We start from the raw sequence: 118110 nt of genomic DNA on the forward strand, positions 1-118110 counted from the left end.
GATGTGCTGCACTCGCAGACCCTCATCTCTCCCTCACCTGCTGCTAACATTCACTGGCCTGTACTTTGTGGGACCACAGGGAGTGACAGGAGAGGCACAGGTGGGCAAGGAACACACTGCACTGTTCTGCAACAGCCAAAGGAATACACTACACTTCAAGCTCCCACTAACAGTGACAGAGCACCACAGCTATCCCAAAGCCCCGAGGGCAGTTTCACAACCCAGCAATACCAAAGCTACACAAAGGACAGGTCAGACAGAAAGGCACCAGCAAAGCATCGCTCCCAGGACAGGACAATGGAAGCATCTCACCACTTCAGGGGAGGCATTAACGCCTACCTGCAAAGAGGAATGGAACCTCCAGAATCATCGATACTGTCAGAATGTTGCTTTGTGTAGTGAATCATGACATTCCTCTGATAACTATTTTCCAATTAGCATCATTGTAACTAGATTACTCCATTTCCAGACACATTGTATTTTCCCCATTTCTAATTAGCCTTATTGTACAGCATTATTATAAAAACTGGTCTTATCGTCAGCTCTGGGAAGAGAAATTCTGATCTATCTGCACAGATTGTCAGTTCCGTGTCAGCCTCGTCAGTTTCTCTTCCAGCAACATTGCTTGTACTAAACGGCGTGTCAATTTCACCCAATCTGGTGTGTGTGGTCTCCATTGGGCAAATCTCTCCGCTATCCTGAATGAATTCTTGGCTTCATTATACACTAGTGAGAGGAACCTTGGTTCTTTGTGAGGACAACGTGAAACAAGTTGATATGCTCACACAGGTTGATGTTAAGAAGGTTGTGCTGGAAACTTTGAAAAACTTTGAGGATAGATAAGTCTCCTGGGCTAGAGGGATATACCCAAGGTTACTATGGGAAGCGAGGGAAGAGATTACTGTGCCTTTGGCAATATTCTTTACATCCTCACTGTCCACAGGATCGGTACCAGATAATTGCAGGGTGGCAAATGTTATTCCCTTGTTCAGGAAAGGGAATAGGGATAATCCTTGGAATTACTGACCAGTCCGTCATATGTCGGTGGTGGGCAAATTATTGGAGATGATTCTGAGAGACAGAATTAATGATTACTTGGAAAAGGATAGTTTGATTAGACATAGCATGGCTTGGCTTTGTGAAGGGCAGATCATGCCTCACAAGCTGTATTGAATTCTTTGAGGATGTGACAATACACTGATGAAGGTAGAGCAGTGGATATGGATTTTAGCAAGGCATTTGATAAGACTCCCCATGGTTGGCTCAGTCAGAAAGTAAGGAAGCACGGTGTGACAATACAGCTCCTTTAACAAGTTTCTGTTGTCCTTGGACTTTTTTTCAGAGAGGTCGTAAAAGGCACACTCCGAAAAGTCTAAGTTGAAGGGTTTTAGGGCCAATTTGAGTATGGCTAACAGATACTGCCTCAAGCAAAAGGCTTTTAAGTTAACAAAAACACTTGTACTATGAAAGGGGAGTTCACCCAGCTCAGTTTTTCTCTGGTTTGATTTGATTGTTTTTGGCAGTCTGGCTATTAGAGTCATAGAGATGTACAGCATGGAAACAACCCCTTCAATCCAACTCATCCATGCCGACCAGATATCCCAACCTAATCTACTCCCACCTGCCAGCACTCGGCCAATATCAGTCCAAACCCTTCCTATTCACATATCCATCCAAATGCCTTTTTAATGTTGCAATTGTACTAGCCTCCACCACATCCTCTGGCAGCTCATTCCATACACGTACCACATATTCACTGAAAGCAGTCAGGCAGTTTGAAGCTGCTGGACCCAAGGGAAGCAGGTCAATGCTGATCTGTGTCTGACTTCTCTCCTGTAAGGCCATGTGTTTCATTTTACCTTTCATGTTAATGGGGATTGTTGCAAGTATTGGAACAGCATTGTTAAGTGGGATGATCTGTTGGGCTTTCGGATAGGTTAACTTATTTTGTATTCTGTTCTCTTTTGTTTGTTTCATTCTGTAATCTTGTAAATAAATTGTTTTGTTTAAGACTAAGTGGATTACTCCTGGAATATCTGCATTACACCTGCCTTAAAACAACTAGCAAAGTTAGGGTCTGGGCTACTTTCATGAAATGTTTTGAGGGGGTCTGGTCTGGTCTATAACAATGAGATACAGGGAAATTTGGCTGTCTGGACACAGAATTGACTTGCCCATAGAAGACAGAGAGTGGTAGTAGATGGAAAATATTCAGCCTGGAGCTCAGAGACCAGTGGTATTCGGCAGGGATCTGTTCTGGGACCGCTGGTCTTTGTGAGTTCTATAAATAACTTGGATGAGGAAGTGGAAGGGTGGATTAGTAAGTTTGCCAATGACACGAAGGTTGATGGAGTTGTGGATAGTGTAGAGGGATGTAGTAAGTTGCAATGGGACTTTGACAGGATGCAGAACTGGGCTGATAATTGGCAGATGGAGTTCAACCTGGAAAATTGTGAAGTCATCCATTTTGGAAGGTTGAATTTGAATGCAGATTACAGGGTTAAAGGCAGGATCTTGGCAATGTGGAGGAGCAGAGGGATCTTGGGATCCATACCCATAGATCCTTCAAAGTTGCCACCGAGGTTGAGAAGGTTGTTAAGAAGGTGTATGGTGTGTTGGTTTTCATTAGCAAGGGGATTGAGTTTAAGAGCCATGACATTACGCTGCACCTCTATAAAGCCTTGGTTAGACCACACTTGGAATACTGTGTTCAGTTCTGGTTGCCTCAATATAGGAAAGATGTGGAAGCTTCAGAGAGGGCGCAGAGGAGATGTACCAGGATGCTGCCTGGACTGGAGGGCATGTCTTATGAAGAGAGGTTGAGGGAGCTAGAGCTTTTCTCATTGGAACAAAGAAGAATGAGAGATGACTTGATAGAGGTGGACAAGATGGTGAGTAGCACAGATAGAGTGGATAGTCAGAGATATCTTCCCAAGATGGAAATGGCGTCATGGGGGGGCATAATTTTAAGGTGATTGGACGAAGGTTTCGGGGAGATGGCAGAGGTCGGTTCTTTACACAGAGAGTGGTGGGTTCGGGGAATGCATTTTCAGCACTGGTACATTAGGATCATTTAAGCGACTCTTGGTTAGGCACATGGATGATAGGAAAATTAAGGGTATGTCAGTTAGTTTGTATCTTAGAGTAGGATAAAAGGTTGGCATAACATCAAGGGCTGAAGACCTGTACTGTGCTGTGCTGTTCTCTGTTCTAAGTTCTATCGATAGATACATAATCAGTCAGAGAATCAAGGGTTATGGGGAAAGTCAGGAAAGTGAGGAATGTTGGATCAGCCATGACCCGATTAAATATCAGAGCAGGCTTGAGGGATCAAATTCCTGTTTCTATTCATACAGTCTCAATATTCAACTCATCAAGGCTAAACTGTTTGTAAGGAATGTTCCATGTTGCCAACTGCTTGCCCTCTCCCCGTATCCCTGCACATTCATCCTTTTTAGACATTTGGAAAATGCAGAATTTACAGCATTTAAGGAGGATACATCGTGTCCCCGCTGGCTTACAAACTTTTCCCAGCTCTGGACACTGATTGGACATTGATTTCGGAAGTTCCTTGGATTTTGTTTGGATGAACGCATTTGTGGGGCAGGGTACACTTGTGACTTCCACAAGTCATGTGACCTCTACAGTAAGTTTGGATTGAATAGCTGTTAAACACACGGCATTAAACATGAGTCAGAGCTGTACAGCTGAAATTGTGTTGAATTTCAGAGTTGTCAGATAGGCAGCATTGAAACAGAATTTGAACAATAGTCTGCATCATTGAAATACTGAGTGAGTCAAAATGGCTGCGAATTTTCCTTTCATAGTTATAGAGATCTATGACACAGAAACAGGCCGTTTGATCCATTGCAACCATGCCAATCAACAACAACCACTGAACTATTCCAATCCTGTCTCCTTGTATGCCTTGGAGAAAGTGAGGACTGCAGATGCTGAAGATCAGAGCTGAAAAATGTGGTGCTGGGAAAGCGCAGCAGGTCAGGCAGCATCCAAGGAGCAGGAGAATCGACGTTTCGGGCATAAGCCCTTCTTCAGGAATGAGGAAGGTGTGCCGAGCAGGCTAAGATAAAAAGTAGGGAGGAGGGACGTGGGGGAGGGGCGCTGGGAATGTGATAGGTGGAAGGAGGTTAAGGTGAAGGTGATAGGCTGGAGAGGGAGTGGGGGCAGAGAGGTCGGGAAAAAGATTGCACGTCAAGAACGCGGTGCTGAGTCCGAGGGTTGGGACTGAGATAAGGTGGGGGAGGGGAAATGAGAAAGCTGGAGAAATCTGCATTTATCCCTTGTGGTTGGAGGGTTCCTAGGCGGACGATGAGGCTCCCTTCCTCCAGCCGTCATGTTGCCATGGTCTGGCGATGGAGGAGGCCAAAGACCTGCATGTCCTTGGTGGAGTGGGAGGGGGAGTTAAAATGTTCTGCCACGGGGCGGTTGGGTTGGTTGGTGCGAGTATCCCAGAGGTGTTCTCTGAAACATTCCGCAAGTAGGCAGCCTGTCTCCCCAATATAGAGGAGGCTACATCGGGTGCAGGGGATGCAGTAAATGATGTGTGTGGAGGTGAATTTGTGACGGATATGGAAGGATCCCTTGGGGCCTTGGAGGGAAGTGAGGGGGGAGGTGTGGGCGCAAGATTTGCATTTCTTGCGGTTGCAGGGGAAGGTGCCGGGAGAGGAGGTTGGGTTGGTGGGGGGTGTGGACCTGACGAGGGAGTCACGGAGGGAGTGGTCTTTTCGGAATGCTGATAGGGGAGGGGAGGGAAATATATCCCTGATGGTGGGGTCTGTTTGGAGGTGGCGAAATGACGAAGGATGATATGATGTATCTGGAGTGGTAGGTGAGGACCAGTGGGGTTCTGTCCTGGTGGTGATTGGAAGGTGGGGGGGGGGGCGTTCAAGGGCGGAGAAACAGGAAGTGGAGGAGATGCGGTGGAGAGCATCATCAACCACATTTGAGGGGAAATTGCGGCCTTTGAAGAAGGAGGCCATCTGGGTTGTTCGGTATTGGAATTGGTCCTCCTGGGAGCAGATGCGGCGGAGGCGAAGGAATTGGGAATATGGGATGGCGTTTTTACAGGGGGCGGGATGGGAGGAGGTGTAATCTAGGTAGCTGTGGGAGTCGGTCGGTTTATAGTAAACGTCTATGTTTAGTTGGTTGCCTGAAATAGAAATGGAGAGGTCGAGGAAGGGGAGGGAGGAGTCTGAGATGGTCCAGGTAAATTTGAGGTCGGGGTGGAAGGTGTTAGTAAAGTGGATGAACTGTTCAACCTCCTCGTGGGAGCACGAGGTAGCGCCGATACAGTCATCGATGTAGCGGACGAAAAGGTGGGGGGTGGTGCCAGTGTAGTTGCGGAAGATGGACTGTTCCACATATCCAACGAAGAGGCAGGCATAGCTGGGCCATTGCGGGTGCCCATGGCTAGTCCTTTGGTTTGGAGGAAGTGGGAGGATTGGAAAGAGAAGTTATTCAGGGTGAGGACCAGTTCAGTCAGTCGAAGGAGGGTGTAGGTGGAAGGGTACTGGTTGGTACGGCAGGAAAGGAAGAAGCGGAAGGCTTTGAGTCCTTCGTGATGGGGAATGGAGGTGTATCGGGACTGGTTGTCCATGGTGAAGATAAGGCGTTGGGGGCCGGGGAAGCAAAAATCCTGGAGGAGGTGGAGGGCGTGGGTGGTGTCCCGAAAGTAGGCAGGAGTTCTTGGACTAAAGGGGACAGGACCGTGTCGAGGTATTCAGAGATGAATTCGGTGGGGCAGGAGCAGGCTGAGACAATGGGTCGGCCGGGGCAGTCAGGTTTGTGGATTTTGGGCAGGAGGTAGAAACGGGTGGTGTGGGGTTGTGGGACTATGAGGTTTGAGGCGGTGGATGGGAGATCCCCTGAGGTGATGAGGTTATGGATGGTCTGGGAGATGATGGTTTGGTGGTGGGAGGTGGGGTCATGGCCAAGGGGGCAGTAGGAGGAGGTGTCTGTGAGCTGGCATTTAGCCTCAGCAATATAAAGATCGGTGTGCCAAACTATCACCGTGCCTCCCTTGTCCGCCGGTTTGATGGTGAGGTTGGGGTTGGAGCAGGGGAGTGGAGGGCTGCACATTGCGAGGGTGAGAGGTTGGAGTGAGTAAGAGGGGTGGACAGGTCAATGTCGCGGCGGCAGTTGGCTATGAAGAGATCGAGGGCGGGTAAGAGGCCAGCACGGGATGTCCAAGTGGATGGGGTGTGTTGGAGGTGGGAGAAGGGGTCATCAGAAGGTAGGCAAGAGTCCTGGTTGAAGAAGTAGGCGCGGAGGCGAAGGCGGCGGAAGAATTGTTCGATGTCTCGCTGCGTGTTGAACTCATTAATCTGGGAGCTTGGGGGATCAAGGTGAGGCCTCTGCTGAGGGCTGATCTTTCATCCTCAGAGAGTGGGAGGTCTGGAGGGATGGTGAAAATATGGCAGGGCTGGGAGCTAGGACCTGGGGCCTGGTGTGGGGCTGGAGCTGGGAGTAGGGGTGGGGTTAGGCATGGGGACGGAATTGGGAGTGGGGGCAGAGTTGGGCATGGGGCCGGAGTTGGGCATGGGGGGGGTTAGATGTGGGGGCAGGGTTAGGCATAGGGACGAAGTTTGGTGCAGGGGCGGAGATCAGCGTGGAGGTGGAGATGCATGCGGTGTGGTCATTGTGCGGATGAGTGATATCACTGGGGGCGGAAGTAGATGCGGCGACAGCAGAAACGGTATTGTTCCCGGTGGCTGTGGACCCCGTGGAGGCCCCGAATCTGTCAGCGATGGCCTTCTTGGTGATTGTGGAGGTGGTTGTCTTTCCCACCGACCCAACCAGTACCCTTCCACTGACACCCTCCTTCAATTGACTGAACTGGTCCTCACTCTGAAAAGCTTCTCTTTCTAATCCTCCCATTTCCTCCAAACCAAAGGAGTAGCCATGGGCACTTGCATGGGCCCCAGATTTGCCTGCCTCTTCGTTGGATATGTGGAACAGTCCATCTTCTGTAGCTACACTGGCACCACTCCCCACCTTTTCCTCCGCTACATCGATGACTGTATCGGCGCTGCCTCGTGCTCCCACGAGGAGGTTGAACAATTCATCCACTTTACCAACACCTTCCAGCCTGACCTCAAATTTACCTGGACTGTCTCAGACTCCTTTCTCCCCTTTTTAGACCTCTCAATTTCTATCTCAGGCAACCGACTCAACACGGACATTTACTATAAACCGACCGACTCCCACAGCTACCTAGATTACACCTCCTCCCACTCTGCCCCCTGTAAAAACGCCATCCCATATTCCCAATTCCTTCACCTCCGCCGCATTTGCTCCCTGGAGGACCAATTCCAATACCGAACAACCCAGATGGCCTCCTTCTTCAAAGACCACAATTTCCCCTCAGACGTGGTTGATGATGCTCTCCTCGGCATCTCCTCCACTTCTCGCTCCTCCACCCTTGAACCCCGCCCCTCCAATCGCCACCAGGACAGAACCCCACTGGTCCTCACCTACCACCCCACCAACCTCCAGATATATCGTATCATCCTTCGTCATTTCCACCACCTCCAAACAGACCCCACCTCCAAGGATATATTTCCCTCCCCTCTCCTAACAGCATTCCGGAAAGACCACTCCCTCCGCCAGGTCCACACCCCCCACCAACGCAACCTCCTCTCCTGACACCTTCCCCTGCAACCGCAAGAAATGCAAAACTTGCGCCCACACCTCCCCCCTCATTTCCCTCCAAGGCCCCAAGGGATCCTTCCATATCCATCACAAATTCACCTGCACCTCCACACACATCTTTTACTGCATCCGCTGCACCCGGTGTGGCTTCCTCTACATTGGGGAGACAGGCCGCCTACTTGCGGAACGTTTCAGAGAACACCTCTGGGACACCCGCATCAACCAACCCAACCGCCCCGTGGCGGAACACTTTAACTCCCCCTCCCACTCCGCCATGGACATGCAGGTCCTTGGCCTCCTTCATCGCCAGACGATGGCAATACGACGCCTGGAGGAAGAGTGCCTCATCTTCCACCTAGGAACTCTCCAACCACAAGGGATGAACTCAGATTTCTCCAGCTTTCTCATTTCCCCTCCCCCCACCTTATCTCAGTCCCAACCCTCGGACTCAGCACCGCCGCCTTTACCTGCAATCTTCTTCCCGACCTCTCCGTCCCCACTCCCTCTCCGGCCTATCACCCTCACCTTAACCTCCTTCCACCTATCGCATTCCCAACGTCCCTCCCCCACGTCCCTCCGCCCTACCTTTTATCTTAGCCTGCTTGGCACACCTTCCTCATTCCTGAAGAAGGGCTTATGCCCGAAACGTCGATTCTCCTGCTCCTTGGATGCTGCCTGACCTGCTGCGCTTTTCCAGCAACACATTTTTCTGCCTTGTATGCCTTGCCTACAGAAATGTACATCCAAATGCTTCTCAAGTGTTATGAGAGTTTCCATTTCTGCCAAATGGCAGTTTGTTGTTGTTTTCCTCCACTTCTGTGATTTTTTTTTTGCCAGTAAGTGTATTATTGATAGTCTTGAGGGTTTCCTCTAATTTGCTTCATTTAGTGATGTCATCCATGTAGTGGACCTAAAGTCTGGGTTGGATGGTTGGCAGAGCTGTTTGTTTGAGTCTCTGCATTACTGCCACTACTAAGAACCCTGATATTGGAGATCTCATGGATGTTCCATTTGTTTGTCTGGACATTTTGTTGTTGAAGGTGATGTGGGTGGTAAGGCGTAGGTCCACAAGCTTGACGATACTGTCCTTGCTGATGAAGTTGGTGGTGTTTGGTGCACATGTCTTTGGTTCTTCTAATAGTGTAGTCAATGTTTCCTTGACCAGATTGATGGATGTGAACAGGGCTGTAACTTTAATTTCATACATCCCAATTGTGTCCCCTCTCAATCTCCTCTGCTTTGAGGAAAACAACTCAGTTTATCCATTCTCTCTTGGGAACTGAAACTCTCCAGCACAGGCAGCATCCTGGTGAATCTCCTATGCACCATTTCCAGTGTTATAAATCCCTCCTATAATGTGGATTTCAAACTGCACACAATACTCCAGCTGTGGACAAACTAATATTTTGTACAATTCCAGCATAATCTCCCAGCTGTTAAACCCTGTGCCTTGACGAATAAAAGCAGGAATACCATGTGCCTTCTTAATCACTTTATCCACTGGTCCTGATACCTCATGGACCACAGTACATCCACACCAATGTGCTTCTGATCTTTGGTGCTTCCCTGAGTCTCACCGTTCGATATGTATTACCTTGTTTTTCTGCCCAAGTGCATCACCACACATGCTTTATGAAAAGGTCTGTAATGCTGTATTGGAGCTCAGTCCTTACCAAGGAGACTGGAGAAATGCTGTAAGCTTTGAAGACACATTTTGAACCCTCAGCTAATGTTACTTATTCATGGGATGTGTTCAACAAAATTCATTGAAGTTTGCATCACATATAGATCGGGTGGTTAAGGAGGCTTGCTTTTCATTGCTAAGACCTTTAAGAATAGGAGTTGGGATGATATGTTGAGGTTGTAGAGGACACTAGTGAGGCCTCTTCTGGAGTGCTAGAAAAGTTCTGATTGCCCATTTTTAGGAAGGATATTATTAAGCTATAGAGGGTTCAGAAGAGACATCACAGGTTCTAAAAACAGACAGCGCAAGATAGCAGATGATAACATACCCCTCCCACATTGTCTCAACGCCTTCTAAGCTCGCTTTGAGCAGAATTTAGGCGGAAAGGTAACACCTATTCTGACATGTCCTGATGAACCTATCCCAGCAGTCACGGCTTCAGAGGTCAGATCAGTTTTCCTTTGTGTGAATCCATGGAGAGCAATGGGACCAGACGGGACCAGGCTGTGCACTCAGAGCATGCACAGATCAACTGGCAGAGGTCTTCTCAGACGTCTTCAACCTTTCCCTGCAGCAGGCCACTGTCCCTGCATATTCAAGAGGGCCAACATCATCCTTGTGCCGAAGAAGGCTCCTGCAGCATGTCTCAATGACTACCGCCCAGTGGCCCTAACTTCGGTGGTCGTGAAATGCAGGTCATGGCATTAATCAACTCCAGCTGCCCCGCTACTCTTGACCCACTCCAATTTGCCTCTCGGACCAGTAGACCCATGTCAGATGCCATATCATTTGCCCATCACTCCTCCCTAGAACATCTCGACACCAAGAACAGCTGTGTAAGAATCCCACTCATTGACGACAGTTCAAACCTTCAACATTATTATCCCCTCAAGATGTTTTACTAAAGTTAGTGAGCTCGGACCTGGCCCTACTTTGCAACTGGATCCTCAGTTTCCTGACCCACAGGCCACAATCAGTGAAGATTGGGGACAATATTTCATCCTCACTAACACTCAAAACTGAACCCCCCCCCAGGGTTGCATACTCAGCCTCCTACTGTACTCACTGTTTACCCATGAATGCGTCGCCAAATATAAGACTAATGCCATTTACAAGTTCGCTGATGACACCACCACAGTCAGTTGAATCTCAGATGGTGATGAAACAGACTACAGACAGGAGGTGGAAGACCTGGAAAAACGGTGCACTGAGAACAAACTAGCTCTCAATGCCGGCAAAGCCAAGGAACTCATTACTGACTTTCAGCGGGATGTTACTCACGCCCCCCACACATTAACAGCACAAAGGTGGAATGAATGAAGAGTGTCAAGCTCCTGGAAGTGGTCATCCACAATCAGCTTTCTTGGACTCTTCATGTGAATGCACTGGTTTCAAAGGTCCAACAACGTCTCTTCTTTCTCAGGCAGCTGAGGAAATTTGGCATGATGGCAAATACCCTTGCCAACTTTTATAGGTGCACCATTGAGAGCATTTTGTCTGGATGTATCACTACCTCGTATGGCAACTGTACCATTCAAGATCAGAGACGGTTACAGTGAGTGGGTGAACTCGGCCCAGACAGTCACAAAGGCCGGCCTCCCATCTATAGAATCATCTTCCAGGCCCGCTGTCAAGGAAAGTCCATCAGCATTCTCAAAGATCCAACTCACCCTGGCAATGTTTTTCTACAACCTCTACCATCAGGGAGAAGGTACAGAAGCCTGAACACATGTACCAGCTGGTTTTGTAACAGTTTCTACCCTACTGTTGTTAAAATACAGAATGGACTCACAAACTCTTAACACTCACCTATACCTGTGTTTTTGTTTGTGCCGCTATTTACCTATTATTTATTATCTGTGCGACTTAACTCTGTGATTTGCCTGTATCGCGCGTAAGACAAAGCTTTTCACAGTGCCTTGGTACACGTGACAATAAATTCAATTCAATTCATTTCAAGAGATTTACCAGAATGATGTCAGGAATGGAGAGTTTCAGTTATAATCAGAGGCTGGATAGGCTGGGACACTTTTCATTGGAGCATAGGAGGTTTATAAAATCATGATGGATTTTGATAATGTGAATAGCCAAGGTCTTTTCCCTTAGGGTTGGGGATTTCAAGACTGGGGGCATATTCTGAAGGTGAGAGGAAAAAGATTTAAATGGCACCTGAAACGCATTTGGACACAATATTCCAGAGACATGTGTATGTTCTTTTCCTGGGATTTTTGAGCTCTCGTTTTCCAGACTTTTTTGTATACTGTTTTCCTGGGATGTTTAAACACTGCTTTCTCAATGCTATATGGTACTGTTTTCTCTGGCCTGTTGAGGCACTGTGAGTGTGTCTTTTCTATTCTGTACCAGGACTACAAATCCCAGGATTCATTGTGATGAACTCTGAGCTGCAGTTGGAACAAACAAGACCAAGTTGCTGACAAAAAGGCTGTGGTTCGTATCAGATACTGATTTTTTTTGTTGTGATTCCAATTTAAACGAGATATTCCTAATTCTGTCTGTAAACTTTGAAGAGCTAAAAGTGGGGTTAGTACATGCAGGAAATCGCTAGATAATGTTTCTTTCTAATTACCTGACTTTGGATTTTGTAGCTGCGGGATGATTGATTTCTATGGATCAGTTTAGCATGAGTTCAGGGCTCAGGCACAGTAAGTTTTTCACAATGTTTGATGACAGTTTGAATTGTCAAAATCCACCATTTAACACAACAGTTATAAGAAAGGGTGGATCATGCAGTCCCTCGATCTACTCTGATCGTGGCCTCAACTCAATTTTCTTGCCTGTTGGCTGTGAATAGGATTGCCAGTGGCAGAGGCCTGAAATACTGGTCACTGACCTGCAAGCTGCTGTACAAATTCCCTGCCAACACAATGAACTAAAACAAGAAACAAAAGCATAAATTGCTGGAGAAACTCTGGCACTCTGTGGAGACAAAGCAGAGTTAATATTTCGGGTCCAGTGACCCTTCTTTGGAAGGTCTTCAGGGTTTATTTTGACTAAAATAAACATGCAAAACTACTACTGCTGTAATTTTCTTCACCATTGTTTTGGTCCCAGTTGATGTTAATATGGGACAGGTCAGATCCCAGACGGAAACCTGGTTTGATAGATCTTTTTACTTGGTTTTATTGAAGTGGTCTCTCATTGAAACATTGAATTGAATTTATTGTCACGTGTACCGAGGTACAATGAAAAGCTTTTTCGTGCGAGCAATACAGGCAGATCACAGAGTTATGTAGCATAGATAAGTAAATAATAGGTAAACAGCTACAAAAACATTAGTATAGGCAAATGTTAAGAGTTTGTGAATCCATTCAGTATTGTAACAACAGTCAGGTAGAAGCTGTTACAGAACCGGCTGGTGCATGTGTTCAGGCTTCTGTCCCTTCTCCCCAGGAGTGATGCTGGAAAAGCACAGCAGGTCAGACAGCAGAATCGACGTTTCGGGCAAAAGCCCTTCATCAGGAATGAGGTAGTGATACCAGGTAGTGATACATCCAGACAGAATGCTCTCAATGGTGCACCTATAAAAGTTGGCAAGGGTATTCGCCATCATGCCAGATTTCGTTAGCTGCTTGAGAAAGAAGAGACGTTGTTGGGCCTTTGTAACTGGTGCGTTCACACAAAGAGTCCAAGAAAGCTGGTTGTGGATGACCAATCCCAGGGGCTTGACACTCTCCACTCGTCCATCCCTGTGCTGTTAATGTATAGGTGGCATGAGTAACATCCCGCCGGAACTCAATAATGAATTCCTTGGTTTTACTGGCATTGAGAGCTAGGTTATTCTCAGTGCATCGTGTTTCCAGGTCTTCCACCTCCCATCTGTAGTCTGTTTTGTCACCTCTGAGATTTGACCAACTGTGATGGTGTCATTAGCGAACTTGTAAATGGCATTAGCCTAGTATTTGACGACGCAGTCATTGGTATACAGTTAGTACAGTAGGGGGCTGCGTATGCACCCCTGGGGGGCTCCAGTTTTAGTGTTACTGAGGATGAAATATTGTTCCCAATCTTCACTGATTGTGGCCTGTGTGTCAGGAAACTGAGGATCCAGTTGCAGAGAGTAGGGCTTAGTCTGAGTTTAGTAATCAATCTCAAGGGGATAATAGTGTTGAAGGCTGAACTGTTGTCAATGAGTAGGATTCTTACATAGCTGTTCTCGGTATCAAGATGTTCTAGGGAGGAGTGAAGGGCAAATGATATGGCATATGACATAGATCTGTTGGTCCGATAGACAAATTGGAGTGGGTCAAGAGTAGTGGGGAGGCTGGAGTTGATTAATGCCATGGCCAGCCTTTCAAAGCACTTCATGACCACTGAAGTTAGGGATACAGTCATTGAGACATGCTGCATGAGCCTCCTTAGGCACAGGGATGATGTTGGCCCTCTGTAAGATGTGGAACTGAGAGTTAGGAGAGGACATTTCACCGGAGATATGGGAAGACATCTTGGGGAATGTAAGGAAAATTTCAGTATGTAACAGAGCACAGGCTGTGCAATTGAAGATCTTACATAGGGATCATATGACACCAGAGAAGCTAGCTAAGTTTAAGAGAAGAGTGTCACCAGAATGTCCCAAATGTAAAATTAATATAGACACTCTCACACATTGTTATTGGTCATGTTGCAAGATGCTGCAAATGTGTTGCTGGTCAAAGCACAGCAGGTTAGGCAGCATCTCAGGAATAGAGAATTCAACGTTTCGAGCATAAGCCCTTCATCAGGAATAAGAGAGAGAGAGCCAAGCAGGCTGAGATAAAAGGTAGGGAGGAGGGACTAGGGGGAGGGGCGATGGAGGTGGGATAGGTGGAAGGAGGTCAAGGTGAGGGTGATAGGCCGGAGTGGGGTGGGGGCGGAGAGGTCAGGAAGAGGATTGCAGGTTAGGAGGGCGGTGCTGAGTTGAGGGAACCGACTGAGAGATCCAAAGATATTGGAGTGCTATAGCAAGGGAGCTAAAGGACATTCTGGGGATTGAAATTAACATGGATCCAGTAATTCTTCTTTTAGGGCTGCCAGATTTGCCCACTGTGGGGGAAGAGACTGTGTAATATTCTTGCCCATTGTGTGAGGAAGAACATTCTACAGAATTGGATGTCAGAAAAACCACCAGGTCTTATGGGATGGCGTAAGCATCTCCCCCAAGATTACCTCACAAATATGGTGCACCATAAAAAGGAACAGTTTTGTAGGACGTGGTGGTCCTTTTGAAATTATATTGAAGCTGACTTGTTGGCAATATTAGTCAGGGCCATGGTATAGCTGTGGGAATCTTCATGGGAACCCATGGGGCCCCGGGAGGAGACTGGAAGGAAAAGAGTATGGGTACTGTATGGGGTACTCCCAGGGATGGGAGCCTCAGTGGAGGTGTGATGAGTAAGATAGAATTAAGTAGTGAGATATTATTTAATTTAAGTTATTTGAATGTAGTTTAAGTTACTCTTTATTTAAATTTTATAGTTCAGTTTTAGTTAAGTAATATGTTTGTTTTGGTAGAATTGTGGGTTATTTATTAACAATGGTACTATGCTATGGCCTTGTTCTTTGTACTGTTTTTTTCCTGTTTTAAAGAGTTATTCTTTTTCTTTATATATAAATGCTTTGTAAAAGATTTAAAAAATATTTTTTATAAAAATATTTATAAAAATAAAAGTCTCCTCATCTTTGTCCTAAATTTAAGTTCTGCTCTTTGGTTCTCGACTCCCCAGCCAGGGGATTCTTATCTTCATCGACCTGGTCTATCCATTTAGTATTTTGTAAGTTTCAATTAGATCATTTGTTCTTTGCAATTCTAGAAAATATAATCCCAGCTTCCACAATTCTCTTTCTCGCATTTTCTTGAACTCCCCGATGACAATAATATTCTTCCTTAAGCAAGGGACCCAATAATGCACTGCAGGTGAGGTCTCACCCATATATCACTGAAACAAGGCTTTGCTTCTCCTGTATTCAAATCCTCTGTGACAAATGCTATCATTCGGTTCGCCTTCCTTATTGATGCTCCGTCTGCATGTTAACCTCTATTGATTTGTTAATGAGAACATTTCCAATCTGTTATGATTTATGAAATGTTCCTCATGTCAAATCAGACAGCCTTTCATTTTTCCAAACTATAAAATATGTTCTTGCTCACTCACTAACTCTGGACAAATGCTCTTTGCATCATTCCAACCTAGTTTTCTCTGACTGATGTGTGAAAAAATCATTTAGTTCACACTTGCATATATGGGGCACTAGTACTGATGCTTGCAGTTTCCCACTCGTCACAGACAGCCTGCCAACAGGCATTTATTGCTACCCTTTGTGAACCAATCATTAATCCACGCCAGTACATTACCTTCTATCCCTCGTGCTTTCATTTATCTAACCAGCCTCCTGGAAACGCCTTTGGAAAATTCAAATATATAATATCCATAAACTCTCCTTTATGTGTTTTGTTCATAAAATCCTTCGAAAATTTTAGCCAGGTTCATATTCAAGAATCCACGCTGACTGCTCAATCAGGTCATTCTTATTTGGGTATCTGCTTACTCCATCCTTTACAATTTTCCTACTGCTTGAAGTAAGGCTAACAGGTCAGTAGACACCATTTACTCTCTCCCCTTCCCTTCTTAAATAGTGGGATGACATTTTCTATCTTTCAATCTGCAAGAATCATTCCAGAATTCCAAATTTTGGAAGATGATCATGATGCATTGACTGTCTGCAGTTTACCTCTTTAAACACTTGAGTGTTTCTGCTTCTCCCACTTTAGATACTCACAAAACTCTGGATAAAACATCTCTTTCCTCAAATCCCATCTAAACTTCTTGCTCCTTACCTTAAAACTGTGCATGATTGGCGGATTTGACACTTTCCATACTATTAAAATTCTTTGACTCCATGACTTTGGGATTTAGAATATTGAATCCCAAACACATCAGTTCCACTAATTTCTCCAACATTAGATGGGTCAGTTTTTGTCCACTGTGTGCGGTATGGTTTCTTGACACAGTACGTAGACAAGCCGATAAGGGACGAGGCCTCATCGAATTTGGTATTGGGTAACAAACCTGGCCAAGTGTTAGATTTGGAGGTTGGTGAGCACTCTGGTGATAGTGACCACAATTCGGTTATGTTTACTTTAGCGATGGAAAGGGATAGGTATATACCGCAGGGCAAAAATTATAGATGAGTGAAAGGCAATTACGATGCGATTAGGCAAGACTTAGGATGCAGAGGATGGGGAAGGAAACTGTGACCTTCCCCATGCCTCCACTTCTCGCCTTTAAACAACCACCAAACTTCAAATAGATCACTGTTCACAGCAAACTGCCCGGCTTTCAGGACAACACCATACAACCCTGTCATGGTAGACTCTGCAAGACATGTCAGAGTGTTGAAATGGAGATCACCATTACATGTGGGGACAGGCCTGCACCATGTATGTGGCAGGTACTCTTGTGACTCGGCCAACGTTGTCAATCTCATATGCTGCAGGGGAGGATGCCCCAAGGCATTGATGAGACCGAGCTGAGGCTACAGCAATGGACGAATGGACACTGCACAACAATCAACTGAAAGGAGTGTTCCCTCCCAATCGGAGAACACTTCAGCGGTACAGTACATTAAACCTTGGACCTTCGGGTGACCATCCTCCAAGACAGACTTTGGGACAGACAACAACACAAAGTGGCCGAGCAGAGGCTGATAGACAAGTTTGGTACCCATGGAGATAGCCTCAACCGGGACCTTGGGTTCATGTCACACACACACACACACACACACACACACACACACACACACACACACACACACACACATTTGTGGGGTGAATTTGTATTTTTAGATTAGAATCAGTCTGAACATTGGGGCACAGACAGCCTCACACAGGGCACCTCACATCTTCAATGCATTATCTGGACCAACATGGCACCTATTGTTAAAGTTCACTTGAGAACGTAACTTTAAGAAAGTTCTGGAACTTACATATTAAAGAACTGAAACCAACATGCCCATTCTAAAAGAGGAGAGACTTAACAAACAATCTAGGTTTTTTTCAATATATAATTTCAGTTACATCACACTGTAAACTTTTGCTTTAAATTCTGTGTCCTACGATCTTATACTCCACATACACCTGATGAAGGAGCACCGCTCTGAAAGCTAGTGCTTCCAAATAAACCTGTTGGACTATAACCTGGTGTTGTGTGACTTTTAATTTACTAATACTTGTCTATTTCAACCCCTGATTCTCCACTGGATCTTTACTTCTGGGAGATTTCTTGTGTGTGAAGACAGTGAAGAGAGACTCAAATGGCCAAATCTTTCCAGCCTCTGAATGGCAAGATAGTTGGAAAAATAACATGAAATGGCCAATGAGGAGCTTCTCAATGTCAAAAACAAAAAAATCCCATTTTCTGACCAAGAGCTGACAGAGAGATGAGAGTCTCATTATGACAGCAAGAGGCCGATAGCATGAGGTAGCAGGGATTAACACCTTATTAATGCCTCATCTCACCTCATTAGTATACAGTTTCACAACCTCCCCTCTGTCAGATTGAATCGAGACAGTGACAATTCCCAACATGAGCAGTCAGTATATAGTTCGCCTGTGGATCTCCATCTTGGACAGCAGCCCCTAAAATCTCAGGGCATGCTCTGATGGGCATACTCCCTCCAAGGATATTTTCATCAGACACATACCAGCCTCTCTGCACCCTCATGGCACATCCCTAATGCACTTACTGCACAGTTCTGCACTTCAGGATTTTCATTGTGACACTGCTGTCTGTGCAGGGACAGGCAGCCAGCACAAGGGTTGGAGTGGGATGTGTTTCGGTGCTGCTTGTTCAACTTTTTAGTGTTCCTTCACTTTGTTTCACCTTCAATGCTTGTAGCATCTAGGTCTTGATTTGCCTTTTAGCAATTTGACTTCTCGATCAGACCTTAAAGCATCACACCGTGCCTGTGCTGTGAACACAGACAATGAGATGGTTGTTAGGAATCCTCATTCAAGGGGGTGGACATGTCGCTGTAAGGCCCAGTGGTCTGTGAATCTCATATCTACAGCATGCACCAGCAGCCTATACAGCAAACATTACAAATGCTTCAACCAAATAGAACATAGAACATAAAATGTTACAGCGCAGTACAGGCCCTTCAGCCCTCGATGTTGCGCCAACCTGTGAAATTAATCTGATGCTGAAAATGTGTTGCTGGAAAGGCGCAGCAGGTCAGGCAGCATGCAAGGAGCAGGAGAATTGATGTTTCGGGCATGAGCCTTTCTTTTCTTTTCCTTGAAGAGCTTCTTCAAGGAAGGCATCCTTGTGAGAGGATTTGCAGTAGTTTAAAATCTTCTAGGAGAAAGTGAGGACTGCAGATGCTGGAGATCAGAGCTGAAAATGTGTTGCTGGAAAAGGGCAGCAGGTCAGGCAGCATCCAAGGAGCAGGAGAATCGACGTTTCGGGCTCATGCAGGATTCTCCTGCTCCTTGGATGCTGCCTGACCTGCTGTGCCTTTCCAGCAACACATTTTCAGCTCTGATCTCCAGCATCTGCAGTCCTCACTTTCTACTAAATTAATCTGATGCCCATCTAAACTACACCATTCCATTATTATCCACATGTATGCCCAATGCCCATTTAAATGCCCTTAACGTCAGCGAGTCTACTACTGTTGCAGGCAGACCGTTCTACACCCCTACTATACCCTGAGTAAAGAAACTTACTCTTGATATCTGTCCTCAATCTATCACCCCTCAATTTAAAACTATGTCCCCTCATGTTAGTCTTCACCATCTGAGGAAAAAGGTTCTCACTGTTCACTGTCCTATCTAACCCTCTGATTATCTTATAAGTCTTGATTAAGTCACCTCTCAACCTTCTGTTCATTTACACTGCCAATAATTTACCATGAGCCCAGTACTCCCGTTACTTCTTCCGAAGTGAACTACCTCACACTTTTCTGAATTAAATTCCATTTGCCACTTCTCAGCCCAGCTTTGCATCTTATCAATGTCGCTCTGTAACCCACAACATCCTTCGGCACTATCCATAACTCTGCCTACCTGAGTGTCTTGTGCAAATTGACTTACTAGCAAATGGCCAGGTCTTAAAGTTTAAGGAGAGTAGCCCTCATTCAGGTCAAGGGTGGTCAAGTTTAAGGGCTCCATTTCAGCACAGTCCAGACAGTGGGTCACAGTGTGTCCTGTAGATCCTGTGCAAGCAGTCAGGGGATTTGTGATTAGTCGGTTGAGGGGCTGCACAAGGATCAGTCAGAGGTCCAGTCATCAGTCAGGGCTGTCTGACCATGTTGGTCACAGGGTGGGCCACAGGCACCATTGTCCTCACTAGTTGCCAAAAGAAAAACTGATCAGCAGGCATGACAAACTCGGAACTCCAGCTCTGCCTGCCTGCTTCATTTAGACTACCTGGCTGTCACTTATTCCCTTCTGTCTCTACATTCCTAACTTTCAATGTGACCATCTCCTAACTGTGCTCTCCATGCTGTTCTGTCTCACTGATACACAAGTGACTCCAAGCACAGGTTGAGTTTGGAAATCTGGAGCTCAATCTTCTGCAGCTGTGTTCATCTGCGATACATGTCCATGACTCTCATACAACAGGACGTACATTTCAATTTGTAATGAGTACTAATAATATTGTATTGTTGTTTGGGAACCTGGAATCTAAGGTAGAGGTAAATAGCACCTACTAAACTATTGTCTCTTTCTGTCACAAATCATTTTCAAATTACACAGTTGTAGCATAAAACTTCAACAAAACAGTCGTAAACTCTTAATATGGCATCTCACTGAAAATATTAAAGGATTATGATCCATACAAACAACAGTTTCTGCAGAAATATAGATTTCAAAATGTTGTAGGAATAATACCAACCTTGGAGTTTCCCAGTGTTTCTCAACATTGAATATTTCTGTTGCCACAAAATTAGTTTGTGTGAAAAATAACATTTATCCCCTCTCATCCTCCTGTAACATTACTGCACCAACATAGATACTAGATTAGATTAGATTACTTACAGTGTGGAAACAGGCCCTTTGGCCCAACAAGTCCACACCAACCCGCCGAAGCGCAACCCACCCATACCCCTATATTTACCCCTTACCTAACACTACGGGCAATTTAGCATGGCCAATTCACCCGACCCGCACATCTTTGGACTGTGGGAGGAAACCGGAGCATCCGGAGGAAACCCACGCAATCACAGGGAGAACATGCAAACTCCACACAGTCAGTCGCCTGAGTCGGGAATTGAACCTGGGTCTCAGGCGCTGTGAGGCAGCAGTGCTAACCACTGTGCCACCACTACTGACATTAGCAGCGAGTTTAAATGGTTATCATGATTCATTGCTACAAAAGCTGGTGCAGCCACCAGTACAGCTTCCAAGCTGTCAAAATCCTGGGATTTCACTGTCCACTCAAATTGATTGCCCTTCTTTAAAAAATTGCTCAAAGGAGCCACTGCATTGCTAAAGTTCAGAACAAACATTTGATAAATTCAGGCCTGGGGAAACCAGGCTGCTGTGGTTATTGTCAGGCTTCAGTCAGGACAAGGGGAAGAGCCTTTGCTCATGGAATCCCAGGATAGTCAGTCGAGGGCAGCCTCCCATCCCAGTCCAGGGCCTGCTGGACACAGTCAGAGTCAAGCGGCTCGCCTCAGGATTGTGGTGAGGAACCAAATTTCAGGAAAAACAAAATCCATCTTGACTCTTTCTGCCCTTTTGTGGGGTTGTTTTCTTATAGTGTGAGAGAGGGGAGTATTACGGGAGGTGAAAGTGGGTCGCGCAGGTGAGGAAATCTCCCTTATGAGTGAGTTGGTAGTGCAAAGGGCATGCAGAGTTAGTGCTATCAGGGCTGAGTGAGGGGAAGATGCTGCAGACAATAGTGAGAGCAGTGGAGCATGAGCCTTGGGGGGTAGGTGGGTACAGTAACAGGGATAGAGTGAATATGAAGATGGTGGCATTTATCCTGACAAACTGAAAAGGTAATTAACCTCTGATGGGGCTGTGCATTCCTTCAGATGGCTAACCCCAGCGCCATCTTCAGACCAGGCTGGCATGGTCTGGTGCTCCTGGGGAAAGAGGATTTGTGGCCTGTGCCACAATCCCTGGAGCAGATCCTCCTGGTATCACCACCCTATTAATCCAGGGAACTAGGTAGTGCCCTTTAGGGAAGGATATTGCCATCCTTACGTCATCTGACTCCAGATCCACAGGAATGTGGTTGACTCTTAAACCACCATGTGGCAATTCAGGATTGGCAATAAATACTAGATGAGCCAGCAACATCCTCAACCTAAAAATAAAAGAAAGTTCAGCTACAAGATGAGTTCTGGGATATCTGATGAATGTCGAGTTGTTCCAGGAATAGCACATGGTAAGGTGGAGTGGAAATCAAACATGATATAGAGTCATAGAGATGTATAGCACGGAAACAGATCTTTAGATTAGGTTAGATTCCCTTCAGTATAGAAACAGGCCCTTTGGCCCACCCAGACCCATTCCCCTACGTTTACCCCTGACTAATGCACTTAACACTCTGGGCAATTTAGTACAGCCAATTCACCTGACGTGCACATCTTTGGATTGTGGGAGGGAACCCATGCAGACACAGGGAGAATGTGCAAACTCCACACAGACAGTTGCCTGAGGTGGGAATCAAACCTGGGTCCCTGGCACTGTGAGACAGTGCTAACCACTGAGCCACTGTGCTGCCTGATCCTTCAGTCTAACTCGTCTATGTTGATCAGATATCCTGAGTAAATTTAGTCCCATTTACCAGCACTTGGCCCATATCCCTCTGAACCCTTCATGTACACATAGCCATCAGGTAAATGTTGTAATTGTACCAGCCTCCACCACTTTCTCTGGCAGCTCATTCCATACATACACCCCCCTTAATGTGAAAACGTTGCCCCTTAGATCCCTTTTAAATCTTTCACCTCTCACCCTAAACCTGTTCCCTTTATTTCTGGACTCCCCCACACCAGGGAAAAGACCTTGTCTATTTATTCTATCCATGCTCCTCATGATTTTGTAAACCTCTATAATGTCAATCCTCAGCCTCCAATGCTCCAGGGAAAATAGCCCCAGCCTATTTAGCATCACCCTACAGCTCAAACCCTCCAACTCTGGCAACATCCACGTAAATCTTTTCTGAATCCTTTCAAGTTTCATAGCATCCTTCTCATAGGATGGGAGATCAGAATTACACCGAATATTCCAAATGTGAGGGTTCAGATGACAATTAATTTAGTGACATTGGTAAGATACAGTGAGAAAACTTACTGAGCACCACAGCAAGGATTAATCTAACAAATTCAACATGACTTAGATTTAGCCAAAGATTCAGTTCCTACTTCTTTGGGTAACTAGAAATAAAATTAAACTAACTTTTCCAAAACTATTTTTGCTCCAATTTTCCTCCTAAGTTCTGCCTCAGGAAATCTCATCAAAATATTCATCATTTCTAAGAGATATTGATTCCCAATTCAGGTAAGGCTCCTGAACAATTTGTTAAGACCCTACTAAACAGTTCTTCAGAAGTTGGTATTGGAATCAAAGGATGCACATTTAATTGATGGTTGGCATTTCCTCACCAATGAGGTATGAGATGCTTGTCAAAATTTTATCTTTGTCTAAGTCGGGCCAATAATAATATTTTTATGTTCGAGCCTGTGTTTTTCTAATCCCTAAGTGACCCATTGGAATTTCATGATCCACTTATGAACTTTCATTACAATACTCAGATGGAACTACCACCTAACAGACTACATCCCATTCCACGTGGTCTGACATTTTATGTTGTCTCCAGTTCCTCATTAGCACATTACCTTTTAAATAATAACACCCATTTTGTTTTATTTAACCTATTTTTCCAATCACCTTGTTCAGAGATGTTGTTACACAGCTCTGGAGCTAGTGGGTCTTCAACCAGAGTCTCCTGATCCAAGGGTAGGGACACTACCACCTCATCACAAAGGGGCCCTTTGGTTCTTACTCAGTTTCTGAGTTGGCTGTTTGATACAGCTCTCCCAACACAGGATCCAATAGGATCTACTGTATTTTGATGAAAGAAGATGGGCATTAGATAACCATTTGTCCTGAAATAGTATGCAAGGGAATGGGGAAGAGGCAGGAGACTGGCACTAGGTAATGATGCTTGTTTGAAGAGCTGGTGCAGGCATGATAGACTGAATGGCCTCCTTCTGCACATTCACAATTCAGTGATTCTGTGCTGCAGTGACACCTTCTTGGAACTGCTTCCAACATATTTATACCCTTCCTTAAATAAGATGAAAGGTACTGCACGCAGTATTCGAGTTGTAATCTCACCAATCCTGTACGACTAGAACATTGACTCCCTACTTTTGTATTCAGTTTCCCTTGGGATGAATAATGACATTCTATTAGCTTTCCTAATCACTTGCTGTTTCTGCATACTAACCTTTTGTCATTCGTGCATGAGGACACCCAGACTCCTCTGCATCTGAGAGCTCTGCATCACTTTCCATTTAAATAATATGCTTCTATTTTGGTTCTTCCTGTTAAAAAATGAACAATTTCACATTCTCCCACATTATAGCGCATATTCCAGATCTATGCTCACTCATTTTTCCTGTCTATCTGGCTTTTTGCCTTCCTAATGGCCTCTTCATAACTCACTTTCTTACTTATCTTTGTATCACTGACAAATTTAGCACCACAACATTGGTCCCTTCACTCAAATAATTTATATGAATTGCGTTGTATTAATTCTCCAGACTTCCTTTCTGTAATACTGACACTCATGTTGTTAATTCTTCTCTACTCTTAAAAATCTGTTGAAATTCTTACATCCTGTTATAATCTTCTTAGCCAGTTTTCTCTCATACTTTGTATTACTGCTTGACTATTAATCCAGGAATCCAGGTAATATTCTGGGGATCCGGGTTGAATTCCACCATGGCAGATTGATGGAAATTGAATTCAACAAAAAGCTGGAAGTCTCATGATGACCATGAAACAGTTGTCTTTTGTCAGAAAACGTCATCTGGGTCACTAATGTCCTTTAGGAAAGGAAACTGCCATCCTTATCTGTCTGGTCTTCAGCAATGTGGTTGATTTTTAACTGCCCTCTGGGTAATTAGAGATGGACAATAAATGCTGGCTTAACCAGCTATGCCCACATCCTCAAAAACTCATTTTCTTCATCCTGATTCATCTTTTGTTAACTTTTCCTCTGACCTGTCATCTATCATTGTGCAGTCATATGCTTTTTCTTTAAGTCTGATACTATCTTTAACATTTTTCGTTAAGCTTGGATGGCGGGTCCTCCACTTGGATTTTTCCTTTTGTTTGGGACTTCCTTTAAATGTATCTCTCTTGACCTATGCCATAACCTAATCTGGCAGTTCCCAAGCGCAGTTAGCCTGCTCTCATCATTGTCTGTATTTAAATTTGAAATGTTCGCCCTGGACCAACTCTTCTTTCCCTCAGACTGAATGGAAAATAATTCTCATTGCGTATTGACAATCCTGAAAGAATTTCTGAGCTGGTGTGTAAACTAAAATTCAAAGTGTGTGTTCACTTATTAATTTATGTTTCTTTCAGATTCCATCATGCTCCTCCTCATTTTCACTATTGCAGTTGGAATTCTCCTGTATTATTTCTTTTTCCATGAGAATTCCAAGACTATCCCAGAAGGGGATGGCTGGTGGGGAGCTGGAGAGCGACAGGATATCCAGGATGATGAAACCATCCGCCCATTCACCATCGAAACATCTGAGGAGATGATCCAGGTAATCATTGACCAATGAGCAACAGAAACTTGCAAATTGGTAACAGAACCAGCACAGACTGACAACAGATCAGTGATAAAACCGGTAAATGGAACAGTTAGAACATAGAACATAGAACATAGAAAGATACAGCGCAGTACAGGCCCTTCGGCCCTCGATGTTGCGCCGACCGAATCCTACCTAACCTACACTAGCCCAATAACTTCCAAATGCCTATCCAATGCCCGCTTAAATGACCATAAAGAAGGAGAGTTCACCACTGCTACTGGCAGGGCATTCCATGAACTCACAACCCGCTGTGTAAAGAATCTACCCCTAACATCTGTCCTATACCTACCACCCCTTAATTTAAAGCTGTGTCCCCTAGTAACACCTGACTCCATTAGCGGTAAAAGGTTCTCAGTGTCGACCCTATCTAAACCCCTAATCATCTTATACACCTCTATCAAATCTCCCCTAAACCTTCTCTTCTCCAATGAGAACAGCCCCAAGTGTCTCAGCCTTTCCTCATAAGATTTTCCTACCATTCCAGGCAACATCCTGGTAAACCTCCTCTGCACTCGTTCCAATGCCTCCACATCCTTCCTATAGTATGGCGACCAAAACTGCACACAATACTCCAGATTAAACCAGTAACTGGCAAGTAATAAAATCGGTTGCTGACAAGTATTAGAATCACTGATGGATCCAGCAATTGAACTGTTCATTGAGTCTACAATAGAGCCAGCTTCAGAGCAGAAAAAGAAATAGTTACCAAACAGTATCTCATAAGTGAGCGAGCAACAAAATGGCTAACAACTGAGAATGAATCCCTCTAGAACAAGTGACAGAACTGGTAATAGTGCTACATTTAGGCAATATTGCTGATGATAGGCTTCAGTAAAAAGTAATGTTAATAGGGCGAGGATCACTTTTGTATTAGTGCTCCTAACAAGGCTGGGAACATAGATGTGGGTCTGGTCATCTTTCTCGCGTATCAGCATTTAGCTTGGATTTCAAATGAATTGACCATAGACTGATTTTCAGCGCTGAAAGTTAATGTGGTAGGTAGTGCCAATGTAAATTTAGATTAGATTACTTACAGTGTGGAAACAGGCCCTTTGGCCCAACAAGTCCACACCGACCCGCCAAAGAGCAACGCACCCAGACCCATTTCCCTACCTTTACCCCTTCACCTAACACTACGGGCAATTTAGCATGGCCAATTCACCTGACCTGCACATTTTTGGACTGTGGGAGGAAACCGGAGCTCCTGGAGGAAACCCACGCGACACAGGGAGAATGTGCAAACTCCACACAGACTGCCTGAGGTGTGAATTGAACCCGAGTCTCTGGCGCTGTGAGGCAGTAGTGCTAACCACTGTGCCACTGTGCTAACCACGTGACCTGCCTGTGTTGGATGGGATGTCTCACTGTTGAATGTTGGTATTTTTCAGGACCTGCACTATCGCCTGGACCATACTCGCTTCACGCCACCGTTAGATGACAGTAGATTTCAATACGGTTTTAACTCCAGCTACCTGAGGAAGGTCGTGTCTTATTGGAGGAAGGACTACAACTGGAAGAAACAGCTGGAATTCCTAAACCAGTTCCCACATTTCAGAACCAGGATTGAAGGTGCATTTGAGCCACATGCTGTGGGGGTGCAGGAATTGTGGTGGGCAATTCCTGGTTATGGGGGAGGGTCTGCTGAGAGGTCAGCTTCACTGATTGTGTCTTGTTTTAAAAAACTAATCAAATCCCATAATAATGACAAACAGGAAGCAGTGTGTATTGACCTTTGACCTCCCTTTCCCAGGAATTGATATCCACTTTGTCCACGTGAAGCCCCCTCACCTGCCTCAAGGTCAGACTGCCATTCCACTGATGATGATCCACGGCTGGCCAGGGTCTTTCTATGAGTTCTACAAGATCATCCCTCAGCTGATTGATCCAGCCAGTCATGGTCGGAGTCAGCAGGAAACCTTTGAAATCATCTGTCCATCCATCCCAGGTTACGGCTTCTCAGAGGCTCCATGCAAGAAAGGTGAGTCTCCTTCTGGGTCTGCTTGCTGGCCAGTAAGATGTCGTGGGACCTAACTGCTTCCCTGACTAAGGTCATTGATGGGAATTGTAAAACACTGAGGCCCCTGCAGCACCCCACTCACCATGGGCTGCCCGTCAGATTTAGGAGCTCCTGGTCATTTTCACCAAGAAGATTTGAATATTTCCTGCTGAAGAAACCCACAGTCTCCTCATTGGTACAGTGTGTAATGAATTTCAGGTCAGTACCCTAAATAACCAAACTCACCTAAAACTAGCTGAAAATGTGTTGCTGGAAAAGCGCAGCAGGTCAGGCAGCATCCAAAGAGCAGGAGAATCGACGTTCAGGCTCATGCCCGAAATGTCGATTCTCCTGCTCTTTGGATGCTGCCTGACCTGCTGCGCTTTTCCAGCAACACATTTTCAGCTCTGATCTCCAGCATCTGCAGTCCTCACTTTCTCCTCACCTAAAACTAGCCAAACTACCCAAACCGGCTAAACTCACCCAAACCAATCAGACTGCCTAAAATAGGAGAAAGTAAGGACTGCAGTTGCTGGAGCTCAGACTCGAGAGTGTGGTACAGGTAACTTTCTGTCAGATGTGGAAGGATCTGTACCTCCATTAATGTCATCTACTGTATCCATTGCATCTGATGTGATTTCCTCTATATTGGGGATACAGGATGCCAACTTGCAGATCATTTCAGAGAACATCTCTGGGACATCCGCACCAACCAACCACATCGCCCCATGGTTGAACACTTCAACTCTCTCTCCAACTTGCCAAGGACATGCAGGTCCTGGGCATCCTCCATCGCCAAACCCTAATCATCCAACGCCTGGAGGAAGAACACCTCATATTCTGACTTGGGAACCTGCAACCACACAGGATTAAGGTGGATTTCACCAGTTTCCTCATTTGCCCTCCCTGTCCCAGTCCCAAGCCTTCAACTTGGCACCACACTCTTGACCTGTCCATCATCTCTCCCAGCCATCTGCTCCAGCCTCCTCTCCAACCTATCACCTTCTTCCCCACCTTCATCTTATTGCATTCTCAGCTAGCTTCCCCCAAGTCCCTGAGCCCCTCCTCCCTCCCATTTATCTCACAGACCCTCCCTCACCCACGACCCACAAGCTTAACTTCTGATGAAAGGCTTATACCTGAAATGTTGATTCGCCTGCTCCTCGTTTGCTCCCTGATCTGCTGTACTTTTCCAGCACCACATTCTTGAAACCGGCCAAACTCATGGAAACCAACTAAACTCACCCAATCCAGGCAAACTACCCAAACCAACCAAACTCACCTAAACCAACCAAACTACCCAACGCAGCTAAGCTCATCCAAATGAGGCAAACCAGGTAAACCACCCATTCCAGCCAAACACACCCACTCCAGCCAAACAAACCAATCAATCTGATTTGATCCAATCCAACTCACTCCAAACAAAAACAAAACTAGCTGGAGAAACTCTGCAGTTCTGGCAGCATCTGCAAAAAGAAAACAGAGTTAACATTTTGAGTCCACTGACCTTTTTTCTAACTCATCCCATCCTTATATTCCTGACTTGAATGAAGGGACAGACTGTATTGTCGGCCAGATTTGCTGATGATACGAAGATGGGGTAAGAATATGAGTTGTCAGCAGAACACTCATAATGAGTCATGGAATCTGGACTAGTGATGCTGGAAGAGCACAGCAGTTCAGGCAGCATCCAAGGAGCAGCAAAATCGACGTTTCGGGCAAAAGCCCTTCATCAGGAATAAAGGCAGAGAGCCTGAAGCGTGGAGAAATAAACTAGAGGAGGGTGGGGGTGGGGAAAAGTAGCATAGAGTCCAATAGGTGAGTGGGGAGGGGATGAAGGTGATAGGTCAGGGAGGAGAGGGTGGAGGGGATAGGTGGAAAAGGAGACAGGCAGGTAGGACAAGTCCGGACAAGTCATGGGGACAGTGCTGAGCTGGAAGTTTGGAACTAGGTGAGGTGGGGGAAGGGGAAAATGAGGAAACTGTTGAAGTCCACATTGATGCCCTGGCGTTGAAGTGTTCCGAGGCGGAAGATGAGGCATTCTTCCTCCAGGCAGCTGGTGGTGAGGGAGCGGCGGTGAAGGAGGCCCAGGACCTCCATGTCCTCAGCAGAGTGGGAGGGGGAGTTGAAATGTTGGGCCACAGGGGCGGTGTGGTTGATTGGTGTGGGTGTCTCGGTGATGTTCCCTAAAGTGCTCTGCTAGGAGGCGCCCAGTCTCCCCAATGTAGAGGAGACCGCATCGGGAGCAACGGATACAATAAATGATATTAGTGGATATGCAGGTAAAACTTCGATGGATGTGGAAGGCTCCTTTAGGGCCTTGGATAGAGGTGAGGGAGGAGGTGTGGGCACAGGTTTTATAGTTCGCGCCCTCCACCTCCTCCAATACTTCCGTTTCCCCGGCCCCCAACGCCTCATCAAATACCTTTGGGAAATCCAAATGCACAACATTTACTGCAGGGCTTTTCAAACAGTGAGCTTCGATTGCAGTGGGGTCATGTGACTAGATGTTTGCAGTTGTAAAACCTGAGGTAGCTATAGCTGCCATGGATCATGGAACGAATGCTAACAGCTGAAAGGCTCCTTTAATTCCTCACTTTTTATCCTCACGTTAACCATGGTCTAATGAACAGATCCTTGAGGCAGGTTCCTGCTGTAAGAGAAAGGCTATGAAGAATTTTAATTTAGATAAATGTGAGGTGCTGCATTTTGGCAGGCAAACCAGCATGGGACTAATACGCTTAATGGTTAGGTCCTAGGGAGTGTTGCTGAACAAAGAGACCTTGGAGTGCAGGTTCATAGCTCCTTGAAAGTGGAGTCACAGTAGACAGGATAATGAAGATGGCATTTGGTATGCTTGCCTTCATTGGTCAGTGTATTGATTTAAGGAGTTAGAACATCATGTTGTGGCTATGCAGGACATGATGAGGTTATTTTTGGAATACTGCACTCAGTTCTGATCCCATTGCAATAGGAAAGATGTGTGAAACATAGAAGGGTTCAGAAAAGACTTACAAGGATGTTGCCAGGTTTGGAGGGTTTGAGCTATAGGGAGAGGCTGAATAGGCTGGGGCTGTTTTCCCTGGAGAGTTGGAGGCTGAGAAGTGACCTAATAGTATCTATAAAGTCATGAGGGGCATGGATAGCGTAAATAGCCAAGGTCTTTTCCCTGGGGTGGGGGAGTCCAAAACAAGAGGACATAGGTTTAAGGTGAGAGGGGAAAAATTTAAAAGGGATTTCAGGGGTAACTTTTTCATGCAGAAGCTGGTGCTTGTATGGAATGAGCTACCAGAGGAAGTGGTGGAGGTTGGTAAAGTTACTACCTTTAAAAGGCATCTGGATGGGTACATGAACAGGAAAGGTTTAGAGGCATATGAGCCAAATACTGGTAAATGGGACTATTTGGCTCATATGCCTCTAAACCTTTCCTGTTCATGTACCCATCCAGATGCCTTTTAAAGGTACTGGTAAATGGGACTATATTAATGTAGGATATCTGAGCAGCGCAGAGGAGTCGGATCATGGGGTCCGTTTCCACACTGTAGATCTTTCTGACTCTATGACAGTAAGTAGGTGCGCTGTTGAACATCTCCCACACCTGACTCAACTTAAACCATCCTCGTCACAATCAACAGCTCTCTCTTCCCAAATCTTCTTTTTGGGATCTCACAAAGTTCACAGCATGAAAATGAAGACACATTGGCAAAAGGTTTGGGAAGCACTGATCTACTTGTTTCCTTTGATTCACCCTGTTTGTTATATGCTTAAAGATCTCTAATAAATCTGTCAAGTACAGTTTCCCTTTCACAAAGCCATGTTGATTCTGAATTACAAAATGTCCTGCTTTTACCTCCTTAATAATGGATCGTGTTGATTCCCTATAACAGATTCTAGACTGGCCTGTAGCGTCTCATGTTTTCTGTCTCCTTCTTTTCTTGATGAAAGATTTACTGTATTAAGATCCCAGCTGAAGCTGCCAAATTTCTGTTCCAATTTGGCCAGTAGTTTAGCTAGTAGGGACCAGTAGTTTTTTTTTCGAAAATTAGACAGAACATGAGATCCAGGAGACTTACCGAGAAACTAAATCAAATCAACAAGTTTCAAACAAACAGCATTAAAGATAACTCTGCAGTGTTTGAACAGAAACTAAATTGATAATTTGTGTACAACTTAGGGCTAGCCCTCACCACTCTTAGAGAGAAGATTTCATCTCATCTTAGTCTTAAGTGGGTGATCCCTTATTTTCAAACAGTGATTCCTAGTTCTAGATTTTCCCTCCACACGCACCTTGTTATGACACCACAAGGTTGTACCTGTTGTAATCAAACTACAACTTTCCTCATTACAAAACTTTTCATTTTCTGAACTCCCTCAGGCTTCGGAGTGCTGAGTTCAGCATTTAACATGCTTCTAATTCTTAGGATTTCTTTATGACTTCTTTTAATTATTCATTGGATGCCAGCGTTTCTTGTCCGTGTCTAGATTAGAGCGGTGCTGGAATCAGGCAGCATTCAAGGAGCAGGAAAATCGACGTTTCGGGCAAAAGCCCTTCATCAGGAATGTCCGTCCCTAGTTTCCCTTGGGGAAGGTGACAGTGAGTTGTGTTCTTGAATCACGGCAGTCTGCTAGTTTAATGGCAACCATTGTCACAATAACTTACCCAGCAAAGTGCTTTAGGGAAGGAAATCTGCCATCCTTACCCAGTCTGGAGAATTGTGATTCTGGATCTACAGTAAAATGACTGAATCTGTCCACTGAAATGGCTTAGAAAGCTAAATAATTGAAAGAAAATTAGGAATGTGCAATTAAAAAAAAACATCCTTACCAGCAATGCCCCTATCCCATGTAGGAATAAAAACAGTTGGGTGCTTTGGTTTGGATGGAATGCTGAGTTGAATGCAGTAAGTGTGTGTTAGCATTTCTGAAACAGCACTGACTTTGGCGGGATTGGAGGGATATTAATTCTCGACATATTTGCTCTTTCCAGGTTTTAACAGCATCGCTGCAGCTCGTGTGTTTTGCAAGTTAATGCGGCGCCTGGGGTTTGATCAGTTCTATGTGCAGGGAGGAGACTGGGGGTCTCTGATTGCCACTAACATGGCCCAAATGAAGCCAGAGTAAGTCTCCCATTAACGGAAAAGACATATCTCATCTCCTACTTAGTGGGCGGGGGAAGTGGCTGAGCTGTGGTGGACAAGATGGGGGAAATCGGGTTTGTGATGGGAGAGGAGTGTGTACAAAGAAATGGGAGGAGGAGGAGATTCAGGGTGGGGGATAGCTGGGAATGAGTGTTTGGGAGGAGAATATAGGGTGAGCTGGGGGAAGGTTTCGTGGGCATTGGAGAGAGTATGACTACGAGGGAAAAGGATTGGATGTGGGAGTTGGAGGGCAGAAGTGGGTGGGAAGCAGATGGAGGAAGGGAAAGTATAAGGTGGGGGTTGGGGAAAGTTGGGAGGGAGGGAAGGTGGTGAATGAGTGGAGAGTGGTGAAGAAGGGTCACTTTTGAGCTCTGTCTTGCTGCTCTATATTAGGTGTAATGGAGTATTGCTACAGCCATGGGTACAGTAGGGTAGACTGCGTAGTTAGAGGGTGCTCCTGGGATAAGCAGAAGGTCCCCCATGGGTAGAGATTCCTCCCCTACCCCTCCCCAATGGACTGAGATTCTCCTCCAGTGATGGTCCTCCTGTTGCTGTCCTTACCAACCTGTCTGCTCCCTCTCACTACAGGAATGTGAAAGGAATCCACTTGAATTTGTTCCCTGTTTCCAGGATGGGACTGAAGATACTTCCCTCCCTCTTACTTGGGCAGTATGCTCCATCCCTTGTTGGATTCACCCAGACTGACGTTGAGCGGATCTATCCGTTTGTTGAAAAGAATGTCTATGATCTGCTGAAGGAATCTGGCTACATGCATATTCAGGGCACAAAACCTGACTCCCCAGGTAGGTGTCCAAAACTGACAGGATCCAAGAATTACTCAGGCAGCATTGAATCGAGTGGGCCAGGAGTGAGTAACAGACAGGAGTCTAATCAAGAGGTTCAGAGTTTTTAACATCTAGAATAATAGATACCTGCAAGTGACGTAGAATCTGGAATCGAGTTACAGACTGGAAGCTAATTGAAGATTTCAGCATTTACATCCAGGATAACTGATACCCGGGAGCGAGTTACAGATTGTATTATAATTGAAGGATTCAGCAGTGATTTATCTAGGATAACAGATCCTCAGGAGATTTGCCAATGTAAACCTCTCAGTGTTGACATTTACCAGGTTGTGCTCTGAATGACTCCCCTGTGGGCTTGGCTGCTTATATACTGGAGAAATTTTCAACATGGACCAACAAGGATTTCCGGGAACTTGAAGATGGAGGCCTGACGAGGTGGGATGTTCAAACATTCTCAGCTCTTATTTCTCCCTCCACAGGTTCTTGGTCAGGCAGTGTTCTCAAATCTACATATTTACACTAACAATGGTAAGTGATAACTAACAGAATACCTGACTGACACAGCACTGACCTCCCCAATGGCCGTTTGCTCTGTTGGTGTGGTATTGAGTCACACAGAGCAGCACAATTCCAGCTCTCAACAGCCAGGACCAAATAACAAGGGAGGGAGAATCTTCACAGCTACCTTCTCAAGTCGTTTCATTTGTAGCACACCAAGGTGATGGTGAGAGATTGGGAAGTCTTGACAGTTAAGGGAGGTGTCAATGTTAAAAGAGCTAAAGCACTCTTGACTTGCAAAACACTGCAATTTACTTACCATCAGTATTGAACATGAACTGAACTTCCCGTTAATCCTGCTCGTTTCATACACAGCCGTCCCTCCTACTTGATTTCTGAGTGAGGAGAACTGTGTTTGCTTGAGTGACGTTGGAGAATTGGAACACTTTGTCACAGGTGATGATTGAGACTCAGGATTCGATACACAGAGATACTGTATTACAGTGAAGCAGTGAAAAGAATGGTGTACTTCTGTAGTTCTATGCAATTAATTCCTAGAGTGAATGGGTGTGTGTGTGTGTGTGTGTGTGTGTGTGTGTGTGTGTGTGTGAGTGAGAGAGAGAGAGAGGAGAAAGAGAGAGAGAGTGTGAGTGAGAGGGTGTGTGAGTCTATGTTGCAGGTGAGTTGTGAACCAGGCAGCTACAGTGAGGGTGTGGACTCATTGAGCTCCAGAAGGTGTTCTCTTAATTAAAAGGAATGATTAGAGTACAAGAGAAAGATAGCCAAAAAATAAAAAGCAGATGGAAAACGCTTTTAGGATTTTTATGAAAGATTGGAGAATTAACGATGGGAAAGAAGGAAATGACAGATGAATTGAAAAGGTATTTTGCTTCACTATTGAGGATACAGGTAACATCTCAGAAGCAGCGATAAAATCAGGAAATGGAAGGGAGGGAGGAATTATGGAAAACCACTAGAGGAGTAACATGGAGCTGTGGGCTGATAACTGCCCAATCCTGATCAACCTTATACCAGGGTCTTAAAAGAAGTGCCCAGTGAGACAGTTCATGCTTTGGTTTGAATTTCCCAAAATTCCATAGATATGAGAAGGTTCCATTAGTTTGGAAAACAGTGAATCTTGCTCCTTTAGTTACATTGTAGGCAGACAGAAAGCAGGAAACAAGTGTCCTGTCATGGCCCAAAGCCTCAAACGATGGCAAGACATGGTGTTGTTGGATACTGTCAGAAGGGTCTAACCTGAATAACCACATGGAGGATGAATGACAGGGTCAGAGGGAAACAGCAGCCCTGGCCATCACCAGATCTTTCAGAATAGATTTATTGAGGGAACATTGTGTTTAACAAGTAGATCGAATTTTTTGAGGCAATTACCAGGAAGTTTGATGAGGGAATATATTTGATCATAGAATCAGACAGGACTGTTTAGATACTGTTGGGGGGAGACAGCTCACCAAGGAAGGGCAGCAGTTGCTAAGATCATGGCGGGCACTGCTGTTTAGAAGGGCAGGAAAAAGACTCGCAGGGCTTTAGTCTTTGGGGATTGTATTGTGAGGGGAGTAGATAGGCGGTTCTGTGGCCGAAAACGGCACTCCCGGATAGTATGTTGCCTCCCAGGTGCTCGGGTCAGGGATGTCACTGATCGGCTGCAGAGCATTCTAAAAGGGGAGGGTGAACAGCCACTTGTCTTGGTGCACATTGGCACCAACGATATAAGTAGAAAACAAGATGAGGTCCTGGAAGAAGAATTCAGGGAGCTAGGAGTGAAGTTAAAGAGGAGGACCTCAAAGGTAGTGATCTTGGATTACTACCAGTGCCACGTACTGGCCAGCGTAGAAATGAAAGAATAGGCAGGACGAACGCGTGGCTTGAGAGATGGTGTAGGAGGGGGGGGGTTCAGATTTGTTGGACATTGGGGCTGGTTCTGGGGAAGATGGGACTATTACAAAATGGATGGTCTACATCTGAACCAGACTGGAACCAATGTCTTGGGGGAGTTTTGCTACTGCTGTTTTAAACTAATGTGGCAAGTGACTGGGAACCAGAATAGAAAACAAGTAGGCAGCAGGGTGGAGACTGGAGACTGTAAGAATTATGAAGATGGCATTAATAAGGGGAAAAGTAGGCAGAGAGCAGATGAACACAAAAGAACTGGTGGCCTGAAATGCATCTATTTTAATGCAAGGAGTATAATGTGTGAGGCAGATGAATTTAGGGCTTGGATTGGTGCCTGGGATTATGACGTTATTGCAATCACAGAGACTTGGTTAAAGGAAGGGCATGATTGGCAACTAAATGTTCCAGGATATAGACACTTCAGACAGGATAGGGAGGGAGGTAAAGCAGGGGGTGGAGTTGCATTGCTCGTCAGGGATGATATCACGGCTGTGGTAAAGGAGGACACTATGGAGGTCTTGGGTAGTGAGGCATTATGGGTGGAGCTGAGAAATAAGAAGGGTGCAGTTACATTGTTGGGGCTGTATTACAGGCCTCCCAACAGTGAGTGTGAGGTAGAAGAACAAATAGGTAAACAGATTATGGAAAGATATAGAGGCAATAGGGTAGTGGTGATGAGATTTTAATCTTCCCAACATTGACTGGGATACACTGAGCATCAGAGGTCTGGATGGGGTAGAGTTTGTAAGAAGCATCTAGGGAGTTTTCTAGAGCAGTATGTCAATAGTCCGACGAGGGAAGGGGCCTTATTGGACCTGGTATTGGGGGATTGCTTTGGGAACACTGACCACAACTCTGTAAGTTTTAGAATACTCGTAGACAAAGATGAGAGTGGTCCTAAGGGAAGAGTACTAAACTGGGCCAAAGCCAATTATATAAAAATTAGGGAAATATGGATTGGACACAGCTATTTGAAGGGAAGTCCACATTTGATATGTGGGATGCTTACAAAGATAGGTTGAAGATAGTGCAGGATAGGCATGTCCCGTTTGAAAACAAGGGATAGGAAAGGCAAGATTTGTGAACCGTGGATGACAGGAGAAATCGCACGACTAGCCAAAAGGAAAAGAGAAGCGTACATAAGGTCCAGGCAGCTAAGAAGAGGATGGGCCCTGGAGGAATATCGGAAGAGTAGGACCAGTCTTAAATGAGGAATCAAGCTGGCTAAAAGGGGTCATGAAATAGTTTTAGCAAGCAGAATTAAGGAGAGTCCCAAAGCATTTTATTCTTTTATAAGAAGCAAGAGGGTAACTAGAGAAAGGATTGGTCCACTAAAGGATAATGAAGGAAGGCTGTGTGTCGAACCGGAGAGAACAGGTGAGATTCTGAATGATTACTTTGCATCGGTGTTCACTGAGGAGAGGGACATGATGAATATTGAGATTAGAGATAGAAGTTTGATTAGTTTGGATCACATTGACATATGTAGGGAAGATGTATTGGTTGGGTTGGGGGTTATTAAGGTGGACAAATCCCCAGCACCGGATGGGATCTATCCGAGGTTGCAGAGGGAAGTGAGAGAGGAAATAGTTGGGGCCCTGACAGATATCTTTATGGCATCCTTAAACACAGGTGAGGTGTCGGAGGACTGGAAGGTTGCTCATGTTATCCCCCTGTACAAGAAGGGTAGTGGGGATATTCTGGGTAACTACAGACCAGTGAGCCTGACGTCAGTGGTGGGCAAGTTGCTGGAGAAGGTACTGAGGATAGGATCTATTTATATTTTAAAAAAAATGGGCTTATCAGTGATAAGTGACATGGTTTTGTGCGGGGGAGATCGTGCCTTATCAACTCAATAGAGTTCTTTGAGGAAGTGACCAAGTTGATAGATGAAGGAAGGGCTGTTGATGTTATATACATGAACTTTAGGAAGGCGTTTGATAAGGTTTCCCACGGGATTCTAGCTAGGTGGATAAAGAACTGGTTGACCAACAGGAGACAGAGAGTAGTAGTTGAAGGGAGTTTCTCAAAATGGAGAAAGGTGACCAGTGGTGCTCCACAGGGATCAGTGCTGGGACCACTGTGGTTTGTGATATACATAAATGATCTGGAAAAAAGCACTGTTTGTATGGTCAGCAAGTTTGCAGATAACACGAAGATTGGTGGAGTAGCAGAAAACATAAGGGACTGTCAAAGAATAGAGGAGTATATAGATAGACTGGAGAGTTGGGCCTAAAAGTGGCAGATTGAGTTCAATCCAGACAAATGTGAGGTGATGCATTTAGGTAAGTCTAATTGTAGAGTGAATTATATTGGAAAAGGAAGAGCTTTGGGAAAAGTTGATGAGCAGAGAGATCTGGGAGTGCAGGTCCATTGCACCCTGAAAGTGGCTGCACAGGTGGATAGAGTGGTCAAGAAGGCATATTGTATGCTTGCCTTCATTGGACGGGGTATTAAGTATAAGAGCTGGCAGGTCACGTTAAAGTTGTCTAAGACATTGGTTCGGCTCCATTTAGAATACTGTGTACAATTCTGGTCGCCACATTACCAAAAGGATGTGGACGCTTTGGAGAGGGTGCAGAGAAAGTTTACAAGGATGTTGCCTGATATGGAAGGTGTTAGCTATGAAGAGAGGATGAGTAGGTTAGGTTTGTTTTCATTTGAAAAAATGAGATTGAGGGGGGACCTGATTGAAGTTTACAAAATCATGAAGGGTATAGAGTGAGTAGACAGAGATAAGCTTCTCCCCAGGGTGAAGGATTCAATAACGTGAGGTCATGCTTTCAAGGTGAGAGGTTGAAAGTTTAAGAGAGATACACGTGACAAGTACTTCACACAGAGGGTGGTGGGTGTCTAGAACACGTTACCAGCAGAGGTGGTAGAGGCAGGCATGGTAGATTCATTTAAGAAGCACCTGGAAAGATGCATGAGTAGGTGGGGAGCAGAGGAATATAGATGCTTAGGAATTGGGCGACAAGTTTAGACAGTAGATCTGGATTGGCTCAGGCTCGGAGTGCCAAAGGGCCTGTTCCTGGGTTGTAAATTCTCTTTGTTCTTTGTTCTTTGTTCTCATATAGAGGAGGCCCTTTAGCCAATCAATTTTGTCCTGCCATGATGTGGTCTACAAGGATTTTAGCAGGGCTTTTGACAAGGTCCCTTACAGCAGCCTGGTCAAGAAAGCAAGAGTCCAAGGGATCCAAGGGAAAGTGGCACACTGATCCAAAGTTGGCTGAGAGACAGAAAGCAGAGGGTGAGGGTAGAGGGATGTTTCTGTAATTGACAGTTTGCTTCCAGGAGGTTCTGCAGGGTCCAGTGCTGGTCCTTTGCTGTTTGTAGTGAACATTAATGACTTAGATTGAAATGGAGGAGTATGCTCAGGAAGTTAATACAAACGTTGTTCAGATGGTAAACAGGGGGATATCAATGGACTGGTTAGGTGGGGAGAGCAATGGTAAATGGAATTCAACTCAGAAAAGTGTAATTTTCCCCAGTAATGATCTCTCAGAATGTGGTAGAGAAAGTCCATTGGTATGTATTAACTTTTATTTTTGTCTTTTGGATCTTTCACTCCTCACCCATCCCAATTGTAGGAAATTCTCCCTGGATGAACTTCTGACCAATGTGATGATCTACTGGGTGTCAGGCTCCATTACCTCCTCCATGCGCATGTACAAAGAGAACCTAGGAATTAACTTCAGGAATCGGGTTGATGCCAAGTGAGTGTTGAGACCAGCTACCTGAACATAACTGTATGACACCATCACTGCTGCAGGATCATAAAGTAATAGGCTAATGACCACCTTGCAGCCAACACACCATTTCATACAGTGACCAATCATTGAAGATTCAGGGAAACACATCTGCTGAAAAGCAGGAAACACCTGGAAATCTGGCAAAGAACCATGTTTTACTGGTGCATTTCTGGTTTGGCATAGCGTGGAGGGAGCTTTACTCTATATCTCATCCCTTGCTGATACTATCCTGGGAATATTTGATGGGATAGTACAGAGGAGGCTTTACTCTGTATCACAGTCCATGTTGTACCTGTCCTGGGAGTGTTTGCTGGGATAGTGTAGAGGGAGCTTTACTCTGTATCTCACTCCTTACTGACACTGTCCTGGGGGTGTTTGATGGGATAGTATAGAGGCTGCTGTAATTTTGTCAATAACTTGATGCACCTCTTTACACAATGTTCTTTCTCTAAAATGTCCTTAAGACCATGCTCTCTTGGACAAGGTTTGGTCAGCTGTTGTGATTTCCTCCTGTGATGCTCACAATCAAATTCTCTGCAACATTGCTCCTTTGAGATGCATTGGGATATTCAAGGTGCTATTTAAAAGGGAGTTGTTGTTGGTTTCTTTCAGCTTGTCTCCCTGTCCCTGTGGCTGCGATGAGGCCAGGATCAAATGGAAAGCTGATTGTCTTACTCTTGTCTTTTCCCTTTCCCTCTTCCAGGATTGGAGTTTATGTTCCCACTGGATTAGCTGCATTTCCCAATGAGTTGGTGCATGTCCCATTGGTCTGGGCCAGGCAGAAATACAAGAAGATTGTGACCTTCTCGTACATGTCCCGTGGGGGACACTTTGCAGCTTTTGAGGAGCCGCATCTATTGGCTGAGGATATCTGGAATTTTGTGCAAACTGTGAAAAAGAATGGCTGAGAATTCCAGTTCCTTGAGTGTTTGAGAATCTAGTTCCCATATGATAGCTCTTCAGATTCCAAGCTCTGTCTGATAAGTAATGCTGGTACTGTCTGGGACATTTGCAAGCTAATGAAAATTGAATCAGTGTTATTGGAGAATTCATCACATTCTGTTCGACTAATGAATCTGAAATCTGTTTCAATTGAGAGATTCTATTTCTTGATTCAATAACAAATTTAAAAAAAATTCCTGATGTTATGATTGTGAGAGGAGAGGGCAGAAAAATAAGCTCCATTTCTCTATTGTACCAAAAGCGTAATCTGTGTGGAACACCATCAAATTGGACAGAATATTAAACAGCAAAGAATGACCAAAAGATTAATAAAAAGAAAAGAAGTTAAGGTATGAGAGAAGGTTAGCCAAAAATATTCGAAAAAAAGAAATGTTTCTATAAATATTTAAAGGAGAATAGTGTTGGTCTTTTTGATAGACTGAAGAATTAATATTGGAAAAGAAGGAAATGACAGATGAACTGAACAGGTATTTTGCAATAGCCTTCACTATTGAGGTTACAAGTAACATCCCAAAAGCAGCAATAAGTCAGGAAATGGAAGGGAGGGAAGAACTCTGGAAAATCACCAGAGGAACCGTACTGAGTAACATGGCTGATGACTACCTGGTATGTACCTGACATATGTTCCTTCTTTTTCTTTATCAAACTCCTGATATCCCTTGAAATCCAGTGTTCCCAGAATTTGCTGTCCTTGGCTACATTCTGAGAGGAATACACAATCCCTCAATGCTCATTTTACTACTTTTTAAAGACACCCATTTTCCAAATGTAAATATACCTGCAAGTAGGTGTTCCCAGGGTATCTTTACCAGTCCGGTCTCATTACATTGACATTATTCTTCCCCCAATTTAGACATTTAACTTGTGGAATATCTTTATCCTTTTCATAACAACATTGTGACAGAGTTATGGTCACTACCCACTTGACCAGTTTCAGTCCCTTCGACTAGGTCCAGCACTCATTCCCATCTCTACTGGGACTATCTATGAACTGGCAGTAAAATCTCTCCTGAAAACACTTTAAAACTTCCATGCCATCTAATCTTTCACACTAAGATAATCCCAGTTTTACCTGCATATCCATTAATATCATTTATTGTATCTGTTGCTCCTGGTGCGGTCTCCTCTATATTGGGGAGACTGGGCGCCTCCTAGCAGAGCGCTTTAGGGAACATCTCCGGGACACCCGCACCAATCAACCACACCGCCCCGTGACACAACATTCCAACTCCCCCTCCCACTCTGCTGAGGACATGGAGGTCCTGGGCCTCCTTCACCGCCACTCCCTCACCACCAGACGCCTGGAGGAAGAACGTCTCATCTTCTGCCTCGGAACACTTTAACCCAGGGCATCAATGTGGACTTTAACAGTTTCCTCATTTCCCCTTCCCCCACCTCACCCTAGTTCCAAACTTCCAGCTCAGCACTGTCCCCATGACTTGTCTGGACTTGTCCTACCCTCCTATCTCCTTTTCCACCTATCCACTCCACCCTCTCCTCCTTGACCTGTCACCTTCATCCCTTCCCCCACTCACCCATTGTACTCTATGCTACTTTCTCCCCTCCTCCACCCTCCTCTAGTTTATCTCTCCACCCTTCAGGCTCACTGCCTTTATTCCTGATGAAGGGTTTTTGCCCAAAATGTCGATTTTGCTGCACTTTGGATGCTGCCTGAACTGCTGTGCTCTTTCAGCACCACTAATCCAGAATCTGGTTTCCAGCATCTGCAGTCATTGTTTTTACCCAGTTAATGTTGTGATGAGGAGGTGCCAGTGTTGGACTGGGGTGGACATAGTTAAAAATCACACAACACTTGGTTATAGTCCAACAGGTATATTTGGAAGGATCAGCTTTTGGAGCGCTGCTCCTTCGTCAGGTAGCTCGTAATGCTCCCACCTCTCTTACAGCCTCCCGTCATGACTGAAATTTGTGGAATGTTGAGCTGCCAGTCTGCCCTTTCTTCAACCATTTCTCAATGATTGTAATATCATATTCTCATGTGCTGATCACTGCTCTGTAAGTTCATCTGCCTTCTCAGGCAGGCTCCTTGCATTTAAATATATAAAATTTAGCTTTCCAATCCTCCTATTCCTGCCACTTGCTGGATTGTCCAGACTTCACATCGATTCTGTGCTCCAACCTTCAGCACGGTGGCACAGTGGTTAGCACTGTTGCCTCACAGCACCAGGGACCTGGGTTCAATTCCCGACTCAGGTGACTGACTGTGTGGAGTTTGCATGTTCTCCCCGTGTCTGCGTGGGTTTCCTCTGGGTGCTCCGGTTTCCTCCCACAGTCCAAAGACGTGCGGGTCAGGTGAATTGGCCATGCTAAATTGCCCGTAGTGTTAGGTAAGGGGTAAATGTAGGGGTATGGGTGAGTTGCGCTTTGGCGGGTCGGTGTGGACTTGTTGGGCCGAAGGGCCTGTTTCCACACTGTAAGTAATCTAATCTAATCAAAGTCTCCCCAATAACATGAACAAACCTCCCAGCGAAGATATTGAACACATTCTGGTTTAGGACAACCCGTCCAGCTTGTACAAGTCCCACTTTCCCCAGTGATCCAAAAATCTAAAGTCCTCCTTTCTGCATCATCCCTTAAGCCACACATTCATGTATTTTCTTATTCATATACTCAGTAGTATGTGGGCACCGGAAGTAATTCAGAGATTACAATGTTAGTGGTCTTCGTCTTTAATCTTTGACCTAATTCTTTATATTCTTGCTGCATGATCTCTCTGCAATTGCCTCTCATTCTTCCAAACTCTAGAAAGCACAGTATTAACTTTTGCTTAAAAGACAATCCCTCCACACCACGGTAATTGTCGAGAACCTTCTCTGAACAGCCTCGAATGAAACAGTATCTTAATTAAGGGGACCAAAACTGCTCACAGTATTCCAGATGTGGCCTTTCTAGAATCTTTTATGGTTGCAATGAGTTTTGCTACTGTTATACTTTAACCCTCTTCAAATAAGAAACTACATTCCATTAACCTTTTTAATTACCTACTATACATGTGTGCTAGCTTTTTGTGTTTCATGCACAAGTAAAGGGCGGCACGGTGGCACAGTGGTTAGCACTGCTGCCTCACAGCGCCAGGGACCTGGGTTCAATTCCCGCCTCAGGCGACTGACTGTGTGGAGTTTGCACGTTCTCCCTGTGTCTGTGTGGGTTTCCTCCGGGTGCTCCGGTTTCCTCCCACAGTCCAAAGATGTGCGGGTCAGGTGAATTGGCCATGCTAAATTGCTCATAGTGTTAGGTAAGGGGTATATGTAGGGGTATGGGTGGGTTGTCGCTTCGGCGGGTCGGTGTGGACTTGTTGGGCCGAAGTCCCTTTCTGTTGCAGTTTTTTTCCAGTTTTAAATACTACACTGTTCTTTTATACTCCTAGGAGAAAATGAGAACTACACATGAAGGGCTTATGTCCAAAAAGCCAACTGCTGTTCCTGTTTAGTACTTTTGTCCAAAATTGCATGGTTAAGTCAATCATACTGCTGTGGGTTTGGTGTCTGATTCTAACCATATCACTGGCCAGATCAAGTGAGGACAACAGATTTCCTTCTCTAAAACACATTAGTGAAGCAGATAGTTTTTAAAACAGCAGTCATTACATGGCATCATTAATCTTGTTTTTAATTCCAGATTTTACTGAATTCAAATTTCACCATTTACCACAGATTATTCAAACCCAAGTTCCCAGAACATTAACGTGATACTCAGGATTACTGCTCCAATAAATGACATTACCACTACATCACAGGGGAGATATTAAAGACATCATGAATATAGGGATAGTCAGGGTAGAGAAACAGTCATAACCTCAGTGAATTACAGAACTCTGACTACTTTCTGTGACTAAACTAAGGTACACTTTGACAGTTAAATTGATCAGGTGGAAAAATAGAAACAGGATGAGGCTGAGAGGCACTCCAGAAAAAAAATCTCACCTTTACTAAAATGGCGACATAGCAAACATAAACCGGAAACTTTCACCTTTACTAAGATGGGGAGTCAAAAGCGACACACCGGAAAATCTCACCTTTACAAAGATGGGGAAGGCCTCCGTCAAAGTACACCTTTACAAAAATGACGGCCAGACAACGGAAACTGTTCTGAGCGCTGGTACGCACTTCCGGCAGGGACGAGTGTCTCATTAGGTGGTCCGAAAATGCGTCTTGGAATGTGCCTGTTAACATATCCAACATTCAAACCCAAGCCTGAAGCGACTTTTCTGTTGGTTGACTCCAGTCATCCGCCTTCGTTAACCGGAGATAATTTTTTAAAAAAATGCTTAAATCATGCGGGCATTGTTCGTAGCAGCTACCGCGGTCACTTCAAGTGAGGACCCCAAGAAGGACCCACTTCACGTGAAGAAGCTTCAAAAAGGAGAGCCCTGGCAGGTACGTTACCAGGGAGAGAGCCTCAGGGACACACTGCTTTGTATTGCAGTATGTTGGACGGTGTTAAATAGCACACACTGCACCCTTATCGATTTATCTAAGAGCTCACCGTTCAGCTCAGGTATTATATCTGTCGAGTGTACAGGACTGTGACATAGAGCCGAAATACTGAATAACCATAGAATATAATTTGGAGATGCCGGTGCTGGACTGGAGTGTACAAAGTTAAAAGTCACACAACACCAGGTTATAGTCCAACAGGTTTAATTGGAAGCACTAGCTTTCAAAGCGCTGCTCCTTCAGGTTGCCAACCACCTGCTGAAAGCTAGTACTTACAATTAAACCTGTTGGACTATATAACCTGGTGTTGTGATTTTATTTTAAACCATAGAATACATATGACTGGCTGATTTCACTTGGGTGAAATACATATGAAGACCTTGACCCACAGCTGGGGTCTCTTGGTTCCGCGATCGGTCAGTAAACACTTGCAATTTGGTCTGGTTCTGAAGGATTTCACAGCTTTCAATTATGCAGCTTTTAGCAGGGTGAAAATCCATGTCATGCAGCTTTAGCAGGGTGAAAATCCATGTCATGCAGCTTTTAGCAGGGTGAAAATCCATGTCATGCAGCTTTTAGCAGGGTGAAAATCCATGTCATGCAGCTTTTAGCAGGGTGAAAATCCATGTCATGCAGCTTTAGCAGGGTGAAAATCCATGTTATGTAGCTTTAGCAGGGTGAAAATCCATGTTATGTAGCTGTAGCAGGGTGAAAAGCCATTTTATGCAGCTTTTAGCAGCATTGTCAGTTTGCAGTCTAGAAGCCATTTTGTCATGTTATTTGCATTAAGGAGCCATTTTATTGCTACCAATGTTAGTAAGAGCATGTATTAAATGGCTGTTCCTGACAACAGCTAGTGACTTCAGCCTGTATTTAGATTTCAGATCCTCATCCCCCACCTTGGTCATTCCATGACCACACCATAGGATGGGAGGGCATAGATTAGGTCAGACCAATTGAATGGATGCTAGAGACTGCCATGCTTCCCTCTCCTCCGAGTAAGATGTTGGGATAGGCAATCGTACCTCCTCGTCTTCATTCAGATGGAGAAGAAGCATTTTCTGGGGGGAGCTGATGTCAACAAAGTTACTAGCTTAACAATAATACATTTTGCAATAGCAATGCCAGCAAAGAGACAAAATAAAACAATACCAATATATGTGGCCAGATTTATCAACCAGTTGTATCATGAGCCAAAACCCCCAATCTCCCCATCTCGTGCCTTCTGTCATTTGACTGACGAAGGCGCGGATTTAGCTACATGCCTGGTATTATTCCTGATGCGGTCAATAACCCTCATCGTGCACTTGCCTTTAATTATGGTGCAAATCCCACCCTCTTTGTCGAGTAGGTAATTGAGGGCGTACCGGTTTTGTTGGGAAAATAGGTCTAATTCTGAGAGCATGTCCTTGATTCCTGCTAAGGCCATGCTGTCTCATTGTAAGAGGGTGAGACAGCAAATAAGGTAATTTCAGTTTTGATAGCTAATAATTCCTGTAGATCCTTCTGAGGAAAGGGTACTAAGAAATGCGTAGCCCTCAGACTGAGCTTTAGTGGTGCCAAAGCCTGAGCATCTCTCCAACATACGCAGAATTCAGGTGAGATTGAACATTTGACAGAGAACCCCAATCACATTCCCTGGTAATTGGACAGGAAACAGTAGTAGGGCAAAGTGTTCCTACAGCTACAGCATGGGGATTACCTATTTCATCAAGGACAAGGATGTTGGTTGCTTTGCCTTGGCTGGAAAAATAGTAACCATGTTTAGTATAGATGATGGAGGGAGCTTCCCAATAAGAAGCAGGCCTGTCTTTGTGACTTCCCTGAACACATGGGTAGTCCATGGCTATAAAGTATGGTTGTCCTGAGTGCTTAGGGTGAAAGCTGCTCAATAAAAAGAGGTGCATCTTTCGGTAAGAGATGTGGTTATTGTCCCAGAATGGTTCCTTCCATCCCACAATTGGGAAGATGGAGGTGCCGTTAGGGGTCTTGTAGTGGAGGTCGGTGCCATTGCCCATTCCACAAATGGCCTGAATACCAGTGATAACAGAAAGACACTCCTCCACTACGCATATACATGATATGTAAGGCCCTACAGAGGAGCAGTGGCAATTGGTACATGTAATCATAGCGCAGGGAATACTCTTAGTTGCATTCACGTAAGTGCACCCCCATCCCTTACCGTAGTAACAATTGGGATTGGCTACCCTGGACTTATTAAAGGAAGTTCACAAGCAACTAGCAGGTGTGGATAAGTAATAGTCAAAAGAAATATTATGCCCAGTAAATGCCTTGGAAGTATTCCATACTCCTCCTTTGGGATTCGGGAGGGAGAATGGGGTCAAAGAGTATTTTGCTGATGTAAGAGCATAACAGACCACTTCATCCTGGCTGAATATTTTATTAAAACTCTGAAGGAACAGGTTGTTAGTGAAAGATAACATTCCCCCTTTTATCTTTTGCGGCATGCAGATTTAGACCTATTTGAATAGGGGCAAGGCTTACCAGGGCTGCCCATAGCACAACTGAAATCAAACTGGCGCACAACACCCTGAGAGGGTAAAGACCAGTTGGACTTGTTCTGTCGCTGAACTGTCCAATCCTCTTGATGCAGTTGACCATTGCGACAGTCATTCTTGGTAACATTCCATGCATCGAAGGAATCAGTCTCTTGGCACACAAGGCCACCTTTCTGGCAAAGATGTTACACAGTGTATGGTTGCTCAGGATCACACGGTAAACAGTGCCTTCTTGAGAACCAATGTTGGTGATGGCGAGTCCATGTTACAGGTAGGAACACCAATCATCTAAGTCTGAATTTTCGCTGTCTCCCGCGCCCAAACCAAAGCCAACCATTGAATTGCACAGTTTGTTTTGTTTACCAGTCACCGGTGATTTTTCCTTTTGTTTCTGTTGATGTTTGACTCGAGCACGTTCGTTTTTGAGGACCTCAATAGATTTCATGGTACCATCGTTAGTTAATGCAGTTCCCAATTTGGTGGCAGTATCCTGCTATAGCAGCAAAACTGATTCATTGTGGCTTTCATCACAGAATTGCCGCTATAGTCCAATCAATTCTTTTGTTTTAGAGGCCAAGTTTTGTTGCCAGATCAATTGTTGGGCTAATGTAACCCATTGAATACTTTTAGGGCCACCTAGTGGCCTCTGCTCATCACCTAGTGTCTTATTTAAGGCGCCAGAAAGTTTCCGCAGGCTTTCAGACTTCACTGGATGCTTCTCACATCATTTCACCAATAATGAAGACAGATCTTCCGTCTTGTCTATATTACTGTCCATCTTAAACATCCTTTCTTTTAAACATCCAATCTTCACTGTCTAACAGCCCGTCAACACAAAACAATCTACTGAATTCTGCAAACTCTTCTCAATTTTCCAAAACACTTGATAGTCTCATTATAATGTATCGCGATACTTCCTTATTTCATCTTTCACAGAACAATTTAGGAATCAATTTAGACAGTGCCAATCTGACTGAGTCAGAGTCTCCGACTCTAATTACAGGTTCCTGACCTGTTAATGGGAGACTCTGGCTCCCTGGAATCCCAACTCCTCGGGGTCCCCAACCCCTTTCTTTTGTGAATTCTTACCAGGACCGATCCTTGTCGGGCTGGACTTAGATGATAGACACCATGGGGCTAAGTCAACCACTACTTGAATGAGAGAAAACCAAACTGTTATAAAATACTCACGTCTGTCTGGCCAATTCCTCAACACTCAGTAGTGGAGGACTCCAAGCTCTTATACCCCCTGTCCACAATCTCTCCATATCGAATCCAGATGAAGATCTCGGCCCACAGGAAGGGTCTCTTGGTTCCGTGATCGGTCGATAAACACTAGCAGTTCAGACTGGTTCTGTGAGATTTCACACTTCATTCAATCTTGACCAGGCACAGGTTGTCCAGTAACACAGAGGTTAAACACTTCTATGTTCCTTGGAGAAACTGCGCACATGGCTTAAAACAAAGACATTTTTATACTTTTCTCAAAGAGAGGTACAGGCCATAATCATATAGCACATTCAAACAATTACCAATCAATTTTAATGAAATGGTTTTACTGAAAGCAACTTGGCCCAATGATATTTCCTGGGAAACAAATTTGTTTTCTAACATCCAAGTACTCCTAATGTCTGCACCTGCACTTGAAGGTCAGTTAGGATGGCCAGTAATATCTTGCCTAGTTATTTCTACGTTGTAAAGGAAGCATTGTCTGCTAATCTCTGAGACTGTCTGTGGTTAGTTCAGCTTTAACAGGGTTAAAAGCCATTTTATGCAGCTTTAAGCAGAATTGTCAATTTGCAGCCTAGAAGCCATTTTGTTATGATGTTTGCATTAAAAAGCCATTTTATTGCTATGTTAGTAAGAGCATATACTAAATGGTTGTTTCTGACAACAATTAGTTATTTCAGCCTATATTCAGATTTCAGATTCTCACATAGACACAAAAAGGCTGTATCGTATGAGTAATGTCTCATGTAAGTCTGGGAGTTAAACCTCAGTGGATTTATCTCCAGAATATTTAGGATGGGGCTATATAGTGCACATACTGTATCTTGATGTATATATAGGAATTGTCCATAGAGCACAAGTGATACGTTCCCATATGGTGTACAGGACTGGGTCTTAAACTACGTGCGATGTATCTAAAGGAGATGTAGGACTGATGCAAAGATCACATGCTGTGTATCTGATACGTAGGACTGAGCTATAGAACGTCTATTGGATACATAGACATGTGATGTATTATGAATTAACAGGATATATGTACATAGGGCAAATGTGTTTTTATAGGCTATATGGACTGGGCCACAAAGCAAACATGGTCTGGTTAAATATATAAAACTTTAGTCTGAAAGCATCAGCAATATATTTCTACGGGTTATGTATGACCATGGAGATATTGAACTGGTAATATATATCCTGCATGGGATGAAGTGGTGGTAATGCACTTAATGTATAGTTTATATTTAACCTGTAGAGGGCACACCTTTTCTGGATGGCGTTTGGCATGTGTAGTATATTTCATATTTTGGATTTGCTGTCATTTCTAAGGATTACGCCTAATTCTGAAGCTACTAATTCAAACACATCTGGATGCAGAATTCATTCATGAGAATGGTTCCAAATGTGAGGATCTTGGACATAGATTGCTGAAATTTGGACTCGTTTCTGAGCAGGAGGTTGAGAAATGATTAAAAAAGGACCTTGACATCTTATAGACCAGTGAGTCATACTTCTGTTGTAGGAAAGGTTTGGAAAGGCTTATAAGAGATGAGATTTATAATCATCTAGCAAGCAACAATTTGATTTCAGATAGTCAACATGGTTTCGTCAAGGGCAGATTGTGTCTCATAAGCCTCATTGAGTTTTTTGAGAAGGTGACCAAGCATGTGGATGAGGGTAGGGCAGTTGACATGGTGTACATGGACTTCAGTAAACCCTTTGATAAGGTTCCACATGGTAGGCTGTTGGAGAAAATGAGAGGCATGGGATTGAGGGTAATTTAGCAGTTTGGATTAGAAATTGGCTTTCTGAAAGAAGGCAGCGAGTGTTGGTTAATGGAAAATATTCAGCTTGGAGTTTGGTTACTAGTGGTGTGCCACAAAGATCTGTTTTGGGACCACTGCTGTTTGTCATTTATAAAAATGACTTAGTCGCAGGCATAGGTGGATGGATTAGTAAATTTGCAGATGACACTAAAGTCGGTGGGGTAGTAGACAGTGTGGAAGAGTGTTACAGGTTGCAGGGGGACTTGGATAAACTACAGAATTAGGCTGAGAGGTGGCAAATGGAGTTCAATGCAACCAAATATGAGGTGATGCATTATGAGGTGATGCATTTTGGGAAGAATAACAGGAAGGCAGAGTACTGAGTCAATGGAAAGATTCTTGGTAGTGTGGATTAGACTTACAGTGTGGAAACAGGCCCTTCGGCCCAACAAGTCCACACCGACCCGCCGAAGCGCAACCCACCCATACCCCTACATTTACCCCTTACCTAACACTACGGGCAATTTAGCATGGCCAATTCACCTGACCCACACATCTTTGTGACTGTGGGAGGAAACCGGAGCACCCGGAGGAAACCCACGCAGACACGGGGAGAACGTGCAAACTCCACACAGTCAGTCGCCTGAGTCGGGAATTGAACCCAGGTTTACAGGCGCTGTGAGGCAGCAGTGCTAACCACTGTGCCACCATGCCGCCCAAATGTGCAGAAGGATCTTGGAGTCCATGTACATAGATTCCTGAAAGTTGCCACCCAGATTGATAGTGCTGTTAAAAAGGCATACAGTGTATTAGGTTTCATGGTTAGAGACATAGAGATGTACAGCATGGAAACAGACCCTTTGGTCCAACCCGTCCATGCCGACCAGATATCCCAACCCAATCTGGTCCTACCTGCCAGCAACCGGCCCATATCCCTCCAAACCCTTCCTATTCATATACCCATCCAAATGCCTTTTAAATGTTGCAATTGTACCAGACTCCTCCACTGGCAGCTCATTCCATACACGTACCACCCTCTGTGTGAAAACGTTGCCCCATAGGTGGTTAGCACTGCTGCCTCACAGCACCACAGTCCCAGGTTCAATTCCAGCCTCTGGTAACTCTGTGTGAGTTTGCACATTCTCCCTGTGTCTGCATGGGTTTCCTCCGGGTGCTCCGGTTTCCTCCCACAGTCCAAAGATGTGCAGGTCAGGTGAATTGGCCATGCTAAATTGCCCCATAGTGTTAGGTCAATTAGTCAGAGGGAAATGGGCCTAGGTGGGTTACTCTTCAGAGGGTTGGTGTGGACTGGTTGGGCCAAAGGGCCTGTTTCCACACTGTAGGGAATCTAATCTAAATCTTTCCCCCCTCACCCTAAACTTATGCCGTCTAGTTCTGGACACCCCGGCCCTAGAGATAAGACTCTGTCTATTTATCTTATACATGCCTCTCCTGATTATGTAAACCTCTAAGATCACCCCTCAACCTCCGACGCTCTAGGGAAAATAGCTCCAGCCTGTCCAGCCTCTCCCTATAACTCAAATCCTCCAACCCTGGCAACATCCTTGTAAATCTTTTCTGAACCTTTTCAAGGAGACCAGAATTGAAGCTGCAATATTATGCTGCAACTATACAAGTGTGGCCACACTTGGAATATTGTGTATATTCTGGTCGCCATATTTCAGGAAGGATGTGCAGAGGAGATTTACCAGGATGTTGCCTGGTCTGGAGAGAAGGTCTTATGAGGAAAGGCTGAGAGACTTGGGTCTGTTCTCATTGCAAAGAAGAAGGCTAAGGGGGGATTTGACAGAGAAATACAAAATGATCAGAGGATTAGATAGGGTAGACAGTGAAAGTCTTTTTCCTAGGATGATGACATCAGCTTGTATGAGGGGGCAAAACTACAAACTGAGGGTGATAGATTTAAGACAGATGTCAGAGGCAGGTTCTTCACTGAGTGGTAAGGGTGTGGAATGCCCTACCTGCCAATATAGTTAACTCAGCCACACTAGAGAGATTTAAACAATCCTTGGATAAGCACATGGATGATTTTGGGATAGTGTAGAGAGATGAGCTGAGAATAGTTCACAGGTTGGCTCAACATCAAGGGCCGAAGGGCCTGTTTTGCGCTATATTGTTCTATGTTCTATGACACAGCAAGTGGGGACAAACTGCTCCCATTCATAGAAGAATTGAGAACGAGAGGGCACCAATTTAAAGTAATTGGCAATTTAAGCAATGGCGACATGAGAGCAAAGTTTATGTTCAGTGAGTGGTTGGAGGAGGCAGGTCAGGTGGACAGTGGCTCAGTTGAAGCTTCAAGAGTGAATTTGATTGTTCCTTTCCAGAGGACAATGTGTAAGGTTACCAGGAGAAGACTGGAGGACTGGCAGGAAATGAGCTGTTAATTTTGAGAGTCAGCCTGCTCCTTGGATGCTGCCTGACCTGTTGTGCTTTTCTAGCACCACTCCAATCTAAACTCTGATCTCCAGTATCTGTAGTCCTCACTTTTACCTTTATTAATTTTGAGAGCCAGTGCTGATGGCATCTTTCTGCCCTGTCAGAGGTCTGGGATAGGACTGAACTGGTATTTGCCAGGCAATAGAAAATTGTAGTCAATGTGACTGAATTGCTTTGTAAGGAGTAACCTCTTCTGGTCAGCACAGAAGGTATCACGGCACACGCAGATTCTCTACAGTGTGGAAACAGGCCCTTCGGCTCAACAAGTCCACACTGCCCCTTCGAAGAGAAACCCACCCAAACCCATTCCCCTACCCTATATTTACCTCTGACTAATGCACCTAACACTGTGGGCAATTTAGCATGGCCAATTCACCTGACCTGACCTGCACATCTTTGGATTGTGGGAGGAAACCGGAGCACCTGGAGGAAACCATCTGGATGGGTATAGACGTCCAAAACAATACCCTGGTAACTGATTCCAGATCAGTTGGGTGTCCCTGTTACATGACAGAATGTTCCCTGACAGTTTGGAAAATTTGAATTTGAAATGTGGCCCCAGCATTTGTAATTGCAGAAACTGAAAGTTTAATATTTAGGGTTGGGAATGGCTTAAAATAGACAGTCAACGGTAGATAAGTATTTCAAAGACGCAGCAGGTTAGATTGGATTTAATCATAAATAGACAGGCAAGTACACAGCCAGTGAGAGTTGAGGTCTGGTCATGGACACCAGAAGATGATCAAATCAATGGACAGTTTGTGTCCCTTTCAGAAGCTTGTGAAGGCAGCATCCTGCATCCTCCCGGGCCTTCTCTGTCTGCTCTGATCTGTCTGCTAATGTGCACTACTTCCTGATGAGAGAGCCCTGCTGCTTGTCAAGGGCTTGTAAACAGTAAAATTCACCGAGTTGGTACTTTTATACTGTCAGTCATCTGTTTGATTTCAGTGCCAGGCTGACGATGTCCAGTTAGTCAGCCCTGCAGTTGAAGTCGCACTCCTCACCTGACTCTTTCTAAACCCACCTGAGGAAGCACACACAGGACCAACTTTGGAATATCTGAACTGAGAGGAGACTCTTATTTCCAGGGAGAGAAAAAAGGTTTCTCTGCCAAGGTGGCCTTACGCTTTGCAGATTGATTCTGACTTGTTTTTCGTTTTCGTGGAATGTGGTTGGGCCAGTGTTTCTTCCTTCGTCTTTCTGCGAGATCTGCTGGGCTTTTCTGGTGGTTTCTGTTTTGGTTTTTGATTTCCAACATGTGCATTATATTACTTTTTGTTTTTTCCGAACCCTAATTGCCCTTAAATTGAGCAGCTTGCCAGGATGTTTCAGCGGGCAGTGAAGAGTCAACCAGGCCAGACTGCAGCAGAGCACAATTCACATTTTGCCATCTGCCACAGTGAGGTTCAAACCCATTTCTTCATAGCCTGGGCCTGTGCATTAATGATATTACCATTGTACCAATGCCTTCCCCAGGATGAATATTTCTATAGATTTATATTCCAAAATGTAACGTTGCTTTGGGATGTTTACTGGGATGTACCTGTGTGCCTGTGACAATGTCAGTCTGCAGGGAATGTGGTCATTATGTTGAAGAGGTGCTGGTCACTGGGCAAGACATCCCAAGACTGTGGGCACCTGGATTTGCAGCACTTCATAGCAGCTGGTGGAATTTCAAGTAAGTTGATGAAAATTTTGGAATTTTTGGTGATTTTTGTAAAGACACCTCTGGTCCACTAATGTCTGACAAGGAACAAAATTTGTTGTCCTTACCACAAGTCTGTAATGCCCAGGTAATACCGACCACTGGCAATTCTCATGTCCACTCTTAGTCACTGTGTGAATTAACCGAGCAAACTACTCAATTCAATGGCAGAGATATGCAACTAATTCCAGGATTGGCAGTATCAATGCAAAAACAAATTGATGAAAGTCCTCAATTTCAGGGAACTGTCAGATGTGGTGAGAGTGTGGAGGGATGAGGAACAGAGGTGAACATCTGGGAGATCCTCGACTGAAGCACAGAGTTAAACAGGTACATGGAGAGGATAGGGAGACTGACAGCCCGGGAGGAGGGGGCGATTGAGCCCGAGAGGCAACTGGGGTCAAAGGTCAATGATGCAGGTTGGGTTAGGGGAGGCTGGGCTGAGGGAGCTGCATTGGTGGGGGATGGGGGAAGGCTGGGCCAAGGGAGCTGGGTCGTTGGGGGTGGCTGGTGGAGGGGGAGTCGGGCGGTAGGACCAAGGTAAGGCTGGGCAGATGCTGCGGACTTGGGTTGAGGGTGATGACTATTTTCTGTGTTAATAATTTAATATTCTCCCTTTCTTTCTTCCCCACCCCACTATCCCTCTTTTGGGACTCTCTCTCTCAGTATCTCCAAAAAAGCAGGGATCAGTATGTGGATATTGGAATTCTGGCTGCAGATCTCCAACGGTTGTATAGGTGAGGCCTGTCCCCATCCGATTCCTCTGAAGTTTACTGGAGGCTGTTTTCTCTGTGTGGATGTGGAGATTCTGAATACGCGAGTCTCTTTCTCTGGGAAGAGGAAACCTGGTCTGGCTGTCAGTGCTAGTTCTTCATGCCTTTCCCAGTGATTCTCAGGCATGTTGGTGGGCAAGTGATGAAGATACTCTGCAGTTCTTGGTTGATTTTTGTGTTGTTCAGGATCAACCTTTCCCCTATACTTTGGTCCTTTTTATTCTCTCTGTGTTACTCATTTGCCTTTTGGGACTGAGCTGAGGAACATCTTCACTCGTGGCTCTGAATCTTTTACATTGCCTTTACCAGAGACGCTCAGTTATTGAGCTTTTCAAAATTAATTCCGTATATCTTATGCAATTAAGTGATCTCCGGATAGTGCAGTAAAGTGAAATGAAAGCTGAAGATCAGCCCTGATCATGGTGAATGACAGAATCAGCTGAAGGCCCTGAATGGCATTCCCGGATCTTATTCCTTGTGGTTTTCCTCCACCCAGTAAGATATTAGATTCATACAGACAGAGTTGTATAGCACAAAAACAGACTCTTTGGTCCATGCTGACCTGATATCTAGTCCCATTTGCGAGCAGTTGGCCCATATCCCTTGAAACACTTGCTATTCTAATACCCACCGAGATGCCTTTTAAATGTCACAACTGTACCAGCCTCTGGCAACTCGTTCCACACACTCACCAACCTCTGTGTGAAAAAGTAGTTTTTCCCCTCACATTATGGGCGGCACGGTGGCACAGTGGTTAGCACTGCTGCCTCACAGCGCCTGTAGACCCGGGTTCAATTCCCGACTCAGGCGACTGACTGTGTGGAGTTTGCACGTTCTCCCCGTGTCTGCGTGGGTTTCCTCCGGGTGCTCCGGTTTCCTCCCACAGTCACAAAGATGTGCGGGTCAGGTGAATTGGCCAAGCTAAATTGCCCGTAGCGTTAGGTAAGGGGTAAATGTATGGGTGGGTTGCGCTTCGGCGGGTCGGTGTGGACTTGTTGGGCCGAAGGGCCTGTTTCCACACTGTAAGTCTAATCTAAACCTATGCCCTCTAGTTCTGGACTCCCCCAGTCCAGGGAAAAGTCCTTGTTTATTTACCCTATCCATGCCCATCATGATTTAATAAACCTCTATACAATCATCCCTCAGCCTCTGATGCTCCAGGGAAATCAGCCCCAGTCTATTCACTCTCCCCCTATAACTCAAGCCTTCCAACCCTAGCAACATCCTTGTAAATCTTTCCTGAACGTTTCCAACTTTGACAACATCCTTCGATGGGAAGGAGAGCAGAAATTGAACGCAATATTCCAAAAGTGGTCTAACCAGTATTATGTTGCTGCTGTTCTGAACAGTAGCAACATAACCTCCCAACTTCTATACTCAGTTTTCTGAGCAATGAAGGAAAGCACACCAAACGCCGCCTTCAATATCCGATCTACCTGCGACTTCACTTTCAAGGACCTATGAACCTGCACTCCAAGGCCCCTTTGTTCAGCAACACTCCTTAGGACCTTACCAGTCCTTAGAAGTCCTGCTAAGATTTGCTTTCCCAAAATGCAGCACCTCGCATTTCTCTAAATTAAACTCCACTTGCCAGTCCTTGGCCCATAGGCCCATCTGATCAAGATCCCGCTGTACTCTGAGGTAATCTTCTTTGCTGTCGACTGCACCTCCCAATTTTGGTGTCATCTGCAAACTTACTAACTATACCTTCTATGTTCACGTTCCAAATCACTTAAATAAATGACGAAAAATAGTGAACCCAGCACCAATCCTTGTGGCACATCACTGCTCACAGGCCTCCAGTCTGAAAAACAAACCTTCACCACCACCCTCTGCCTTCTACCTTTGAACCAGTTCTGTATCCAAATGGCTAGTTCTCCCTGATCTAACCTTGCTAACCAGTCTACTTGAGAAACCCTCTCGTACGCCTTACTGAAGTCTATATAGATCATGTCCACCATTCTGTGCTCAATAATCCTCTTTGTTACTTACAAAAAAATCTCAATTAAGTTAGTGAGACAGTTTCCCATTCACAAAGCCATGTTGACTATCTCTAATGAGCCTTTCCAAATAAATATAAATTGTGTCTCTTAGGAGTCTCCCCAACAACTCACCCATCGCTGATGTCAGGCTCACTGGTCTGTAGTGCCTGGCTTTTCCTGACCACCTCCCTTAAATGGCACCATATTGGCCAACCTCCAGTCTTCTGGCACCTCACCTGTGGCTACTGATGATCCAAATATCTCCGCAAGGGGCCCAACAATCACTTCCCTAGTTTCCCACAGAGTCCCAACAATCACTTCCCTAGTTTCCCACAGAGTTTTAAGGTACACCTGATCAGGTCCCAGGGATTTGTCCATCTTTACGCATTTTAAGCCATCCAGCATTTATATGAGCATTTCACAAGATATTGCTATACTTTTTCCCCATTTCTATGTCTCTCATCCTTCTCCACAGTAAACACTGATGCAAAATACTCATTTAATATCTCCCCCATTTCATGTGGTTTCACACAGAGGTGGCTATGCTGATCCTTAAGGGGCCCAATTCTTGCCTTAGTTGCCCTTTTATCCTTAAATGTATTTGTAGAATCCCTATGGATTCTCCTTATCCCTTATTAACCAAAGCTATCTCATGTCTCTTTTTGTCCTCCCAATTTCCCTCTTGTATACTCCTACTGCCTTTAAACTCTTCTAGGGATTCACTCTATCTCTGGTGTCTATACCTGGCATATGCTTCCTTCTTTTTCTTGACCAAAATCTCAATTTCATCCAGCATTCTCTCTACTACCAGTCTTGTCCTTCACCCTAACAAGAACATAGTGTCCCTGGATTCTCGTTATCTTATTTTTGAAGACTTCCCAGTTTCCAGATATCCCTTTACCTGCAAACATCCGCCCCTAATTAACTTGAAAGTTCTTGCCTAAGTTCCTCCAATTTAGAAATTTAATTTTTAGATTCAGTCTATCCTTTTCCATCACTACTTTGAAACTAATAGAATTACTGTCAGTGGTCCCAAAATACATCCCTACTGACACCTCACTTGCAGTGTGGAAGAACAGAAGGATCTGGATGTGCAAGTACATAGATCCCTCAAAATTGCCACCCAAGTGGATAGGATTGTTAAGAAAGTATATGGTGTTTTGGCTTTCATCAACAAGGGGATAGAGTTTAAGAGCCGCAAGGTTTTGCTGCAGCTCTACAAGTCCCTGGTGAGGCCACACTTGGAATATTGTGTCCAGTTCTGGTCGCCCTACTATAGGAAAGATACAGAGGCTTTGGAGAGGGTGCAAAGAAGGTTTACCAGGATGTTGCCTGGACTGGAGGGCTTGCCTTATGAAAAAAGGTTGAATAGGCTCGGACTTTTCTCTCTGGAGAGAAGGAGGAAGAGAGGAGACCTGATCCAGGTGTACAAAATAATGAGAGGAATAGATAGAGTCAATAGCGAGAGACTTTTCCCCAGGGCGGGATTGACTGGTATGAGAAGTCGTAGTTTGAAGATATTAGGAGGAAGGTATAAAGGAGATGTCATGGTAGGTTTTTTACACAGAGTTGTGAATGCATGGAATGCGTTGCTAGCTGTGGTGGTGGAAGCAGAGTCATTGGGGACATTTAAGCGACTGCTGGACTTGCACATGGATAACAGTGAGTTGGGGGGTGCGTAGGTTTTTACTATATTTTACATTAGGATTAAATCTCGGCACAACATCGTGAGCCAAAGGGTCTGTTCTGTGCTGTACTTTTCTATGTTCTATGTTACCTGCCCTGCTTTATTTCCCAAGAGTAGGTGAAATTTTGCATCTTCTCTAGTAGGTACATCTGCATACTGAATCAGAAAATTTTCTTCTACACACTTAACAAATTCCTGTCCATCCAAGCCCTTAACATTATGGCAGTCCCAATCTATTTTTGGAAAGTTAAAATCCCCTACCATAACCACCCTATTGTTCTTACAGATAACAGATCTCATTACAAATTTGTTTCTCAATTTCCCTTTGATAATTAGGAGGTCTACAATACAATCCTAATAAAGTGATCATCCCTTTCTTATTTCTCAGTTCTGCCCAAATCGTTTCCCTGGATGTATTTACAGGAATATCCTTCCTAAGTACAGATGTAATGTTATCTCTAATCATAAACACCATTCCCCTACTCTCTTGAATCTCTCTTTCTATCTTTCTTACGGTATGTATACCCTGGATCAATATGCTGCCAGTCCTGTCCATCCCTGAACCACGTTTCTGTAAATGCTATGATATCCCAGTCCCATGTTCCTAACCATGCCCTGAGTTCATCTGCCTTACTGGTTAGACCTCTTGCTTTGAAATAAATGTAGTTTAATTCATCAGTCCTACCTTGTTTTCTGCTTTGTTCCTGTTACTGTTTTATAAGCTGGTGCATTGTTTTGGAACTTTTTGGAAAAAAAGATCGAAACAATGGCACTTTGAAAAGGAAGAAGAGAGACAAAGGTAGTGACCACGCGACAAGTGAATCAAACTGAGAAATAAACATGCACTGCTGTCTGACCCAGCTGTGAATCTGCACAGCTGTCTGCTTCTGCTGTTTGCTTTCAGATATCTCTATATTGTTGACATACAATGTGCACTGTTATTTGTATATTATTTGAACTTTACTTCTGAAGTGAGAATTTGGACAGTCTAAACACTTGTCTTCATCCCTTTCTCTCTACCCGGCCCCACCCCTCCCCATTTCTTCCTACCCCCCCCAATAGCTCTGATTATGGCCGCAGGAAGAGGAATGCCTTCAGGATCCAGGTGGATAAAGGTGAGTGAGTTGCCTTGATGAAGGATTAGGAGGGACTTTGCTGTTGGACAGGGCACACTGGAACTTCTTGGTAACAGCGAGATCTTTAGGGAGGGGATCCTTCAGATTCCCTCTGGGTTCGTTTGAATTGGCCAGTTCCCCAATGGTGCTGATGCCATCCCTCATGCCCTTCTCCAATAGTGTGTCTGGATGGAGAACACGAACGTGGATCCATGTTGTGAAATTGCTCCGGTTGGTTTACTCGAGGAGTGATTGGGGAACGGAGGACAACTGGCTCAGTCTATTAGAAACACCAATATTTATAAATTATGAGAATTGGAAAATTGTTTGGATATTGCTGGGCTAGAGAGGGACGTATCATGAGATGTTTTTGGAAAATGTCACGTGCAAAGGAGCACTGATTTATTTGCTGTTTATGAGAAAAGTAAATACGCTTTGGAGAAGGGAATAAAGCAACCCTTTTAAGAGGATAAGATTACTTTAATCGCCTTAATGGCTTGACAAACAAATCTGAAGAGATATAAGAACATAATGAAAGGAAAAGGAGTAGGTCATTTAGCCTGTTGAGCCTGCTCTGTCACTAAATACCATCATAGCTGATGTCATCTTGGCCTCAACTCCTCTTGCTCCCCACAACCATTTAACCTGTTACTTACTAAAAACCTGTCTCTATACTGCTCACATTTATTTGGTTAGAAACAACTAAGCTGCAGATGCTGGAATCCAAGGTAGACAAGCTGGAAGAACACAGCAAGCCAGCCAGCATCAGGAGAAGTTGATGTTTCAGGTGTAACCCTTCTTCAGGACTGGGGGGTGGGTGTAAGGGGAGCTGTAGATAAAGGGGGTGGCGGGGACAGGGTGGTGAGATGAGAATAGATGAAGACAGGTGGAGGGTACGAACTGGTTAGCCAATGGGAGGAATGAATCGGACAGGTGGCTGGGAGGGAGGGAGAGAGACTGGGAAGGGAGTTGGAGAATGTAAAGGGAGATTACTTGAAAGTGGAGAACTCAACTCCATGCTGAGCCTTGTGGGCTGTGGGCTGTGGGCTGTGGGCTGTGGGCTGTGGGCTGTGGGCTGTGGGCTGTGGGCTGCCCAGGCGGAAGATGAGGTGGTGTTCCTCCAATTTACGGTTTGATCCTGTGTGGCAATAGAGGAGACCAAGGATGGTCATAGTGGGAAGGGAAATTAAAATGGGTTGTGATTGGGAGGTCAGGTCAGCCCCTGTGGACCTGGCTGAGATGTTATGCAGGTAGAGCAGGTAGTGAAGAAGGCTAATAGCATGCTGGCAATTCCTGGAATGGAGGGGTTACCTTACACTGAAAGACTGAAGCGACTGGGCTTGTTTACCCTTGAGTTTAGAAGACTGAGAGGGGATATGATTGGGAGCACCTGATACAGTAAACGGAGTTGGAGGAGAGGCAGGTGAACCTCTGTCTCTCCTGGGAGAGCCTGGGTGGTAGTGAGGGGGGCACCAGGTCGCAGGGACCAACCAGACCTCCCAGTCACTGCCCATTTTAATGAAAGTAAAATGAAAATATATTGTCATGGATATCCTTGGCTTTAGGATAAAGGTTTGGATTTCCTGTTATAAGAGATTCTCCAAACAAATCTACTGGATTTAGTTCATTTGACGTCATCTATGGCCATGAAACTGGATTAAGGAAATTTTTTAAGACAGAAGGATGAAACCTAATTATAGAGTTATGTGTTCCACACTTGTAGAGACACATGAAGCATTTGAAAACATCCCAGGCAACTATTAAAGCATGGATATACAAATGTGTTGTGTTCCATCAGAAACTGTCTTGTCTGAAATCTATCATTGTCAAATTAACTTTAACTGGTAGTTTGGCACATAACCTTGTGATCCCAGCCAATGGCTGTGTGTTTTACTGACATGTCATCACTTGTTTCTACAGTGTTTCAATCCATCAGAAATGAAATGGCATATTTGGAGGAGGAGCATCTGGTCAAACGTGCTCGACAGAGCCGGACACAGGATGGGTAAGGTATCTGGGAATGTCGAGGTGCTTGTGGATTAATACTGGAAAAGCACAGGTGAGGGACAGGGTAGAGAGAACTTGACTCCATGTCTAACCCTGTGCTGCCCTGTCCTGGCAGTGTTTGATAAGGCGAGCATCAAGGAGCTTTAGTTTTAGTTTAATAGAATAGGGGAACTTACCCATGTGCTATACTTGCCCACTTATTGCTATTGAATCCATGGCGACTTGTGTTTTGCAGGAGGGGCCTGACCTCTGATTCGTCTGACAGTGAGGATTACCCCGAATACCCGGTAGGTTGGTTTTGTGCGGACTTGTTTGACCCGAGTTTCAGATCGGTGTCTGTCTCGGACTTTGCTCAGTGAGACCCTCCTGTCTGAAGGGGAAGCTATGGTATAGGGGCTTGCAGTAGGCTGACGCACCAGTGCGGAATGGAGATTGTGAACATCAGTGAGACTCGAAATTGAAGTCTGATCTGTTTGCTCCAGAGCTTGTTGGAGATTTTCTCTCAGGATTCACACAGCAGCAATCCATGTTGTGGGAGCTTGTTATGTACAGCTGACAGCAGTGGGTTGGGGTTTAGGATGAGGAGGTTGAGGGGATGGCCAATGGGGCTGTGTTGGAATCTGAAGCAGGATTCCTGTGACGGTCCCCCACCCCCAGGCTCCCTGTGACCACGTGTTTGTCAGCTCTGAGTGATCAACTTCATTATTTTTATTTCCTGCATAGCTGACCAATCACATGAACACTTCGCTGCTGAGCCTATATCGGAAAACCAACCCGGACCATCCTGCCACTCCAGCTGCCAGGAAGGTATCAGAGGATGGCAGCAATCATGGGCATGAAGCTCCTCAAACACTGGGTCAGTCACAAGGATCCCTGCAAGGTACAGAGCGCTCTGAGGACAGTTGGTTCATTGACAAGATACCAGGAGTTCCCCGTTCAGAAGCTCATCTGCTTGATGAGAAAGAATCAAAACAGAATCCTGAGGTAACAACCAACACCATCCCTTTCAATTTCCCAAACCTGTGGCTTCATTTTTCTCTTTACAAAATGTAACAATCGGGAAATGAAAACACCCCCACCCCAGGCGTGTCTTTGCCCACACTCCCTCTTTGCCCTGGGCACCTTTTCCTCCTAGCTGCCCCGCCCCTCGTGGCACCAGGCCCCAGTCCCCCTTCAACCCTGGAAACCACCCACTAGCCTCCCTCCCCAAAGTCCTGGGCCACCCAGCACCTCTCAGCCCAGGGCTTGCTGATTTGCTCCTAGCTGCATGTTATTGAGGTCTTGTTTCACTCTGTTCCAGAGATTGGAAGCGTCACCAGTGGATCAAGCCACGAGGAAGCAAAGCAGACTGAGTAAAAGGAAACGGCAAGATAGAGAGGAGTCAAAGGATGTGGATGCTCAGATAGAGTCAGCTGTACTGAACAAAAAAGGTATGTTACAGAGGAAGTTTAAATCCTTCCTGGGGCTGGGTGAAGGGATTCTCTCTGTCTCTCTCTGTCTCTCTCTGTCTGTGTGTGTGCGCACCTGTGTGTCTGTCTCTCTCTTTCTCTGTACGTCGCGCTCGCTTGCTCTCTCTCTCTCTCTCTCTCTCTCTCTCTGTCGCCCACTCTTGCGCGCGCGCGCTCTCTCTCTCGTGCTCTCTCTCTCTCTCTCGCGCTCTCTCTCTCTTGCGCTCTCTCTGTCTCTCTCTCTCTGTGTGTGGCTTTCGTGCGTGCTTCTCCCCCCCCCCCCCCACATTTTCCTTTAGACTCAAATGGCACCCTCTTCCCCGCTCCTGTGTATCTCTCTCTCTCTTCCCCGAACCCCAGAAATATCCCTCACTGGCCGCTCAATAACTAGTCCCCGAATCAACCAGAAAAGACCACTCTATGCCTTCTCGGGCCAAACACCCCTGACCTCGCCCCACTCTGATTCCCCATCCCCTCCCATTTGCCAGTATTGACTCTATTCCTGCACATCACTCCCGGACTGATTTTTCTTCTCTGCGCCACCTCCCTATCCAGCCCTGGCCTGACTCCATACCCTGACCTAGACAGATTGGCATGGTCTGCAGGAGTCTGTACCAGTTGTGACCCTTACCCTCTGCATTGAGCCATTGCACTCACTTGTATCTTTCCCTTTCTCTTTAACAGCAAAAAAAGGATTTGAACTGCATCGTTCGACGGTGACGTTTGAGGATGTCGGTGGCTGTGAAGGAACCTTAAAGGTAAAGGGCAGCTGGCTAGACTGGTCATGATGGTCTATATCAGTCTGTGCCACCCAGTCCAGGGGTAAGGACATTACCACTGTGCCATAAGAGGGCCCTTTCAGGCATGGTGGGAGACAGTCAGGAGGGAGTTTCACTGGGAGCCCCTAACATTGACTGCGGTGTAATGACGTCTCACGTCTTCGGGTGAAACATGGACAAGGAAACGTCCTGATTACCACGTACCGACCTCCCTCAGCTGTTGAGTCAGTAATCCTCCATGATAGAGAACACTTGGAGGAAGCACTGAGGGTGGCAGTGGTGCAGAAGGTGCCCTGGGTGAGGGATTTCAGTGTCCATCACCAGCAGTGGCTTTGCAGCAGCATTCCCGATTGAGATGGTAATGTAAATCACTGGTGAGCTGTGTCTGCAGCAGGTGGTGAGGGAATAACAGGCTGGGAATACTGCAGCAAAGAACTCCCCTCCAGACACCCCAAAGCCTGTCTCCCATCCTTAAGGCACAAGTCAGGCAGGAAGCTTGACACTATCCAGAACAGAGCACATTGACAAGCATCCACTCCCTCCCTTAGGGAGAGAGGCGGGAGGAATGGGAGGGAGAGAGGAGGGAGGAATGGGAGGGAGAGAGAGAGAGAAGGCAGGTGTGGGTGAGAAAAGTGGGGAGAGAAGGCTAGGGGAGAGAGGATGTGGTGGGAGGGGGGAGAGGGATTGATGACCGTGAAAGAGGGCGATAAAGAGAGGGAGTACAGGTAAGGAGGAGTTGAGAGAGGGAGGAAAGAGAGCAAGGAGTGTGAGATAGGGAGGATGGGGCAGGAGAGAGCAGTAGGCAGGGGGTTCACCTTGTGGGCTTTAGGGGGTGCTGCTCATAAAGAGGAGAAGTTGACGTGGTCCACAAATGGTTTTCTGCCTTGCTGTTGCAGGCTGTGTGCCAGCTACTGATTCACATGAGACATCCTGAGGTATACCAGCAGTTGGGTGTGGTACCACCCCGTGGATTCCTGTTACATGGACCCCCAGGCTGTGGGAAGACACTGTTGGCACAAGCTATTGCTGGGGTAAGACCCATCTGCAGTCAGAAACTCTCGCCACAGGGATGTGACCTCACCTGGGATTGTCCCATTCCAGGTTCCGGTCTCTGGTCTGAGAGAAAGGTCTGGGAGTATCCCAGTCCAAATTACCAAGTTTGGGGTGTGTGGCCTGAGAATGTCCCCCTCTGGAATATGGTCCCTATTGGTCAGTCCGGTCTTGATGTGGGACCAACTCCAAACTTCAGATCTAGAATGTAAGAGACTGATCTGGGAGAGAGTCTGGTCTCTACTATAGGGGACTGCCGCGGGGGAAGGTCTGGTGTCGAGTGTAGGATGCTGCTCGGGGAGGGGGTGTTTGTCTGCTCTGGGGTATAATGGACTGCGTTGGGGCTGGAGGTGTGGGGTCCAGTCTCAGGTGTAGGGGACTGCTTTGGGGGTGGGTGGGGGGGTTGTCTGGTCTCGGATGTAAGGGACTGCACTGGGGTTGGGGTGGGGAAGGGGGATGTCTGGTCTCGGGTGTAGGGGACTGTTCTGGGGGTTGGGAGGGATGCCTGGTCTCGGGTGTAGGGGACTGTTCTGGGGATGGGGCGTTGGGGCCAGGCTCAGGTGTAGGGGACTGCTCTGGAGTTGTGGGGGGGGTGGGGGGTGTCTGGTCTCGGGTGTAAGGGACTGCTCTGTGTTGGGTGGGGGTGTCTGATCTCGGGTGGATGGGGTGGCACTGGGGTTGGGGTTGGGGTCCGGTCTTGGGTGTAGGGGATTGCACTGGGGTTGGGTGGGGGGTGTCCGATCTCGGGTTTAGGGGATTGCCCTGGGGTTGGGTGGGGGTGTCTGGTCTCTGGTGTAGGGGACTGCTCTGGGGTTGGGGCCCGGTCTCGGGTGTAGGGGACTGCTCTGTGTTGGGTGGGGATGTCTGATCTTGGGTAGATGGGGTGGCACTGGGGTTGGGACGTTGGGGTCCGGTCTTGGGTGTAGGGGACTGCATTGGGGTTGGGGCGTTGGGGTCTGGTCTCTGGTGTAGGGGACTGCTCTGGGGTTGGGTGGGGGTGTCTGGTCTCGGGTGTAGGGGACTGCTCTGGGGTTGGGGCGTTGGGGTCCGGTCTCGCGTGTAGGGGACTGCTCTGGGGTTGGGGCGTTGGGGTCCGGTCTCTGGTGTAGGGGACTGCTCTGGGGTTGGGTGGGGGTGTCTGGTCTCGGGTGTAGGGGACTGCACTGGGGTTGGAGCATTGGGGTCCGGTGTAGGGGACTGCTCTGGGGTTGGGGCGTTGGGGTCCGGTCTCGGGTGTAGGGGACTGCACTGGGGTTGGGGCGTTGGGGTCCGGTCTCGGGTGTAGGGGATTGCCCTGGTTTTGAGTAGGCGGAGTCTGGTCTGAATGGGAATGTTTTGGGCTGAGTTTCAGATTAATAGTTACTGTATGCTGTTGCCTATGGTTCTCATGTCGTACAGGAGCTGGAGCTGCCTATGTTGAAAGTTGCTGCGACTGAGATTGTATCTGGGGTTTCTGGAGACTCTGAGCAGAAACTACGGGAGCTTTTTGAAGAAGCTGTGGTGAGTAGCCAGTGGGAAAGGAGATCAATCTGACTTGGTCATCACTCCGATTCCAGGAACTTAGCTTATCGGCTCCTCTTCTCGCCTCCCCACCTCTCGCCTCATTGGTTCCCCGTGCCTGATGGGGCAGGGTGGGTGAGGGGGTGTTCTCCTGGTGCCCTGAGGATGGGGGTGAGCTTCTGTTCTCTGAAAGGTGCAACCAATCACTGTGGGATTGTCTTGTTGCCTGTCGCTGAAGCTGTTGTCAGGAACGTTAGCTGCTGCTTCCTGATGTAGTTATTGATATCGGTGTAAGTATGCACAGATGTGATCCTGTTCCTTTTACACCAGCTGCAGGCTCCCTGCATCGTTTTCATTGATGAGATTGATGCCATTTCTCCCAAACGGGAAGTGGCTTCGAAAGATATGGAACGTCGGATTGTGGCTCAGCTGCTGACCTGCATGGACGGTGAGTCCCGCTGTGTGCAGAGAAGGGGTGCTGCTGGGAGATGGAGACGCATTGTGGGTTTGCGGAGAAGGGTCTCTGAGCCCGGCACTGGGCGGGGGGAAGGGTTTCTGAGCCCGGTACTGGGGAACGGGGTCTCAGAGCTCGACACTGGGGAAGGTCCCTTCAGCATCTCCAAGCTGCCCAGCATCTCTAATCACCTGCACAGCAATCTCAGCTCAGCAATTGTCACTGAGTTAGTTCTTTGTTTGGCATTGTTACCTTCTCTCTTTTACTGCTCTCTACTCCCCAGCCCCAAATCCTGGTCCAGTTCATGATTTTTTTAAAAAAAGTTATTTGCTTTAACAAACAACGCTAGCAGTGTTTAGAGTTCGTTCAATACGCCCATGTTCCCTCAGCAAGCACCCAATTACAATATACAATGTTATACAACAGATACATATGGCACACGTAGACAGACTGTCCTTACGTTCTTAATTCCTCCATAAGCTTCAAAAGCGGCGTCCGTTTATTTAATTGGTTTTATTCTGCCTGCTGTCTGAGTAACTGTGACTCACACTGTCCTACTCCCAGTGTTTCTTATGCAGAACTGTCATTCTTTGGCCATTAGTATCAGGTGTAATATGGGCTTTACAAAGCAGCAGTTGGAATTTTAAAGACTCTTGTTTTGCATAGTTGTTCTGACAGATTATTGAAGACTGAGCAATAATTAGAACTTGATTTTAAAAAGCACCTCATTATGCAGCACCTTTTTTGTTAATCTCCTCTTGTCCTTTCTACTCTGCTGTTTATTCTGTGTGCTGCTCTCTGTCTCAGCAGGATCGGTGTTTAGCTGGGACTCTGTAAAGCTGTGGGTGTGGTTGCAATGAGCACTGTTGAATTGTGGGTGAGATTTGATGAGTGTCCCATACTCTGTTGTTACAGATCTGAATAATCTGGCCAGCACCACACAAGTCCTGGTTATCGGTGCGACCAACCGGCCAGACTCATTGGACCCTGCACTGCGAAGAGCTGGACGCTTTGACCGGGAGATTTGTCTGGGAATTCCAAGTGAGGGTGCCCGTGAACAGTGAGTCTGTTGCTGTGCAGTGAAGACATGTTAATGACCATTCCGCCTTTTACAGTGAATGGACTCTTCCTGTGACAAGTCCCCACCTCCTTTTTCAGTCAATGGACTCTTCCTGTGACAGAGGATTTTCCCTTTGCCTCCCCACCCAAGGGGAAGATTAGATTACTTACAGTGTGGAAACAGGCCCTTCGGCCCAACAAGTCCACACCGACCCGCCGAAGCGAAACCCACCCATACCCCTACATTACCCCTTACCTAACACTACGGGCAATTTAGCATGGCCAATTCACCTGACCCGCACATCTTTGGACTGTGGGAGGAAACCGGAGCACCCGGAGGAAGCCCACGCAGACACGGGGAGAACGTGCAAACTCCACACAGTCAGTCGCCTGAGTCGGGAATTGAACCCGGGTCTTCAGGCGCTGTGAGGCAGCAGTGCTAACCACTGTGCCACCGTGCCGCCCACGATCTTGATTGATTATTTCCATATTATTCATCTTTGATAGAATGTACCAATTAGGACCAGGGTAGGCCACTTGTGCATGGTCCACCAGTGAAGAAGATTTAAAAACCTTCATGCATGGGACATGGGCGTCGCTGGTTGACTAGCATTTATTGTCTGTCATTAGCTGGTCTTGAGAAGGTGGTGATGAGCTGCCTTCTTGAGCTGCTGCAGTCTGTGTGCTGTTGGTGAATGCCCTTAGGGAGGGAATTCCAGGATTTTGACCCAGTAACAGTGAAGGAACAGCAAGGCAGGATGGTGATTGGTTTGGAGGTGAACTTGCAGGGGGTGGTGGTCCCATGTATCTGCTGCCCTTGTCCTTCTAGATGGAAGTGGTCATAAGTTTGGAAAATGCTGTCTAAGGATCTTTGGTAAATTTTTGCAGTACATCTTTTAGTCAGTACACACTGTGAGTGGAGAGGATGTTAGTGAATGTGGTGCCAATCAAGCCTTGTCCTGGATGGTGGTGTCAAACTTCTTGAGTGTTGGCTCTGTGTGTATGTGCCACTTGTTCAGTGTATTTCCGTGGTGTAACCTTGGCAGGCTCCAGTGGCAGGGCCTTTAACATTCCCCATCTATTGAATCAGAGACACTGCTGCACCTCTATCCACTTCCGTCTTTACTGGCTTCCCCTTGAATTTGGGAAGAACCCAGAAGTGTACTGACGGTATGTTTAACCGAAGCTCTGCTGACTCTGGGTCTTTTGCTTTTTCTGTAAACCAGGCTGGCTCCTGGTCTATTTCCTGGCTGGTGGTGTGTACCTTGTGCCTTGTCCTCTGAATTAATTCCTTTAGACAACCCTTCTCTTGCTTGAGTTGGATCTGGCGATTTCAGGTAATATGGGCTTCTCGAGTCCAGCACATTGCCTCCTTTGTGGCCACTAATCATATCAGTGACATTCAACACCGTCTGCTGAGGTTCTGCTACTTGATGCACCTGGGCATCTTCGCTTGGCTGTGTTGTTTCGCCGGTGGCCGACCCCATCATTGCAATTTCAGAAGCTGCCTGGAAATCCAGGTGTGCTTTCTCAGTAGCTTCCACTGGATGGCTTTGTGTCAGAAGCCACAAACTGAAGGTGGGAATTTTTCCCACACTCTAGTCTCGTCGGCGTTCGCAGCCCATATGCCCTCAGTGAAAGCTGCAGATGTCCTCTGCTCCCTCAGTAACTGAGCTAGTGTACTGTTCTTCCCTGGTACTGACCGCAGCCCACGTGCCCTCACAACAGTTCTGGTAAACTCTGGAAGGGTGAGTACTCCCCTCTTCAGCCAGTGGCTGTGGCCGGAGTCCCCTTGTAGCTACCACTCATGGCCCCCTCCCCAGTGTGTACCATTCTTCCCTGGCATCAATTGCAGCCCATTTCCCCCTCGTGACTGCTTCAATGTTATGCTTGTGGGTTCACGAGAGCCAGAAGTAGAACATGAGGTCAACAGAGGGTAAACTTGAATAGGGAATACTTTATTGTGTGTCCTCTCAGCTCCACAGTTTTTAGACTGCCTGCTCTAGCTCCTGCCTCCGGGTCACCTGACCTGTTCTCTTAAAGGGACAGCACATACCTAACTACTTACGTAACAGACACCTCCTTTAAGTTTGACCATGGCAGTATTTGAGCCTGTTTCTCTAACTTGTGGTTATAGATTACTGGTCCATCAACATTACCATGACAGCACCATCTCTCCAGAAAGGCAGCTGTCCACAGATTAAGACAGATACTTTGTATATCCCTTTTACTGACATTCTGTGTCTGGTATGTACATTCTCCCTGTAATTATCTGATCATTTCCCTGATTTCTGTCAGGATTTTGAGGACTTTGTGTCGAAGACTGAAACTTCCGGAATTGTTTGATTTTCGCCAGCTTGCCCGCCTGACCCCTGGCTATGTGGGTGCTGACTTGATGGCTCTGTGTCGGGAAGCAGCCATGCACACGGTTAACCGTGTTCTGATCCAGCAACACGAAGACAGCAGACAAGCAGATACTTCACAGCAACAAACAGAACTGGTGAGGAACCTTGATTCTCCCCTGGCCTGTCCAACACTGCTAGGACAGGGGCAGCATGGGGTTAGATAACAGTGTAAAACTCCCTCTACACTATCCCCATTGTATACCACCAGGATAGGAACAGCACAGGGTTAGATACAGAGTAACGCTGCCTCTACACTGTCCCCATCATACACCACCAGGATAGGAACAGCACGGGGTTAGATACAGAGTAACGCTCCCTCTACACTATCTCCATCATACACCACCAGGATAGGAACAGCATGGGGTTAGATACAGAGTAAAGCTTATTCTACACTATCCCCATCATACACCACCAGGATAGGAACAGCATGGGGTTAGATGCAGAGTAACGCTCATTCTACTTTTATAACCTGAAAATAAAGCTCCTTCGACACTATGCACTTCAAACATTTCAAAGTACAGCAGAGGGTGAGTTACAAAGTAAAGATTCCTTTGCACTGTCTCCTTCAAATGTTCTCAGTACTGTGTCAACATGGGGTTAGATCGGGAGGAAAGCTCCTTGTACTCTGAAACTGAAAGTAAAGTTCCCTCCCAACTTTGCCCACCAAATACTACTAGGTGAGTCCAAGAAAGGTTAGATACTGAGTATAGCTATTTCTAATCTGTCCCCGTCAAACACTCTCAGGACTAGTATAGAGTGGGATTAGATACAGAGTAAGTTCTCTCTCCATCAAATATTCCCAGCCCAAGTATAACACAGAGTCAGGTATGGAATTGAGAGTGGTAGAGGGAGGGAGTGAAGGGGTGGCAGGTGACTAGATAGATGAAGGGATGGGAGATGTAATGAACAGTAAACTGCAGTGTTTGGTGCTGGGACTGCTGCTTAAATGTATCGAAGTGTTAAAGGATGGGAGGTATTATTGCCAAATATACTAATGACAGAAATGTAGGTAGGAAGGGAAATTGAGCAGGACTTAAGGTTGCTTTAGAAGGGTATTGATAGGTGAAGTGACTGGACAAAGGTCTCACAAATGGAGTACAATGGTAAAAAGTGAAATTGCGTTTAGAATTAGTTCCAAACAAGAGACATAAAATTGCCAGAAAAAGCAGCAAGCCTGAGAATTGGGAGCATTTTAGAGTTCAGCATTACAGAACCAAATGGTTAATCAACAGGGGGACAATATAGTATGAGAGTAAAATTAACACCCCCCTCAACATTTCTGTAAATGTGTGAAGAGAAAAAGAGTAAGAACAAGTGCAGGTTCCTTAATGGGGGAGATCATCGAAACATTGAAAATAAGAGCAGGGTGGACCATTTGGCCCTTTTTTGAGTCTGCTACACCATTCGATGTGATCATGGCTGATCATACATCTCTGTGCGCTGTTTCCACTTTGTCCCCAACCCTTTGATTCCTTTAGCCCTAAGAACTATATCCAACTCCTTTTTGAAAACATTCAGTGTTATGGTCTCAACTGCTTTCTGTGGCAGAGAATTCCACAGGCGCTGTCTCGCGCTCGCGCTCTCTCTCTCTCGCTCTCTCTCTCTGAGTGAAGACCTTTCATTTCGTCTCCGTTCTAAATGGCTAACCTTAAACTGTGACTCCTGGTTCTGGACTCCCCAATCATCAGGTACCTTCCCGTGTTTACCCTGTCTTGTTAGAATTTTACTGGTTTCTGTGACAGCTGCCTGTGATTAGATTGGAACCGAAGAAATGGCAGAGGAATTGAGCATTTACTTTGGTTTAGTTTTCACAAAAGAAGGCACCAGTAACCTCCCAGAAATAAGTGAACCAAGGGTCTAATGAGAGTGCAGAATTGAAGGAAGTGAGTAATTGTATTCCTATCTGCCACATGAAATCACTCTCCCTGTGTATGTCATGGCAACACGGTAAAATTAAAGTCCTCACAAACACCAGTGGTTCCTAATCACACTTCTTAAACCAGCAGTTAGTGGTGTCGATAGTAGTCATGATTTGGAGATGCTGGTGTTGGACTGGGCTGTACAAAGTTAAAAATCACAACCTCAGGCTATAGTCCAACAGGTTTAATTGGAAGCACTAGCTTTTGGAGCGATGCTCCTTCAACCATCCTTCCAATTAAACCTGTTGGACTATAATCTGGTGTTGTGTGCTTTTTAACACTTTTTTTAAAAATAACCAGTTCCAAACCTTGTGAGTAATCGATATCAGACGTCCTGCTTATGTCTTAAGTAAAGACATTTATTAACAATGCAGTAACCTTAACAAAAAATAATTAACGTTTATTTAAACCAAATCACTTTTGTTTTATGCCACATTCTCACAGACAATTAAGGGATAAATGAGAAAAGGAAAAATAACAAAAGTCCATCTCTTTCAGGCTGAGTTTGAGAGGCTGTGTACATTGCTGAAAGATCCATCGCCTCTCTCTGAGAAGGAGCTGCAGAAACTCCACATAGAGATGACTGATTTCACTGATTCACTGTCAGTGGTCCAGCCCTCAGCCAAGCGGGAAGGATTTGCCACTGTGCCTGATGTGACTTGGGCTGATATAGGAGCTCTACAAGAAATCCGTGAGGAACTCTCCATGGCTATTCTGGTATGCAGACCCAGCTTGAATCTGGCTAGAACCTTGGCAATGTTCATTCTGATTTATCCTTTACTAGTACATAGTGCTGTTTATAGCCATCACCTCAGAGAGTACATTCCATACACTGCCCCAAACAATAACTCAGGAGATCACCACCCGCCCTAACCCGTTCCCCTGAATACACTGACTCAGGAGATCACCACCCACCCTAACCCGTTCCCCTAAACGCACCGACTCAGGAGATCACCACCCACCCTAACCCGTTCCCCTAAATACACCGACTCAGGAGATCACCACCCACCCTAACCCGTTCCCCTAAACGCACCGACTCAGGAGATCACCACCCGCCCTAACCCATTCCCCTAAACGCACCGACTAAGGAGATCACCACCCGCCCTAACCCATTCCCCTAAACGCACCGACTAAGGAGATCACCACCCGCCCTAACCCGTTCCCCTGAATACACTGACTCAGGAGATCACCACCCACCCTAACCCGTTCCCCTAAACGCACCGACTCAGGAGATCACCACCCACCCTAACCCGTTCCCCTGAATACACTGACTCAGGAGATCACCACCCACCCTAACCCATTCCCCTAAACGCACCGACTAAGGAGATCACCACCCGCCCTAACCCATTCCCCTAAACGCACCGACTAAGGAGATCACCACCCGCCCTAACCCGTTCCCCTGAATACACTGACTCAGGAGATCACCACCCACCCTAACCCGTTCCCCTAAACGCACCGACTCAGGAGATCACCACCCACCCTAACCCGTTCCCCTAAATACACCGACTCAGGAGATCACCACCCACCCTAACCCGTTCCCCTAAACGCACCGACTCAGGAGATCACCACCCGCCCTAACCCATTCCCCTAAACGCACCGACTAAGGAGATCACCACCCGCCCTAACCCATTCCCCTAAACGCACCGACTAAGGAGATCACCACCCTCCCTAACCCATTCCCCTAAACACACCGACTAAGGAGATCACCACCCACCCTAACCCATTCCCCTAAACGCACCGACTAAGGAGATCACCACCCGCCCTAACCCATTCCCCTAAACGCACCGACTAAGGAGATCACCACCCGCCCTAACCCGTTCCCCTGAATACACTGACTCCGGAGATCACCACCCACCCTAACCCGTTCCCCTAAACGCACCGACTCAGGAGATCACCACCCACCCTAACCCGTTCCCCTAAATACACCGACTCAGGAGATCACCACCCACCCTAACCCGTTCCCCTAAACGCACCGACTCAGGAGATCACCACCCGCCCTAACCCATTCCCCTAAACGCACCGACTAAGGAGATCACCACCCGCCCTAACCCATTCCCCTAAACGCACCGACTAAGGAGATCACCACCCTCCCTAACCCATTCCCCTAAACGCACCGACTAAGGAGATCACCACCCGCCCTAACCCATTCCCCTAAACGCACCGACTCAGGAGATCATCACCCGCCCTAACCCATTCCCCTAAACGCACCGACTCAGGAGATCACCACCCTCCCTAACCCATTCCCCTAAACGCACCGACTCAGGAGATCACCACCCGCCCTAACCCATTCCCCTAAACGCACCGACTAAGGAGATCACCACCCGCCCTAACCCGTTCCCCTGAATACACTGACTCCGGAGATCACCACCCACCCTAACCCGTTCCCCTAAACGCACCGACTCAGGAGATCACCACCCGCCCTAACCCGTTCCCCTGAATACACTGACTCCGGAGATCACCACCCACCCTAACCCGTTCCCCTAAACGCACCGACTCAGGAGATCACCACCCACCCTAACCCGTTCCCCTAAATACACCGACTCAGGAGATCACCACCCACCCTAACCCGTTCCCCTAAACGCACCGACTCAGGAGATCACCACCCGCCCTAACCCATTCCCCTAAACGCACCGACTAAGGAGATCACCACCCGCCCTAACCCATTCCCCTAAACGCACCGACTAAGGAGATCACCACCCTCCCTAACCCATTCCCCTAAACGCACCGACTAAGGAGATCACCACCCGCCCTAACCCATTCCCCTAAACGCACCGACTCAGGAGATCATCACCCGCCCTAACCCATTCCCCTAAACGCACCGACTCAGGAGATCACCACCCTCCCTAACCCATTCCCCTAAACGCACCGACTCAGGAGATCACCACCCTCCCTAACCCGTTCCCCTAAATACACCGACTAAGGAGATCACCACCCGCCCTAACCCATTCCCCTAAATGCACCGACTCAGGTGATCACCACCCGCCCTAACCCGTTCCCGGAAACACACCGACTCCCCTAAAGAGGGTAAAGTGAGGATTGCAGATGTTGGAGATCAGAGTCTAGATTAGAGTGGTGCTGGAAAAGCACAGCAGGTCAGGCAGCATCCAAGGAGCAGAAAAATCAGCGTTTCAGGCATAAGCCCTATAAGCCCTTCATCAGGAATGTATTCCTGATGTAGGGCTTTTGCCCCAAACGTAGATTTTCCTGCTTCTCTGATGCTGCCTGACCTGCTGTGCTTTTCAGCACCACTCTGATCTAGACAGACTCAGGAGGTCACCACCTGTCCTAACCCGTCCCCTCGACACACTGACTCAGGAGATTACCTGTCCTACCTCCCAAGCGCAGGTAAATTTTGGGGTCCGTAACAATGAGGTCAAAACCTGACAGATACTGTGTGTTCTGCTGATGTTGTTCAGCTTTCTCTGTCTCTTTTGCATTCCTTATTTCTCAGTGTGCAAAAACACAGGAATAATTGCGGCTGCTGGACATCAGAAACAAAAACAAATTGCTAGAAAAGCTCAGCAGGTCTGGCAGCATCCGAGGAGAGAGAGTTAACGTTTTGGGTCAGGTGACCCCTCTTCAGCTCTGAAACGTTTCAGCATCTGATTTCTTTCCCCAGATGCTGCCAGACCTGCTGCGATTTTCCAGCAATTTGTTTTTGAACCTGATGTGAGATCTCTGTCAGTCCCTCCCAGTGTGCAGTATATCATGAACCTTTATCTTCTCATTTATGTATTTAACATTATACAAAACAGGTGTGTACCTCTGATTGGAGTTGGTGTGTCATTCCATTCTGCTGACGTGGTGATAATCTCACTTAAGTTGTAATCTTGAACCCCAGGTAACGTTCTGGGTCATGGGTTTGAATCCTACTGTGGCAGCTGATGAAATTTGAATTCATTTGGAATTAAAAGCCTCCTCTAATGGAGACCATTGGAACCACTGCTGGTTGACGTAAAGCCCATCTAGCTCACTGATGTCATTTCGGGAAGGAATCCTGCTGTCCTTACCTGGTCTGACCTGCAGGTGACTCCAGTCCCACACTGATGCAACTGACTCTGGGCCCGCAGTGTCATTCTAGCCAGTGGTGACCACATCCCAGCAACAAAATGAGAAAATGTCACTAATCTGCATATTCCTCTGACTGCCTCCACTTTTTTTGCGGGTCAGGACCGGGCATGGCTGGGATCACATGGGTGTCTCTTGTTGCTGACCCTCCCTCCTTTTCTCTGTTTCTTTAGGCTCCGATCCAACACCCAGAGCATTTCCAGCTTCTGGGACTGTCCAGCCCAGCTGGCGTGCTATTGGCTGGACCTCCAGGCTGTGGGAAGACACTGTTGGCCAAGGTGAGTGCCCTGTAAACCACCCCCCCCCCCCCCCCAGTTAGTTTTTTTCCTCTACCACTGTTGTGCAGTGACCTGTAGGTCAGGAGTTCACATTCTTTCAATGGAAACTTGTGAAATAAATTCTGAACAATCTGCTCATGTGGGGGCAAATCCTTTCTGTCTCTCTCAGATGTGTGACTGTTGTTCATCTCCAGGCCTCTCTGATTCTTGTCCCTCATTCTATACCAGGTCTGTCTGACGCATCAGATTATTGGAAATAGGAGTAGGCCATTTAGCCCCTCGAGCCTGTTCATTAGGATCACGGCTGATCTGACGCTGCTTGCGCTGACTTTTCTGCCTTTTCCCCACGGCAAATTCCCCGTGACTAAGTCAAGATATCGATCTCCGTCTTAAATATAGACAAGGACTCTGACCCCACAGCTCTCTGTGACAAGGAATTCCAAACCCTCAGAAGAAATTCCTCCTCATCTCCGTTTTAAATTGGCGCTCCTTTTATTCTGAAATTGTCTCTGGTCCTCAACTCTCCCATGAGAGGAGGCATTCTCTCAGCATTTACTCTGTCAAGCCCCTTTAAGAGTCCTGTACCTAGAGTCATGGCACTCCAACCAGAACTCTATCAACAAACACATTGACTTGGATTCTGTTTAGTACACCCCTGAGTAAAAGGACAGGAAGTGGCATCACCAACCCAAGGAAACCTAAACACACTAATAAAAAGTGGGCTGTGCCACTAGTGCTTCACCAGAGGCTCACTGATGATACCTAGTATGGTGATGAAATGTCTGAAAACAAACCTTCCAGCTCCGTGAGCAAACTTAGATCCAGTCCTTTACATTTTAATGAGGTAATCTCATTCTTCTAAACTCCAATGAGTCCAAATCATAACACAGTCTCTCCATAACAGGGGTCAGCCTGGTGAACCTTCACTGAGCTGCCTGAATGAAGTGATATCTTTCGTCTCTCATTCTCCTCTGGATTAGAGTTAACCCTTACCCTGTCTCTCTGACCTCAGACCCTTATTCTCCCCTGGTTCCCTCGTACCTTGGGCTCTGGTTCAACTCTAGCCTTGAAATTGCTCTGAAGTTGTGGAACGTGATGTTGTGTGCTGGATATAAGCCTTGTTCTTGGAGACGGGATGCTGCTCCTGCAGCTTACTGTGACTTTGCTGGGATGTGGCAGCAGAACATGGACAGACGTGAGTAAGAGAGTAAGGTCATCATTAACATGACAGTCCACCAGAGGTCATACTTACGCACAGTATGATCACTGAGCCTGCCCTTCCCAATGTACAGGAGATTGTATGGAGCGAGCAGAGCAGACTAAATTGAAAGAGGTACAAAACAATTACTACAGATAGACCAAGTGTTAGGAGCCTAGGAGAATGAGGTTGGAGAAAGTAAGGTGCCAGTGCTACCCTGGGAGAGGGTGAGGTGCAGGGGCCTGGGGAAGAGTGGATGAGAAGATGTCATTGATTTTGGTGGAATCATGATGACAGTTACTGAGTATAGATAGTCGACCATTTGTAAACAATTTTCAGCATGTTTATTCAGTTTGTTAAACAGTAGCTGTTTAGTTAGATACCCGATCCAATATATGACCTGTGACAGATGGTTCACTGATCCTGGGGCTGTTGTATAGAATGGCAGAGCAGGGACAGCAGTGATAGAGTTGATGTTTCACGGTCTTTGGTGGGAACAGTTTTCTTTCTTCCCTTGAGCTGATGTCGCATACTCCTGGTCTTATCCCAAGTACATGGTGAGTCATTTCCTTCTATCTCCCTTACCCCTACTCCCCACTCCGCCCCTCCCCCTCCGTCTGTCTGTCTCCTCTCCTTGCCTACCCTCTCCTGTTGTCTTGTCTTCTCTCTCTCCGTGTATGTACTCTCCCTCCCTCCCCACCCCCCCCCCCCCCCTGTTGATAAGTGGGGACTGGCAACCTATACCGTGTCAGTTACAAGTCTGATTTTGATTGGCCAGGGACCACGAGGGACTGCCCCAAATACCAGGATAGCCATTGCCACAGCATGAAGGGAGGACCCTGTTGAAAAGAGATAAGGGGGAGTCTCTTCAGCTAGAGGGTGGTGGATCTGTTGAACGCATTGTCGCAGAGGGTTATGGAGGCCAAGTCACTGAGTTTCTTTCAGCCAGATGTAGCTAGGTTCTTGATTGAGAAGGCGATCAAGTCTAATGGGGTTGAGAAAGATATCAGCCATGACTTAATGGCAGAAGAGACTTGATGGGCTGAGTGGCCAAATTCTGCTCCTATAGCTTATAGTTTAATGTCAGTAATTTTAGGTACCAGCGATGAAAATGAGTTTTCCAGCACAGGCAGAATCATTTATAGACTTCAGTGTTTTTCTGTAAAGTACTCAGAGGTACAGGGAGTATTCTGATGGAGAGAGTGCAATCCTATGGCTGGAGGTGAGTTCCAACTGTTTACATGAGCAGATTGTTTATTTAGCTATTGTTCAGGGGACTGGATGTTCAGTCTGGCAGGATTCCAGGCATGTGTGGGTCTGGAACATGTCCCTTTGTTCTGTGTCTGTCATGGGCCTGCACAGTTTGTGATCTGTTCTTGGGCTGTTTGAAGACTGGAATAACTGAATACTGCAGCTGGCTTGGAAGTGCTTGATTTACTACAGTGATATCTGAACCTGATGGATTACATTCGGAGGATTGATTACACACAGGATTTGAATGAAGCTTTGAAATATTAAGGGAAATTGATCGGGTGGAAAGGGAGGTTATTTCTGCAAACCTCTGCCTCTTCCCTGTAATCTTACAATCCTTTGCTGTTCAGCTGCTTATCCATTCCTGTTTTGCACATTCTCTTCCTCCACTCTCAGGCAGTACATTCCACTCACTGGCAGAAATGTTTACTCCTCCGTGGTCTCTGGTTCTCGCTCCGTCCCACCAATGAGAACTGTGTCCCACTCCCAATTCCTCCTGATTTTAAACACTTTGATCAAATCTTCTCTCAGATCCCAACAAGGAGAACAATTCCAGCTTCTCCAATTTGTCTGGGGCTATGAAGACTGGCTTCACTGGAACCAGTCTTGTCAATCTTTGCTTCACTCCCTCAAAAGCTTTCACATTCTTCCTAAAGTGTGGTGTCCAGAACTGGATACAGTGGCTTACCCACTGCTTTACTACATCTCTCATAACTTCCTCATAAAGAACAGCAAACATTTGGAGCTCTCTGCCACAGATGATGTTTGATGTGGGGTTAATTGGGACTATAAACCTGAGATTAATGTATTCATGTCTGCTGCAAGTATGAAGATGTGTGGGACAAGAGTGGGTTTGTGGAACTGTGTTGCAGATTGTCAGCGTTCTCATTGATTCCAAGGGCTTCTCCAGTTCATCTGCTCCTGCTCTCCACCCTCACCACAAGCAACAAATGACACTGGAGTAGGCTAGTCATTTGGAAACAATAAATGCTGGAGATCACAGTGGCTTAGACAGCATCCGGGGGAAAGAACAAGCTAATGTTTGGAGTCTTGTGTTAACTTGCTGTCTCACCATGAATGCTGTCTGAGCCGCTGTGATCTCCAGCAATTCAGTACAGATTCCAGCATTTTCAGTAATTTGCTCTGACATTGAGCCAGTCACTTTGTTGCTTTCCTGGTGGAACTCCATCGACCTGGAACTTCCTGTTTCTAACCCTTCTTCACATCTCCAATCATTGTTAGTTAATCTTAAAAACTTAATGAGGGATGTGAGAAAGTCAGCAGGAAGAAAATGATCCAAGTAAAATCATCAGCAAGACATCTGGTTTCTGCTGTATGATGGGACAGTGCACAAGGAGGGTCCAATGAATGTGGTCAATGTTGGGAGACTGTAGTCACTGGCAAGTGTCAGTGCCAAGAGACTGTACTCATTGGTTTGTGTGGGGTTACTGGGTGATTTTAGTCACTGGGTGGTGTGTGTGGGGTCAATGGTGGGAGACTGTAGTCACTGGATGGTGTGTGTGCTGTCTTTGGAAGACTAGTTACTAGGTGGTGTGTGTGCTGTCAGTGGTGGGAGGCTGTAGTCACTGGTGTATGTGCTGTCACTGGCAGGAGATTAGTCACTAGGTGGTGTGCGTGCTGTCAGTGGTGCGAGACTGTAGTCACTAGGTGGACGTGCTGTCAGTGGTGCAAGACTGTAGTCACTGCTGGTGTGTGCAGTCGGTGTGAGACTAGTCACTGGGTAGTGTGTGTGCTGTCAGTGGTGAGAGACTGTAGTCACTGGGTGGTGTGTGTGGGGTCAGTGTTAGGAAGCTGTAGTCACTGGGTAGTGTGTGTGAGGTCAGTGGTGGGAGACTGTAGTTACTGGGGTGGTGTGTGTGTGGTCTGGTGGGAGACCAAAGTCACTAGGTGTGTGCGCTGTCAGTGGTGGGAGATTAGTCACTAGGTGTTGTGTGTGCTGTCAGTAGTGGGAAACTGTAGTCACTAGGTGGTGTGCATGCTCTCAGTGAAGGGAGACTGTAGTCACTGGTGGTGTGCGTGCTGTCAGTGGTGGGAGACTGTAGTCACTGGGTGGTTTGCATGCTATCAGTGGTGGGAGACTACCCATTGGGCGATGTATGTACTGTCATTGGTGGGAGGCTAGTCACTGGGTAGTGTGTGTGTTGTCAGTGGTGGGAGACTGTAGTCACTGGGTGATATGGGTGCTGTCACTGGGAGACTAGTTACTGGTGGTCTCTAGATGGCGTGTGTGGGGTAACTGGTGGGAGGCTGTAGTCACTGGGTGTTGTGTGTGCTGTCAGTGATGGGGGACTAGTCACTGGGTGGTGTGTGTGCTATCATTGGGAGACTGTAGTCACTAGATGGCGTGTGTGGGGTTAGTGGTGGGAGACTGTAGTCACTGGGTGGTATGGGTGCTGTCACTGGGAGACTAGTCACTGGTGGTGTGTATGCTGTCAGTGGTGGGAGCCTGTAGTCACTAGATAGTGTGTGTGTGCTGTCATTGGGAGAATGTAGTCACTGGTGTGTGCGTTGTCAGTGGTGGGAGATTAGTCACTAGGTGTGTGTGCTGTCAGTAGTGGGAAGCTGTAGTCACTAGGTGGTGTGCATGCTGTCAGTGGTGGGAGACTGTAGTCACTGGGTGGTATGGGTGCTGTCACTGGGAGACTGTAGTCACTGGGTGGTTTGCATGCTATCAGTGGTGGGAGACTACTCATTGGGCGATGTGTGTGCTGTCATTGGTGGGAGGCTAGTCACTGGGTAGTGTGTGTTGTCAGTGGTGGGAGACTGTAGTCACTGGGTGATATGGGTGCTGTCATTGGTGGGAGACTGTAGTCACTGGGTAGTATGGGTGCTGTCACTGGGAGACTAGTCACTGGTGGTGTGTGTGGGGTCACTGGTGGGATACTGTAGTCACTGGGTGGTGTGTGCGCTGTGGTGCGAGACCAATCACGGGGTGGTGTGTGTATGGGGTCAGTGGTGGGAGACTGTAGTCACTGGATGGTATGTGTGCACGCTGTGATTGGGAGACTGTAGCCACTGGAGGGGGGAAGGTGTGTGCTGTCAGTGGTGGGAGGCTAGTCACTGGGCAGTGTGTGTGCTGTCAGTGGTGGGAGATTGTAGTGACTCGGTGGTTTGTGTGGTCTGTAGTGCAAGAGTGTAGTCACTAGGTGGTGTGTGGGGGTCACTGTCAGGAGACTGTAGTCACTGGGCAGTGTGTGTGCTTTCAGTGGTGGCAGATTGTAGTTGGTGGTGTGTGTGCTGTCAGTGGTGGGAGGCTGTAGTCAGTAGGTGGTGTGTGTGCTGTCAGTAGTGGGAGACTGCACTCATTAGGCAGTGAGTGCTGCCATTGGTGGGAGGCTGTAGTCAGTAGCTGATGTGTGTGGAGTCAGAAGACTGTAGTCACTTTTTAGGGAACAGTGACACTGGGCAATCTCATTGAGCAGTAAGTTTGATTGTGATTAAAAATGTACTTTAATTTGAGGTTGATCAATAATTTACTTCTGTCTCTAGGCTGTTGCGAATGAATCTGGACTGAATTTCATCTCTGTGAAAGGACCTGAGCTGTTAAACATGGTGAGTCAAGAGGATTGTTGCAACACAGAGTAAACTCCTTTGCTAATTTAAACCAGACATATGGAAAAGCTCACCCGATGTTCCTCGGATGCTGCCTGACCTGCTGTGCTTTTTCAGTACTATACTCTTGACCCCAAATTTTATTATTTAAGTCCAAATGAGAACATTACACAACATCTATTTACAACTCCTTCTTCTTAAACCTATCTTTTATCTCCCACTCCACAATAGTGGTCTGATTTTTTTTTTAAAATTGTTTTGCAGAAAGAAAATCACTTTTCAAAACCAGCCAGCTGTGTTAATTCTCCTTTGTAGATTTTCTTGGGTTGTCTTTGGTCATCTGCACAAATTTCTTCCGTACAGATATCTTTCAGAGAGCTATTCAGTTCACAGTCGTTTGGTGGGTTGGCTGTTTTTTGCCAGTCTCCGCTGTTCTCCCCAAATATTCAAAATACCAGATTTTTATGTCTCTTTGGTTTGATGTCATGAAAACATTAAAATTCAAATTCGATTGGATTTTAGTATCTTGGGGCATAATTTAAACTGGCCGAATTTGAATTTGTTGAGTACCATGGCAATGCAACTCCAGCTATTTATTTCACAGCCAAATGTTACATTTTTAAATTGTTCAGCATACTGTGTTTTCAGTCAATCCTTGCCAGCTTTCACTCTCTCTTGAAGTTACAGTATTAACTCCACCTTCATAACAGCATACAGCTGCGCTAGTGACTTTGCAGAATATCCTGACCATGTCCCCACAGTGCAAGGTGTCCTTGATTGGAACACATCCTCTCCCTTGCTGACGGGCCCTGGCTCCCTCAGTCCCATACGGCACATTCATCAGGTCCCATCTTCCTGTGACCCACCTTGGACTGTCAGGCTTTCTCAGTCCTACAGTTCACTGTCATCCTGTGCTCTGTGCTGAAGGATGAAGAAATGAACCCTTGATTCAAGTGTAAGAGCACCATGAATCAGGATGTATTTTGGGACTGAGCTACCAGTGGTAAATGTGAGGTGGGACCCATAGTCTTCATTTTCCCATCGTTGTCTCTGTGTTATAGGAAGTAATGGGGCCCTGAGACCCAGAGTATTACCAAGGTAATGTCTGTTTTTTCTAACAGTGTTACTGTGTCCTGATGTTTGTTTAACTGCAGTACGTTGGTGAGAGTGAACGGGCAGTACGGCAAGTGTTCCAGCGAGCTAGGAATTCAGCACCTTGTGTCATTTTTTTTGATGAATTGGACTCACTCTGCCCTCGGAGATCAGAACATGAGGTGAGTTTTCACTCCATCTTTTAGACTCTATCCAGGGTATGAGGAGATGCCAGGAAAGTGGAGTTGAGAAATATATCAGCCACAGTCAAATAGCCAAGCACACTGGATGGGCTGAATGGCCTAATTCTGTTCCTGTATCTTATGATCTTATGTCTTTGAGGGTCAGATCACATGAGTTTGAACTCCATTGTTGCTCTTATCCCTGAGGGGAGAGTGTAAGAAGTCCGTTAGACAGCAAGCGTTTTATTAACTGGCACCTATTGGAGCAGGAATATTCAGGTTGATCAAGAGATCCACGTAATCCATGTAAAAGTGACCCCATCCATTTAAATGGGAAATTTACCTTCATGGCAGCCCCCAGTCCCTGGTTCTGGAAAATCCCCTGTAATATATTTAGGCCACAGGAAACTGAAACCAAGGAACCAGGACCCGTTGATACAGAGGTCGCCTTGTACACCGTTTTTGCCAGTTTATCGAGGGTACCAGTTAAAACAGTGCTTGCTGTAACTCTAACAGTGACTCTTCCTTGGGAATAGGAGCACGAGGTGAGATTTAACTCTATCATTAGACTCTGTCCTTGGGAATGAGAGCATAAGGTGAGTTTTAACTCGATCACTCGATGCTGCTTGTGGGATTGGAACAGAACGTCGCCATGGCAAGCTCAGGGTCAATGTGGAATGTCCTACGTTATCACAAGGCAAGGCAAGGCCAGTGAACCTGGCTGGTTGTTTATTATCCAATGCCAATGATTTTGTGGTTTAGTATCAGCAATTACTGGGTTGTTTGTTTGCTGTTTGTATCCTGTAGACCTAGTATTAACCTTATTTGGTTTGGTGTGGTTTTTATTTCTTGTGTTTCTCACAATCCTCAATATTTTGTTCCCACATGTTCCCCCCCGCCCAACTAACTTGTTCCTTCCTTGTCTTCTCTTTCTCTCTCCTTTCTCTTTCTCCTTGTTCACTGTCCTCCTTTCTCACTCTTGCACTTTCACACACCTACCCCTCTCCCTCCCTTCTCGCTCGGCTCCCCTTCCCCAGTCAGGTGCCAGTGTGCGTGTGGTGAACCAGTTGCTGACCGAGATGGATGGCCTGGAGACTCGGAAGCAGGTTTTTATCATGGCAGCCACAAACAGACCAGGTAAATGTCAGGCTGAGACAGAGTGGGTTGGAGTGCAGCTGTGTGGTGGTTGTGTTTGCAGAAACTCCCCCTCAGGGTGGAGTGTGACTTTGGGGTGATCGTGTTGGGAGACGGTGTGTGGAAGCCCTCCCTCAGGTGGTTGTGTTTGTGTTGGGAGAGGGTGTGTGGAAGGTCTCCCCCAGGGTGGTGTGGGACTGGGCGGGAGGGGGTGGTTGTGTTGGGGTACGGAGTGTGGAAGCCCTCCCTCAGGGTGGTGTGTGGTTGTGTTGGGAGACGGTGTGTGGAAGCCCTCCCTCAGGGTGGTGTGTGGTTGTGTTGGGAGATGATGTGTGGAAGCTCCCACTCAGGGTGGTGTGAGACTGTGGGGTGATCGTGTTGGGAGATGGTGTGTGGAAGCTCCCCCTCAGGGTGGTGTGTGGCTGGGTTGGGAGACGATGTGTGGAAGCTCTCCCTGAGGGTGGTGTGTGGTTGTGTTGGGAGACAGTGTGTGGAAGCCCTCCCTCAGGTTAGTGTTGAAGGTCATTCAATCGCAAGGGCATCACCAGCCAGGCTCGAATGAAAGTTTGGGGAATCTGGCTGAATTTAGTTAAATATTGAATTTAGTTTGATTAGTTTAAACTCATTTGGCAGGGGGTTGTGGTAGAGAGTGGAGGCACAGTAGAAAAGAAGAACATGAGAACTAAGAGTGGGGCAATCAGCCCCTTGACTACTTCAAATTCAAGGCCTCCAGAAAGTGTTCTCCTTCCGGATCCCCTGCTCCACACTCACAGCCATGTGCCGCCACTACAGTCAGTCCTACTTCAGCTGAGGGCCACACTCTTCCAGAACTGCAAAGGGCCTCTGCTGTTTTACATCCTCAGCAGAATTCACACACTTAACAAACACTTTTCTACACTATATCTGCCATCTAAAATTGGAAGTACAGCAAACGTTCATGTACCTACCTCGATATTCGGGATTCCTCCAGCCATCACCGTGGTGGCGAACGATGACGTCACTTCCGTCCCTGCCGCTCGACAGTGCGCAGCCACAGCTGACCATTCCACCTCCACGATCGCCAGACAACTGCTGCTGAGGCCATGACAACATCTACCGCGACCGCTGCACGATCCACTGCTAACGCAAGGCCTAACCAGAACATCACTTCCGCCCCAGATGTTGCCGCTGCCGAAGTCACTTCTGCCCCGACTGACATCACCTACGTCCCATGTTCCGCCACTTCTGCCCCGGGTGTTGCTGCCTCCGCAACCACTTCTGCCCCCACTGACGCCATCCACCTGAACACTGCTGACAGAATCACCCTATGGCACGTGTTGTGCCACGTCCGCCCCGTAGATCCCACAGTCACCACCTCTGACCCCCTGAGGCCGGGGTGAGTGTCACTTCCATAAATGACATCACTCTTGGTCTCTGTACTACCACGCCCACTCCAGTTACAGTCTCCAACCCCACTCCCAGCTCCAGCTGTAGACCAGGTCCTAGCTCCCAGCCCTGTCGAGTTTTCACTAAGCCTGCAGACCTCCCCCTTACTGAGCACGAATGATCAGTCCTCAGCAAAGGCCTTACCTTCATTACCCTCCGCTCCCGGATCAACGAATTAAACATGTTGTGACATCGAACACTTCTTCCTCCGTCTCCAGTCTTTTTCCACCAAAACTCCCACCCATCTTCTGACGACCCCTTTTCCCACCTCCAACACACCCCATCCAACTAGATGTTCCATGCTGCTCTGTTACTCAACCTCTATCTCTTTATTTCCAACTGCTGCCAGGACATCGACCGTCTCAACTGTCCAACCCCCTCCCGCACTCCAACCTCTTACCCTCACAACGTGTAGCCCTCCACTCCCTTGGCTCCAACACCAAACTCACCATCAAACCAGCAGACAAAGTGGGGGGGAGGGGCACAGTAGTAGTTTGGCGCACTGACCTCTACACTGCTGAAGCCAGGTGCCAACTCAAAGACAACTCCTCTACTGCCCCCTTGACCATAACCTCACCAATCCAGCATCTTCCAGATCGTACATAACCTCATCACCTTGGGGGATCTCCCACCCACAGCTTCCAACCTCCTAGTTCGGGTTCCCCCACACCGTCCAGTTATATCTCCTACCCAAGATTCACAAGCCTGACCACCTCGGCCGACCCATCGTCTCGGCCTGCTCCTGCTCCACCGAGTTCCTCTCCACATAGTTTGATACTGTCCTATCCCCTCCCAGTCCAGGGACTCATCACATACATTCGGGACGCCATCCATGCCCTCCACCTCCTCCAAGACTTTCATTTCCCTGGCCCCCAAAGCCTCATCTTCACCACAGACATTCAGTCCCTAAAGATCTCTATCCACCATGACCATGACCAGGGCTTCCCAGGTCCTCCTTTTCTTCCTCTCCCGACGTCCCCACCAGTACCCCTCCACTGACACACTCATTTGTTTGGCTAAACTGGTCCTCGCCCTCAATAATGTCTTTGAATACTCCCACTTCCTTCAGACCAAAGAGGTAGCCATGGGCACCTGCATGAGCCCCAGCTATGCCTGTCTGTGTTGGTTACGTGGAACAGTCCACTTTCCACAGTTACTCTGACACCATTCCTCACCTTTTCATGTTGATGACTGTATCAGCGCCACCTCGTGCTCCCGCGAGGAGGTTGAGCAGTTCTTCAGCTTCATCAACACATTTCACCCCAAACTTAAATTCACCTGGACCTCAGACACCTCCCTCCCCTTCCTGGACCTCTCCATCTCCATCAGTGGTGACCAACGCAACACTGACATCTTCAACAAACCCACCAGCTCCCACAGCTACCTGAACTGCACCACCTCCCACCCTGCCTCCTGTAAAAGCTCTACCTCTTATTCCCAAATCCTCTGACTCCACCGCATTGGCTCCCAGGAGGACTAATTCCACCACAGAACACACCAGATGGCAGCCTCATTCAAATGCCGTACTTTCCCCTCCCTTGTGGTCAATGATGTCTTCCAGCGTCTCATCCACTTCCTGCACCTCCGCCCTTAAACTTCACCCTTCCAACTGCAACAAGGACAGAACCCCCCTGGTCCTCGCCTTCTACCCCAACCGCCATTTTTATTGCATCATCTTCTGCAATTTCCACCACCTACAAACGGACCCCACCACCAGAGGGATATTTTCCTCCCCTCCCCTATCCGTTTTCCGTAATTACCATTCCCTCCGCAACTCTCTTGTTGGGTCCATGCCCCCTCACCAACCCACTGTCCCCTCCTGGCACCTTTCCGTGCAACCGCAGGAATTTGCAAAACCTGTGCCCACACCTCTTCCCTTACCTTCTTCCAAGGCCCCAAAGGAGCCTTCCACATATGTCATTTACAGTATCTGTTGCTCCCGATACGGTCTCCTCGACATTAGGGAAACAGAATGCCTACTTGCAGACTGCTTCAGAGAACATCTCCGGGACACCCGCACCAATCAACCCCACTGCCCCGTGGCTGAACATTTCAACTCCCCCTCCCACTCTGCCAAGGACACACAGGTGCTGGGCCTCTTCCATTGCCATGCCCTAACCACCGATGCCTGGAGGAAGAACGCCTCATCTTCCACCTTGGGACCCTCCAACCATGCGGCATCAATGTGAATTTCACCAGTTTCCACATTTCCCTCTCCACCCACACCCCCACCTTATCCCAGATCCAATCTTCCAACTCGGCACTGCCCTCATGACCTGTCTTATTTATCCATCTGCTCCACTTTCCTCTCTGACCTATCACCATTACCTTCAACTCTGTCAACCTATCGCATTCTCAGCTACTTCCCCCACCCCATTTATTTCTCCACCCCATCGGTTCACAAGCCTCACTCCTGATTAAGTGTTCTTGCCCGAACCGTCGATTCTCCTGCTCCTGACCTGTGCTTTTTCAGCACCACACTCTCGACTCTGATCTCCAGCATCTGCAGTCTTCACTTTCTCCCCTTTCAGCCCCTTCAGTCTGCTCTTTTATTTGATACTATAGTGGCTGATCTTGTCTCAGCCTCGACTCCACTTTCCTGCCTGCTCTCCACAACCCTTTAAACCGGTTACTAATTAAATCTGTGCTAATCTCCTGAAATTGATTCACTGTCCTGGTATACATGGCACTCTGGGGGAGTGAATTCCACAGAGTCACGCTCCTTTGAGAGACGTAATCTCTCCTTATCTCTGATTGAAATCTGACCCCCCCCTTTACTTTAAAGTTGTGACCACTTATTCAAGTTCGCTCACAAGAGGAAATATCCTGTCTCCATCTCCATTGTAAGACTCTGTTAGCATCTTGTATCCCCCAATTAGATCTCCTTTCATGCTGCAAAACTCTGGAGAGTTCCTAAATTACACCGTCTCTGCTCAGACAAGCCTTTCATCTCTGATGTTAATCTAGTGAGTCTCCTCTGAATTGTCTCCAAGATAATTACATCCTTGCATCCATTAGGGAATAATGCATAGACAAATACAGAAGATAAAAACAAGCATGTCTGTAATGCAGGACCAAACAGTCAAGGGAGCATGGCAGCGCAAGGTGTCATTTATTTTAATTCAGAGAGCCTTGTTATTAAGGCAGACAGGTTTGGAGTGGTTTTGATGGGGATATGCTATTGTTATTGCAGAAGCATGGGTGAAGTGGGAACAGAACTGGCAGCTCAATATTCTGGTGTATAAGATCAACAGGCGAGACAGGGAGGGGGTGTACAAGGGATAGTGTCGTAGTATTCATCGAGGAGTTAATTATTGTCTCAGGAGTAGAGTGGTGCTGGAAAAGCACAGCAGTTCAGGCAGCATCCGAGGAGCAGGAAATTGACGGTTTGGGCAAAGGCCCTTCATCAGGAATACAGGCAGAGTGCCTGAAGGGTGGAGAGATAAATGAGAGTAGGGTGGGGATGGGGCATCATCACCTCAGGAGATCTCCCACCCATAGTTTCCAACCTCATAGTCCGGGAACCCCGCACTGCCCGGTTCTACCTCCTTCTCAAGATCCACAAGCCTGATCACCCTGGCCGACCCATTGACTCAGCATGCTCCTGCCCCACTGAACTCATCTTTACCTACCTCGACACTGTCCTATACCCCTAGTCCAGGAACTCCCCGCATATGTTCGAGACACCACCCACGCCCTCCACCTCCTCCAAGACTTCTGTTTCCCTGGCTCCCAATGCCTCATCTTCACCATGGACATCCAATTCCTCTACATCTCCATCCGCCATGACCAGGGCCTCCACGCCCTCCGTTTCTTCCTCTCCTGATGTCCCCAACAGTACCCTTCCACCCACATTCATTCATTTGGCTGAACTGGTCCTCACCCTTAACAATTTCTCCTTTGAATCCTCCCACTTCCTCCAGACCAAAGGGGTAGCCATGGGCACCCGTATGGTCCTCAGCTATGCCTGTCTCTTTGTTGGCTACTTCGAATAGTCCATCTTCTATAATTACACTGGCACCACTCCCCACCTCTTCCTCCACTACATTGATGACTGCATTGGAGCCACCTCGTGCTCCCGCAAGGAGGTTGAGCAATTCATCAACTTCACCAACACATTCCACCCTGACCTTAAATTTACCTGGACCATCTCTGACACCTCCCTCCCCTTCCTGGACCTCTCTATCTTCATTAATGATGACCGACTTGACACCAACATTTTTTACAAACCCACCGACTCCCACAGCTCCCTGGATTACACCTCTTCCCACCCTACCTCCTGCAAAAATGCCATCCCATATTCCCAATTCCTCCACCTCCGCCGTATCTGCTCCCAGGAGGACCAGTTCCACCACAGAACACACCAGATGGCCTCCTTCTTTAGAGACCCTCCAACGCATCTCGTCCACATCCCGCACCTCCACCCTCAGACCCCACTCCTCCAACCATAACAAGGACAGTACCCCTCTGGTGCTCACCTTCCATCCTACCAATGTTCGCATAAATCAAATCATCTGCCAACATTTCCGCCACCTCCAAATGGACCCCACCACCAGGAATATATTTCCCTCCCCACCCTTTCCGCCTTCCGCAAAGACTGTTCCCTCCATGACTACCTGGTCAGGTCCATGCCCCCCTATAACCCACCCTCCCCTCCTGGCACCCACCCCTGTCACCGCAGGAATTGCAAAACCTGCGCCCACACCACCTCCCTCACCTCCATCCAAGGCCCTAAAGGAACCTTCCACATCCATCAAAGTTTTACCTGCACATCCACCAATATCAGTTATTGTAACTGTTGCTCCCGATGCGGTCTCCTCTACATTGGGGAGACTGGACGCCTCCTAGAAGATCGCTTTATGGAGCATCGCTGGGACACCCGCACCAATCAACCACACCGTCCTGTGGCCCAACATTTCAACTCTTTCGCCCCCCCCCACCAACTCAGCCGAGGATATGGAGGTCCTGGGCCTCCTTCACCGCCGCTCCCTCACCACCCGATATCTGGAGGAAGAACGCCTCATTTTCCACCTCGGAACACTTCAACCCCAGGGCATCAACGTGGACTTGACCAGTTTCCTCATTTCCCTTCCCCCACCTCACCCCAGTTCCAAAGTTCCAGCTCAGCACTGTCCCCATGACCTGTCCTACCTGCCTATCATCTTTTCCACCTATCCACTCCACCCTCCCCTCTGACCTATCACTTTCATCCCCACCTCCAATCACCTATTGTACTCTATGCTACTTTCTCCCCAACCCCACACCTTCCTCTTATTTATCTCTCCACCCTTCAGGCTCTCTGCCTGTATTCCCAGTGAAGGGCTTTTGCCCGAAATGTCGATTTTCCTGCTCCTCGGATGCTGCCTGGACTGCTGTGCTTTTCCAGCACCACTCTAATCCAGAATCTGGTTTCCAGCATCTGCACTCGTTGTTTTTACTGTCTTGGGAGGAATGGTAGCTGCTCTGTTGAGGCTATTTGGGTTGAACTTCATAATAAAAAAAAGAGGTCAATCACATTGCTGGGAGTGCACTATAGACCCTCAAACAATCCAGAAACAAAGATGAATCAGCAAGTCTCAGAATTTATAAATCTCCTAATAGTGGTTTTAAATATTAGGCAAAAAATATTCAAGACTTAGAGTGGGCAGAATTCTTAGTCCACACAGGAGATCATTTTAAGCCAACGTATAGAAAGCCCTACAACAGAGAGACTGTGTGGGACTTAATTTTAGGGAAAGAAGCCAAGCAGGTGAGAGGAGTGTCAGTGGGAGAGCACTTTGGTGATTGTGGCCGTAACTCGGTAATAATGAAGGTTACTCGGTAATGGTGAAGGTTACTCGGTAATAATGAAGGTAACTCAGTAATGGTGAAGGTAACTCGGTAATGGTGAAGGTAACTCGGTAATGGTGAAGGTAACTCGGTCATGGTGAAGGTTACTCGGTAATGGTGAAGGTAAATTTGGAAAGGAACACGAGTAAGCTGAGAATAAAGGGGAGCTGAATGTAATAAAACAGGAGCTGGCCAAAATGGACTGGGTTCAGCTCCTTGCTGGAAAATCTACATCCGAGCACTGGGAATCTTTCAAAACATGTCGGATTGATGTGTTTCTGTCAAGATGAAGAGTGACTGAACCCTAAATATCGAGAAATGTTGCCAATTCAGGAAGGATAAAGGGTGGCTAATGAGTGCTTAAAAACCTCAGAAACTTTAAAGACAGAAAAAAGGGCAGAGGATTACTTAAAATGAAATTATCAAAGTGAAGGGGAATATGAGCAAACCCTGGTGGGTAAAATAGAGGATAATCCAAAGGCAATTTCAAAGTATATTGGGGACAAGAGAATAACCAGGGAAAGAGAAGTCCCTTATGGGCTTCAAGGTGGCAGCTGGAAGGTGCAGGTGAGGTTTTAATGAGTATTTAGCATCCTTTTCTATAATGGATAAAGATGCAGTCGGTATAGAAGTCAGGGAAGAGAACTGTAATATTATTGAACAAATTACAGATGAGAGGGTGGAGGTATCAGTGGTTTTACTATCTTAAAACAAGTAAATCCCCAGAACCATTTGAGATGTGCCTCAGGCTGCTGTGGGAAACAACGCAGGAGATTGTAGGAGTCCTGACATTAATTTTCAAATCCTCTCTGGCCACAGGGAGGGTGCTAGCAGACTTGTAGACAGCAAACGTACCACTATTCAAGAAGAGTGCTAGGAATAAACTAGTGAACTTCAAGCTGGTGAGTCTAACATCTGTTGCCAAAAATCTACTAGAGACATTTGAGGGACAGAATTCATCTCCACTTAAAGAGGCAAGGATTAATCAAGGTTAAGCAGCAGGGCTTTGTCGTGGAAGGTCACGTCTGAGGTTTGATTGGTGGTGGAATGATTTCATGTTACTTGTGATGACACATGCCAAGTTAATGGTGGTTATGGTGATGGGGTTCCAGGGGCTTGGGTTAATGGTGTTTATAATGACTGGTCTGGGGTAATGGCAGTTATAGTAATGAGGCTTGGGTTAACAGCAGTTATGGTGACGGGTGTCTGATTAATGGCGGTTATGTTGTGACAGTTAGAGTCATCCAGCAGGAAACAGACTGTTTGGTGTTGGCAGTCCATGTTGACAGTTTGCTGTAATTTCTGATCAGATATTATTGATCCTGCTGTGCTGCGACCTGGCCGACTGGATAAGACGTTATTTGTTGGATTACCGAAGGCCTCAGACCGATTTGCTATCTTGCAAACTTTGACAAAGGTAAAAGAGGGGAATTCTGATACTCCCAGGGTCGTTTCCTCTTCCGTTTGTCACAATTGCTTTTTCTGCCCAGTCCACAGGATTCAGCTGCTCAGTATGATCTCCCTCACCCCCACAGTTGTGGCCCCTATGTCAGCACATGCTCACTCGCCTGCCACTATTTCGTAGTCATAAAGACGTACAGCATGGAAGCAAATATTTGAGTCCAACCCGTCCATGCCGATCAGATATCCTAACCTTACCTAGTCCCATTTCTCAGCACTTGGACCATATCCCTCCAAACCCTTCCTATTCAGACACCCATCCAGATGCCTTTTAAATGTTGTAATTGTACCAGCCTCCACCACTCCCTCTGGCAACTCATTCCACACACGCACCACCCTCTGCGTGAAAAAGTTGCCCCTTAGGTCTCTTTTATATCTTTCCCCTCTCACCCTAAACCTATACCCTCTAGTTCTGGACTCCCCGACCCCAGGGAAAAGACCTTGTCTATTTACCCTATCCATGCCCCTTATGATGTTATAAACGTCACCCCTCAGCCTCCAACGTTCCAGGGAAAACAGCCCCAACGTATTCAGCCTCTCCCTCTTGTTCAAATCTTTCAACCCTGGCAACATCCTTGTAAATCTTTTCTGAATCCTTTCACATTTCATAACATCTTTCCAATAGGAAGGAGAACAGAACTGCACACAATATTCCAAAAGTGACCTAACCAATGTCATGTACAGGTGCAACATGACCTCCCAACTCCTGTACTCAATACTCTGACCAATAAAGGAAAGCATACCAAATGCCTCCTTCACTATCCTATCTATTTGCAACTCCACTTTCTAGGGACTGTGAACCTGCACTCCAAGGCCTCCCTAGGACTTTACCATTAAGTGTAATTTTTCCATCACATGGGAGCTGTTCTCGTTTCCTGATGTATCCTGTTCTCGTTTCCTGATGTATCCTGCTGTGCTAGGCCTCGTCATTATTCACCTTCGGGGTCATACAACTGATTGGCTTGCAGGGGGCAATTTAGAGTCAGCCTCTTTGTTCTGTTTTGACTCTCGTCTTGACAAACCCACGACCATTTCTGTCTAGTAGGCCAAGGGCAGCAGATACTTGAGAACATCACCCTCTGCAAGTTCCCCTTCAAGCCACTCACCCTCCTGATTTGGAAATATATCCCTGTTCCTTCACTGTCACTGGGTCAAACTCCTGAAATCCCCTCCCTTAGGACATTGTGGGTCAACCCACAGCAGGGGGACTGCAGTGGTTCCAGGCAGCAGTTCACCACCACCTCCGTGAGGGCAACTAGGGATAGGCAATAAACATTGACCAGCCAGCGACACCCACATCCTGTAAGTGAATAAAAACAAATCCCACTGAGCTGGACTGGCTCCTGATTGAGTTCATCACGTGAAGCAGCATCAGAGCATGGGGTTACAGCTGCCACCTGCTTCTGTCAGTCTCACTGTGTTGTCTCCCCACCCCCTTCCCATTGTTTCCTCTCTTTCTGTTATCCTCTCACATCTCAGTTTGCTTCCCCACCCCCCCAACTTCTCCCATCCCCCTTGATCCTCACACATGTCCCCCCCCCACACCATCCCTATCTTTATCTCTCTATAGCTTTCTCTCTAATACTCACTGTATCTTTTTTAAAGTATCTCTTGTTCTGCTTCTCTGCCTTCCCCTTTGGTTTGTCTTACTGTCCCCATCTCTCCATTTGGTGCTTGGAGTTATAGAGATGTACAGCATGGGAACAGACCCTTAGATCCACTCGTCCAGGCTGACTAGGTATCCGAAGTTAACCTAGTCCCATTTGCCAGCCCTTGGCCCATATTAATCTGGGTTCTTTCCTATTCTCCTCTATCTGGCTCTCTTTGACAGTATTTGGTGGTGGGTGCGAGATGTACATGCTGGGGGATTGGGGTGGGCGTAGTGCTATTGAGGAGGTATCCATGGTGGTGGGGGGTGTGTGGTGATATTGAGGAGGTATACATGGTGGTGGGGGGATATGCCGTGCTGTTGAGGAGGTATACATGGTGGTTGGGGGGGGGTGGTGATATTGAGGAGGTATACATGGTGGTGGGGGGGTGTGCGGTGCTGTTGAGGAGGTATACATGGTGGTGGGGGGGGATGTGCCGTGCTGTTGAGGAGGTATACATGCTGAGTGGGTATGCGGTGATATTGAGGAGGTATACATGGTAGTGAGGGGGTGCGGTGCTCTTGAGGAAGTATACATGGTGGTGGGTGGGTGTCAGTGATATTGAGGAGATATACATGGTGGGTGGGTGTGCGGTGATATTGAGGAGGTATACATGGTAGTGGTGGGTATGCGGTGCTGTTGAGGAGGTATACATGGTAGTTAGGGGTTGTGGTGATATTGAGGAGGTATACATGGTGGTGGGGTGGTGCAGTGCTATTGAGGCGGTAAAAATGGTGGTGGTAGGGGGTGTGCAGTGCTATTGAGGTATACATGGTGATGGTGAGGGGTGTGTGGTGATATTGAGGAGGTATACATGGTAGTGGGGAGGTGCGGTGCTATTGAGGTATGCATGGTGGTGGTAGGGGGTGTGGTGCTGTTGAGGAGGTATACATGGTGGTGGGGGGTGTTGAGGTATTTATTGTTGATTTGTTTTCTGTTCCAGTTTGGGACCCGTCCTCTATTGAACTCTGATGTTGATCTGTCTGTGATTGCCAGTGACCAGCGCTGTGACAGCTTCTCGTGAGTTTATTGTGTTTCACCACAATTCACTGATCAATTCTCAAGCAGCCCCAGGTCCCTCTGTCCCTGCCCCTTTAGAATTGTGCATTTAAATCAGTGGTGCCTCTCTCCAATCCTTGTCTGGGTTTTTGAAATTTTCATGGCTTTGGGAGGAGTGTTTTTGTATAAGGGAGGTCATGTATAACTACTTTCTGAAGGTTTGATGTACTCTGTGAATAAAGGGAGCCTGCAGCGGTTATCACAGAAAACCCAAACTCTATTTTAGTTCACTCGTGGGTGTGTGTCTCGCTGGCTGGGCCGGTATTTAATGCTAGTCCCTAATAGTCTCGAAGGTGGTGGTGCAGTCCATTAGGTGTTGGTGGCATGTGGGAGGGAGTGCCAGGTTTTTGACAGAGTGACAGTGAAAGAGAGTGATATATTTCCAAGTCAAGATGGTGAGTGGCTTGGTGGGGAACTTGCAATGTCAACAGTGCAGGGGAGCTCACCTTAGTGGTGTTCCCATTATTGGTTGCTCTTTTCCTACTCGATGTAAGGGTTGCGGGTTAGGGTGATGCAGTCTGAGCAGATAGCTGAATTTCTGTCATGCATCTTTTAGATAGCATTCACTGCTGCTACTGAGTGTTGTTAGTGTTTAATTCCTCACCTTGTTGGACAAGAAATGTCTGCCAGACTTCTTTAATAAAAACAAAATCATTTGTTTAAAGGGAGAAAAAAAAACTTATTCTTAAACTGTAATTATGATCTAAATAATGATGAAATATTAAAACTTTCCATTCCAAACCCACAGGCACACGTGCGCACAAATACAGTCTGTGCTGAGGTGGTAGTGTTTTTCTTTGTAAAGGGATGAACCAATTCCTGTGTCCAAAGGTCTGGAAGCAAATGATAGAATGTGACCTAACGTTCACTCTTTCCTGTTGATGTTGTTGAATTGCTGACAATTGTAAAAGTAATTCCTGTCGTGTGAGGACCAGAGGGCTGCCTTGTCAGGGTGAGCAGGGGGAGGGAGGGAGGGAGGAGGGGAACGCTGATGGTCTAACCTGGGGCTCGCTGTGTTCCAGGCAAGGGGCGAGGTTGGACTTCCAAATTGACCTCAACTGATATGGGAGTTAAACTTACATCATTGACATCGAGCTGCAACACAGAGCAGCTATCCACCCAACAGAGTTCACTTTTTCTTCTATGATTAAGACAGTAGAAGCTATCTTTTATCTGCTTGAAAGTTTTGCTTAGCTGTTTCTCCAAAGTCATGTCGAACAAAGAAATCTGTAAGCAATAAACTGGCAGTGTTGTTGTGTGAAGTCCCTTTTGGATGAACAGCTGTAATACCATAGAATTCTTCATCAAGATAAACTTCAAATGAGTGGTTGGAGAGAGGAGCACAGCCAAAACAAGTGTGTAATTCTGGGAGTTTGGTGCAGAGGGGATGAGGTGCTTTTTCCTTTTTTTTTGGTGGATCATATGTAAGATCTTTTTAAACCGGCTAAAGAGAGGGCCAGCACAAAACAGGAGTGACATTATGGGAAAACATAAGTTATTTAGTTAGCATCATTGCTATTTTGATTATCTGTAGTAAAACACGTTCAGATTAAAGATAAATAGGAGAAATGAAAAATCAGTGATGTCATAAGAAAGCAGTGAGTTGACTGACTGACTAGTAAGGAGCTATCTTTAGAGGTTAATTACCTAAATAGTATTCACTTTAAAAAAAAATTTATATTTACTGAAAAGGAGATGCACTAGGGATAATTAACAGTCAGAATAAGTAAAAGGTGATAATGGGCAAAAGGTAAAGGGACTATATAAATTTTATATTTTAAATCATGGCAGGTGAGGTTAGCCAGTGGAACTTGTGTGTCCTGTCATATTTGGGAAATCACACACCTTATCACCATCCAAAACTGCCACATGTGCAGCACATGCTCCCAGCTGCAGAAGCCTGAGCTCTGGGATTCAGAGTTTGAGTGGTGGCTGCAGATAACCATAGCACATCCATGAGGCTGAGAGTTACATGGGTAGCAAGGCACTGCAGGAACAAAGGGAATGGGTGACCACCAGGCGGTCAAGAAGAAACCAGCAGGTGGTGTAGGGGACACCTGGGTCCTGTTCACAAATTGCTTTTCCCTTTGGAAGCTGATGAGGGTACTGGTTCCTCAAGGGAATGCAGACAGAGCCAAGCTTCTGGCATCACAAGCAGTCTGAGTGTACAGGAGGTGGGGAAGAAGAAAGCAAGAGCAGTACTCTTAGGGGATTTGTTAAATGGGGAACAGAGAGATGTTTCTGTAACTCCAGGATGTTGTGAAGCCTAGGTCAGGGATATCACTGAGCAGCTGCAGGGCACCCTGAAAGGAGAGGGTAACTAGTCAGTCGTCACGGTACAGAAGGGTGCCACAGTATAGATAGAATGAGGTCTTGCATCAAGTGATCATGGATCTATGCTATAGCTGGTCCTCAAAGTTATAATCTCTGGATTACTCCGTGTGCCTCATGCTACTGAGCAGAGAAATTGGAGAGTAGGACAGATAAATTGGTGACTTAAGAGTTGGTGCAGGAGGGGTTTAGATTCCTGGATCTCTGGGACCGTGTCTGGGGAAGATGGGATCTCTACAAGCAGGATGGTCTGCACCTGAATCAGAATGGGACCAGTATGGGAAGATTTGTTGGTGATATTGTAGGGAGTTTAAACTAGTTCAGCAGTAGGAAAACAGCACTTGGCGCTAAAGGGATCAAAGAGTGTGGGGGTTGAAAAGCAGGAACCTGGTACTGAGGTGGATGATCAGCCACGATGATCATATTGAATGGTGGAGCAGGCTCGAAGGGCCGAATGGCCTTTCCTCCTGTTTTCTATGTTTCTGTGTAATGCTCCGTACACAATGTACTGTTTGTACTGTCATTCCTGGGACACACCAGGGTTCTCCTTTTCCTTGATTCCTGCAAGTCTCATCATAGCACTTTGAGAACTGTTCTGTGTAGTTTGCTGTTCCCCACAGCTGAGAGTGAAGGTGCTGATTTGCAACTTTGTTCTCTGTAGGGGTGCAGACCTGTCCGCACTGGTACGTGAAGCTTCCATTAATGCCCTGAGACAGCATCTGTGTGGCCAGCCCTCCGAGCAAACCCCAGGTAAGAGTATTAACCCACTGTCTCTGCAGCCTTCCCCTTCAGTGATTGGATCTTCCACTCCAAGTTCATGAGCCTCTGTCGCAGCCCCCCCCCCCCCCCCTCCCAATTTACAGAGTTCCCACCTCTCCCCAAGTCTCTGAATCCCAGCTCCTGCTGCCCAGAGTTTCCGGTCCATTTCTTCCTATTTATATTTATTATAACCTTTCAGCTCCCAACTCAGGAATACGGGTGGCACGACGTCATTTCGAAGCAGCCTTTGAGAAAGTGAAGCCTTCCGTGAGTAAAAAGGTGAGATCATAAAATAATAAGCAGCGGTATTCCAAGTGTACGCACTAGTGTTCTGACTGTGACTGCAGGATTACATGATAATTAAATCTCAATACTGCACAGTCAAGCCCATCCAGGCAAATTGGTTGATTCAAACACCAAATGACCAATCCCACACTTCGCCTGCTAACCAGAATAAAAGAAACACCCATCATGCTCAGATAAGAACTTAAAGGATTCTGTTTATTAGGATCAAGATTTATTCTTAAAGAAAATGGCAAACTCTAGTCGAGACCCCCATCACCATCTCGAATTGAAACTATATTCCCTTTATCCCAAACATACACTCTCACAACAAAAACAAGTTCTCTGCAGAGATTGTGGGATTTCTTTTTTAAACAGGAAGAAAACTGATATGGATCAGTTGTCTGGGACCAAAGGGTGAAATATGTTCATTTCTCATATTGGCTGAGATTTCCTTTCACCTGGCCGAGTTATACAGATTGATGGTCTTTGTCTAGTTCTGACTCCAGTCAACTGAGTTCCAAGTTGTTGAGAATTGTTCACAGTCTTCTACGTCAGGCTTCAGCAGGTGGAGAGACATCACTAAAAGCTGATGGATTATTTCAGCAAAGGATAAGGCAGCCAAACGGATTGCTGACCTTTTATTTCAAAGGGAATTGATTATAAAAATAGGGAGGCTTTGCTAAAACTATACAGGGCAATAATGGAGAAGTTAAAATCACCTACTACAACAACGGAGTTGTTTTTACATCTTTGCATGATCTGCCTGTGTATCCCTCAATCTCCTGCAGGCTGTTGGGAGACCTATGGTATAACCTCATCATAGAGATTGCACTTTACTTATTCCATAAGGCCTCGCTGGAAGAGCTCTCCAAGATGTTCCCTCTCAGTGCAGCATTCTCCTTAATCAGGAATGGAAAGTTCTGGAAGAATTTTACAGGACAGATATGAAGAGGTTGCTTCACCCAAAGAGAGAGAGTCTCGCACTAGAGGGCATCATCTCAGCATAAAGGGTTGTTTAGTTAGAAAGAATTTCTTCTCTCGGAGGGTAGTGAATTTGTGGAATTTTTCTACCTCAGAGGGCTGTAGAGCTGTTGACTACACTCGGGGCTGAGATAGACTGGTTTGCGATCAGTACAGGGAATCAAAGGTTATGGAGAAAAGGTAAGAAAGTAGAGCTGAAGATGATCAGAGCAGCCACACTTGCACTGAATGGTGAAGTGGACTCAGTGTGCTAACTGGCTTGCTTCTCCTCCTCTGGTCTAAATACTATAATATAGACCCTCTGCCAGATTTCCAGGGACAATTTCAGAGACCCTCTGGGATATTTCTCTAACTCTGCCTTCTGGCTCTGCAAAACAGCATTTTAAGACTGCAGAGGGTTGCTAGGCAAACATTAACATACACTCTCTTGTCTTCTCAAAGCCGGATTTAATTTTCTCTACTAATTACAGCAACAAACCCTCTTTCTTATTTATGTTCTTGAAAATTAACCCCATCTGTTTCTCCAAAGTCCAAAGCAGACAGCTTTAGTTATTGTCAAATGGGTTACAGCTATGTACTGTTTAACATCACTCCAAGCAGTTCTGTGATTCTTTACCAACCAGAAAATGTCCAAGTAATTCAGTTTCTTCCGGCTTCTTTCACATTGCCTTTAAATGTGGACATGTATTCCCAACAATAGCACGCACAGCTAATCAATCCCACTCCACAGTTGCCTCAACCCATTCCCCCACCCCCAAAATACCCTGTACCCCCTCCGTTTTCCCCTCCGACCCCCATTCCTCCAGTCACCCCTGCTCAATTCGTCTCGCTCTTCCTCCTTCCTGCCAACTGTAAGACTATAAGAAGTAGGAACAGAGTAGGCCATTTGGCCCCTTGAGCTTGCTCTGCCATGCAATAGGATCATGGCTGATCAGATGTTCTTCACATCCACTTTTCTGCATTTTCTCCATAAGCCTTGATTCTCTTAATAATCAAGACTCTATCTATCTGCCTCAGCCTTAATTATACCCAAGGCTATGGAACTCCTTGTCATAGAGAACTGTGGGGGCAAAGACTCTCAATCCTCTGAGAGAAGAAATCCCTCCTAATCTCAGTCTTAAATTGGTGTCCCTTCATTCTGAGACTGTGCCCCCTGGTCCTAGACCCCCTCATGAGGGAAACATCTTCTCAGTATTGACCCGGTCAGACTCCTCAGAATCTGATTATGTTTCAATGAGATCACCTCTCGTTCTTCTAAACTCCAGGGAGTAGAGTCCCAACATTTTTCACCTTTGCTGTTAAATTAATCTCCTGTTTTATCTGAGTGAACCTTCTCTGAGCTTCTTCCAATGAGATGGTATCTTTGCTTAAATAAGGGAGTAAAACTTCTCAGTGCTCCAGGTGTGGTCTCCCCAGCACCTTCTACAGTTACAGTAAGACATCCTTACTCTTATACTCCAACCTGTTGAGGTAAGGGCCAACATTCCATGAACGTTCCTGATTACCTGCTGTACCTGTGTTTGTGCACAGGTCCCCTAAAACTAGAGCTGAAAGTGTGTTGCTGGAAAAGCGCAGTAGGTCAGGCAGCATCCATGGAGCAGGAGAATTGCCATTTCAGGCATAAGCCCTTCTTCAGGAATGAGGAGAGTGTGCCAAGCAGGCTAAGATAAAAGGTAGGGAGGAGGGACTTGGGGGAGGGGCGTTGGAAATGCGATAGGTGGAAGGAGGTTAAGGTGAGGGTGATAGACCGGAGTGGGGTGGGTGCAGAGAGGTCAGGAAGCAGATTGCAGGTTAGGAAGGTGGTGCTGAGTTCGAGGGTTGGGACTGAGACAAGGTAGGGGGAGGGGAAATGAGGAAACTGGAGAAATCTGAGTTCATCCCTTGTGGTTGGAGGGTTCTTAAGCGGAAGATGAAGCACTCCTCCTCCAGCTGTCGTGTTGCTATGGTCTGGCGATGGAGGAGTCCAAGGACCTGCATGTCCTTGGTGGAGTGGGAGGGGGAGTTGAAGCTCTGATCTCCAGCATCTGCAGTCCTCACTTTCTCCTAAAACTAGAGCCAGGCGGAAGAATCTCCGGATCAGAGTAGGCCAGGTCAGTCTACGATGTGGTGGAATTGCTTCACTCCAAAGTTGCTGAATCTTTGAAATTCTCTGTTCCAGAGGATTTGGAGGCTCGGCCATTACGTACATTCAAGTTTGAGACCGATAGGTTTCTATAGATTAAGAGTAACCAGGGTTATGAGTCAGTGCTGCAGAAAAATGGATCTGAAGTAGAAGATTAGTGGTGGCACGGTGGCACAGTGGTTAGCACTGCTGCCTCACAGCGCCTGAGAGCCGGGTTCATTTCCCGACTCAGGCGACTGACTGTGTGGAGTTTGCACGTTCTCCCCGTGTCTGCGTGGGTTTCCTCCGGGTGCTCCGGTTTCCTCCCACAGTCCAAAGATGTGCGGGTCAGGTGAATTGGCCATGCTAAATTGCCCATAGTGTTAGGTAAGGGGTAAATGTAGGGGTATGGGTGGGTTGTGGGTCGGTGTGGACTTGTTGGGCTGAAGGGCCTGTTTCCACACTGTAAATAATCTAATCTAATCTAATCAACCAGGATCTGATTGAATGATGAAATGGGCTGAGTGGCCTCCCTATTCTTATTGCCCTTGTTCTAATGAAAGGAGATATCTGTTCAGTTTGTCTTTGAGTTTGAGATAAAAAGCTTCAGTTTTCAACATTAAGACAGTGAGGAGTTTGGATCTGGAATGCATTGTGTAACAGTATGCTGGAGGTATGCTCCAGGGTGTCTTTCAAAGGGAGTTTAGATCAGAGTAGAGCTGCATTCCTGATGAAGGGCTTTTGCCCAAAACCTTGATTTTCTTGCTCCTCGGATGCTGCCTGACCTGCTGTGCTTTTCCAGCACCACTCTAATCTAGCCTCTGGTTTCCAGCATCTGCAGTTCTCACTTTTGCCCTGTCTTTCAAAGGGAACTGGGTCATTTTTGGAAAAGCAAGTTCTTGGAGTAATGTGTGTTTATTAATCATTGACTGTCTTAACTGAGAATCTGTGCTGGATGTTAATACACTTTTATGTTCGTTTTGTTAATTCCTCTCCACCTCTGTCTCCAATCTGCCTCCACCTCCTCCTGTTGTTGCTTTCATGTCACATTCTTTTCCAGCTTCTCTGGCCTTTCCTCACCCACTGTCTCATTATCATCTGATCTCCTTTCCAGGACCAGTTGATGTATGAAATGCTGCGACAGTCTCTCAGCCGGTCTTTGTGATGGATGTGGTTCTTGTTGCTTTCCCTCGGCTTCTGTTTGGAGTCTTTCTGCACAGGATTTTGCTGTAACATTTACAGGAACTTGAATGACTTCACGCACATCTCACTGAATGGGCTGCACTTCCTGAGTACATGGGTATTATTAGAAGTACTTAGCTTTCCTGACTTGTTTCCTGTCACCAGGATCAGTCTTGGGCAGTCACTTTGAGGATGTGAACATGGCTATGATAGTGTTTCAAATTATAATGCCTCCAAGAAACTTCCCTGGGGTAATGAACCTCCTTGTGGGATTTCCCCTGAGGTTACAGTCTGTCTTGGTAATATTCCCTCTTGCTAACTGATGGCTGCTTTGTATTTTATTCTAAGACCCAGGCTTGTGAAAAAATAAAGCAGCTGGTGTATTAAAAAGGGCAGTCTGTTTGTCTTACATTTGGAAAGGAAGTGGTTTGTTGAGAATGCTGGAACACTGACATCTTTGAAATGAAATGTGAGAGATGGTGATCTGCAGCTACCTGTCACCTCTTAACCTTGCCACACATTCCCCACCACTTCAGCTGGGAACGGTCATTGACTCTACAGCAACAGGAAAGGGCACTGTGTGACAAGCTCCTCATGTCTGGAAAGCACCAGCTCCTCCTCTGCTGGACACAAGATATCACATTGTACAGGAAGATTCGAGGCAACTGTAACAATTTCCCAGTGTCACTGAGAAGGCCTTTGTATGAGCCATTGTACCAGATTTCCATCAACTAACGGACCCAGAACACAAAGGAGTTCTTGAGCAGGCAGAGCAACAGGAGACATGATCTGCATTTGCTTTAAGAAAACTGCAGGGAGCAGCAGACCCCACCTCACTTTGCTTTGTGGATCTCTGAAAAGCAGTGCACCCAGTGAGCAGGATGGCCCTTTACTCAGCTTACCTTCCATGCCTTACAATCTTATACATCTCTCCCAGTGACAGGAGAGGGATTGGCACTGTGGTATTGTGCTTCACTGATAAATGACCCAGGCTAATGCTTTGGGAATAGGAGTTTGAATTCCTATCAAACAAGATGATGAAATTTGAATTCAGTTAAAGCATTCTGGAATTGAAAATTTGGTCTATTGGCAGCCATGTGACTAGTGATCGTTAAAATAACCCGTCTGGTTCACTAACATCCTTTAGGAAAGAACGTTTGCTGTTCTTACGCAGTGTCACCAACAGAATAATCTTTAATATGACACACTCCATGTGTAGCTACCGTTTAGGAAAACCTATTAAACAGTCTTACAGAGATGGCTGCTATAATCATGTAACCGGAACGTGTTATGACTGTATAGATGTGTACGGTACTTTTGGGAGAGAGAGAGGAAGGAGCAAGGACTGACTGAAAGCACAGTGTGCTGAACAGTTTAAAAATGTTAACATTTGGTTGAAACAATTAGCTGGAGTTGCGCTGCCATGGGACAAAAACAAATTCAAATTTGACCAATCAGTTTAAATTATGCCCCGATACCAAAATTCAATCTAATTTGAATTTTACTGTTTGGGATGACATCAAACCAATGAAATGATCCAATGTTTTGAGTTATAAAACTGGACATTTTGAATAGTTTGGGGGTGAGGGGGTGAGGAAGCAAAGGCCACCAACAAGGACAGACTGCTAACCGAATAGCTCTCTGAAAGATACCTGTGCATAAGGAAAATTGTGCAGCAGAAGAGTGAAGACGACCCTGGAAAATAGAGGAAAATCTACAAAGGACAATCGACAAAGCTAACTGGTTTTGAAATGTGATTTTTTTTTGTTGTAAATCTTAATCGGTGTTTTATTTTTATCAGGCCAGTATTGTAGAGTGGGAGATAAAGGGTAGGTTTAAGAGAAAGGAGTTATGTTCTCTGTTGGACTTAAAGAATAAAAATGTTAAATTTTATTTTAAATAGTGAAATCTGGGATTGTTCTTTGCCTCTCAAACCCAAAGATTACGTGCGAGGTGAACTTCTCTGTAGGTTGGGTTTAAACTAGCAGAGGAATTTACACTATGTCGTAACAAATGTAAAGACCACATCATCTTCCTTTTCTTTATCATGGATTGTGGGCCAAAATGGCAAAAGGACTGCTTTAAAAAAGCCATAGATTGTGGAAGGAGCTACTGCACTTTTGTGGGCAGTGTATGTGTGTGAGAGAGAGAGAGAGTGAGTGAGGCCTCCTTGGAAAAGCAAAAGGAGCCCTCATTGAATCCAGTTGACTGGTGTTACTGTTTCCCTAGTTTTATTTTCTCCAGCAAAACGCATCCATCTATCTTTGTGTCTGTCTAGTTATTTATGGGGGTTGATAATTCCTAGTTTTGTTTGTCTGTGGTTAGAACGTATTTCTTTGTAATTAATAATACTTTTTTAAGTAGAGATACCTGGTCAGTGTTTTCTGTTAACAAGGTTTCAATGGACAGGAAAATTGAAAACTTCTGAATAATTAAATCTTAAAGTTTTATGATGACTCCAGGAATAGTGGGGCTTGATTTCCAGTACACCACTGCAGTGAGACGCCACGTTTGGTTCTCTCTGAAAGAGTATAGTATTAGGAAAGGTGAAGGAAAACACTACGTTCCATACTGCAATTAACATATCATTGGAAACAGCAACAGACGTCCTGGATGTGGTAGACTTGCAGACAGTCTTAAAGAACTTACAAAAACTCAGGTTGATTTAATTGGAAGCTAATATAGGGAAAGTATTGCCTGAAAGAGCTAGAAAGGTGGAAATAATGGTGATATTAGCATGGCACTTGGGTTTAGTGAAAAAACAAGAGAAACCAGATATTCTGGTGGTATAGTTGAAAAATGTGATGCTGGAAAAACACAGCAGGCCAGACAGTATCCGAGGAGCAGGAGAATCGACGTTTCAGGCATAAGTCCGAGGGTTGGGACTGAGATAAGGTGGGGGGAGGGGAAATGAGGAAGCTGGAGAAATCTGCATTCATCCCGTATGGTTGGAGGGTTCCTAGGCAGAAGATGAGGCGCTCTTCCTCCAGGTGTCGTGTGGTCAGGGTCTGGTGATGGAGGAGGACAAGGACCTGCATGACCTTGGCGGAGTGGGAGGGGGAGTTAAAGTGTTCAGCCATGGGCTGGTTGGGTTGGTTGGTCCAGGTGTCGCAAAGGTGTTCCCTGAAACGTTCCGCAAGTAGGCGGCCTGTCTCCCCAATGTAGAGGAGACCACATCGGGTGCAGTGGATGCAGTAAATGATGTGTGTGGAGGTGCAGGTGAATTTGCGACGGATATGGAAGGATCCATTGGGGCCTTGGAGAGAGGTGAGGGGGAAGGTGTGGGCGCAAGTTTTGCACTACTCGTGGTTGCAGGGGAAGGTGCCGGGAGTGGAGGTTGGGTTGGTGGGGGGTGTGGACCTGACGAGGGAGTCGCGGAGGGAGTGGTTTCTCCGGAACACTTGTTAGGAGACGGGAGGGGAATATATCCCTGGTGGTGGGGTCTGTTTGGGGGTGGCGGAAATGACAGAGATGTACTGGTGGTGTACTTTGGAGTCAGTCAGTATTGGGTTACAGTTAAAGCAACTTGATCACGAGTCGAAAACGAAAATGCTGGAGATGGGGAAGCAGGAAATGGAGGTGGAATGTCAAAGGAAGAAAATGATAAGGAAAGGGCAGTGGAATTAAGAGGACTGAAAATAGAAATGGAAAGAAAGGAAATAAGACTGGAAAGAGAATTGAAAGAGATATGAGAATATAAAGTTTAAGTTTAAAATGCTGCAGTGAACCAGGAAAATGTCTGATGCTAATGCAGGCTGTATGTGGAGAATTGAAATCAATTTACAGTCCAGTAATGAAAGGTTTAGAATTGCACAGACATTCTCAACATTTGAGGGAAAGGATATGAATGCAATCTTCATGTAATTGGACAAAAATAAGAAAGGACACTGCTCGTGCAGAGTAAGTTGGCAGGAAATTTATACTTTACTGTCAGAGAAGGTTTCTGAGGATTATGACACACCTGTATTGGCTGTGTATGAATTAGTGCCTGAGGCATAAAGGCAAAGGAATTTAAGGAAAAACCCACATTGAATTTCAAAGGTGGCCATAAGCATTAGAGACTGAGACCATGTCTGCAGCCCTTAGAGGAATTTAAAAACTCTTTCTGTAGTTAGAACTTGTGTTTGCACCGAAGGGTTACAGCTGTGAGACAGGTGACAATAATGCTAATGATTATGAGCTAATCCATAAAACTAAACCTCTTTTCCTTTATCCTCACACCGAAACTGAGGCTGAGGGCCATCCAAAGTGATGTTATTTAAAAATGAAGCTCTGATGAGCACAGACTTGTGGACAAAGAACAGACGATAGTGTTTAATTTTAAATTTGGACAAATCCATTTGTGGTACTGCCCAGATATCAGATATATTGTAAGCAGCACATGAAATTCCTATTGCAGGGTATCAGGAATATGAAAAATAAACAGGAATATTTTACCTGGCCAGGGATGTATACATAGTGTAGTTCAGTAAAATGTGTCGCACATCAGGTAGTAGGAAAAACTCAGCATGTAATTAAACCAGCACCGTTAATATTCAGACCAGTTTTTGAAGAACCCATTTAATTGAGTGTTAGCAGATTAAATAGGACCATTTTGGAAAATGAAAGGAGGACGTCACTATATCCTCCTGAATCCTCAATATATCCTAACAATCTGATTTCCAGAAACCATTCCTTTAAGGGCTATTACAGCTAGTGTGGTCATAGAAAAGCTAGCTTTTTTTTTAATATGTCGAAGAGTGTGGTGCTGGAAAAGCACAGCTGGTCAGGCAGCATCCGAGGAACATAAGCTTTTCACCAGGAATTAGCTCATGCTCGAAATGTTAACTCTCCTCCTCCTCCTCAAATGCTGCCTAACCGGCTGTGCTTTTCCAGCACCATACTTGGACTCTGATCTCCACCCTCTGCAGTCCTCACTTGCTCTGCTTTTTTATATATGCAAAGGAATCTTGTGCAGTTGTAATGTTCTTACTGCTGAGTAGGAAAACCCAAGTTCAAGCCCCACCTGCTCCAGAGGTAAGCTGTCATATTTTTGAACGACTCGCTTAAAATATATGGATTACCAAGTGAGATACAATCTGATCAGGGTATCACTAATGTTTTCCAGGAAATGATTAGCAAAACATCATGGATATAAGACAATTGAAGTCAACTGTGTATTGTCCACAAACTTGGGCAACTTTGGCGAGATCTGGTAAATAATGAGGAGGAAAACCCTTTAGATTATAGGATGATATGGACAGGCTGAATGCTGGAACTTAATCCTGAAGAGTATGAAGTGGTACATTTGGGGAAGGCTAATAAGTCAAAAGTCTGCACAATGAACAGTAGGACCCTTGGAAGGACAGAGGATCAGAAAGACCTTGCTGGCCAGGCTCGTAGACTCTTAATGGCACCAGGTCCAGTTTTAAAAAAGCACTTATGACATGCCTTTATTAGTCAAGATAAAACAGCAAAGAGGTGGTGATTATAAACAATTCAATGTTAGGCCATAAATGGAGTAGGACTTGTCATGGAGAAAATGTAGAGAACCACCAGGAGATGCAGAGAGTTCTTCAAGAGGTAGGTCTTTTATTTACAAACAAAACAACTTGACACTGAGAAAGCAGATTCTCAAATGCCCCCGAACCCCAGGGTCAGTGGATTTTAATTTTTTTTATCACATTTCTGTTAACTTATCAGCATTTCCAACTATATTAATCAAAGTACCTCATTCTAGCTACACAATATATCAATAATGTTAGTTCCCATTATCTCTTTAGCTGTACATTCTACTTAATGTTATTCTAATACCACAGTTAGATGTTTAGTGCTAACTCTTGCAACGATGGTCTTTCATTCCAGACCCTACTTAATATTTTCCTAATGTCATGATTAGATATTTATTATCACTTCTGCTACAGTGATCTTCCATTGCAGACTAACCTATTGTGATAGATATTTAGCTATTCCATCTATTACAATAGTCTCCTGTCTCAAGCTGACTCTAAATATCTAATTAATAGTTAGTAATGTCATGTCACGTCCCAAATATGAATGGTCTCAATCTTGTCATGATGACACTTAACTGTTATCCCATCAAGCAATAGTGATCTTTCAGCCGTAACCTTGCTCTGCTAATTGGTGTAAGAGCATTCCACTATTCTTATCCCATCCTGCCTTCCACAGACCACAGTGGTCTTCATGCTTAAACCCTTCCTATGCTTTCATGCTCTTAATTTTCCATAGACTGTCATTCTGTTATCACACCATGGGAGGCATATGACTGAATAAGAGAAGATGCAGAAGAGGTTCACCAGGATCTGGAGAGTTTTCACTATGAAAAGACAGACCAGATAGGCTGGGATGGGTGTCCTTAGAGCAGTGAAGGCTGAGGAGGAACATGGTTGGGGGGTTCTGAGACGCCTAGATAAGGGGAGGTCAATAACCAGGGGCACAGTTTTATGGTAAGAAGCCAGAAGGTTTAGATGGGTGCTGTTTACCCAGAAGGTGGGGGGTATCTGAAACTGACTGCCTAAAAGGGTGGTAGAGATGGAAATCATCAAGGTGCTTAAGAACTAATTAGGTGAACACTGGAAACACCATAAACTACAATGATTTGATTTGTTTTTGTCACGTATGAAATGAAAAGTTTTGTTTTGCGAGCAGTATGGGCAGATCATAGCAAATAAGGCCATACGCATCACAGGGTGCTTAGACAGTGGGAGGCACAACAGGTTACACTGCACAGGAGGAGCATAAAGCAAGAAATGAGAGACGTCAATCCAGTGGTGTAATGACAGCAGGGCGGGAGCTGTTCTTGAACCTGTTGGTACATGTGTTAATGCTTCTATATCTTCTGCCTGACAGAAGAGATCAGAGAGTATGCTTTCTCTGGTGCATCTGTAAAAGTTGGTGAGGGCCATGACAGACATGCTGAATTTCCAGAGCTGCCTGAGGAAGAAGAGGCATTGGTGTGCCTTCTTGACTGTCACATCTACGCAGAAGGTCAAGGACAGGTTGTTGGTTATTGTCACTCCTAGGAATCTGATGCACTTGATCCTCTCTGTCCCTGCTCTGTTGATGTATATAGGGGCACATCCTCTGGCAAGGACTAATTTGTAGAAAATGGGATTAGATAGATACCAGATCAGTGATGTGGAAATGGTGGGGCCTTTTCAGAGGGCAGGGGAGAGATGGGGACGGAGAACCGAGGGAGGGAGGGAGGGAGCGTTAGGATGGCATTGAGACCAACTATCACTCCTCCTGAGAGACAGAGAGACCGCACTCACTCTCTCTCTCTCTCTCCTCCCTCCCCCCGCCCCCGAGGGACCGAGCTCCCTCCTCCTCCTCCTCCCGAGGGACCGAGCTCTTCCTCCTCCTCCTCCCGAGGGACCGAGCTCCCTCCTCCTCCCCCCGAGGGACCGAGCTCCCTCCTCCTCCTCCTCCTCCTCCCGAGGGACTGAGCTCCCTCCTCCTCCTCCTCCTCCTCCCGAGGGACCGAGCTCCCTCCTCCTCCTCCTCCTCCTCCCGAGGGACCGAGCTCCCTCCTCCTCCTCCCGAGCTCCCTCCTCCTCCTCCTCCTTGTCCTCGTCCTCCTGCTGGAGGGATCAAGGTCAGTGTCATTTCCTCTTGGGGCTGTTTGGTTTCCATTGCCTACTGCTCCTTCCTCAGTGATTGGTTCACTGTGATTCCCAGTTGTTTATTCGGTGTCTGCTGATTTCAGAGTGCCTATCCTCTGTTGTGGAGAAATGGAACGGCAGCTAAGGGGGTCGTAAAACCATCAACTTCTTCCAGACTGTTGGAAAATGTCCTTTAACTCTGCTTGTATTCCTCACCTCCAGCACGTGATTTGAATTGGAAACTGAAAGCTTTGAACAATGCTTGGGCTGTGTCTTGCTTACCATGTGACTTCTCTGAAAAATGTTGTCATATTATAAATTTATTTGCTGGGAAAAAGACATATACCATAAAAACTGCTAGGCAAACAGACTTGTTACAAGATGTCTTGTCTGAAGGTTGCTTAGCAACAATCTTGATATTTGGTTTCTTTTTGCCACAGACTTTGTCAGTCATCGATAGGCTTGCAAGAAAGTAATGTTACCTTTTTTCAATATACCTGTGCATGACTGGAACCTAACCCTTAAATGAACCAGCTGGATGGATGTCTCTGTATTATCTGGGAATCAGAGCTAGCTCCAGTAATCAATATCTCTGATCTCATCAAACCTGAGACTACTGTTTACTTGAACTAAGGACTCAAGCCAAATGAAAGGCTTTCATTGCTGAGCAGTTGGATTTCTTTTATTCACTTTAAGGGTGTGGACATCTTTGACTAAAGCCAGTATTTCTTGTCCAGAGGGCAGTTAAGAGTCAATCACTCATTAACTGGAAATCAAAAGGAACTGGTGGAAGGCAAACCTTTCTGTCTTCTGCACTCAGCTCATGAACACTCAGGGGCTAGGTTAGAGTGTTGCTGGAAAAGCACAGTAGGTCAGGCAAGAGCCCTTCATCAAGAATCCTGCTCCTTGGATGCTGCGCTTTTCCAGTACTGCACACTCGACTCTGATCTCCAGCACCTGCAATCCTCACTTTCTCTATTTGAAACCACAGGTTCTCCGAGCACTGCTCTTTGGTCAGGTGAAGTGCATCACTTCACCTCTAGCACCTCCACATCCTAGCCTAAAGGAGCAGGGTACAAGTTATAGAAGCAGCTTTTAGAGACATTGTGCTTTCTGGGTTACATTTCAAATTGGGATAGGTGTGGGAGATTGACTTTTACAATGGTCCCTGTTTTTGTTGTGTCTTGATGTCCTGAATGGGGCTGAGATTGCACCATGAGGGCACAAATGAACTGGGGCACCCTGGAGTGTATATTGCCCAGATTAGGGCATATGATAAGCTGCATTCAGATGTGGCTTTCATAAGGTAGTCAGCAACCTGACACATGGAAAAGGTGTCCACAAGAGTCTGATTTGGGAGATTGCACCAAGAATCTCAAGCAAACGCCACAGCGTAATGCAGCCCAGGGGGAAGATCTCTCGTGATGATTATGATGTCATCTGGAAGTTCACCGTGGATGGGAGTTCTGGCTAATAGAGAGCTGAAGGTAATTAGTCAAACTGGCTCTTCACGAGCCTGTTCAGGATGAAGAGACACAGTGGTAGAGGTTTCTGTTGGAGGCAATCCAGTCAAAATCCTTGAGAATACTAGCTTTGATCAGTCATTTATATCTCACAGCAGGACGTGTAACAAGTTGTGATACATATTCTTGCATGCCCACCATTAAGGCTTAATGAGGCTGAGACGACCAAATGCATTATGAGAATAGAAAAGTAGCAGCTTCTCACAAGCCAAAAGATTCTCAGCAGATATTGGACAGGAACCATTTAACCATTGTTCCAGTATTTCCCACTGTCCATAACCATCTTTAGCCGTTGTTTAGGGGGTTGTTGGGGAGAAAATATAGAGAACCACCAGGAGATGCAGACAGTTCTTCAAGAAGTAGGTCTTTTAGTTGCAAACAAAAAACCTTGACACTGAGAAAGCAGATTCTCAAATGCCCCTGAACCTCAGGGTCTGTGGATTTTTATACCTTTTTTTATTCATGTTTCTGTTTGATTAATATAGTTGGAAATGCTGATAAGCTAAGTACCTCACTTTGCTACACAATAAACCAGTAATGTTAGTTTCCATTATCTCTTTAGAATAACATTAAGTAGAATGTACAACTAATGTCACGTTTGGATATTTATTGCTAACTCTGCTACAGTGGTCTTTCGTTCCAGACCCTACTCGATATTTTCCTAATGTCATGATTAGATATTTATTATCATTTCTGCTAGTGATCTTCCATTGCAGACTAAGCTATCATGATAGATATTTAGCTATTCCATCTATTACAATAGTCTCCTGTCTCAAGCTGACTCTACTAACTATTAATTAGATATTTTAATGTCACATCCCCAATATTTACAGTCCCAATCCTGTCATAATAACACTTAACAGAGAAACTTGCTTAATAACTTGTGTTATCTCATCATGCCATAGTGACCTTTCAGCCTTAACCTTACTCTGCTAATTTGTGTAAGAGCATTCCACTATGGTTATCCCATCCTGCCTTCCACAGAACAGATTGCCAGTGGTTTTCATGCTTTAACTCTTCCCATACTTTCATGTTCTTTATTTTCCACAGGTTTAACTGGCAAAATTACAGCAAGTTTACAAAGCGATTCTAGCTACTCAAAGTTCTAATGGTTCAAGTCTGTGACATCAATCTGGTTTGAAATGACAGGTAATAGGGAATGTGTTAACTTACAATTTTGAATAGTAGAGCTGAGAAAAGACAAATTAGGAGTGCAGTTAAATACCTCACTAGCTTCAAACTTCCTCAACATAAGCTAGTTGGTTCCCAGCTGTTCATTAGAGGTTTTGAATGCTGTCGTTCAAAAGAGAATGTTCTTCCAGAGTTAGATTTATTACCCTCTACTCCGAACTGGATTGCTACTCCTTTTCCACTTACTCTGCCCAGCAATCCAAATTTGTCATTTGTGGTTCACGCTAGGCTACTTAGAAACAAGTAACCAGAGTCTTCCAGTACATTTTCAAATTAACTTGAGGCCAAGCTGTGCCCTTTTTTTTTTAAAACTAAGATTACAGCTGTATTCTGGGGGTTTAAGAAGTCCCAAAAGACATTGAGAAGCTAGAACAGGTAAGTGCGTTGGAGCAGGTTGGTGGCAAGGCAGGTAAGGGGAATTTGGGTAGAATGGCAATGGCTTGAAAATTCATAATTATCCTGGACTTTGCTGCACAATGTAATTACTGGTCACCCTGCTATAGGAAGCATGTTAAAATTGGGGAGGATGCAGAGACAATTTCAGAGTGTGATTAGTATTGGAGGGCTTGAATTAAGGAGAGAATGGATAAGCTAGGATTCCCCCCCGCAGCCTAGAAGGGGGAAGGGGACAGACCTTAAACTTGTATAAGGTCTGATGATATGGATAAAAAGGTGAATAGCATGAGGTCTTCCCCAGGATAGAGTTTTAACATAGAAGAGAAAAATTTAAAAGGGACCTGGCAGAGGAAGAATTAAATATTGTAACATTTGGCCATATTCAGGAAAGGTTTAGGAAGAATGAGCCAAATGCAGGTAAACTGGACTAGTTTAGTTGAGACTTAGTCAGTTGGACAAAAGGGTCATTTTCAATGCGATGACTAAAACAGCCTTTTCTCCATAACCCTGGCCCTATACAACTCTGCTCTCCTCAGCATGCTCCATTCTGGGTGCAAGAAACCAGAACCACTCTTGGCATCTGAAAACAAGCACAAGTTGGTGCTCAAGATCTGGAAAATATGACTTTACAGTGCAAGATCTAGACAGTGAGACCACACCCACCTAACTTAAAAAGCCTTTGGTTTATAACTGTGGAATGACAATTTTTTAAAAAACATGGTAAGCAGAAAATTAGTATAAACAGCCCAAGGAGTTGGACTGTTCTGTATCACCTGTCCCTTTTTTGGGGGGTGGGGGTGGGGGAAATGGGTAAAAGAAAACACAAGTCCATCAGGAAGTGGTCAGCATGTAGTGTCTAAGAGCCTGTTGGGGTGGGGGGGAAAAAAAAAAGGAAAGGGTTGATCTGAGCTGCCCGAGAGGCATTCTACCAACTGCCTCATCAGTAGATCTTTCCATTAAACTTGGCTGATGGAAAGAGTGGGTGTACTCCAGATCTTTCATGCATGCTGGTCCTGGAGTGGCCAGAAGGGAGTAGAATGTCACATCAGGGCATGAAGGGGCATCAATATTATGCATCCCAAGAACAGTTCATTGAGACAAATGTTGACTGCACCCAGAAGGCAAAAAAAAAACTTGGTGAAAGATGCTCTTTGGTCTGCCACTGTAAAGAGTTAACCTCAGCCAGGAGTTGCAAGCTGGCACACAAGGTGCTGGATCACATGCTGATTAGTGCACTAAAGCTTAGTCAGTTCCTGCAAAAGGTACACTGGGCAAAGTCCATTTAAAAAAAGTGATCTACCTGTCAAGTAGAAAGGGGCATCAAATACACGTTTCTTGATTATGCAAGATGCTGTTTGCACTTCTGGGTTTGTTGACACTCTGGTTGCAAAGTCAAGTTTGTTTTGTTCTCCATATGCAAAGACAGTGGTTTGTTACTGGAATTGTACATGAAGATTTAACTAGACTGTATATTCCTTTGTGTACAGGAAAGGTAAGAAGCCATGGGCTTAGCCAGTTTTTCATCTGCAGACTGAAGTATAGCACACCAGGCTTTTCAAAATAGCTGTACATGCCATCTTTAAAAATTGTCAGTCTGGGAGATCCAAGATGGCGGCGACTCAGCAAGTCTGAGTTTACAGAGCTCTTCCCAAAACCTGGGTAAAGTGAGTTACTCACCCCCACCACACTTACCAAACCACCCAAAAAAATTTTCTAACCTTAACTAGCTGTTTACTATTATATTTAAGCAGTTTAATATTAAGTGGATAATGAGTAAACCAAAGGGATCCCGCAGCTCTCAGAAAACAAAGACCCCTCCCCCATCCTCCTCCGGCTGCAGCTGATGTAAAAACAGGCCTTGAAGAGATGATTGCCAGGCTGGAAACGACACTCGTCAATTTCATCGCAGAATCCAGACAAAGATGGAATGCATTCGAAGAAAAGTTACGAAAGTACAGCCAGGCTCTCGAGGAATTACAGGGCCGAGTGAAGGGGGCGGAGCTAAAGGCCACGACCTCCGAGGCTGCAGCACAAACAGCTGCAGAACAGGTGCGAGCTCTGGAGCAGAGAGTCCGGGCCTTTGAAATCTACATGGATGACCTGGATAATAGAAATCGGAGAAAGAATATCCGTCTTCTGGGCCTCCCTGAACAAGAAGAGAAGGGACAGTTAGCAGTATTTCTGGAGCGATGGTTGCCCCAGCTTTTAAACCTGGGGGCTGAAACTGACCGGGTAAGGGTGGAGTGGGCCTACCGGGTCGCTGTACGCGGATCTGGCCCAAACCAGCGCCCACGCCCGGTCCTGTTCCGGCTGCAGAGTTATAGGGAGAGGTAGATACTCCTGGACGCCTCCAGAAAGCTTGGAAAGGATCCTAAAGCCATGATTCATGAAGGATCCAAGATTATGTTATTTCAGGACTTCTCCCCGGCTTTGGCACGAAGGAGGAAGGCGTTTGATGAGGTGAAGAAATGTCTACGGAACTTAAATATTCAATACACCTTACGCTACCCAGCGACGTTATGCTTTAACCACGAAGGATCCGAGTATAATTTTAGATCACCAGAAGAGGCTAAGGAACTTTTAGACTCGTTTAAATAAATCGTAAGAGACAATTTATGTTGGCTTGCCTCTTCCACACTCCGTGGGGAGAAATGGATACTTTACTCTACTTTACTTTTGCTTCTGGGAGCAGGGTTGTCTTCCCTTGCTATTTTATGTTATTATACTTAACTGTAATTTGTTGGAGTTGTAATTTTATAGTTATGGGTGTTTGTATGTGGCATTGATGCTATCAGATATACTCAGGTATGGGTGGGGAGGGGTGGGGCACTCACTGTTAACTCTAGCTCGGTATTATATCTAAATCCTATTAAGGAGCGCCCGGGTCAAGGGTGGGACACTGTTTGGGAGAGGATATGGTGGACCTTTAGAAAGGAAGTAAGGCCCCCTGAGAATAAGGGGGAGGATCTCCATTCAAACATGTTTTT

At 46.1% G+C, this 118110-nt stretch overlaps 2 protein-coding genes across 2 annotated transcripts; both read left to right on the plus strand.

The window, feature by feature from the left end:
- The first annotated feature begins 11761 nt into the window (after nt 1-11761).
- LOC132836231 (epoxide hydrolase 1-like) lies at nt 11762-42311 on the plus strand. Its single transcript, XM_060855568.1, has 9 exons — nt 11762-11803; nt 24963-25150; nt 26587-26767; nt 26949-27176; nt 32182-32311; nt 32921-33135; nt 33465-33573; nt 39141-39266; nt 40006-42311. Exons 2-9 carry the CDS (start codon nt 24971-24973, stop codon nt 40208-40210), a joined length of 1374 nt encoding a protein of 457 aa, XP_060711551.1. The 5' UTR covers nt 11762-11803; nt 24963-24970; the 3' UTR covers nt 40211-42311.
- A 2296-nt stretch (nt 42312-44607) lies between these two features.
- nvl (nuclear VCP like) lies at nt 44608-104802 on the plus strand. Its single transcript, XM_060848003.1, has 24 exons — nt 44608-44662; nt 54638-54726; nt 55063-55133; nt 59901-59953; nt 61874-61958; nt 62196-62247; nt 62684-62944; nt 63261-63390; nt 64093-64166; nt 65084-65218; nt 66636-66737; nt 67068-67185; nt 68107-68251; nt 70549-70750; nt 73073-73291; nt 76816-76920; nt 82880-82942; nt 84097-84216; nt 85254-85353; nt 93915-94021; nt 96658-96734; nt 99766-99854; nt 100063-100142; nt 104345-104802. Exons 2-24 carry the CDS (start codon nt 54670-54672, stop codon nt 104393-104395), a joined length of 2496 nt encoding a protein of 831 aa, XP_060703986.1. The 5' UTR covers nt 44608-44662; nt 54638-54669; the 3' UTR covers nt 104396-104802.
- Nucleotides 104803-118110: the final 13308 nt, after the last annotated feature.

This window comes from Hemiscyllium ocellatum, chromosome 3, assembly GCF_020745735.1.
Source record: "Hemiscyllium ocellatum isolate sHemOce1 chromosome 3, sHemOce1.pat.X.cur, whole genome shotgun sequence".
Lineage (NCBI taxonomy): Eukaryota > Metazoa > Chordata > Chondrichthyes > Orectolobiformes > Hemiscylliidae > Hemiscyllium > Hemiscyllium ocellatum.

Excerpts from the sequence above, each read along its gene's own strand:
- LOC132836231 (XM_060855568.1), top strand. The coding sequence starts at position 24,971 with ATGCTCCTCCTCATTTTCACTATTGCAGTTGGAATTCTCCTGTATTAT. Across the intron at positions 25,151-26,586 it reads CATCTGAGGAGATGATCCAG|GACCTGCACTATCGCCTGGA; the intron begins GTAATCATTGAC and ends GGTATTTTTCAG. Across the intron at positions 39,267-40,005 it reads AGGAATCGGGTTGATGCCAA|GATTGGAGTTTATGTTCCCA; the intron begins GTGAGTGTTGAG and ends TCCCTCTTCCAG.
- nvl (XM_060848003.1), top strand. The coding sequence starts at position 54,670 with ATGAGGAACAGAGGTGAACATCTGGGAGATCCTCGACTGAAGCACAGA. Across the intron at positions 66,738-67,067 it reads AGCTTTTTGAAGAAGCTGTG|CTGCAGGCTCCCTGCATCGT; the intron begins GTGAGTAGCCAG and ends CTTTTACACCAG. Across the intron at positions 99,855-100,062 it reads GCCCTCCGAGCAAACCCCAG|CTCCCAACTCAGGAATACGG; the intron begins GTAAGAGTATTA and ends ATAACCTTTCAG.